The sequence below is a fragment of the Podarcis liolepis genome, assembly GCF_965112155.1.
Source record: "Podarcis liolepis genome assembly, chromosome: 1".
NCBI classification, from domain to species: Eukaryota; Metazoa; Chordata; class Lepidosauria; order Squamata; family Lacertidae; genus Podarcis; species Podarcis liolepis.
Genome location: NC_139554.1, coordinates 121,126,567 through 121,268,241, shown reverse-complemented (window position 1 = coordinate 121,268,241; position 141,675 = coordinate 121,126,567). Strand labels below are relative to the sequence as shown.

Genomic DNA, 141,675 nt, shown 5'->3' with positions numbered 1-141,675 from the left:
TTCATTCCCGCAATTTTCAGGGTTGCTGGGGGGGGGGAGATACAAACCAATTTTCTCTGCAATCGGTTAACGTGGAAATGAGGACGCAGGGGGGCAGGGAGGGAGAGAGAGAGAGAAAGTGGTGCAGTAGTGGTGGGCATCCAAAGCTGGCATCAGCCCTGCTCCCATAGCGACAATCGCTGTGAGACTACAGGAATGAATGCCCCAGACTCTTCCCTCTACCGCAGTGCTTCTCAACCTGTGGGTCCCCAGATGTTGTTGGACTACAACTCCCATCACTCCTAGCAAGCATGACCAGTGGTCAGGGATGATGGGAGTTGTAGTCCAACAACATCTGGGGACCCACGGGTTGAGAACCGCTGCTCTACCGCCTTGGATGCTGGGGGAGAAAGGCGACCCAGATGTTCCCAGCAGATGTAGCTGAGCCGTTAATGATTTCGAAGAACAACTAACATTATTCTGATTGGGTACAGTCTGCTCCTTTCTGCAGCCTCCCCTTCCCCCACTCAAACCCTTCTCTGTGTCTGCTGCCAAATCCCGCTCGGCAAAATGAATACTCACTGCTGTTGTCGCTATTAATTATAATTGCCTTACTTTGATACATTTTGCTGCATTAGCCACTCAGAGTGCAGGACTCTTGACATTCACGTTTGCATGGTGGGGCAGAGAGGAGCTTGTTTAGTTGCAGAAGAGAAGAAAGAGCACCCTATTATAGGAAAAAAGGAAGGAGGGTTGTGTGGGTCAACCAAACCTTCTGTAGTTTTGTACATTCTACTCTGGTTGGGGGATAAAGTGATGAGATGGGCCTTTCCACAGCTCAGCCTCCATCCAGTCCAAACTGAGCCTTCTGCAAGAGTCTGTGCTGTACCCTTTTTGGTGCCTGCTGAAAACATTTTTGTTTAGACAAGCCTACCCAGATACAGGTAGCACTGTGGTCTAAACCACTGAGCTTCTTGGGCTTGCCAGTCAGAAGGTTGGCGGTTCAAATCCCCATGACAGGGTGAGCTCCCGTTGCTCTGTCCCAGCTCCTGCCAACATAGCAGTTTGAAAGCACAGCAGTGCAAGTAGATAAATAGATACCACTGCGGCAGGAAGGTAAACTGTGTTTCCGTGTACAGTGGTACCTCGCAAGACGAATGCCTCGCAAGACAAAAAACTCGCTAGACGAAAGGTTTTTCCGTTTTCGATTTGCCTCGCAAGACGAATTTCCCTATGGGCTTGTTTCGCAAGACGAAAACGTCTCGCGACTTTGTTTCCTTTGTCTAAAAACAAAGACATGTTTTGTTTATAAAGTTAATTTATTTTCCCTTCAATTTTTGAACTGCTCTTTACAGTATGTGTGACTTTAAAGAGCAGTTAATAAACTGTTGTTGTACCAAATTTGGCTTTGTTTGGACTTTTTTGACCATAGGAACGCATTAATTGATTTTCAATGCATTCCTATGGGATTTCGTGATTTGCAAGACGAAAAATTCGCTAGACGACAAAACTTGCGGAACGAATTAATTTCGTCTTGCGGGGCACCACTGTACTCTGGCTTCCGTCACAGTGTTTTGTTGTGCCAGAAGCGGTTTAGTCATGCTAGCCACATGACCCAGAAAGCTGTCTATGGACAAATGCTGGCTCCCTCGGCCTAAAAGCGAGATGAGCGCCGCAACCCCCTAGTCACCTTGAACTGGACTTAACCATCCAGGGCTCCTTTACCTTTTACCTACCCAGATATTTAGGAAGTCGGTGTGAGTTTTAACCAGTTTTTAGTTTTCTGTCTAAAATTATTGTTGATCATTCCTCTTATTGATAACATTACTGCTTTATCTTTTTCTGTGAACCACTTTGAGCTTTCTCTCTTTTGACACTCAAGCAGCGTATAAGTTTTATGAAATAAATCAATAAAAATAAATGGCATGGATCATAAGAAGAACCCATCTAAGCCAACATTGTCTTCTTGTGATGGCTAACCCAAATGCCTATGGGAAGCCCATAAGTGGGACTTGACAGCACACTTCTCTCATGCGTTTCCCTTGTTTTTGGAGGCACACTGCTTCCAATAGCGGAGAGGAAAACATAGCCATTGAAAACTTGTAGGCACTGATAGCCTTATCCTCCATGAATCTCCAAGAAATGGAGGACTGGATAATACTCCCTGCTGCCTAAAGGGAGAGAAATCACATGAACCAGGTGGCTGCTCAATTGAGCAATCAGTTCTTACTGTGAAAATTATCTGGGGTGCTCTGTTACCTGTATCGACTAGCTGTTTCTTGAAAGGAGTGTTTCAAATGTATACTGAATTTAAAAACTGGGAAGAATAAGTTACTTCAGTCTTTCAGTGCATTTCCCCTACCCCACACCACCCAAAATTGCAATAATTTCCATGAAGACTTTACTATGTGAAGGGATAGTATAAGTGTATGCTTTTTGTAGCATTCCTGGGTTTGCTTCTATGGAATGGGTTTGCTTCTATAAAATGAGGATGCCTGGCTTACTAGCAATACATGTGAAAAGGATCTAGGGGTCTTGGTGGGCCCCAAGATTAAGATGAGTTAACAGTGTGATGCAGCAGCAAAAAAAAAGGTACGAGTGGAACCTTGGTTTCCAAGCATCTCGGAAGCTGAACAATTTGGAACCTGAATTCTGAAAACCCTGATGTAATTGCTTCCATTTTTGAATGCGCCTCAGAAGCTGAGGCATGTTTTTCATTTTCCCTCATTGACTTCGCAGCCAGCCCATTGATCTTCGGTTTTCGAACATTCTGGAAGTCGAACGGTCTTCCGGAACTGATTACGTTCAAAAACCGAGGCTCCACTGTAATGCTATAGGGTCCAGATCAAGGGAAGGAACAGTACTGCTCTATTCTGCCTTGGTCAGACCACACCTGGAGTACTGTGTCCAGTTCTGGGCACCACAATTTAAGAAGGATGTTGACAAAGTGGAATGTGTGTAGAGGAAGGCAACCAAGATGATCAAGAGTCTGGAAACCAAGCCTTATGAGGAATGTTTGAAGGAACTGGGTATGTTTAGCCTGGAAAAGAGGAGACTGAGAGGAGATATGATAGCCATCTTCAAATATCTCAAGGGCTGTCACATGGAAGTGGGAACAAGCTTCTCTCTCCTGCTCTGGAGGGTAGGCCTTGAACCAATCGCATCAAGTTACAAGAAAGGAGATTCCAACTAAACATCAAGAAAAGATTTCCAACAGTAAGAGCTGTTGGACATTGGAACAGTCTCCCTCTGGAGGTTGTGGTCTCTCCTTCCTTGGAGGTTTTTAAGCAGAGGTTGGACGGCCATCTGTCATGTATGATGTAGCTGAGATTTCTGCATTGCTTGGGGTTGGACCAGATGACCCTTGGCTTCCCTTCCATCTCTACAATTCTACGATTCTAAGCGGCCCTTAACCATATTCCATGTTTCAGATAGCATCCACTCTGATTCCTTATTGGAAGCAGTAACTCCAAGCTGCAGAGTATTAGCACATTTTCCTTTCTTCTTTTTCAAAATGCGAATTTGTGTGTATGTGAAGGCGCCCACCCAGCCATGCACACACACGGTTTAGCATTCCATTAGTGACGATCCTTCACTCTGTTAAAAAAACAAAGGCTATTCAGTTTAAAGTCTTTAACGTCTTGCTTCTTTTAATCTGCGAAAGCTCCTTGTCTCCAAAAGAGGATCATATATTACTGGCATTATTCCCACCTTTAATGCATTTTGCACCAGAGTAGGCTTCATGAATATTTGAAGCAAGCCAGTGGCTGTGCCCATTTATTAAGCTCTCGATTGCGATCTATCGGTAAATCGGGCATTCACTTGTCGCTCGCTTTGGGGCTTTATTTCTGAGCTTGCTAAGAAAACAATTGACTTGGGATGACAGGGAGTGATTCACTGTAACGCCCCTGATAAAAGCACACATGCACAAACAGGCAAGAAGAGCATTAAGACTTTGAGCAGGGAGGCGCATTTCAGAGATCATCCCTTCACATGTGCATGTACAGACTCTCTCTCTCTCTCTCTCTCAGTTTTTAAAGCATCTCAGAGCTCTCAGAGAGGGTATAAATAGAACATATCAAAGGGAGAGCCCTTTCATTTTGCAAAGTGGCTTAATGTCAGCGCATGAGCGTGTCAAAAAGTCCTAGACTTGTTTTGTTACAGGTCAACAAGAGTGGAAGCTCTTGTTCCTCTGGACTACTTGTAATCTATAAAGATGGCAGAAGCTCTTCAGAGTTGAAGTAGCTTGATATAACACATGAAAATGCTCTTTTATTTAAAGGGAAAATGAGAGGGGTTGGTGTTATCTTCAGATGAAGGTTAACCTTTTGAAAAAGGATCAAAAACTTGCAGTCCTTTTGCATTCATAATTACTGTGTGATCTGTTACTTTTTTAAAAAAAAAAAGAGTTTGAGTGCTACAGCAAAGAATCCTTATTATTCTTATTCTATATGAATATGGAATTTGTAATTATGTCAGCTACTAAAGTAAGTGTTAATAGCTTTGCGTTAGGGTGCTGCCAGCTGTCTGCACTCACATTTTGTGGCTTCCAAGCTTCTGCTTATTTGCAGAAGAATAAATACGTATCTTCTCTTGCTAAGTTGCATCCTTTCTTTTAAGGTTTTATTTATTTATTCATACATACATACATACATACATACATACATACATACATACCCCGCCCATCTGGCTGAGTTTCCCCAGCCACTCTGGGGAATTTTAATGAATATTGAGAATATTAATAAATGGCGATATCAGCATCGTAGCTGATGACACTTGAACTCTTGGTACACGTGGCGAATTGATGTGCATAACCTTCCGTGGAACCTTGGAGAGTTGGGGCTTTTTTTGGTAGGGGTTTTTTGGGGGGGGGGAATGGAAATAAATAAACATCACTCTTAACAAATCCCCATTTGGCCATAAAGCTCACTGGGTGACCTTGGGCCAGGCACTTCCTCATAATAATAATAATAATAATAATAATAATAATAATAATAATAAATTATTATTTATACCCCACCCATCTGGCCGGGCCTCCCCAGCCACTCTGGGTGGCTTCCAAAAAAATATTAAAATACTATAATACATCAAACATTAAAAGCTTCCCTGAACAGGGCTGCCTTTAGATGTCTTCTAAAAGTCTGGTAGTTGTTCTCTTTGACATCTGGTGGGAGGATGTTCCACAGGGAGGGCGCCACTACCGAGAAGGCCCTCTGCCTGGTTCCCTGTAACTTGGCTTCTCACAGTGAGGGAACTGCCAGAAGGCCCTCGGTGCTGGACCTCAGTGTCCGGGTAGAACGATGAGGGTGGAGACGCTCCTTCAGATATACTAGACCAAGGCCGTTTAGGGCTTTAAAGGTCAGCACCAACACTTTGAATTGTGCTCGGAAACGTACTGGGAGCCAATGTAGGTCTTTCAAGACCGGTGTTATATGGTCTCAGCGGCCGCTCCCAGTCACCAGTCTAGCTGCCACATTCTGGATTAGTTGTAGTTTCCAGGTCACCTTCATAGGTAGCCCCACATAGAGCGCGTTGCAGTAGTCCAAGCGGGAGATAACCAGAGCATGCACCACTCTGGCAAGACAGTCCGCAGGCAGATAGGGTCTCAGCCTGCATACCAGATGGAGCTGGTAAACAGCTGCCCTGGATACAGATTTGACCTGTGCCTCCATGGACAGCTGTGAGTCCAAAATGACTCCCAGGCTGCGCACCTGGTCATTCAGGGGCACAGTTACCCCATTCAGGACCAGGGAATCCTCCACACCTGCCCACCTCCTGTCCCCCAAAAACAGTACTTCTGTCTTGTCAGGATTCAACCTCAATCTGTTAGCCGCCATCCATTCTCCAACCGCCTCCAGACACTCACACAGGGCCTCTCAACCTACCTCACTGGGTTTTTTTGTGGGGATTTAATGAGGAGGAGAGAGAAACACGTACATGTATCAGTGCTATTTTTCTAGAAGCAGAGGTACCAAAACTCACCATTGAGGCCTCACTTGTCCTATTATTATGACTATGACGCCCTCATGAGAGATGTTGGAATTCAGTTCCTGCAAGTTCTGGTTGGGAAAAATAGCCCTGCATGTATTTCACCTTCAAGATTCTTGGAGAACAGGATGAGATATAAATGAAATAGATAAATAGATAAATTGTTGTTGTTGTTTAGTCGTTTAGTCGTGTCCGACTCTTCATGACCCCATGGACCAGAGCACGCCAGGCACTCCTGTCTTCCACTGCCTCCCGCAGTTTGGTCAAACTCATGCTGGTAGCTTCGAGAACACTGTCCAACCATCTCATCCTCTGTTGTCCCCTTCTCCTTGTGCCCTCCATCTTCCCCAACATCAGGGTCTTTTCCAGGGAGTCTTCTCTTCTCATGAGGTGGCCAAAGTATTGGAGTCTCAACTTCAGGATCTGTCCTTCCAGTGAGCACTCAGGGCTGATTTCCTTAAGAAAGGATAGGTTTGATCTTCTTGCAGTCCATGGGACTCTCAAGAGTCTCCTCCAGTGCCATAATTCAAAAGCATCAATTCTTTGGTGATCAGCCTTCTTTATGGTCCAGCTCTCACTTCCATACAGCACTACTGGGAAAACCATAGATTTAACTATATGGACCTTTGTTGGCAAGGTGATGTCTCTGCTTTTTAAGATGCTGTCTAGGTTTGTCATTGCTTTTCTCCCAAGAAGCAGGCGTCTTTTAATTTCGTGACTGCTGTCACCATCTGCAGTGATCATGGAGCCCAAGAAAGTAAAATCTCTCACTGCCTCCATTTTGATAAATTGATAAATAGGCTACTTCAAATTCCTTTCCTGGAGATCAACCAGCAGAACAACAACAACAACAACAGCGGCGACAACAACAACAAACCAGTGAATGATTAGGAGTGTGGGGCGGCAGGGCACAATATAAAGCTAAATTAATGACTGCACAGCGCCTGGAGATACAGCTGAATTTGAATCCCCACCTCACCCCCAAGTCACTTTGTGCTAACATGGCTATTTTGAATGCAAACATTATTCCACTTAGAGCCACTCCCATCCACCACCGGGATGCGTATGTAACCAAACGGCCATCCCTTAACCTCATATTTATTCTCTAATTGCAGGTATACGTTATATGCAAATTCTACAGCATGCCAGTGCAGTAAGTGAAAGCCCACATCAATACCCTCAAACCAAATTCTCATGCAAATAAACTCCATTATAAGAGCGTGGAAGTCTGTACAAATCATGCTGCTGTCAGCAGCAACTACCCTAAAATCAATATTGCTCGAGCCAATCGATATTTATCTTTATTATGGCCAAATATATCCCAAAATAAAGCAAGGGAAACATGCAAAGAAAACGGGTATCTGATTTTTGCCAGCTTCTCAATCCATGCGTCAATTAGATTGGAAGAGCGGTTCTGTATCTGCTCGTTTTAGCCAGAGCATCTGAACATGATGATGTAATCCTGAGATTGGTGTGCAAAAGCTCTAAGAGGCAGCTTGAAAGCTCCTTGTACACCACACAGGAATTGACTGTTTACTAATGTTCAACAGGGTGCACAAAAACTACGTGACCTTCTCACGCTAGATTCTGAAGAATCTAGCTATGGCAGCATTCAGTGATGTCCTGCAATTGGTATAGCTCTACGGGCAAATTTATAATCCATTAAATGCCTTTTCCCCCCTTACGTTACAGACTCAAAACAGAAATAGACAGTTGCAATACAGTAGTTTCTGTTCTGCTTCTCCCTTCCTTCAAATTGGAGCAGGGGAACAACAGACCCTCCAGATGTTGTTGAATTCCCACCCTCCTTAACCCAGCTGGCAGGGCACAGCTTTCTCGCCCCTGATTTAAGTAGTGGAGCTGCTTGATTAGTACTTTTGCTAGATTTGGTTTCATGTTTGGTTTTGGAACAAATCCAGAATGGCAGTCAAGTCATGTGCTTGCTCAAAAGTGCAGGGAATGGTAGACCAGTTGAGGACTTGCTCTGTTGCACCTCATAAAGTGTTGGACTCCCTCCCCACAGAGGTGTATCTTGCTGCTTCATGGTATAACTTTGGGCATAGAAGAAACCCCTCTTTACCCTTGTCTTTGATGATAGATAGATGATATAGATAATAGATAGATAGATAGATGATAGATAGAGATAGATAGATAGATAGATAGATAGATAGATAGATAGATAGATAGATATTTAGGACTCACACTAGTCTTCTGATTGTAATTTTTTAAATTTGATTTTAGTACGGTGGTACCTCGGTTTACAAACTTAATCCATTCTGGAAGTCTGTTCTTAGACCAAAACTGTTCTTAAACCAAGTCATGTTTTCCCTAATGAGGCCTCCCACTGCCGGTGCCCTTCCACCGTTCGGATTCCGTTCCTAGACCGAAGTAAAGTTCTCAAACCAAGACACTATTTCTGGTTTTGCGGAATTTGTAAACCAAATCGTTCTTAAACCGGACTGTTCTTAAAACTGAGGTACCACTGTATTCATTTTTTATATTGCTGTCATTGCAGATATTAATATATCATGAAGCAACTGGGTACATAAAAACTGGCCATTAATCAATCGATCAGTTTATTGTGGTCCACCATCAGACCCCTTTTGGAATGAAATATTGTCCAGACCCATTGGATATTATTCAAAAGTTTACTTGCAGAACTCTCTTCAAAACACAACAAAAGCATCAAAGATACATCCAAACAATTCCATACAATATCTTCTGCTGTCCAGCACAGGCTCAGCATCTTAGAAATAAACATAGTTCCAAACAGACCTATAAGCAAAGGCTCCTCTCTCTCCTTACAGCCTCCATTTTTCCTGGAGCTGTGTCACTCCCTTCAGGAGAGTCATTGACACATCCTCATTCCCACAGAGTCTGGGAACAAAGACTTAGCCACCACCCTTCCAAGAAGGTAAATTTGCAATTCAATACCTCTTACGTAATCCAAGGTTAAACACTCGCCTGTTAGCTGCTAGAGAATAACAACAGTTAATCATCAACCCATCTAGGAGCTCAAAGAGCCCTTTCTGCTGTTCGTTAGCTTCAATGGAATATTCTGGTTAAAACCCTTCAGTGATACACATAGCCGTTCTCTATTTCAGTCTCGGTTGAACAATTATACAGTTGTGATCCACCCTGGGATCTTATGATGAGTAAGAAATTCAGGAAATAATAAAATAACATTCACCCAAGAATGCTTCTGCGTGCACAATTTCTATGAGCAAACGGACACAGCAGATCTTTCTGGCAGCAAACATCCCCTCAGTGTTAAGAAGCAAGTATGCATGCCGAAGAACACTTCTGCTTCCAGAAGGTTCCCTGTACCGTTTGCGTCAAAAGATGTTAATATTCTTGAATTATGGGTGATGGGATCTCTCTTCATTTTTAACAGTACAGTGGTACCTCGGGTTAAGTACTTAATTCGTTCTGGAGGTCCGTTCTTAACCTGAAACTGTTCTTAACCTGAAGCACCACTTTAGCTAATGGGGCCTCCTGCTGCTGCTGCGCTGCCGGAACACGATTTCTGTTCTCATCCAGAAGCAAAGTTCTTAACCTGAAGCACTATTTCTGGGTTAGCGAAGTCTGTAACCTGAAGCGTATGTAACTTGAAGCATATGTAACCCGAGGTACCACTGTATGTTGCAAGCATGTGCTTATCTGGGATGGGGTGGCGTGTCTGTATGCTTTTCGAAAACAAAGTGGATTACTGCAGGGCCTTTTTTCAGCCAGAACTTACCAGAATTCTGTTGTGACACCTCTCAAGTGGGCGCCATTGCTATTCTAAGAAAACGAGGGAAGTGTTCGTGGTGAGTTCTGGCACCCATTTTCTTAGCACTGGATCGGTGGCTGATTTGCCATATTTCACTCCTTTATGAGTATTGGGTATCTTGCAGTGGCTGGTACTTGCTCCCCACCCCTGCCATAAAATCAAAGGGCAGAGTTTGCATGCTGAGTGAACTCAGCAAAATACCGCTACGTTATTATATAACTCCCTGTGTTTAAGAGAGCCTTTCTGTGCATGCTTGGGAAAGTACCCATAAAGGATAATATGATAATGCACATCAAATATTAATGTGCATTGACACCTAATCTTCTGTGTACATCAGGGCATTACAGCATGAACGAACATGGGTAGGCGCTTTGGACTGGGCTATTTGGGGGCGGGGAGAAACCTTTCATCATCCCCCCCCTTTGTCTGCCTGCGCGCAAAATATACGGAAATAAAGTGTCCTCCCACACACATCCCCATCAGCTTATACATTTCGCTGAAGTCATGCCCTAGTAGTAAAATGACTGGTGCCTTGATGACGGCCTATTTAGCTGCAATAAAAAGCCGATTGGCTTAATGTGCAATCAAAAAAGGGGTGACATTTATTGCTTCAGTTTTATGACGCCGTGAACCGAGTGAGTTTTTGAGCCTTACAGTGCCTTCAGGGGGCACGGGGATCACCAGCAATGCATCTTATTTATACCGTTTCCAATTTCCAACTAGCATTTTAGCAATAAATAGATTGTGTTGGTATTGAGTTTCATGTAAGTATGTTTAAGAAAGCAAGAGCACGATTTCGTAGGTCAGAAATCTAGGCGCGGGCAAGACGGATCAGCAGAGATGTTAACTCTCTGGTTAGCCTCTCTGCTTCCCAGCTGCTGCAAATAGCCAATTCGCATCTACATACCCTTTGCCTTGTCCTTTTGTGCCTCCTGCCAACCTAAATGTTGTACGTACAATGCTCGGATATCACTAACAACCACAATGCCATTCACAAATATAAAGAAACTAGCTCAGGGGGGACTGGCAAAGTTGGCAAGCTGTATTAAGGACCTTCTTCCCCTTTCACCTGTTGCGTGTCGAGGTCCCCAAGCCACCCCCCAAATAACTCACAACGCACACTTAATTTTTGTTTAAGGTTTTTGGCATAATTTTGGCCACAACTTTATTTAAATACAAAACTGTGAGTGGTTGTTTAGGCATTGGTTAAGACTATCTGTCCCCCCGCCTGGGGACAGAACTGACTTCCCGGCACCACCAAAAGACAGTGCGGGGGAAAGCAAGTCGGGGAGAAATGGAGCTGAGTCACAGACCCTCACTTCTCATCTGCATGCTCCCCGAAGGCTTGCCGGCCCTAGTCCCATTCCAGGGATTGGACGAAAAGATGGCAAGCCCCAGGATTCCTTTAACGGAATTCCCTTTCCGCAGCGACCATGGAGGGGCAGGCCCAGCCTATCCTAACCCCTCCTCCACCAATTTATAACCAATGCCTAACCGCAACCTTACAAGTTGTGACAATTTGCTACGCAGTAGGCAAAAACCAAATGGCCCAGCCAATCAGCCAGATGGACAAAATTCCTACCAGGCCCCCGCTCCAAGGCGGACGACCCCATGACAGGCATAGCAAGGTCAATGCAACAACCCCTTACTCAAGGGCGGGTGGGCGGGTGATCCGTTGCACGCAGCAAAGAGAAAGCTCCAGGCTGCGTGCAGAGTATTTAAACATTTTACCCCCCCACCAAAATTGCAACGTAACTTTTGCCCCAGCAACCCAGTGAACCAATCACTGCCCCAGGCCATCTTTAGAGACCCTGCCTGGTAACAGAGGGGTGGCTCAGTAGACCCCACCGCAACACGTGCTCTCCATGAAGGAGAACTCGCTTTGTGGCAGTAAGGGGGGAATGAGGAGGTCCTCTCTGCTCCACCTTCCACCTCTCAGGTCACTGTTGGTGCTCAGGAAGCAAGGTATATAAGCAAAGAACAGGGTTTCCCTTCAGTGCACTAAGCACTGTGTCACTCTTTCCAATGTATGCATAGCTCTCCCTTGTCTTTTGCTACATCTTGGCACTGGAGAATGGTGCTGGGTCACCATCAGTGAAGTAAGATCCAACTACCAGTGCATTGGGCCACCGGACCCTCCCGGTGTCCCCATTTTCCAGGGGCAGTCCTGGATTTACAGAAGCCATCCTAGTTTCTGATTTGATCCTGGAATGTCCCGCTTTTCCTTAGGACGTCCTTATTTTCATCGGAGAAATGTCAGAGGGTATGGAGTTATCCGACCCTCTAGCCAAGGAGATAAGTAACTATGCAACCTTTATAAGACATCTGAAGGCAGCCATGTATGTGGAAGTTTTTGAATGTTTAATGTTTTATTGTGTTTTTATATATGTTCAAAGCTGCCCAGAGTGGCTGGGGCAACCTAATCAGATGGGCGTGATATGAATAATAAAACTATTATTGTTATTATGGAGTAGGGTGTTCCAATCAGAGAAATGTTGGAGGGTATGCAATTTAAGAACATTAGACATGGGCTGAAGACTGGTTAGAATCAAGGTGGTGGTAGAAAGCCTTGAATAGAGAAACAATATTTTTAAAGTTTGATGTTTTATTATGCTTTAATATGTGCTAGAAGTTGCTCAGAGTGGCTGGAGAAACCCAGCCAGATGGGTGGAGTATGATGATGATGATGATGATGATGATGATGATGATGATGATATCCCAGCTCTACAGAATGATAACAAGGAGGCACTGGAGTCTGGCCTGTTTGGGAAAAGGTACATTGCCCTGCCAACCTTAGTTTCCCTCACCTGCTTACATACCACTATGTAGTGAGTGACCTTGCCTGTCAGCTTCCCCCCCCTCAGCCTCCGTTTTAACCTTGTAAAAACCCAGCAGGGAAGAAGATAGGAGCAGAACTCGAATTAGTTAGTTCTATCATTGGTCCAGGGCCGTCTTAACCATAGGAGTTAGGGGTGCGGGGCACCCGGGCACTGGGCTCTCAGGGGTGCCAGGCCGAGAGTCCGGGGCCCAAGAGTTGGAGTCTGGGGAAGAGCCCGCTCATCGTAGCACTGCGGCAGGCTCTTCTGCAAGTCTGGGGGTGGGCGAGCAAGTGAGGCACTGAGGTGGCCATCCGACCCTGCCCTCCTGTGCGCCTGGGATTGGCGTAGGGTCATGGAGAGGCCCGCCCAGAATGTGCTGCCCGCCCGACGAGGCGCCTGGTCGCCTGGTCTCCTCTGTGCCCTGCTTTGCCCTGCCCCTTCATGCCTTGATGGCCGACCCAGAGAGCCTCCCTCCCTAAAAAAAGGTTGACAACTCTGGGAGACGTGGTGGGGGGGTGATTTTTGCACCCCGGCGCCACATATGCTTAAGACAGCCCTGCACTGGTCCCTGACCTCGCTGACCAGGGCATGGCAGCCACCACTGGGTGCAGTTGAAGAGGATTCTGTTAAAAAAAACCTATAGAGGTGGAGCAGCAAGCCCTAGTCTCTGTCCCTTGGAATATTTTCCTACAATTTCCATTGTATGTGTGAAGATTGGGTGCAGTTTTGCAAATAGATAGTTGCTTGTTATAAGTTGGCACCTCTTTACCGAGGCCTGGGGCAGTGAGGAGGTGGTTGAAGATTAACTGAATGTTTCCCCCATTGCTGTAGTGCTCCTCTTGTTTTCTAATTGTTTATACTATGGTTTCAAAGTCTGGTTTTAACTGAAGTTATATGTTGTTTTAGTCCGCTGGATGGATTCTGCATGTATCCTGCTCTGGGGACTGTATGGCAAATAGCTATAGACCCTCCAAGTATCCCTATTTTCCAGGGACATCCCTGACTTAGAGAAGCTGTCCTGGTTTCTGATTTGAGCCCAGAATGTCCCACTTTTCCTTGGGATTTCCCTATTTTCATTGGAGAAATGTTGGAGGGTATGGTAGGATGTCTGTATTTTCATTAGAGACATGTTGGAGGGTATGGAGTTATCTGACCCCCGAGCCGTCTGAAGGCAATCCTGTATAGGGATGTTTTTTAAAGGTTTAATGTTTTATTATGTTTTTATATATGTTGGAAGCTGCCCAGAGTGGCTGGGGCAACCCAGTATGATGTGTGGGATATAAATAGTGATATTTTCATTATGGAATGGGATGTCCCTATTTTCATTGGAAAAAATGATGGAGGGTATGTAGCTATTCATAACAAACAAAAATAAATAAACTACAATTCTTAGGATTTACATGAGAAAACTGAAAATGGGACGGATTTGGAAGGGATAGTAGGTGCAGGTCAAAAAATAAAAATAAAATGAGAACCCCTGCCATGAATGCAAAGCATCTCCATCTGTTATCGTTCTCATTCATCTAATTGACAAATCTCATGTTTCTTGAAGGCACACAGAAAATTGCAGGTTAGGTCAGAATGGCAGTTAATGAGACGGCATCCCATCGTTTTCAGATGGGCAGCCCAGGAGGTGGTTTTTATTCTGATTTTTATTGCTATTGTTTTTAATGTATCTTAAAATGTGAGCTGCCTTCAGCTGCAGAAGATGCTTTAAATACTGAAATTACAATAAATGAATGTGTAATCCCTGGTCGCTGAAGGAGAGAGCCACAAGGTGCTCAAAACAGTGGTGAGAGGCAGGACTAAGCTCTGTTAAACATCAGAGGGATCTTACTACTTAGTACCTAGGGTTGCAACAAAAGACTACGATCCTGTGTACACCCGCCTAGTACATAGGTTTGCACAGCACATGGCTTCAGTCTCTCACTGGCAAAATGAGAGTGTTCATAGTGGCCTGTCTGTACAAGACTGTTGCTTATTATCATTATGGAGATAATTATTATAGCATTTAAATATGATGATACTACAGTCGTACCTCGGAAGTCAAACAGAATCCATTCTGGAAATGTTCCATTTCCAAAGCGCTGCTTCTGATTGGCTGAAGGAAGCTCCTGCAGACAGTTGGAAACCGTGAAAGCCCCGTCGGACGTCCAGCTTCCAAAAGAACATTCGAAAACCGGAACACTCACTTCCGTTTTTCGATCGGGAGATGGAACATTCGACTGCCAAGGCATTTGGGAGCTGAGGTATGACTGTACTACCCTAATTAGGGGCAGGGGCTCATCAGCCCCTGTGAAGTTAGCCCATCTATGAAAATGAAAACTCTGATCTTAAACCTCTGCTGCCTTGTGCTTATATTTGTGAAAAAGGCTTCGGAAGTAAACCCCTAGGGAAAATTGTACCTGTTGTCTTGTGGGACATATTCTAGGAAGATGATAGATAGATAGATAGATAGATAGATAGATAGATAGATAGAGTGCTTTTTTTCTGGGGAGACGCAGGGGTACACATATCCCTAAACATTTTGTGAATCTAATGGGAGAAGAAACTAAAAAAAAATTAAATTTTTAGTTTCTTCTCTAGGGAGAAGGAACAAAAAAAATTAGTTTCTTCTCTAGCATGGTGAATTGTCAGTTCTGTTGCTACCCCCGATGGCTGCCTCATCTAGATTGATGAAAAACAGAGATGATAGATAGATGATAGATGATAGATAGATAGATAGATAGATAGATAGATAGATAGATGATAGATAGATAGATAGATAGATAGATAGATAGATAGAAAGAAAGATAGATGATAGATATAGATAGATGGTAGATGATAGATAGATAAAAAGAAAAGAAGAATATGAGGTACTCCTCTTATTTATGAGGCGTGGGGATATCCCACCTCGAGAAAGGAATACTCTGATCCTAAACTTCCCCTGCCTTATGGGATATCTTCAGGAGAAGAAAAAGCCAAGGAGTAAACCCTACAAAAATCCAGAGTGAAGTTCCTAAGATAGTTGAATGGTACCTTACATGCCTCCTTCCAGCAACTCCTGCAGCCAAGCTGGTGCCAGATGTATTGCTCTCCTTTCCTTTGGAGGCCAAGAAAGGACACAGGACCTCCATACACACTGCCCAAACCTGCGCCCCGGGGAGGTCACTTTGGTGCTGCTAATGTGGTGGTTTGACTTCACCCCTGGGGCACAGTCCATTGTCTCTTGAGACAGATGGAGGCCCAAAGAATTATTATAACCCTGGTGCACCCAGCATGGTACCCTCCAGATTGTTGAACTGTGACTTTCATCAGGTGGAGGGGCAAGGCAGCAGAGAACTTGGTGTGGGCACAGTGTGTTGTTGCACATATATAGCACCTAGCCCTGCACTGCCTTCTTCTCCCTTCTGTTCTCCATAACTGGTAGTGATGCCAGCTTAAGTGGCATTGCCCCACCTAGGCCAGTGTCAGGCTGCCAGAATAGCCTTGCCAACTGGGCAGCAAATCAGGAACAGGCACACGACTTGAAGGCAAAGAACTTAATTGCTTCACAATAAATATATATTTATATATTTGCCTGACAACATCACTTATGAGGTGTGTGTGTGTGTGTGTGTGTGTGTGTGTGCGCGCACACACAGCTTGAGCTGTTGACCCTTTCTAGCTTCTCAACAAGGTATTGCTGCATCTACTTAGTAGTGCTGGTGATTACGCCACTTTCCCCAGCTCTTTTTAAATGGAAGCCATTTTCAAAAGAAAAATGAGGCATTTATTTTGCCCTTAAGGTGCTGTGGCATGCAAGCCAATGCAGCTTTGAGGTCTCCAGAGAGAGGCGCAACCTAGACGAAGGTTATATTATAATTGAACCGAAGAAAGGGTTAGAGTTGGGTGCAAAGTGAGAAAAGGAATTGTGGGGAATTTTAATAAGAGATAAGGAAAGATGTGACAAACAGGGATCAATTGCTGTTGCCTTGCCTTGACGGGCTTTGTTTACCCTGATTCTACAGATGCTTGAAACGCCTGCTCCGCAGCCTGGGGAAATCAGCAACAAAATGCATGGGAAATATTCTCCAAAAATGCCTTTTGCAAGAAATAGAAGCCAGTGCTCTTCCTTGTCTACACGATAACAGGCTGGGTCTGAGCTGTGTGATGGTATCTGGCTTTGCTCAGCCCATTTTAAGAAGTCTGCAAACAACTGTGAACATTTGGAGATGCCTGGTTTGGAATCTCTCTATGCAGACTTGCAGAGGCTGTCCAGGGTCTCATAAAGGTGTCCCCCGCCCCATCCTTTTACCTGAGCTCATGCTAAGGGGTGATGGCCAAGATTTGAATCTGTTTTCAAAACGTGTGCCCTACCATTGAGGTGGAAAAGCAGTGATTGAAACTCAAGGAGGCTAAATACCATAAGAGGCACAAGCAACCAAGTCACTTTCCTCTTATTGAAGACCATACTTAGAATCATAGAATCATAGAATCATAGAATCATAGAGTTGGAAGAGACCACAAGGGCCATCGAGTCCAACCCCCTGCCAAGCAGGAAACACCATCAGAGCACTCCTGACATATGGTTGTCAAGCCTCTGCTTAAAGACCTCCAAAGTAGGAGACTCCACCACACTCCTTGGCAGCAAATTCCACTGTCGAACAGCTCTTACTGTCAGGAAGTTCTTCCTAATGTTTAGGTGGAATCTTCTTTCTTGTAGTTTGGATCCATTGCTCCGTGTCCACTTCTCTGGAGCAGCAGAAAACAACCTTTCTCCCTCCTCTATGTGACATCCTTTTATATATTTGAACATGGCTATCATATCACCCCTTAACCTCCTCTTCTCCAGGCTAAACATGCCCAGCTCCCTTAGCCGTTCCTCATAAGGCATCGTTTCCAGGCCTTTGACCATTTTGGTTGCCCTCCTCTGGACACGCTCCAGTTTGTCAGTGTCCTTCTTGAATTGTGGTGCCCAGAACTGGAGACAGTACTCCAGGTGAGGTCTGACCAGAGCAGAATACAGTGGCACTATTACTTCCCTTGATCTAGATGCTATACTCCTATTGATGCAGCCCAGAATTGCATTGGCTTTTTTAGCTGCCGCGTCACACTGTTGGCTCATGTCAAGTTTGTGGTCAACCAAGACTCCTAGATCCTTTTCACATGTACTTCATGGGTTGTTGCTGTTGTGTGTTTTGCTTTGGCTTTGGGGGGGGGATGTGAGAGAAGGCTTGTCGCCTTAATGCAAACTAACTAACATTCTTCATTTCTGCATCGCTGGGCGTTCACCCAATACTGCCAGTCCCTCCTTCCTTGTTTGTCAACCACCGCCACCCAATTTTGGTCAGCTCAAAACCGCCTGAGTTCAGTATTAAAAGAAACAATTATGCGGTCAGATTGTGGAAGGAAGGAAGAGGGAAGGAATATCAGCAGTTGTACATGGACCAACTGGGACAGAAAGAATTGTGTATAGTGGTAGCTCAGGTTACAGACACCCCAGGTTATATACACTTCAGGTTACAGACTCCACTAACCTGGAAATAGTAACTTGGGTTAAGAACTTTACCTCAGGATGAGAACGGAATTCACATGGGGGTGGCACGGCAGCAGCTGGAGGTCCCATTAGCTAAAGTGGTTAAGGACCCCTGAACCATTAGGTCCAGTCATGGCCGACTCTGGGGTTGCCAGCTGTGAAATATAGTTTATTAAGGGTGCTAAGAGTTGTTAGGGGACCCGTATTCCCTCCTACATAAATACAATTTCCAGAGTGGTTAATGATTAGTCCCTCTTCCCAAGGAATCCAAGGAATTGTAGATCTCTGAGCGGGATAAGGGTCTCCTGACAACTCTCAGGACATTTAACGAACTAACAAGCAGCTAGAAATGTTTGTGGAAGGAAGGAAGGAAGGAAGGAAGGAAGGAAGGAAGGAAGGAAGGAAGGAAGGAAGGAAAGCCCTCAGAGCATCTCATACAAATTAAGATGGAACCACACTGCCAAAAGGTTTGTAGAGACACAACCTAATCCACACACCTGTGTTCTTATCTGAGCAGGATCCGTCAGATAGAGTTCTGACGCCAGATAGAGTTCACTGCCATTGCAAGTTGAACCAAAATTCTCCCCCATCACTAGGTGTCCACACACACACACACACACAAATATACCTGCAGAGGCTGTGCAGCACAGCACGGCAACCATCAGGCTGGTATGAAAGAAAATGACAACAGATGTAGGGAAAATGACATGATTAAACCCAGCAGGGGTGTTGTTAAGTGTGAGCCCCTATGTACCCAGGGCAATGGGTAGCTAAGCGGGGGGGGGGGGGGGAGAGATCTGCTTGTTTATTATGCAAGTGCTCACCTGTTCCTTCCAGCATATATTCCTAGAATAGGTTTCCATTTATATTTTGGCCATCAAGGCAGGCGTTCTGCTAGTAGGTTTACAAAACCGGCTATTGATATTTATGGAAGTGCATCTATAATCCCAAGCACACGCTGCCTTGGAAGTCGGAGCCACTGAATTCAAGGGACGCGGGTGGCGCTGTGGGTAAAACCTCAGTGCCTAGGACTTGCCGATCGCATGGTCAGCGGTTCGAATCCCCGCGGCGGGGTGAGCTTTCGTTGTTCGGTCCCAGCTCCTGCCCACCTAGCAGTTCAAAAGCACCCTTAAGTGCAAGTAGATAAATAGGGACTGCTTTATAAGCGGGAAGGTAAACGGCGTTTTCGTGTGCTGCGCTGGTGCAGGCTCGCCAGAGCAGCTTCATCACACTGGCCACGTGACCCAGAAGTGTCTCTGGACAGCGCTGGCCCCCGGCCTCTTAAGCGAGATGGGCGTACAACCCCAGGGTCACACACAACTGACCCATACAGGCAGGGGTACCTTTACCTTTACCTTTACCAGGTAAATGTAGGTCCCTTAAGAATAAGGAGCATTTTCATTTCATTTTATTTTTGTTTTGTTGCCTGCAAAGAGCAGAGGACCACTGGCAGCTGCCTGGTTCTTACTCCTACCCTTGGCTCTTCACCATGGCCTCACTCTGTTGTGTCACACTTGCTATGCAAGGCAGGGTAGCAGTAAGTACATTCTCCACGTTAGTGCATTATAGCTTGACATACGTCCAGTGACCAGCATTTTCATCTATCGTGATCCTTAATAATAATAATAATAAATATACCTCCCAATTATTCAGGGTTTCTTTACGTTACGAGGTTTCTGGGGTCCTCCAAATCATTTTCATTAAGCGCTGTTTAATAATAAAACTGCTCTGTTCGGTGCCCAGATAATTCCTTGCATGGTCTGTGCGATTTCTAATTGTTTGAATAACAGCATGCGATTGAAATGCCATGCATAAGTACAGCTGCCCCCTCAGGGAATAAGGCATTTCTCCTCTCGCTCTTCGCAAAGGCAAACATTTGAACAGGGGGAACAGGTAAAAACATCCCAGCAAAAATCAGACACACCAGACCACTTAAGGCAGGGAGCAGGGACATAACATAGGGCAAAGTTAACAAAATATACAATTTAGAAAGCTAGATTAGATCTCTTGAAAAGGGAGCCTTTGAAGAGGTTGTTTTGTTTTCCTGTACCCTGTATTGACCAATATAACACCGGTCCTGAGAGACCTGCATTGGCTCCCAGTACATTTCCGAGCACAATTCAAAGTGTTGGTGCTGACCTCTAAAGCCCTAAATGGCCTCGGTCCTGTATACCTGAAGGAGCGTCTCCACCCCCATCGTTCAGCCCAGACACTGAGATCCAGCGCCGAGGGCCTTCTGGCAGTTCCCTCCCTGCAAGAAGTGAGGCTACAGGGAACCAGGCAGAGGACCTTCTTGGTAGTGGCGCCCGCTCTGTGGAATGCCCTCCCAGCAGATTTCAAGACAATAAGAACTATCTTACTTTTAAAAGTCATCTGAAGGCAGCCCTGTTTAGGAAAATTTTTAATGTCTATCTAATGCTGTATTGTGTTTTTAATATTGGGTTGGGAGCCACCCAGCCTGGCTGGGGAAACTCAGCCAGATGGGTGGGGTATAAATAATACATTATTATTATTATTATTATTATTATTATTATTATTATTATTATCCCATGACACTCAAAGGGATGCACTTCTGTGTGGACCATCTTTTACCAAAAAGACCAATGAATTGCCCACTTATGGCTTTTCTGTACCAGCATCTGAGGCAGGGGTGGACAATGTCGTACCTTTGAGATGTTGTTCCCATCATCTCAACAGTGCAGCGTTGAGAGTTGGAATCCAACACCACCTGGACTCAAACAATATCTGGAGGTGCACCATTTTGGGTACCCTGGTGAATATTTTTTCACCTTAGTGGTGTTTATAATCTCTCTTACTCATTCACATACACAGAGAGGGAGAGAGACCAAATTTGGAGTTACATTCATTATTGATATTAGTTAGGTACCATCAGAACAAACCCAGTAGGTGCAGGACAGTTTCCAGGAAGGTAAACGGCGGGAAGGTAAACGTCGTTTCTGTGCACTGCTCTGGTTCGCCAGAAGCGGCTTAGTCATGCTGGCCACATGACCCAGAAGCTGTCTGCGGACAAACGCCGGCTCCCTCGGCCTATAGAGCGAGATGAGCGCGCAACCCCAGAGTCGTCTGCGACTGGACCTAATGGTCAGGGGTACCTTTACCTTTACCTTTACCTCTCCTGCCCACCTAGCAGTTCAAAAGCACATCAAGTGCAAGTAGATAAATAGGTACCGCTCCGGCGGGAAGGTAAACAGCGTTTCCGTGCGCTGCTCTGGTTCTCCAGAAGCGGCTTAGTCATGCTGACCACATGACCCGGAAGCTGTCTGCGGACAAACATTGGCTCCCTCGGCCTATAGAGCGAGATGAGCGCACAACCCCAGAGTCATCAGCGACTGGACCTAATGGTCAGGGGTCCCTTTACCTTTACCTTACCATCAGAACAAACCCAGTAGGTGAAGGACAGTTTCTGTTTATCATAAATCTGGAGGACCAGAGTTGATGGCAACCCCTGCTGTAGGCGCTGTTGCTTGAATTTGGGACCTGTTTTGATGCCACTTCTAAGCTTTTAGATATCTTAGCTTTATTGTAAGCTGCTTTAAGCTTTGGAGAGGTGATTCAAAAGTGTTTTGGGTGCTCTGGTGATGTTTCCACATGATTAGAAAGACGTAGGAGTGTACAAGGTATCCCTGGGAGATAAGGAAAATCAATGGGTGGACAAGTCCCTATAATACTCCACTTGCTGTTTCACTCACTAATTTGTTTTCGCTTCACCAGAGCTATAGGATAACAGCCTTGCTTGTCATATACATAGAAACCATCCAGTCGTTTCTGATTAAGCCTCGATTATTGTATTGTGGAAAGGAAGGACCAAGCATTAGTTCAAGAGGACCGTTCAATTCAAAATTGTAAAGAAGAGCTCCATTTTATCATCTTAGGCAGGGCTGGTGATTATTCTGTGCTCCTATGCAATTATCTGTGAAATATAAATAGGGCAATCTCCCATTCTTTATTGCCAAACATCCACCTATATATATATATATATATGGTTTTGGTGTCTTCGGGTGTCTTCCCGTGTAAGAGTTGGGGTGTCTAGGCGACGTTTCGACGAGGTCTCACTCGTCATCTTCAGGCTGGTGCTTTCGGCTTCTTGTTACTGGAACAGAGCAGGATCTCAGTGTTTGAGTTCCTATAAATACTGTTGAGGGGGTGTGGTGTATAGCCTCCAACGTTCTGGGCAGAGAGGAAGTTCCCAGGTTAGTGTGCCTTTTCTTCTTTTGTTCCTTAATTACTTGAGGGATATCTTGAGTGATTTCTTGAGTGATATTCTGAGTACCACTTAGGTGGGTCATTAGGTGTGGATTAGTTGCTAAAGCTTTCGTGTCTTGACCTCTTGAGCTTGTGAAGAGTTTTTCTGAGAAGATGGCTGTACTGCACTTAGTTGTGCTCTGGCTTGGCTTCGTGTATAGGGGCGAGCTGTGGTTTTGTGCCCTGTGCCAGCCAGATCTGTGTAGGGATTGCAGGGGGGTGCAGCATCCGGAGGTGCCACTATGGTTTGGCTACTGGATGGTGTCTGTAATTTATCTGTGGAGAGGGTCTGGGTTTGGGTCTGGTGTGGTTGATTGGTGATGGCGTTCTGTGTGCCTCTGGTTCTGGTGTCGGTTTTTGTGGGGAGGGCTAATTTCCAGATGTCTGGCAGGCGGGACGTGTCGTCACGCTTGTTCATGTTGTGAGGGTGTTTCTCTATCTCGATGGCTTCCATGATTATTCTCTTGTGGTGATGTTCCATGTTAAAGAGCAATTTGGAATCTGCAAAATTAATTTCGTGTCCTGTTTCTTTCATGTGTTGGAAAAGAGAGGAAGTTTTTTCTTCTTTTTTGACGGCATTCTTGTGTTCTGCGATACGTGCATTTATTCGTCTGTTTGTTTGTCCAATGTACGTGGCTGGGCAGACTTTGCAGGGTATTTCATAGACCCCTTGGTTTTCCAACTGGATTTTATCTTTGGGGTTTCTGAGGATATTGGCTATTTTTTGGTTGGTGCAAAAGGCTGTTTTGATATTGTGTTTATGGAGGATTTTGCTAATTTTATCTGTAGTGCCCTTGATATAAACTTTGGCTCAGATATGTTGACGACACCTTTGTAATTTGGCCACACGGGAAAGAAAAACTAGATAGCTTCCTCACACATCTCAACAGCCTACACCCCAAAATACAATTCACTATGGAAATAGAAGCCAACAACCAACTTCCCTTCCTTGACGTCCTAATCTACAAAAAACCTGATGGCTCACTAGGACACACTATCTACCGGAAAAAAACACACACCAACCGCTACTTACATGCACAATCACACCACCACCCTGCACAAATAAACTCCGTAGCCAAGACTCTCATCTCCAGAACCAAACGCCTGGCTGACAAAGACCACTTGACAACTGAGTTACAGAATCTCTCAAATGTGTTAATCGCCAATGGATACCAGCAAAACATGGTTACGAAGCTAATCCAAAAAGAAACACCCCCCAAAAACCAAGACACAGAAGAAAACAATGGCATGGCCCTCCTTCCTTATATCAAGGGCACTACAGATAAAATTAGCAAAATCCTCCATAAACACAATATCAAAACAGCCTTTTGCACCAACCAAAAAATAGCCAATATCCTCAGAAACCCCAAAGATAAAATCCAGTTGGAAAACCAAGGGGTCTATGAAATACCCTGCAAAGTCTGCCCAGCCACGTACATTGGACAAACAAACAGACGAATAAATGCACGTATCGCAGAACACAAGAATGCCGTCAAAAAAGAAGAAAAAACTTCCTCTCTTTTCCAACACATGAAAGAAACAGGACATGAAATTAATTTTGCAGATTCCAAATTGCTCTTTAACATGGAACATCACCACAAGAGAATAATCATGGAAGCCATCGAGATAGAGAAACACCCTCACAACATGAACAAGCGTGACGACACGTCCCGCCTGCCAGACATCTGGAAATTAGCCCTCCCCACAAAAACCGACACCAGAACCAGAGGCACACAGAACGCCATCACCAATCAACCACACCAGACCCAAACCCAGACCCTCTCCACAGATAAATTACAGACACCATCCAGTAGCCAAACCATAGTGGCACCTCCGGATGCTGCACCCCCCTGCAATCCCTACACAGATCTGGCTGGCACAGGGCACAAAACCACAGCTCGCCCCTATACACGAAGCCAAGCCAGAGCACAACTAAGTGCAGTACAGCCATCTTCTCAGAAAAACTCTTCACAAGCTCAAGAGGTCAAGACACGAAAGCTTTAGCAACTAATCCACACCTAATGACCCACCTAAGTGGTACTCAGAATATCACTCAAGAAATCACTCAAGATATCCCTCAAGTAATTAAGGAACAAAAGAAGAAAAGGCACACTAACCTGGGAACTTCCTCTCTGCCCAGAACGTTGGAGGCTATACACCACACCCCCTCAACAGTATTTATAGGAACTCAAACACTGAGATCCTGCTCTGTTCCAGTAACAAGAAGCCGAAAGCACCAGCCTGAAGATGACGAGTGAGACCTCGTCGAAACGTCGCCTAGACACCCCAACTCTTACACGGGAAGACACCCGAAGACACCAAAACCTGCATTCCTGTACCCGTGAAAATCTACGAAAGCATATATATATATATATATATATATATATATATATATATATATATATCATTTCATTTTTCTTTTTTAAGCACCCTTCATCAACAATGCCTTGCAGGGGCAATCTTCTGCAGCCATTCATGCTTTATAATGTGTCCGTCTCTCATTCTTCCTATTTTTTACACAGGCAAAAAACACTCTCAATAAATAATAAGGTATGATTTATGAAGTGGCGAGGAGGAGAACCAACAGACTGTGAAGTTAGCCCGTATGCTTTCATTCCTGAAGAGGAAGGTTCAAGCCACAGAAGGAGGCCATCGCCTTATAATGCATTTTTACTCTCTTTGTTGCCATTGTTCAGTTTCTAGCTCCGAAGAGAAGTTCTTACGGTCCTTAAAGGCCATACATTTGATTCAGGCTATCAGAGCCAGCTCAAAACATTTTGCTGCCAAATGGCACTCCTTCTATTCCACAAGCGTATACCCTCTAACACTTTCCCGATGAAAATAGGGACATCCTGTTCAAGAATACAAATATGAATAAAAATAAGAATTCTATTATTTATACCCTGCCCATCTGACTGGGCTGCCCCAGCCACTCTGGGCAGCTTCCAACATACCGTATTTTTCGCTCCATAAGGTGCACCTACTTTTTTGGTAGGGGGGAATTCAAGAAAAAAAATATGCGGCTCTTGGGGGCTTTTGCAGGAGGTGGGGGAAGTGAGAGAGCCTCACTCTGTCCCTTCCCCCACCTCCCGCAAAAGCTACCCCAGAGCTGCTCAGGAGCTTGGCGGGACTGGTGGAGGAACCCCGGCTTTGCCCTACCACCAGTCCCAAAGAGCAGGTCGGGGAGCCCCGAGCTTGTGGGGCTGGCAGTGGGGGAAAGCCAGGGGGAAAGCTTGTGGGGCTGGTGGTTGGGGAAGCCTGGCTCCCCCCCCCCCCAGCCCTAGGGACCACACATTCACTCCATAAGACACACAGACATTTTCCCTTAGATTTTAAGAGGGAAAAGGTGCATCTTAGGGAGCGGAAAAAACCAGTATATAAAAACATAATAAAACATTAAACCTTAAAAAAAAAAATCCCTATACAGGATTGCCTTCAGACGGCTCGGGGGTCGGATAACTCCATACCCTCCAACATGTCTCTAATGAAAATACAGGCATCCTACCATACCCTCCAACATTTTTCCAATGAAAATAGGGAAATGTGGGACGTTCTGGGATCAAATCAGAAACCAGGACAGCTTCTCTAAATCAGGGAAGTCCCTGGAAAATAGGGACACTTGGAGGGTCTATAGCTATTTGCCATACAGTCCCCAGGACAGGATACATGCAGAATCCATCCAGCAGACTGAAACAACATATAACGTCAATTAAAACAGGGCTGCCTTCAAATGTCTTCTAAAGGTTCCATCTCGTTGTATCTTCCTGGCTATGTCCAGGAAATTGCGGACGTATGGCAACCCCAACATGATATGACTTGCTGCATGCAGCAGACTTGTAGATATATAGAGTTGCCCTGAAATGGGTTGTAAGAAGTAGAGTGCTGTTGATTTCAGCAGAGCTGAAGCTGATGCAGGAGTTTAAGAATTGACATCTTAATGCCCATGCGCAGGGCAGATGCTACAAAGCTGCTTGGAAATCTTGTGCATGGCATAAGCCAGGCACCCCCAAACTCAGATGCTTTGGGACTACAATTCCCATCATCCCTGACCACTGCTCCTGTTAGCTAGGGATGATGGGAGTTGTAGTCCCAAAACATCTGGAGGGCCGAGTTTGGGGGTGCCTGGCATAAGGCATGGAAATTTCACTTGAAAGCCCATGGAAATGTGGCTTGTAAGGTTCAGCCTTTCCTCCCTGAAATCTAGTCCTTTATCTGTACATTTAGAAGCCCCCTTCTTCCATTATTTCACTCTTGAATGTGCAAATTGATATTATTGCTAGTGCCTCTTTCTGTTCTTTAATTTGTTACCATTTATACCTTGTAATGAACCCCATAAATTATATGGCGGGCGCGCAACATGGCAAAGTTAATAATGTTGCTGATTTAGCATTTCTCGGCTTTTAATTTTTGCAGCCTTGCAGAGATTTTGGGTAACAAAGCCATACGCTTGTGTGCACAGAGAGCGAGAGCTGTGCTAAGTCTCAGGGAGGTTTTCTCAATGAAGGACATCACAACAAGTGGACAAAAAGACAAGAGAATTGTTGTCTCCTGAGTTTTGCCGCACTGGTCTGCTCGCACCCAGTGGTTGCTGGTACATTATGGGAACACTGGTGTGTGGGCACGATTTCTATAAATGTTGGAGTGAGGAGATCTGCACATTCAACCGAGCATATGCAAAGCTCTGGGCCCTGTAGGAATCGGTGCAATTGTCAGTCATGCTCAACCAAGCAAAGGAAGAGGACATCTGGTCGGTGACTCCCATTGTGACAAAACTTATGAAATCAAAATGCATAACTTTTTAAAAAAGCTGGCACTGTGGCCAAATTAAGCATGCAAATAGGTCCTGTGTTGTATAAATTATTAGGTCATTAATTTTCATTGAAGAACATGTGCATATTGCAAACCCCACAATGATCCTTTAAATTGCAAGATTGCAATGCTTCATCATTTCTCTGCTCGTTATTCTCTTTGCTTCCATCTTGGGGCAGAATGAGACACGAAGGGGCTGTCGTTCACATGTCTGCCCTAATTCACATATAAAGCAGAGGATAGGAGAGTCTTCCACAGCAAAAGGGGTGAATGGGAGGGAAAGGGCACTGGACCTCAATGCAACTGCTTTTCTAGGCCAATGGTAGCCACAAGTATTGGACTCCAACTCCCATTTTCCCAGACCTGTGTGAGATGGTGGACCCCCCCCCAAAAAAAAAGAAAAGCGTTTTCAAGGCACAGCACCCAAAATCTCTTGTTTTGGGTTGTCACGTAAGATTGCTGCCTTGAAAAAGTACTTTGGGGTGAGAATACAGCTCGAAATCACAAAAGATTTGTTGTTGTTTAGTCGTTTAGTCTTCGTGACCCCATGGACCAGAGCACGCCAGGCACTCCTGTCTTCCACTGCCTCCCGCAGTTTGGTCAAACTCATGCTGGTAGCTTCGAGAACACTATCCAACCATCTCGCCCTCTGTCGTCCCCTTCTGCTTGTGCCCTCCATCTTTCCCAACATCAGGGTCTTTTCCAGGGAGTCTTCTCTTCTCATGAGGTGGCCAAAGTATTGGGGCCTCAGCGTCAGGATCTGTCCTTCCAGTGAGCACTCAGGGCTGATTTCCTTCAGAATGGATAGGTTTGATCTTCTTGCAGTCCATGGGACTCTCAAGAGTCTCCTCCAGCACCATAATTCAAAAGCATCAATTCTCCGGCAATCAGCCTTCTTTATGGTCCAGCTCTCACTTCCATACATCACTACTGGGGAAACCATAGTTTTAACTATACAGACCTTTGTTGGCAAGGTGATGTCTCTGCAGAGACATCACAAAAGATGGCAGTGGCCATTTTGGCCGCCATCCTCTCACAAGAAAAAAAGGGGGGTGTCCCGTTCTTTCTGGGACAGTTGACAGGTATGGGTACTACCACCAAAGAGGTCCTCTCTCTGGGCAGCACTGACTGGAAAGTTCTTACACATCTGAGCCTCTGGTTGCTGTTGGGCTGAAGTCCTGCTTGAAGACCTCCCATAGGTATCTGGGTTGGCTATTGTGAGAATAAGATGCAGGCCTCCCTGGGCCTTTGGTATGAACCAGCAGGATCCTTCTTCTGTTAGATCACAGTTTCCCCAACTATTTTTGGACTCCAACTTCCATCATCCCTTGCTAGCAGGACCAGTGGTCAGGAATAGTGGGAATTCTAGCTGGAGACCCAAGTCTGGGAAACTGTATTTGATGCTACTTAACTCCTGTCAAGTTATCATTGCAAATACTGTTTTACTGCATTTCTGCTTTACAGATACTGGAAGGGGGCTATTATAGCTAGTTTTATTTTTCTTTGAGTTTTACGCTCGCCTTTTTTCCATCCTTCCAGGTGCGTGTGCAACATTGACTGTTCTCAGACCAACTTCAATCCTCTCTGTGCTTCCGATGGGAAATCTTATGATAATGCGTGCCAGATCAAAGAAGCGTCATGCCAGAAACAGGAGAAAATTGAAGTCATGTCTTTGGGTCGATGTCAAGGTAATGCTCCAAGCAAAATTCATTTCCAAGAGTGGTCCCTGTTCTTTTTTTTTATTTTCTTTCATGTGAGTGAAAGAGAAAGAAAAGGTGGGGGCTATGGAAGCAAGAAACTTCTTTATTATTAGACTCCTCTTACACATCCCATCGAAGAGATGGGGGTGTATCTTTGTTGACCAGGAGCACAATCCATTGTACAGTTGTGCGTGATTGAATTCTGCTCTTCTGTACTAACAGCTCTCAGTGCCTTAGATTTCAACATCTTATCTCATCTGATGGTTGTGATAACATCTGCCATATTTTTTCCATGTATAAGACGACCCCTATTTTTTGGGACCCCAAATTAAGGAAACGGGGGAAGATTGCCCAGAGTTCTTAAGCTTTTGGGGGGATTGCCCACAATCGCTCACCCACCTGACTGCCGCTGCCAATTGCACGCCTTGCTGAAGCCACCCATCATCTGCCCACTCACCGACAGCAGCCACCAATCACCCTCCCAATTGCCGCACCAGCAGCCAATCACCAGCAGGCCTTGCCGCACCCGCCCAATCTCTGCTGACAATCTCCTGCTAGCGGCTGCCACCGATCGCCCGTCCCCCCTCTGCACTATCCGTGTATAAGACAACCCCCCAATTGTAAACATTTTTAATATATAAAAAACATCTTCTTATACATGGGAAAATATGGTATTAGGGCAGCAGGGGCCCAGGTTAGCACCACCCCACATAATCGACCACACAGGCCATTTAAACAGCGATGCCCATCAATATTGGGGGGGGGGTCTGCACCCCTGAAAAAAATTATTGAGGGGGACAAAGGGATGACAGTGCTCTCCCGGCTTCCAAACATTCCAGCACTGTCCCTTACAAGGTGAGAGGTGCTTGGGGTGGGGTAGCATGGCAGAGCCAACCTGATGCTCTTGCCATTACATGCCTGTAGAGACCCAAGATCCCTGTGCCTTTCCCTCCAGTAAGCACCAGCAACAAGCTGTGTTTGTAAGCTGGGAAAGCAGTAGTGCCCTCAACTATTTTATTTTAGTGTATTTTTGGTTTCTATGGAAGCCGCCCAGAGTGGCTGGGGAAACGCAGCCAGATGGGCGGGGTACAAATAAATTATTATTATTATTATTATTATTATTATTATTATTATTATTATTATGCCATCACACTGGCTGCTTACTGGATTAGGCTGGTTGCTTTCTGAATGGCACTGATTGGGGTTTTGTTGTTTTTAAATAACATCTTTATTGAAAATTCAAAAAAGTGCATAATTATATGTGCACCAAACATGGTGAGACGTAAATAAAAGAGAAAGAGAAACAGAACCCATGTACAAGGGGAAATAAAGGGGGGAAGGGGGAAACCCAAAACTGTGTATTTCACAAAGTTGTTACTGTACTTCACCAGTTCTTAACCTATTATATAATTTTTAAGTATGGATTCCAGATATTCCAGATGTCCAGAGGAGGGCAACCAAAATGGTCAAAGGCCTGGAAACGATGCCTTATGAGGAACGGCTAAGGGAGCTGGGCATGTTTAGCCTGGTGAAGAGGAGGTTAAGGGGTGATATGATAGCCATGTTCAAATATATAAAAGGATGTCATATAGAGGAGGGAGAAAGGTTGTTTTCTGCTGCTCCAGAGAAACGGACACGGAGCAATGGATCCAAACTACAAGAAAGAAGATTCCACCTAAACATTAGGAAGAACTTCCTGACAGTAAGAGCTGTTTGACAGTGGAATTTGCTGCCAAGGAGTGTGGTGGAGTCTCCTACTTTGGAGGTCTTTAAGCAGAGGCTTGACAACCATATGTCAGGAGTGCTCTGATGGTGTTTCCTGCTTGGCAGGGGGTTGGACTCGATGGCCCTTGTGGTCTATTCCAACTCTATGAGTCTATGATTCTATGATTCTATATCATTGAATTTGTCCATGGCAAGTCTGCGTTTATATGCAAGTTGTTCATATGTTGCGAGTTTGTATAAGTCTTCAATCGAATCATAGAAGGGAGCCGCATTTTTATTTTTCCAGTTCATCCGTATCAGTCTTTTTGCTCTGGTAAGGGCATACAGAGTCCACTCGTATAGTCCTTTTGTAAGGTCCCATGTGCTGGGCATATAGTTCAAGAGGATAATTGCTCTGTAAATGCAAAGTTGTTCCATACAGTTTTGTTGATAGCTTCAGTTACTTTCTGCCAAAAATCTTTCAATATAAGACAATGGGGGGGGGGACCATATGTTTTAGAGAAGCATTATCCCTATTACATCTCCAGTGGTTAGATACGTTAGATAGTCCTTTTTTAAACAACAATAATGGGGTCCAGTATATTCTAAATACTATTTATTACTGTATGAGCCTCAATTTATGGTCCATAAATTGTTAAAGCAGTTAAAACAATTTCCCACTGTGTGGTCGAAATTGAGATCTCTACTTCTTTATGCACCCATGGTACAGCAAGGTGGAAGAGAGGGAGGCCCACGGTAGGTGGAGCCAGAGTCAAGGACAGGTAGAATCCACTCCCTCTAGTTTTGTCCCCATCTTCCTCCCTGAAGATTTAAAGGTAAAGGTAAAGGGACCCCTGACCATTAGGTCCAGTCATGGCTGACTCTGGGGTTGCGGCGCTCATCTCGCTTTATTGGCCGAGGGAGCCGGCGTACAGCTTCCGGGTCATGTGGCCAGCATGACTAAGCCGCTTCTGGCAAACCAGAGCAGCGCACGGAAACGCCGTTTACCTTCCCGCCAGAGCGGTACCTATTTATCTACTTGCACTTAGATGTGCTTTCAAACTGCTAGGTTAGCTGGAGCAGGGACAGAGCAACGGGAGCTCACCCCGTCACGGGGATTCAAACCGCCGACCTTCTGATCAGCAAATCCTAGGCTCTGTGGTTTAACCCACAGCGCCACCTGCATCCCCCTGAAGAGTTACGCAAGGATAATATAGAGACGGAGGAGGAGGAGAAAACTGACAGCCAAGGTCAGCCCCAGGACTGGTTGTAAATACCCAGGTCAAAGTCTCTTTGACACCCTCCCATCAGATGGCGCAGCTACCCTATTTTTAAAAGCCATCTGAAGGCAGCCCTGTTTAGGGAAGTTTTTACTATTTAATGGTGTATTATTTTTAACACTCGATTGGGAGCTGCCCAGAGTGGCTGGGGCTGGGTAAACTCAGCCAGATGGGTAGGGTATAAATATTATTATTATTATTATTATTATTATTATTATTATTATTATTAGTTGCAACCATCCTGGTCATTTCAACCAAACATGGTTGTAAATAAGAAGGCAGTCCTGTGGGGGCAGGCTGAGGTTGGAGGGGCAGTGCCCTCAGTCACCCCCCACCACAGAGCACAGAGATACTGTACTTTTCCGTTTATAAGACTATGTTTTTTTCTTTAAAAATCATGCTAAAATGTGTCTTATACATGGGTGGTGCATAGGGTAGGCGTTTGATTGGTTGCTGCCACGGCTGTCAATGGCTAATGTGCATGTTATTGGTTGCTGTGTCAATGGGTGGTGTTGATTGGCTGATGCTTCGGCATTTGGGCGGGTGATTGGCAGCTTCTGCCGGCGATGGGACTTATACACGCCGGGGGGCGTCTTATAGACGGAAACATACGGTAGGTTACTCTGAGCACAGGATTTGGATTTTCTCAGTTTGTAGCTTGCATGGAGCATAAAATGAACACCTTTTGGAAGCAAAAGAGCAGCTCCCTCATTTTTCAACCTGAGGCGTTCCAGGTTTCAGTTGAGCTTACTTGGGGGAATGCCCTGTTGAACTCATTGGCCCTTACTAGGCATGCAGTCATCTTCTGTATGTGCTGCCTATACTGGAATCCACAGACCCGCTGGGTTTCTGTTTCATTTCATTCATAATCCCAGAGGCAGATGGTCCATTCTTGGAAGTGTGACAACTTGCCAGATGCCCTCTTAATTTAAGAAAACGTCCACTTGGGGTTTGGGCAAGGGCTTCGTTTTTGATATTATTATTTATTTATTTTTTAAAAAGGGCTTTTTTATAACAGTGATTTCTTCCACTGTATCAAAACTGGGGTGATTTTGTTCTGCCATTTTAAAAAAGTTAAATTCTGTTCAGTTCTGAAAAAAGAAACGAATGCAGGCACTGGGACAGGCAGCAGGAAGAGTCACAAAACAGGCCTTTTAACTATTTTCTAAAACTATTCCCCCCCCCCCCCCGCTTTAACATCTCCACTGAAGCTGAAGGTCATTACAGACACATAGACCCTGCCACATCTTCTACACCTACATATTAAAATGCTTTTTTTTTGTTGTTATCCATTTATGTACTTCTTTTAATCCATTCTTCTTTAATGGATGTGATTGTTGAAAATGCCAGTGATTCTTTTTTTAAAAGAAAAAATGAGAAAAAGCCAGACCTATAGCAGTAGAAAATATATAATTTCACAATTATGTTATTGTATTGCTTTTGAAAAAGTATGTATTTGTTAAGGAGATATTTGACTTTACCCATTATTCTGCCTTTTGTTAAGCAATCAGACAGATAGCTGTGACCATGGAGACTACTCTTCAAGTGAATGGAAAAGCCCCTTCCTTTACAGTGAATAGGAGTATTTTCTTTGAAAAACCAGCAATACATATGTTTTTGAGCCAACCCAACCATTCAGCAAGGCATACGGTACAGACCTCATGCCTGTGGCATTATGCGCTGAATGAGCATCTGTGGTAAAAATCCCCATGCACATGACAGCTTCGCACATTCGGGACGTGTTTAACCTTGAGCCACCTCAGCTAATTTATCTGAGGTGGTGTACTCTTGTCAGGACTATACCAGTAGCTTTGCTGAAGCATTTGAATTGGTTTTTCAAGGAAGTGTGGGGATGTTAAGGATAGTAGGAAAGGATATATTGGATAAGTATTGTCCTTCCTTCACTCATGCTAGTGAAGTGATGTAGCAGAGGAAATTCCCCTCAATATAACTGGAAGCTAGTTTGCATATTCGTTTGAATCTCTTAAGGTAAAGGGACCCCTGACCATTAGGTCCAGTCGTGGCCAACTCTGGGGTTGCGTCGCTCATCTCGCTTTACTGGCCGAGGGAGCCGGTGTACAGCTTCCAGGTCATGTGGCCAGCATGACTAAGCTGCTTCTGGCGAACCAGAGCAACACACGGAAACGCTGTTTACCTTCCCGCCGGAGCGGTACCTATTTATCTACTTGCACTTTGAGGTGCTTTCGAACTGTTATGTTGGCAGGAGCAGGGACCAAGCAACAGGAGCTCACTCTGTTGCGGGGATTCGAACCACCGACCTTCTGATCAGCAGGTTTAACCCACAGCGTCCCTTCCCTTGAATCTCTTAGTTAAGGTTATTTCCTGGCGTCCCCTTTAATCCCTCTTAAAAGAATAAAGACACGACAGTCTTTCTGAGTAAAGTAGCAAAAAGTTTACTCACATTTCAGTTCACGATTGGATCCCAAAAAGGCAGGCTTTACTTGGTAGTTACACAAAGAAACAGTGAGTTCATCTCATAGGAAGACTGAGCTCATGTGCTGCTGGCTGAGAGCCAGCAGACAGCAAAAATTACATTAATAGAACAAAATGGCTGCAGGAGAGCAGCATAGCAGCAAGAGAACAGCAAGACAATAGAAAGACAAAACAGAATGAGAAAATGGCTGCATGACTCGGTTCTTTTAAGGAGTCAGCCACACCCATCTCCCAGGTCGCATGCAGGGGGAGGAAGCTGCACACCAATGGAACAGGAAGTTATACTGACTGGACGTCCCCCGCCTGTGCCTACTCTAGGGAAACAAGGAATGTGTAAAGGTGTTGTCTCCCCTTCGCATTAACACCCCAGCACAGTTGGCTGGATATTTACAGTTTTTATTACATATGTACAAGAAACAGCTACAGTTATGGGTTATGCGTCCAAACCCGTTGAGTCAGATTTGAGGAGTGGCTTCCTTCAATTCCCCAGCCAACAAATGAGGCGGGGAAATCACACGAGACGTCTTTGACCCTTATGTTTCATTTCCCTCCTTGTCTGTGCTGATTTGAAAGCTCCCTCCCTTCCAGAGTCTGAGCTCCCTTCCCGGGCCTCTGGGCGGTGGAAGGGCTCTGCAACATCCCTGAGCCCTTCCTCCTCGTGGCTAATCTCCACCCACTCTTCTGCTTCCTCTGTCCCTGGGCAGTGGAAGGACTCCACAGCATCCCCGATCCCCTGCTCTACCTCATCTGTCACTTCCTCCTCCCAATTCTCCCTGGCAGAATGTTACATTTGACTGTACCACTGGATTACATCCCACAGGAAGCGGGCAAGAAGGGCATATGAACTGTCCCTATATTTGTTGGTTTATTCTGTTCCACCTTAAGGAACAGGCATGATTGTTATGTGTCACATGTCTGTTTACACTCCAGCACAGGATGCTGGGAACTTCCGTTTGTGTATAGCTTTTGCCGCTTTGCTTTGGACACAAAGGAGATCAGACATGTTTCCTTTGTCCTGATGTACGCTGAATAAACTGCTTGTAAATATGCTCACACAGCCTCTCCTGCCACTTCTGTTTGCGCAGCGTTTACTCTGCTGAGTAGCGTGCCCTAGCTTCTGAAGCTTGGGTCGCAGATTCATGCTGCACCAAGGACTGGAGTTCCCCCAGCACACCGGCCAGTGGGCTGGAGACAGCTGGGGGCCTGCCAATTGCCCCTGTTTCCTTTGTTGCTTGTCAACAATGTTAACATTCACTGGTAGAGTAAAGTTAGCTTGTGGGAGCTCTGTATCCTTGTATCCAAGGAAGTCCAAGGAATTCATGCAAGGACTTCCATTTCCACCATGGAACTTCCACTCCATCTCCTCTCTGTTCATGTGTGCGACCCATATCCCCCTAATCTGCTCCAGAGGCTTGTGGGGGGAACCCCCAACTGATTGTTTTTCTGGGGGGTGGAGGTTCAGGGAAGAGAGGGAGGAGGCATTCTGTGTTACGGAAAAGGAGCAATGCAGCAGCGAGCTGCAGCTGGCTGGAAAGCAAAACATGATGGGAATGTTAGGACTGTACCGTGGGAACAAAGGGACAGTCTATTCACTGTACTGAGCACCGGAATTAGCTCAGAGTGTAATTTGACCTGTACAGGAAGTACAGGAGGTGGAGTTTGTCTCTCTGCTGTTGGAGTTTGAAGAGAGCAGACACATTTCTCTGTAATGCTGCAAAGACAGAAATAAAGGCATGTAAATACATTTCTGTTTATCTCTTTCCCCTTCCTGGGGGGAGCAGGGAGCAGGGAAGAGTGGTGTGTTCTTCTCACGCTTGAGAAGGATCGCCGATCGTGACCTAGCCTGAATCCTGCTCGGGAATGCAGACAGGGAGGTCAACCGGGATTCAAGCCGGGTGCCTGGAGAGTGGCCAGTTTCTCCTGATAAGGCTTGAATTTCCAACATTCTGTTCCACAAGCAGAAGTCCTTACGAAAACAGGCCAACTTTGTTGGGTACGGCCTGGTGCCGTGATTTAAAACTACAAGACAACACTTTAGCAGAGCAGGAGATACCCGAGCAGAACGTAGCAAAACAGAACACATGTTTTGTCTTTCAGATAACACAACCACCACTACAAAGTCAGAAGATGGACATTACGCAAGAACGGATTATGCAGGTAAGTGTTAACCCTATGCTACCCTAGGAAGAAAGAGTTTATTTTATTTTATTTGGTGGAGGGACACATTTCCTTTGGCTGTATTTGTGAAATTGAAACCATAGGTGGTTGCATCTTTAGTTCACTATCTATATCTCTCTATCTCTATCTCTATCTCTATTTTCTTGGTGATGAAGGGTTATCTTAAAGAGGATTTCAAGCTTCAGTTAAGGAATTGGTCGCTGATTATCTGCATTTGTACACACTTTCTCCTCATATATGCAATTTTGCATACATTATTCGGTTGGAGAACTTCATTGCAAAATTCAGAGCAGTGCAACTGTCAGTCCACATATTGTTTCACAAAGTGGAATTTAGGAAGATTTCCCTTCAAGTGAATACAAACTGAATCATATTTATCTCTGTGTGTCCTTATGCTGCCCACAGACCTCTTTGACTCTTCCTAACCGCGTAACTATCGCTGAGAGAGCTCAGAAATGTCTCAGTGGCTTTTAAACCTGGACCTTACACAATACTGACCAGCTTTGAACTTGTTTATTTGGTGATGGCAATGCCTGATGGCTGATATGTCACTGAGATGGAGTGTATTCTCCGTTCGCAAATATGCTGGAAAAATTATGTGATATTCCATCGGTGAATAATAGCCTTAGTTCATTCGAAGTGTGAGTTATCTCGGGTTTCAGGTTAAAAGTTGCCTTCCGTCACGTTCCCCAAAATACATGCACTTATTGAGTTTGCAATGCTTAAATTAATTCCATGCAATTTAAGTGCCGCAATTAATCAGTTAAAAGCCAGAATAATCAAAGATTAAAAAATCATCAATCAGTTGACAGCGCTGCTTTTAAATCTGACACCTCCTTTCATCTTAACAAGGAAACTCCCCCAAAGAAGGCTGCCATTTTTTTTACCGCCTGCCTCCTATACATTTGTGTTAATCAAGGCAGCATCCACAGTGCTTCAAGTTCATTCAATAAAAAAGAAAAGAAGAGACCAGCATGTCATGAAGCTGAAACCAATAATTTCTTATAGCTCTTTTCTGGCTGTTTGTGTCTTCAGACCGAGCAGAAATACGCATTACAACATTTGCCTTTGGATGCAAAGTTAATGAGATATTTTAGAACAGATTGTGGTGGGGTTTGTGGGGTGTGTTTTTTTTAAAGAATGATAAATGGCTTTAATTTGTCTAGAAACTCCAGTAAAATATAGCCCCAGTTCAAGCTTAATATAGCATTTTTTGAAATATTACATATAATATGTAAATGTTATTTAAGGTCTTATCGACTGTTGTCTTTTCGGGCGGAGAGCTGTGTCTTCATTTCATTTCATTTCAGATCTGCTGTACCAGAAGGACTAATTTGCAAGGAGTCTTAAGTGCTTGTGCAAATTGTCACAGCTTGACTTTAGCACTGAGAATAGGAATACTTGGAGTGTTATCATTTAAAAACATGGCAAGGGATGTATAATTGCTTCCGCTTGTGGTTTCCTTTGTGTTGGGGAAATGGAGTTTTGTGAAGGCAAGACCCCGTTAGCTTCAGAGGAGATGTTGAAGCCAAACACTTGGCTTCTGCCGTTGGCATGCCAGACAATGGAAAGATGAAGTGCGTCTTATTTTTTTGGCATGTGCCGAGGTTCACTTATTAAGATTCTGCTGGCCCCGTGAGACAGCAAGGTGTTCGCCATCTATCTGTGATGTGAGGTGCAAATAACAATAGGCTATGTTTGTGCGTGTACAACGCACATTTTTTTTAAAAAAACTGTCTCCTTGTTTCAAAAGGACCTTTGTGCTGGATATTTATAAAAGCATAATTATGGCTTCAGCTTGTCAAGACGCAGAGTTCAGAAATAATTGCCCTGATCCAGTAAGTGGGGCTCAAGAGTGGAAATATCAGTACTAATGGTTACAGAGCAATCAAAATCCCGGGCACCAGGGAACTGGGGGACAGAGTGAGGAATCCATTGCTGCATTTCAAAACCTGGTAGCTCATGCTGGTCACAGCAAAAGGGAATAATACCATCCCCTTATTATTTGCTGAAACAGCTCTAGGAGACCCTCAGATTGGCCTCCGTTCATAGGAGCCTACTCCTAGGGGCCAAGGGGTCTTTGCCCCCCATAAAATATTTGAGAGGCCAGGGCCCCCGCAAAGTTGTTGGGCATGGCCATTCGAATGGTGTGTGTGCACCGCGTCATGTGATTGACCATGTGGTGCAAGCAGGGCTTACCTATATTTTATGGAAGTTAGCACCCCTGCCCCTTTGAATCAGACCCCCTCAGGGAATCCATGGGGCTTTGTATCCTTTGCGCCCAATGTGTTCTTGGCAGTTTCTTAGATTATACTAAGGAGAAGGGTAGGATTGCATGCGTAAGGCGTTGCATTCTCAAATACTTAGAGCTTATTGGATTCTGCTCTTAGGCTGCAATTCTAACTATCTCCATTCAGGAGCAAGTCCCACTTCCCAGACAGAAGACCTCACTCCTGATGGTGTGCCATCTTTTTATCCATGGTGATTGCATTCTTCTGAACCTGCATCTTAAAATCCAGAAAGTGGCCTCCAGTTTTCTGTACAGCTTTTACGGAATAACCTTCACTGAGAAACTTAAGTCAAAAGAATCTATGTTAAAAACAGCCTAACGCTTTGCAAATTATTAATCAGGTAACAGTAAAACCAAGGTTCATGAGAAGTTCACACCTCGGTTTTAGAACCATTTACAAAACCCTGGGCTCCTTACCGTTCGTAGCTTTCGTCTTATCTGCCACGCTGCTTTGATTGTATTTAGAGATTATTTTATGGATGCTGCCTCTGCACTTTAACACAGTGGATTTTAATGCCTCTCATATTGCTGATTACTATACAAGGAAACAACATTTTCTCTTTGATAACATCCCTGAAATGATGTCTTCCGATTACTCACTCGGGATCTATAAAACAGGGTCCTTGGTGTGTTTGTTTTGCTGGGAACACTTTGGAGATTTGTCCAGCTTATTTCAGATTTTGAGTTACATTTACTGGGGGGGGGGGGGATCACATAGGAATACTTTCTGCCCTAAGAAATATAGGCCATGTCATTGATCAGTATCCTTTTTTGACAGAGCATGATCTCAGAATGCATTGTGTCAGTCTTATCAAGCTCCTTGTGTGTTTTAGGGGGGCATTCAGCCATGATTCAGGACCCAAAACGGTAACCCCCATAGTCAGAAATTAGGCAAGCTCCCAAGGAAATAAAGGTGTTTTGCTACTGTGGACCTAACTCTTTCCATTGCAGATCAGCAAATGCACATCCCTGGTCCATCCCTGGCCCTGGAGATACCACCTGCTCCCCTAGTTGCTCACTGAGGCATGGGGAGGAACCTGTGCTGGCAGGATCGACCATTCAGGAAAACTGAGGTTATCTCCCTCTAGATCTGGGATGGGGAATCTGGGGCCCATCAGCTCCAGACAGCATGCCCATGAGGAGATTTCACCCCTTCCATACCCAAGAATCTCCTGATCATCTCCTGATGGTCTCTGCTGACTCTCCAGAGAAGAGGAGGCGTGTCCTGCCTATCTACTTATTCTGCCCAGCAACATATCTGTGTGTGTGAGAGACAGTCAGTCAGTCAGTGTATCGGAGAAAGTGAGAGTGTTAGAGATCCTAGAGATAAGATTGCTAAGTGCAGCTGCAGACTCTCAGTGTAGCATTGATTTATGCTTAGAATATTCAGCTCTGTATATAGTTTTGTATCATAGTTGTAGTTACAGAATAAAAGGAAGATATTCTACAGAGCTGCTCTCCGAGTGGTTTATACTCTGCAAGACTCTGCAAAACTCTGCTGCGCAACGACTGTATTATTGAGACAGTGAATCCGGTGCTCTCAGCTCTAAGCTGTGAGTCCACAGCACTGTGACCTGTTCCTGTGGGAAAAGGAGGTCTCTGGCGGTGCTACCCAGCTCGCCTAGCCCAGTCGGGGTTGAGGTACATGAGTCCAGTTGGCGCACTGGCTCTAGGGCGATGCTGACAGCCCAATGGCCAGGAATGATGGGAGTTGTAGTCTGACAGTATCAAAAGTACCTGTCAGGGACCGTGCTGAGGAGGGCTGCACTGAGGAAGAATGGTGGGAGCCAACCCCTGATCCTGAATCTTCCCAGGAGCAGGAGGACAATATAGATTTGGAACCGTGGTTTGCAGAGGGACGTAGTTCAGAAGGCAGAAGCTGGGAAGTACTGGATGGGGAACAGCTAGAAGAAGCAGCACTGGAAGAGAGAGAGAGTTAACAGATTCCCTGTCTTTGGACCGCATTCCTCCTCTCAGTCCAAGGTCAAGAAGAGCTGAGAAAGTGGCAGAACAGAAAGCACAGAGGGTACAAACTCAGATTACAATATGTTGAGTGTTGTAGATTAATAGGGTCGGAAGGGGGGGGTGAGCCTTAATTGGGAGCACCGCCATTTCTAGGAGATGGGTTCTTTGTTCTCTCGCTGTGATCTTTAAAGTTTCTAACTGGTAAGAAGACTCCTTTTCCTTTGTTCTGCTTATCTACTGCTGGGGGGGGGGGAGCAATCCCTTGAAGCCTGACAGCACCTCGGGTAAGAATAAGAATAAGAATAAGAATAAGAATAAGAATAAGAATTTATTATTTATACCCCACCCATCTGGCTGGGTTTCCCCAGCCACTCTAGGCGGCTTCCAACAAAATATTAAAAATACAATAAAGCACCAAACATTAAAAACTTCCCTAAACAGGGCTGCCTTCAGATGTCTTCTAAAAGTCAGATAGTTGTTTATTTCCTTGACATCTGATGGGAGGGTGTTCCACAGGGCAGGTGCCACTACCAAGAAGGCCCTCTGCCTGGTTCCCTGTAGATTCACTTCTCACAGTGAGGGAACCGCCAGAAGGCCCTCAGCGCTGGAGCTCAGTGCCTGAGGTGAACGATGGGGGTGGAGGCGCTTCTTCAGGTATACTTCAGGTTCCCCATCCATGATTTATAAAGTTTTGAGGGTAGAGGGGTTCCATTTGAATTCTTGTTGTAAAGGAAGGCTTTGCACTTATCTAGCTCACAGAGGTATCCTAGGTTACTCCATCTGGGTGGGAATTTCCTCCCCAATTGAACAAATGTATGAGAGTCTTGATCCAAAGCCTTCTTGCTGTCAGCGGTGTTCCTTTGTCATGTTTAGTAATAAACAACAAAAATCTGAAAAGGAAGCCTGTCCTAGATTGTAATTTGTAACATTTAAAAGTAGGTCACATTCTGAGCTTAAACTACCTGACAGTGTCCCTTCAAATTAAGGAGTTTTTTAAAAAAACTAAAAATTACTATGTGTCAAACCTTTTTGCTAAGATATTGAAAAATGATAATAGCCTGTAACTTTGCTTTAGGATAAGAGGTAAATCCGGCACACTCTCTTTTCTTTATGATATTAGTGGGTGGGGAATTTCACATAACATATATCTTCCAAAGCACAAGAGAAGACACTGAGATGCAGCTCATTCAGGAATCTAAAAAGCAGGGGCACCAACGTCCCCCACACACTGAGGGGACCTGGGGTCATGTGACGTGTCCCACTCCCACCCAGGATGCCAGCACTCTCCCATCAGCAGTGGGAGATGGGGCACAGAGGGTAATCTTCCCCTCCCATGCTTCCTGCCCCCACCCGGTGGACAAGTGCCCGCCTGGCAGTGGTGGGGGATTGCGGCCCCCTCAGTATTGGGGGGCTCAGCCCCCTGCCCACAAATATTGAGGGGGACGAAGTCCCTTCTGCCCCCTGTAGATAGTGCCTCTGCTGAAAAGGAATCATGAACATCATTGCCCACTTCAGACAATTGTCCTAGTGTGCAGAGTCTATACATGCCGCCATATGGTCACTGTTCTGAGATTTGTCCTCACAAAATGTGTTGTGCATACCTAGGGGTTGGACAGGTTTCCCCACCACCACCAAAAAAAAAGCACAGGTCCACGCAGGTGCAAATCATGCCTCTCCACTTTGGGTCAAAGTGGCCCCAGACCATTCCTCAGCTGCTGTGGATGGCCAGGCATATCTCCTTGCCAAGGGTGCAAGGAATGGTGGTGTCACTGATACAACTCCTTAACAAGGGCACAAAGGAGCCTAGGTATGCCTCTGAGTGGCACATAGATCACTATGTGTGTACACCCCATACATTCGTGATAATTTTATACAATGCTATTGTGCATAGTGCTCAAGACTCATTGCATATCGGGGGACTATGGGAACCATAGAGCATATTCCTTTTATTCTACAGTTTTGCCACATAGAAAACCACATTGGAAACTGGTGAGACTTCCAAGGACAGCTTATGAGATTGCATCTGTCCTTCAAAGGGGTGAAGTGGTTGCTTTTTTTTAACTCGCTTGGTCTTCTGAAGTCTTAGGAAGTACCTAGAGTAGAATACGACAAAACTTTGGCCACCCAATTAAGCTGAGTTTTGGAAGATTGTTGCTGTTTAGTCGTTTAGTCGTGTCCGACTCTTCGTGACCCCATGGACCAGAGCATGCCAGGCACTCCTGTCTTCCACTGCCTCCCGCAGTTTAGTCAAACTCATGCTGGTAGCTTCAAGAACACTGTCCAACCATCTCGTCTTCTGTCATCCCCTTCTCCTTGTGCCCTCCATCTTTCCCAACATCAGGGTCTTTTCCAGGGAGTCTTCGCTTCTCATGAGGTGGCCAAATATTGGAGCCTCAGCTTCAGGATCTGTCCTTCCAGTGAGCACTCAGGGCTGATTTCCTTCAGAATGGATAGGTTTGTTCTTCTTGCAGTCCACGGGACTCTCAAGAGTCTCCTCCAGCACCATAATTCAAAAGCATCCATTCTTCGGCGATCAGCCTTCTTTATGGTCCATTTGGAAGATTAAGGACAGGCAAAAGATAGTACTTGCAGAGTTCACTTCCAGCAAGATGGAGTGATGTCCAGCAACTTGAGTGGTCTTAAAGGAGAATTAGAGAGATCCGTAGAGCTAAGGTATGTTGTACCTCCACTGTCGGAGACAGAAGACCAGTTTCTGGGAGTCGCCAGCCGGGGGAAGGCTGTTGTGCTCAGATATTGATCCAGCAGGGCTCTTCTTCTTAGGTAGCCCTTTAGATCATCAAAAGAGCACAATGTTATTTGGCTGATCAACCTGCTCCAAAGGAACAGCTTACATTCTGCCGACTTCTGAGACGGTTCCTGTCCGGCACCATGTTTTAATTTCCTTTTTAATGAATTGAGGCCATGTTTTACATGAGTTGTCTTATGCCTCATTTTCACTAATGAAAGATCTCAACTATATGGTGAATGAACATTGACATGAAAGCTGTTTGGTTTGTCCACAAGCGCATAGCTTGAAAATGCACTATGTCTTATAATTTGCTCTGAAGGAAATAAATAAACAGCAGGAGCAGTGCAAGCTCCAGCTTGTAGTACTATTATTGGCGTGAGCAGCTTAATAAATAAAAGGCTGGAGTGAGCTATTAGAGAGTTCCCAGCTTTCTGGAAGAAAGAGAAGAAATGTTTCAGAAAGGAAGGAAGGTGTGAAACCTCCTAGCAGGCACACCAAGTTCTACCCAACATTGGGGGGGGTTGTAGCACATGCATGATGTCACACGTGTGACACACACACCCAGACGAGGCAGGCTACCCCCCTCAGTCCATCACCCATCCACCGCCAGCTGCCTTCGCTTATGAAAGGCATACTTGGAACAAAGTCATTTTGCCCTGTGCATCCCAGGAAGAGATCGCCACCGTGCCTTCTGGGGTGTTGCTCTGGTGATCCTCAAAGGGACACGCCAGGGTCAAGATCAGGGGTAGGCAACCTATGGCCTGGGGGCTGGATGTCGCACAATCGCCTTCTCAATCTGGCCTGTGGACGGTCCGGGAATCAGCGTGTTTTTACATGAGTAGAATGTGTGCTTTTATTTAAAATGCATCTCTGGGTTATTTGTGGGGCATAGGAATTCATTCATTTTATTTTATTTTTCAAAATATAGTCCGGCCCACCACATGGTCTGAGGGACAGTGGACCAGCCTCCTGCTGAAAAAGTTTGCTGACCCCTGGTCAAGATGCTTAGCCATGCTACATCCCTGGCAGTTCTCCAAAGGACACGGCAGGACTAAGCATCTTTGTCCTGGAACATCCTTTTGAGGATCACCACATAATTTTTTGGGGGGGGAGAGAGACCCCTTCTTGCAAAATATTGGGGGGCTCTGGCCCCTCGGCACCCCCCAGATGGTGCCCCTGCCTCTTAGGGTTTCAGGAAGTGGGGGATAATTTTTGCAATGAAAGCCATTTCGAAATGGCAAGACTGACCGGAAAGCTCAGGAACCAAGAAGACCAAAACTTCAACAAAGAATGGGGGTGGAAATTATAATTTATCTAAGCAACCACTGTAAGCACTTGCAGGATTGCAATAACGCTTGCAATGTAGCAAATATTATGGACAAATGGAGAACATTAAACACGGATTATGAAATAATATGCAGTTGAAAAGGATGACAATAGGACCCATGGAGGGGAAGGTGGGAAGTTCAGAGATTTGAAGAAATCTCTAAATATGGATATGTATTTTGTATTGTACTGTTATAGTTCTATATTTGTCAAACCAAATAACAGTTATTTAATTTTTCAAAATTTTTTTGCAATGAATGGATGTCCTCTTTTAGGATTTGCATTGACAAGATTCATTGAAAGAACTTGGGACCAACTTTGTTGCAGAGGCTTTCATATTTAAAGATATATAGATAAACCCATATGTACGTATAGAATTGTAGAGTTGGAAGGGACCGCGAGGGTCATCTAGTCCAACCCTCTGCAGTGCAGGAATCTTTTGCCCAACATGGGGCTCTAACCCACAGCCCTCAGATTAAGAGTCTCACGCTCTACACACTATAATGTATCCATTCCCCTTAGGCTGCTGTGCTTTGCTTGTTTCCTCATAATATCATGTAGCCACTCATCTGCAACATTATGTTATATTAGCAACGGCTACGGATAAACTCAGAAATTGTATTTGCAGTGCTGCTGACGGTATTGCACAGGAGAATCCTGAGCTGCCACGAACCAGCGCTGCACATTTATGCCCCAGTTCATAAATACTTCGTGCATCATTTATGTTTGTTTCTGCATATTCAAAATGCAGAAATCCCTGCTCCAAAGCAAATTGGAAGCTTTTTAATGCTTGCTAATCCCTCCTGTTAGTCCCTCCACGCATGCTCAGTACCCATGTCTCTGCCATGCTCAATAAGATAAATGAGCTTAAATAAGGTACCATCCTAGAATCATAGAATCATAGAATCATAGAGTTGGAAGAGACCACAAGGGCCATCGAGTCCAACCCCCTGCCAAGCAGGAAACACCATCAGAGCACTCCTGAGATATGGTTGTCAAGCCTCTGCTTAAAGACCTCCAAAGTAGGAGACTCCACCACACTCCTTGGCAGCAAATTCCACTGTCGAACAGCTCTTACTGTCAGGAAGTTCTTCCTAATGTTTAGGTGGAATCTTCTTTCTGTGTGTGTGTGACTTTCACCTCTTGCACACGCCATGTAATCTCATAGGGTTTTATGATGTTTAATTTGTTTCCCCAGCTGCTTTTTTCTTTTATGGGGTGGCTATTGGCAAACAGAAATAATACAAGAGGGGCAAAATATCCCAGTTAGGTGAAAATGGATTTCTCACATTCCATTCCATAATTTTTCCAGCAAGGAGTCATGGCAAAGGTTTGGATGTGGGAAAACAGGCTAAAATCTCCAGGCAACTATCTCCCAATTCAAATCCAGAAATAGAACACATGCTAATTCCATCCTCTGCCACTTGTATCTGTTGCCCTCTGTAAATTGGTGTGTTTGGAGCAAGGTACCTTAAACAGCTCAGGTCCACAATACCTCAAGGACTGCCTCTTTCCATAAGAACCCTGAGATCATTTTCTGAGGCCCTGCTTCATGTGCCTCCTCCGTGGGTGGCGATTGGCGCTGTGGTCTAAACCACCAAGTTGTTGGGCCTGCCAATCGTAAGGCCAGCAGTTCCAACCCATGTGTCGGGTGAGCTCTCGTTGCTCTGTCCCAGCTCCTGCCAACCTAGCAGTTCTAAAGCACACCAGCGCGAGTAGATAAATAGGTACCACTGAGGCGGGAAGGTAAACGGCATTTCCATGTGCTCTGGCACTCATCACAGTGTTCCGTTGCACCAGAAGCGGTTTAGTCATGCTGGCCACATGACCCGGAGAAGCTGTCTGTGGACCAACACCGGCTCCCTCGGCCTGAAAGCGGAGATGAGCGCCACACCCCATAGTCGAATTCGACTGGACATAACTGCCCAGGGGTCCTTTACCTTTACTTTACCTCCTCCACGAGAGGTCCGTAGAGTGTCAGCATGAGAACGGGCCTTTTCTGCAGTGGCTCCCCATTTCTGGAATGCGCTCCCCAAGGAGGTTCAACTGGCACCTTAATTATACAGTTGTACCTCGGGTATGACTGTATAATTTTAACCAAGTTAAAGCTATAAGTTAAAGCTTTAACCAAGTTAAAGCCATGGCTTTCCCAGTAGTGATCTATGGAAGTGAGAGCTGGACCATAAAGAAGGCTGATCGCCGAAGAATTGATGCTTTTGAATTATGGTGCTGGAGGAGACTCTTGAGAGTCCCATGGACTGCAAGAAGATCAAACCTATCCATTCTGAAGGAAATCAGTCCTGAGTGCTCACTGGAAGGACAGATCCTGAAGCTGAGGCTCCAATACTCTGGCCACCTCATGAGAAGAGAAGACTCCCTGGAAAAGACCCTGATGCTGGGAAAGATGGAGGGCACAAGGAGAAGGGGACAACAGAGAACGAGATGGTTGGACAGTGTTCTCGAAGCTACCAGCATGAGTTTGACCAAACTGCGGGAGGCAGTGGAAGACAGGAGTGCCTGGCGTGCTCTGGTCCATGGGGTCATGAAGAGTCAGACACGACTAAACGACTAAACAACAACAACAACACCGCGGGTTACAAACGCTGCAGGTTGCGCATTTTCAGGTTACAGAGTGCACCGAACCCAGAAGTACCGGAACAGGTTACTTGCTGCTTTCTGCGCTCTCGCATGCGCAGAAGCACAAAATAATGTCATGCCCATGTGCAGAAAAGCCTAATCGCGTCACACATGTGCACAGATGCAGTGCTTCAGGCTGTGAATGCTGTGGGTTCCGAACATGCCTCCTGCACAGATCATGTTCACAACCCGAGGTATGACTCTACACCTTTAGCCACCAGGCAGAAACATTCCTCTTTAACCAGGCCTTTGGCAGATTGATATCCAATGTTCTTTTAAAATGTTTTGGGGAGGGGGGCAGTTATTTGGTTGTTCTTGTTTTTGTTTTTATTATGTATTTCGTGTTTTATATAATATGATTTTATGTTGTGAACTGCCCTGAGACCTGTGGGTATACGGAAGTATACAAATTTAATAAATGGATGATAATGCACAGGAAGGCTACTCAGGAGATTTACAACACTGATTACTCAAAGTTCAACAACATGCATACTGGCAGCTCTCTTCTTCAGACAGTCACCCTCCAACTCATGGGGGCGGGGTAACACAGATGGTGATGCAGGGGGGTGGAGCTAGCTTGTGTCGTACTTCTGGATTTGAACAGGGCAATAGTTGAAGCTAGTGTATGGCTACCAGATTTTTTTCAATGAATCCGGGGACACTTTTTTTTTTAAGCTGAGTAGCAACAGGGAGTCAGTAGTGGGGATGGTGAGGCAAAAGAGCCTGGGCCCAAGCACACATGCATATTGTATAAAGGTGCAAAGCCCTTCTTTCGCACCCTGTGAAACATAAATGTGCAGAGGTTTTTTTAAAAAACTAGGCAACGGCCAGCTACCCGCAACTCCTGAGCCTCCCCCATCAGTCAAAACAAAGGGGGAAGGGGGGCAGGAGATCTGTACCGTTGGACGTCCCTGGTTCCCCCTTGGCAGTGGCAGCAACCCAGAGCCAGCCTGGTAGCGCAGTTGGCTCTGGTTGCTTTCAGGAGCTGCTCGCTGCCGTGGTGCCCACCATTTTTCCTCACCAGAAGTCCCCATATGATGTGCTGTGCATAAGACACATCATATGGGGACTTCTGGTGAGGGAAAATGGTGGGCGCTATGGCAGCGAGCAGCTCCTGAAACCAGCCAGAGCCAACTGCGCTACCAGGCTGGCTCCGGGCTGCTGAGATTGCCGCTGCCACGTTTCCCGGGGACAGATTTGCAAATCTCGGGACATTCTGGGGACAGATTTGCAAATCCAGGGACTGTCCCCGGGGATGTCTGGTAACCCTAAGCTAGTGTGATCACCTCTGCGCTCCGGCAGCAAAACCAAAATGCTTGTTTTTTGTTTTTTTTTAATATAAATTTTTATTCATTTTCCATAAATAAAGAATAAAACAAAACAAAAACATAAATAAACACAAAAATGACTTCCCCATACCACCCCTTTTCTGCATTCTTGTTTCAAGATTTTCCAGCAACCCTTTTGTATTACACTTATTTCTATTTCGTGAATTTAACTTCCAAAATATATTTAAAACAACTGTAGTTCTTTATCTCTTATAACCCTGATCCTCTAATTTTCCAAATTACAACAATTTTTAAGGTAAACTTTAAACTTGTTCCAGTCTTCATCCACCGCCTCTTTCCCTCGGTCTCGTATTCTGCCAGTCATCTCTGCCAGTCCCATATAGTCAATCACCTTCGTCTGCCATTCTTCCAACGTGGGTAGATCTTGTGTCTTCCAATACTTTGCTAGAAGAATTCTTGCTGCTGTTGTGGCATACATAAAGAATGTCCTATCCTTCTTTGGCACCATTTGGCCCACCATACCCAGGAGAAAGGCTTCTGGCTTTTTATTAAAGGTTCTCTTCAGAACTTTTTTAATTTCATTATAGATCATTTCCCAGAAAGCCTTAATCCTCGGGCAGGTCCACCAAAGGTGGTAGAAGGTTCCCTCCGTTTCGTTTACAATGCTATTGTTTACAATGCTATTGTACTACCAACCTTGCTGTATGCTTGTGAAACATGGACCACTTATAAACACCATCTCCAACTCCTCGAAAGATTCCATCAACGGTGTCTCCAAAATTTTTTACACATCACTTGGGAAGACAGGCGAACTAATGCCAGTGTACTAGAAGAAGCAAAGATCACCAGTATTGAAGCAATGATTCTTCAACATCAACTTTGTTGGACTGGTCATGTTGTGCGGATGCCTGATTATCGTCTTCCAAAGCAACTACTATATTCTGTACTTAAAACTGGAAAGCGTAATGCCGGTGGTCAACAAAAGAGGTTTAAAGACTCTCTCAAGGCAAATCTAAAAAAAACGTAGTATAAACACCGACAACTGGGAAACACTGACTGGTCTGCAAGTGCTCCAAGTGGAGAACAGCCTTTACCAAAGGTGTCATGGGCTTTGAAGATGCTCAAACTCAGGACAAAAGGGAGAAACATGATTAGAGGAAGGTGTGGGAGGCACGTTTGGCAAACTCTCACCATAATCAACTCCCACCTGGAAACCTATGTCCCCACTGTGGAAGGACATGTGGATCCAAAATTGGCCTCCACAGTCACTTGCGGACTCACTGTTTAAGACCATGTTCATGGAAGACAATCTTACTTGGCTACGAGTGATCGCCAAAGAAGAAAGAAAGAAAGAAGAAGAAAGAAGACGTTCCTACATCCCAGGTTGTGTTTCCAGATCTGAATGCCACCAAATCACCGTCTCTGTCATTGATTTTCTAGAAGTACCTCCGTCTCAGAATAAACTACTTTGCAAGGTGGTTGTGAGGAGAAAGCTCCAGCCTAAGCTCCTTGGAGGGAAACGAAGGGTGGAAATGTCATAAATAACCCTTCCTCTAAATATAATAGGTGCCAACGGACTGTTCCATAATCAGTGGCAGCGCATTTCCAAAAGATAGCGGTGCACTGAATTAGAATGTAGACCTGTTATGACTAGCATTATCAATTCCTGACAGCATTACATAATGGGAAAATATATTTCTGACTAGATAAAGAGAGAGAGAGAGAGAGAGAGAGAGAGAGAGAGAGAGAGAGAAAGGGGGGAAATCCCTCATGACTTTTAATCTCAATCTCTCTCTTTCTCTCTCTCTCTCTCTCTCTCTCTCTCTGTCTCTCTCTACATTATCTGAGACTTAAAGCTATGTGTGTTGTACATCAAAAACACCCCCTCCCAGGGGTATTTCACTTACAATTTCATTTAAAAATAGGAATGTGGCTCTATCTAGCTATGATGAGAATGGATTAAACAAGAATCAGGAAAAACAAGCCAAGTCTGTATATGAAGTCGCTTAGGGGAAACCCATGTTATTAGGTTGAAATATTTAACTGATTGACTTTGTTGCATTTTGACTAGGGGCTGAGGGAGTTGGTTCCTGGGTACTTCACTTGCTCCTTTGCGAACAGTTTGTTGTGGTTTTTCACAGCACCATTTAATAAGATTTCCTTTCCTTCATCTCCGTGATTGGAATGACCTTGGTCATGCAACAGAATATCAGCTGTTTCGTTTAATTTATTCTCAATAGGAGGCACTGCAAGAAGCTGACGTCCTTTGACTTCCTTGATTCTTCGCTTCCACAAATAGTTATTTCCCCCCTCTACTTTGCCATCGTCTGGCAGTGCTGTTATGAATGCCTGATAAGTAAGATGCAGCAACATCTATTTCATTCTGCTCTTGTCTGATTAAAGGGTTCTTTGTAAGCATTATTTTATTTATTATATATTTGTTTGCTGTTTTGTTTACATACCCATGGACAGCGCCAGCTGCTGCCCGTTGAGACTGGTAGGGCAGAATGCAGTTAAGCAGCTAAAACATGACATTGCGACAGAACAGTAGCTGCACACATTTCTGCTGCTCAAACATGGTGCTGCTACCTAGAGCTTTATCTCTTCCCAGCGTGTTCCGCTAACATTATGCACTGTGAAGCCGCTGTGTAGTTTCTCTCACCATTCTGTGCATTACTATGAAGCTGTTTTCCAGAGATGGGTGTTGTGGGGCAGGGATGCAATGCCTGGCAATAAGGGTAATAGTGTCTGCTGGCAAATGGAGTTCTAGGTAAAGATTGTGGATAGAGGAGGGCTCTGTGCCTCGAATCAGCTGCACGGCAGGCAGAAATCATTGCAGCGTGATGAAGTGGCAGCCCCGAGAGGATAATAAAGGCCAAGAAGCTGTTGATGGTGGTAGCAAGGCTGAATTTTCCACACTGAAACAGCCGGCCCAGTTCTCTGGCTGCAAACATCTAAGCAGGCAATCACAGTCACTGCATTTGATAAGGCAAACTCAAAATACCTGAGTTCTAGATCTGTGCTGCTTTATCAGTAACAGTACAGAGCAATGTAATGCAATGTTGAAAGTTCCTTTCAGCTCTAAACGAGCATGCATGGGCTTCTCTGATAGAGCCTGATTTGGCTTGTTTTATCTTCCGTTTGGCATCTGAGCAATTTTTTAAAAAAACTTGTTTTCCTTCCATTTAATCCTGGGCATTTTGAATTTTCTTTATAGAAGCAGTGGCATCAGCAATCTCACAGTCCCGAGAATATTGGCATAGGTTATGAAAAGGGTTTCCTTCCCCTCTATTCCAATTTTTGTCACTTCAGATAAGAGAGGGTAATTTGGAGGATGGATTATTTAAAACACTGCCACTCTTTTTTCCAAACTTCAGTAAGAAACCAGCAACTTTTAGGGAATCATTATCTTCTCTGCTCCTGGCACGGAATACAAAACCCATTGTTCCTCTCATAATTACCACATTATACATTGTAACCCTGCTGGTGGTCCATGGGTGGCAGGGGGTGTGAGAGAATGTCCTTGCCTCTAAAGTGAATCTGGCCTCATCCTTGGGTACATTTCAGCCACCCTTTGAAAGTCACACTTCTGCAAAATGTGTGATGCAGTTTTCCAAACAATGTGTGCGAGACCATTAAAAATAGCTCAAAACCTCATTTTTGTTGTTGACAAAAAAGAAAAGTTCAGCAACCTCGGCCCACTTTCTGAAGCATGGCAACCCTATATATTACAGGAAAGTGTGAATAAAAATGCATTATATTAGTGTAAATAACATACAGAAATGTATTGCATAAGGTAGGGTTGCCATATTTCAAAGAGTGAAAATCCAGACACAAAGGTTGTTGAGCTTCTTTTTCTTTCTTTCTTTCTTTCTTTCTTTCTTTCTTTCTTTCTTTCTTTCTTTCTTTCTTTCCTTCTTTCCTTCTTTCCTTCTTTCCTTCTTTCTTCTTCTTGGCCAAAGTTAGAATCATAGAATAGAATCATAGAATCATAGAGTTGGAAGAGACCACAAGGGCCATCGAGTCCAACCCCCTGCCAAGCAGGAAACACCATCAGAGCACTCCTGACATATGGTTGTCAAGCCTCTGCTTAAAGACCTCCAAAGAAGGAGACTCCACCATTGTTGAGATTGTTTTGCAAAATCTCAAAAAAGAAGTTTTGAGCTATTTTTAAGGAAATTCACCAAAATCTACACTTCCGACATGGGTTGCCATACATCCAGATTTACTGTTTACGAGGGCTAAGTCCCAGCTATGTCGGGAAATTCCAGACACATGACAACCCTAGAATGAGGAGATGTTCCAAAAATATGTATATTGGTTGAAACAGCTTACAAAAAATGTGTTTCTTAGGAGAATTAGCATTGAAATTCTGACTAATTTTCCTAAGGCTGTTTTTAAAAAAGCAAAATGTTGCAGAAATGGGGAGACCTAAATGGAAAAATGAAAGCATATGAAATTGTCAGATTTGTCCCATCTCTAGTGACTTCCCAGCTCACAGAACCTCTCTAAAGAAAGGAGACAGAAAGCTTTCAACCATTCTCTGTATATTCAGGAAAAAACATTGCGGTCTTGTAGCTCTTGTATACATTGACCAGCTCTTTGTACAGTGTAAAATTGGATGCTTCCATTCATTCTTATTTTGTAATTAGGGCGACAGAGATGTCTGAATTCAGAGAGGTTCAGTTTTCAATGGCAAAAAGACCTGAAAATGAAAGTTGCCTTCAGGTTGGAATATCAAAGTTTTCATTTCTATATTTCTAAATATAGGAGTTCCAACTCTGGCCTGCCCCCAGCTGCCTCCTTTCAGGTATTTCAACCTGAAATATAGTTTCAGGAAGTAGGGAGATACTTTAAAGAATTTGTGATATATATAGAGAGAGAGACTGCAAGATAAAAAGTAAGTAATAATTTTAAAATCATTAATCTAGGTTGCTAATGTAAGAGGTTTCGGTTTTATACAAGTATAGGCGTACTTTTCTAGAAATATATACCATATTTTTTGTTGTATAAGATGCACTTTTCCCCTCCTAAAAAGTAAGGGGAAATGTGTGTGCGTCTTATGGGGCGAATGCAGCTGCGCATCTATTGCTGAAGCCAGGAGAGCAAGAGGGATCAGTGCGCAGCGATCCCTCTTGCTGTTCTGACTTTGCTTCGCTGGAGAGGGAGAACTGCGCAGTGCCCCTTCAGCGAAGCGGGAGGAGAAATGGAGCCCCTTCCGTTTCTCCCCCCGCTTTGCTGGAGAGGCACTGCGCAGAGAGGGAGAGAATATTTTTGTTCTTGTTCTCCGCCTCTAAAACTAGGTTTGCCTTATGGTCAGGTGCGTCTTACAGAGCGAAAAATACAGTACAGTGTTTCTTTCCTTCTCAGTTCCAACGGTCGCTCAATTTTCTTTCAATGACATTTGAGAAAATGTATTTCACAAACGAAAGGTGTGTTAGCTGCCCGTCATGAGGGCTTTTTTTAAAAAAAAAAAATGACATACAATTTTAGGTGCATATCTGGACTCAAGCAGCTTTCAGGCTGTTGAAGGAATTGAAGCGAAGCTCTTGCTCAGGGCAAAAATCACCTCGCTAGCATTCCTACATGCACATTAGTCGAAATGCGGCTCCATCCCTCCTCTTCCTGCCCCCTCCCCACACATCTTTCCTTCTAGCAGGAAGGGATCCGTATGAGATGCTTCACAAAAGTGGTAAATGTTTGAAGTCCCTCCACAGGCTTCTTCAAATGTTGCTTTCCGCAATAACCAGGGTATCGACAAGGAGAAGCGATTCGGGTTTGCTTTCTGGGGGTCATAATTAGACAGAGCTCTGGCTAGCTGGAGGAAGGGGCAGCCCTGTAACCTTCCTTTGTTCAGCTGCTTCTCAACTGGAATCTCCTGCTTGCTTTATTGATCTGCGCTTAGTCATCTTGTTAGCTGCAGCAGCTCACATTTCTTAGGCAATACCGGCAATATTGATCAGAAGCATGCAAGAGAGCATATGGGCAACAAAAATGCAGATTATGTATATTTTTATACAGAATTTTTTTTTCAAAAAACACCCAAGTATTATAGAATGACAACTCTTTCCCCCAAAACCTAGACACTTGCGGGGGTCAGGGTGTTGGTAAAATAGTCCCTAGTAACTGGTATTTAGAGGCATCAGCTATTGATACTGGAAGTAATATGGCTAGTGTGACCAGTAGCCATAGGAACCAATTTCTGGAGGCCAAGGTCCCTTCAGACACCCTGAATAAAATATTTGAGGGGCTGGTGCCCCTTCCTGGCATTGCCAGTCAAATGGTGTGTGTGGTTGATTGTGTGGGATGGAGCTTACCTCCCCCCCCCATTTTGTTCAAGTTGGCACCCCTGCTAGTAGTCACTGATAGCCTAATAATAATACTAATAATAATAATTTTTATTTATACCCCACCCTCCCTGGCCAGATCGGCTAACTCCAGTAAAATTACAATAGAAACATAATAAGGGGGGGACGACCCAATTTAAAATACAGGTTAAAATGCAATTTTAAAATGCAGCCTCCTTTTAAAAGTAGCCCATAGATCAAGACCGTAAGGAGAGGGAAGACATAAGGGTCAGACCGAGTCCAAACCAAAGGCCAGGTGGAACAGCTCTGTCTTGCAGGCCCTGCGGAAAGATGTCAGGTCCCGCAGGGTCCTAGTCTCTTGTGACAGAGCCTTCCACCATGTCAGGGCCAGTACTGAAAAGGCCCTGGCCCTAGTTGAGACCAATCTAACCACCTTGTGACTTGGGACCTCCAAGATGTTGTCATTTGTGGACCTTAAGGTCCTCCGTGGGGCATACCAGGAGAGGTGGTACCTGGTACCAGGAGGTACCAGGAGAGGTGGTACTCATCACTACATCTTGTGGAAGTGAATCCCATAATTTAATTATGTACTATTGCTTTCATTTGTCCTTAATCCCCCACCATGTAGTTTCACCGGGTGACCCTAGGTACTAGTACTATGATAGGGGGAGGAAGTCCTCTCTCCACCCACTGAGAGCCAGTGTGGTGTAGTGGTTAAGAGCAGTAGACTCATAACCTGGTGAACCGGGTTCGCTTCCCCGCTCCTCCACATTCAGCTGCTGGGTGACCTTGGGCTAGTCACACTTCTCTGAAGTCTCTCAGCCTCACTCAGCTCAGAGAGTGTTTGTTGTGGGGGAGGAAGGGAAAGCCGATTGTTAGCCCCTTTGAGACTCCTTAGGGTAGTGATAAAGTAGGGATATCAAACCCAAACTCTTCTTTCAGTGAACAGGTGTTCCTCAGACAGCTGAAATATACGTCCTTGCAGCTTCGGCAAGAGAGCTTCATGCATGCAGCCCTGGCTGCTGAATATGGGAGAGGAACCCTCCCATAGCTCAACAACTTTGATTTTCTAAAACAGCTTTGATTTTCAGGGGGGAAGCTCAACAACTTTGGTCCACTCCGGGTGCCGGCAGGGTTGCTACGCTGCTAAGGGCAGGGCCCCGCTGCTCCCCTGTCGTGCCTCTCCTCTGCTGGGCTCTGGTGTGCAAGGGCGCTGTGGCGGCAGCTTCCTAGCATAACAGCCCAGCACTGCTGGGCTGCCCATTCCATCACGAGGGCCATAACACTTGCCCTGCCCCGGGCTCCGCCAACCTATGCTACACCACTGCATCTGAAACAGCTTTGGGCTGACACAGTTGTCTGAACTTACCTTGTGGCTCTTGTAACCAACTCTTTTCTAAAAATCCTCCTCTCCTTTCTTGTGACGGCTTCTTCGTACTCTCCAATTCTAGCCTAGGCTGCCTACTTTCCTAACCGTATCACTCCACACCGGTCACCACCTACAAACAAAACTGGTCTTGTCCATCTCCTCCTAACAGCCTCCTGTTGAGCGGACACGGAATCTTCAAAGACAGTTTCTGAACTTCGCAAACCAAGGCTGAGAATTGTCGAGGCTATTTTTTTCATAAATTTATTTGCAGCAGTGATAGAGGCACTTCACAGGCAGGCAGGGAGGCAGAGTCCTTTGCTTCATCAGCATCGTCGCTCTCTTTTTGCTACTGTTCGTTTCCCCCCAGTGTGGGAAAGGGCACTTTCTTTGTGGGCAAAGCCATCTTTCCCCCCTCCATCCAGACCTCCTTTGTACCTTTGGGGTGACAGAGGTTCATCCCATTTCTTCCTCTGGGAGAAAGAAATCCAAGAAGCATCATTAATCATGCAAACCGCCTCCCGCAGCAGTGCCAGCAAAATGATCTCCTGTACTCCTCACATCAATATTCTTGACACTTATCTTAAAAGTTAGGTCATGCATATCCATCTGCCATTAAAGAAGTGTCAGTGAGCAAGCATCCCCTTGCTATTTTTAGGGTCATATCAAAAGAGTTCATCAACTTTCTGTCAGCTCATCCAATTTGTCACATTTGATGCTATCTACCGGCATCCTTACTGGTCATCCTATTCTTTCAAGTTCTCTCCATCCTGGTTTTTCCTTTGGAAACCACAGTCCCTTTGTACAAGGAAGATATTTGATACTGTGTCAGATTGTGTTTGGTTATGAGATGCTAATTCTGTTTCTCTGGTTTCAGTTTCTGAAAATGTCCTTTCTTTCCTCGTGCTGGAAAACAGGGCCAGTCGTTTAAATAAATGTACACTCAGGGATTTCGAGAAGTATTTGCAGTTGCTGTTGTTTTGCTTCTTCACACCAGTTAGAGACAAATACCTTGATCCAGAGATCTGCAGTCAATCGGATACATAAATCCATTGCAGATACAGGTGGCCTTATTTATTCAAGGAGGCAAATGTGTCCAGGAGCAAATGCATTCACTGAAAATGGACAGCGAAACCTTTGCAGTTTGGAGACCCCATTTGTTTATTGGAGCCCCTGCACCTGTGAGAAATGGCTACTATTGTAGATTTCCAATAACTGTGATATCCCCATGTTTAGTGGCACCAGCTGTGGTAACGCCTGCCTCTCGATATCAGTTGCTGAGGAGCACAAGTTAGGGAGAGGGAGTCTGTGCTCATGACCTGCTTGTGTCTTCCCATAGAACTCTGGTGAATCATAAAATTGTAGAGTTGGAAGGGACCCTGATGATCATCTAGTCCATCCCTGCAATGAATGCAGGAATATGCAGCTGTCCCACACGGGGATCGAACCTGTGACTTTGGTGTTGCCAGCACCATGCTCTTACCAACTGAGCTATCCAAGTGTGCCACTGTGGGAAATAGGAAGGTGCATTTTTGGTCTGATCTAGCAAGATTCTACTTATGTTCTTACATTCTAGAGTTCTTCCCTATTTCCTTCTCTCAGCGTATAATAGGGGGTGCAGCAGTCTCAAGATTCAACTTGTTCTCTGTAGCCATACAAATTCTGTTGCAGATATTAATATTGTGCAGTTTGAAGTGACTAGAAGCAAAAGAACTGGTGCCTTTGGGGAAGATATCCTTCTCCGGGCCCATTAAAATATTATTCATCGTTTACTAGCAGAGCTCTTCAGAATAAAACAGAAACATCAAATGATACATCCAAAAATATACATCCATTGTCTTCTGCTGTCCAGCACAGGCTCATCATCTGAGAAAATATGAAATAATTCCAACAGACCTAGAAGCAGAGGTCTGTCTCTCCCCCACAGCATCCATTTTAGCCTGGATCTGTTTTCTCTCACACAGTCGAAGAGGGTCTTTTACATGTCCTTACTTCACAGAGCTTTGAGACAAAAGACACAAAGGCAACTCCCAACAAAATGGAGGTTTGCAACCCAATACCTTCATCACATGATCAAAGGTTCACTCTCAGCACAGAGTAGAGAAACAACCAACAGGTAATCATTAATTCATTTAGGAGTTTAGAGTCCCTTAGAAAAGCTACTGTGGGAAAACCCCAATGTTAGTAATAAACAATTAGCCATTTTCCTAATTAAACCTTAATTGATACACATACATTTTCCATTTCTGTGTGAATTAAATCAATTATACTTAACAAATTCTTGAACAACGTAGGCTCAGGGTATCTTAGGACCCACCTAAACCCTCACATCCCAGCCCAATCACTGAGGTCATCCGCAGGAGTGATGTTGGTTGTCTCCCAAGCTGGCAAGGCTTATCTGACAGCGAAAAGAAACTGAGCCTTTAGTGTCATTGACCCAGCCTTGTGGAATGCTCTGCCAGCAGAAATCCAGCAGGTGCCTTTTATTTCAATCTTTAAATGCCTGCTGAAAACTTTTCTATGTAGGCAATTAAGAAAGCATCTTTCCATCTTAGTTAGCTGATGCTCACTGATTTTAAATGCCCCCCTTAAAAAAATTACATATAGATATTCTTGTAAACCACTTTTATATATTTTATGATATAGCGGCATGCAAATATTTATAAATAAAGTGTCAAGCCCACACAATCCTCCCTCACTTTTTCCTTTGCATGCCAGGTTACACCTGTTACATTATCTTAAACTACAGATCATGGTTATATCTGGTATGGAGCCTTGTGATTTCATGCTTGATCCTGGCTAGTAAACCAACATTAAACCACTGTAAAAGTGTTTAATAATAATAATAATAATAATTTATTATTTATATCCCGCCCATCTGACTGGGCTTCCCCAGCCACTCTGGGCGGCTTCCAAAAAAATATTAAAATACTGTGATACATCAAACATTAAAAGCTTCCCTAAACAGGGCTGCCTTCAGATGTCTTCTAAAAGTCTGGTAGTTGTTATTCCCTTTGACATCTGGTGGGAGGGTGTTCCACAGGGTGGGCACCACTACCGAGAAGGCCTCTGCCTGGTTCCCTGTAACTTGGCTTCTCACAGTGAGGGAACCGCCAGAAGGCTGGACCTCAGTGTCCGGGTAGAACGATGGGGGTGGAGACGCTCCTTCAGATATACTGGACCAAGGCCAAGCTAACTGGTGTGCAAAGGGAGGGGTTGGAAAGAAAACAGGCCCATCACTCTTTCCTAGTTTGCTGGGGATATTGTACACAAACTGGGTTGTATTATTATTATTTCCTCCTACCCTTGGAAACAATGAACAAATTAGATCATGCCCATTTTTCTTAATGTTCTGCAGGAATACAGAAAGGAGTAGGAATTGAAGAGTGACTTCTAGAGCAGCTTCTTGCCCCTTTTTGAGGGCATATTCCTGCCCTCAAATGGAAAGTCTGTCCAAAGTGGAGGTGGGAGATCAATGCAACTCTAATAGTTAGTGAAATGAATCTGACCTCTGTCCTTTCTTAGGTCGTCCACAAAGATCCTATAATGTGCTTCAAAGTTGAATTGTAAATATTGATTTATGTTACAGATTACCTCTATCCATTTTCTGTGAAATCCTCGGGTCATGCAGTTTTGCTCTCTGTGCTCTGCTTGGCATCTGAGGTACAGCCATCCATCAAAATGACAGGTCTGAGCTCGCCACTGATAGCCAGAGCTTCAGTGCCATAATATGTCCTACACGTAAACACATTATTATGATTGCTGTTGTTTTATAATTATTGCCATTATATTTGTTAATATTATTTTGTGTATGTCCTTTTTTTTGGAGGCGGAAAGCATTGTTCTTGCAGGGATTATCGTGGAAGTTGCAGCAGAATAAATGTGTTTACTCAAGAAACGAAAGGAGGAAGAACCCTTCATATGCAAATATATGGCATTTGAAAATGTCATATAGCTTCATCTACATATAAATAAGCTGTTTTCCCAATTCTGCAGCAGCCGGGCTGTTTTGATACAGAAATTAGATAATGTTATATAAAAAGTTAAACCAGTGGGGTATTGTTGGGCAGAATCGTGGAACCTTATTTCCTAAAGTCAAAGCCACCTAACCGACGAGCAGGGAATTTTGCAGCATGGACCTTAAAGCCTAACTCGTGTTCCATTCATATTTTTACATGTGTAACGATGCTGTCAAAATCTTCGGGAATTATCCCTCCTTATGTCAGCACCAAAGGAATCAGCCTTATATTGCAAACACAGTGCATGAATCAGTTTGAGCACTAACGTTTTCCAGACCTGAGAGAGCTCGTGCAGATGATTCCCAAATGAAGATATGCTTACAAAGGGATTGCCTGAATTTGTCAGAGTTTCTTAAGCTTTCCCTAGCAAACTTCATATATGACAGACTGGTGAACTGAGTCTTGATTACAAAGGTTTGCTGGGGAGCGAACTTACACATTAGACCAGGTGTGTGAACCAGGAATCCTTGTATGTCTCAGTTCAAATCTCACCTCAGCTGCAGACTAACTTAGGTGGCCTTGGGGGAAAACCATGATGTCTCTTCCTCAGCCTCTGTCTATAAAATGGGGATAAAAACACAGCCTGTCTTGTTATAATAATTATTAAGATCTGTTCTGGATGTTTAAAAGTGCTTTTGGTTAAATCCTTGAAGAAGGAAAATCTCCTGTCAGTGGAACTCCCCATCTGTGAACAGCATGGTCAGTTTGGATTCAGCACAGTTAGGGTTGGTGCAAAATTTGATTAAGTTCACATATAGAGGGGAACTTGCCTAATTCACACTTTCTGAAACAATGTGTAAACTGGAAAAATCCATCCTTCCAAATCTGCACTTCTTTGAATTTTGCAAAGTGGTTCTCAGATACAATAATTGATTTTCAGATTATTCTCACATCTGTAATGGGTGAGCAGGTATTTTCCAAGCATAAATTGGCCCTTCAGATAGCCATTTCACCCAAGACATTTCCCATATGCCTAATTTGGAACATGTGGGGACTGCTATTGTAAGGAGAGGTGAGACAATGCTCACTTTAAATGTTGCGTGTGGACCCCTCAAATAATTCACAAATCACATGTAATTTTAGTTTAAGGTTTTTGGCACTATTTTGGCCACAACTTTATTAAAATACATAATCTGTGAGTGGTTGCTTAGGCATTGGTTATGACTATCTGTCCTCCCGCCTGGGACAGAACTGACATTCCGAACTCCATCAGAAGCCAGTGAAGGGAAAACAGTGTTGGGGATCAGTTGAGATGAGTGACAGTCCCTCACCGCTCACCCAACCAGCTCCCCAAGGCTTGCCGGCCCTGGTCACATTTCAGGGATTGGACGAAATTGTGGCAAGCCCCAGGATTCCTTTAACGGAATTCCCTTCCAGCACCATTGGAGGGGCAGGCACAGCCTATCCTGACCCCTCCATCACCAATTTTTATAACCAATGCCTAACCGCAACCTTACAAGTTGTGACGAATTGCTAAGTAGTAGGCAAAAACCAAGTGGCACCAGCCAATCAGCCAAATGGATAAAATTCCTACTAGGCCCCTGCCCCAAGGCAGACGACCCCATGACAGGCATAGCAAGGTCAACAGGATCACGGGGCGGGCAGGCGGATGATCCGATGCACTCTGCGAAAGAGAAAGCAAAAGCAGTGTGCCCCCAATATTTAAAAACTTTGGTCCCACCCACCCAATTTGCAACAAGCAATTTGCCCCAGCAACCCGGTCAGCCAATCGTTGCTTCAGGCAATAACTATTAACCTGCCTGGCAACAGAGGGTTGGCCTGGCAGATCCCACCGCAACCCGTGCTCTCATTTTAGGGAGAACACGCTTTCACAAATGCCGCCCATCATTCCTTCTAACTGTGAACTTGGCTTGTATGTAGCATCGAGATTATAGCCACAGATTATAGCAACTGAGAAACAAGAGGGTAGTATTGATGTGGCTGGTGAATATTAGGGAGAGGGTGAAGGCAGCTGAAGGGGTCACCTGGGTAGAACTTAACAGGGGCTCCCTCAAACCAGGCACCAGCTCTGAACTTCACTTTCTCTGAAGCACCTAGTGGATAGAAGCATTAAAAACGTTCATAATGAACTTGGGGTTTCTTGTTTTTGTTTTTGTTTTGTCTCACACATCTTGTTGGGAGAGTTAACTGGAACCCCTTTTAAAAATAAAATAAAATGACTGTCATAAAGTAATATAAAGCTGTTCTGGCCTGACACAGAAAAAGTTCATTATCAGTCCACTAAGGCTCTTTGATGGCATTCTGGCTGAAGGCCATTAAACACATTATGTAGCCTATTCCATTTCCTTTGTTTTGGTTTTTGGATAGCAGAGAGCAGATCACTCTCCTTCCTGATAAGAAGAAATACCTTGCCCACCTTCTCAAGAACATGTTTAAACATTACAAGGAAAGGCTTACCCATACAAATGCACAGAATAATGTTCTGGTGTACTAAAATGCCTGCAAGTGGTTAAAAGGTAGAAAAGGAGGGTGTTTCTAATGAAGGCGCCATTTTCGTTACGGGGAGAAATGGACCAGGAAAGGAAGGAGAATTCTGAAGAACAGAACTTTTCTATAAACAAATGCCCATTGGTGGTGGGAGCATAGTATCTCTCTCACACACACACATATAGATATATATAGATATATATACATATGCAGGCTAGACAGCATCTTAAAAAGTAGAGACATCACCTTGCCAACAAAGGTCCGTATAGTAAAAGCTACGGTTTTCCCAGTAGTGATGTATGGAAGTGAGAGCTGGACCATAAAGAAGGCTGATCGCCGAAGAATTGATGCTTTTGAATTATGGTGCTGGAGGAGACTCTTGAGAGTCCCATGGACTGCAAGAAGATCAAACCTATCCATTCTGCAGGAAATCAGCCCTGAGTGCTCACTGGAAGGACAGATCCTGAAGCTGAGGCTCCAATACTTTGGCCACTTCATGAGAAGAGAAGACTCCCTGGAAAAAGACCCTGATGTTGGGAATGATGGAGGGCACAAGGAGAAGGGGACAACAGAGGACGAGATGGTTGGATAGTGTTCTCAAAGCTACCAGCATGAGTTTGACCAAACTGCAGGAGGCAGTGGAAGACAGAAGTGCCTAGCGTGCTCTGGTCCAGGGGGTCACAAATAGTCGGACACAACTAAACGACTAAACAACAACAACATATATGCAGGAGTGAGTTCTTTGGAAATGAATATGCCACATAGTACTGGAATTAGAAGCCTCTTGAGGAAAATATTGCCATCCAAATTTAGAATGAACCAAGGATACTTCTTGGAATGCACTGTAAAATAAAAGCCCCTTCAGGCATTCAGTCAAACTTGTGAGGGCATTAAGTGTGCAGAGGGTGTGAGGGCGGGTGTGTATCACCCTTGCCCCTCATGTCCCTGAATGTGCCAGCCCCACCCACTCTATTCCCAACTCTTCTGTGTCCTGCAGCAAACCCTGATTCCTAGTCCCGAAGAGGCTTCTCAGCATGTTCAACCACATGAGCTTAGAAGCCCCCTTCAGATCTATCCTCTCAACACAAGAAGGTTGGGGTGGAGTGGGCAAGACCATTGGAGGCAGAGCAAATGGGGGTGCCCCTATTTCCATTACGCCCTTTATGCCCTCACACTTTCAGCGGAACACTTGAACAGGTCCATGAACAGCAACCTAAGTGGGCAGGGAGTTAATGATGAGGAACATTCGAGAGAGACCATAATACTGTGGTGTGATACCTGATAATCCCCATTGAATTCAGTTACCTCCTACTGAATTGTGCTGTAAATCTCGAAATTATTAGCAGCACTAAAAAGCAGTTGCTAATTATTAAGAAAGTGATGTCTATGGTTGTACTTCAATACACGGCTTGAAGCCAGGCGAACCTCTAGAGGATGGATTTGATTCATTATCTGTTCAAATGTCTCTTCTAGAGATGAAACAAATGGTATTAGCTGGTTCAAGTATTAATGGAAGTTAAGAAGAGCAGCAATACATTGTCACCTAGCAAAATGGAAGAACTACAAAGCTGCATCAAGCTTTAGCTTCCTATAAATATTTTGAAAGGGAAATATTTGAATGCAAAATGTTGAAGGTAAATGGTAGGGGAGATCTCTCAAAAGTGGCGTCACTTGCCTCCTGAAATATCTGGGTTGATGGATTTGCACATATATGTAGAACACATCATGCAATACTTCCTTGCTTCAAAATTGATCACTATGTATTTCTCAGCTGAACGTGCAAATTCTCCTGATTGTCATTTGGTGCAAAAGCTCTACTTGATCGGCGTTGCTTGATGTTGGGGTCATGGACTGTTGCGTTTGCATGTGTGAACGTGCACTTAATGTCACTGTTGAACAACTATTTATTCTTTATTTGTTTATTTATTAAATATATTTATTGCCCACCCATCAGTAGGGAGAATTAGTTAGCTCTGCTGTCATTGGTTGTGGTCTAAACCACTCAGCCTCTTGGGCTTGCCGATCAGAAAGTTGGTGGTTCGAGTCCCTGTGATGGGGTGAGCTCCCATTGCTCTGTCCCAGCTCCTGCCAAAACAGTTCGAAAGCACACCAGTGCAAGTAGATAAATAGGTACCACTGTGGCAAGAAGGTAAACATCATTTCCGTGTACTCTGGTTTTCATCATGGTGTTCCGTTGCACCAGAAGCGGTTTAGTCATGCTGGCCACATGACCTGGAAAGCTGTCTGTGGACGAACGCCGACTTCTTGGATTGAAAGTGAGATGAGCGCTGCAACCCCATAGTCATCTTTGACTGGACTTAACCGTCTAGGGGTCCTTTACCTTTTTACCTTTACCCCTACTGTCTGGGCTTCCTCCTTCCACCCAACCAGTCCTATGGGTACCAGCTGCCACTGGCATTAGGCACACATCTAAAGAAGGTCCTTTTGCACCCCAGCCTACAAAAGCTGTTTTACTTTCTCTTTGGCAAGCTCCATTTTAGCACTGCTGTCGTCATTTTCCCTCTCACCTGTTCATCGGGTTAATAACTTAAGCATGATGAGAAAAGAGCCTGCTTTGGCTTCAAAATCCAAAGCCAAGATATTAGCTAACATGTTGGGCAAAGGAGACAATTTAGATAAAGCTGTTTTTGCAGAGAGACATGTTTTAGTGCGAGTTTTTGAGGCTTCTGTGCTAGTTCCGTATGAATTTGGTTTGAGGAAAGGACAAAAAAACAACTACTACTACTACTCTTACCTCAAAAATGCGAAAATAATTCCTTCCTGTCTAATAAGGACTTTGGAGAGGTTGGCATTTGAAGATGAGTTGTCAAGCACAATGAATCCACAATTTGATTAATGTTGAAATCATACTCTGTAACATTGCTGGGTGAATAATTATAATATTGTGACAGAAAAAAAATAAGCAGTTTCATTTTTAGCCTGGCTTTTTACAGACGTTACAGCAATAGTCCTCAGTCTGATGGTTAATACAGAATGTCTACGGAATGTGTTTTTCTGAATGACCAGATTACATCGGTGGGAGGGAATTTGTCGTGGCTTTTGGTTGAAATAATAAAATTGAGTGGGTGAAGCTGCAGTCCTATGTCTGCTTAGCTCTCACTCAGATAGCCAGCATTGACAGCTTTGACAGTCCCAGTTGCCCTTGAGAAGAAGGAGGAAGAGTGACTAGAGGCGCTTCTTTAGTCCAGTATGTGTTCAACATGAAAGGTGAAAATTAGACTGTATCTACTACACATGCTGCAGAATGAGGTGGAAGACTGGCAGGATCAAAACAAAACAAAGACACCTCTCTGCAAATTGAAAACGGGAAAAGCAAACTCTAGCCTTGCCTGCTATGTGTTGGTCTTCTGTTTGTGAGTCAAGGACCCGCCACCTGCTTAGGGATAAATAAGACACAAGGACACATATATTTTAGGTTAATGGGCAAAAGAAGGCCACAACTTTATTAGCTACAGCATGTGAGTGGTATTGGCTTAGGCATTGGATCAAGCACACTATATATGACTCAGCCAGGCAAGCCAAAGAGCAGCTGGATATAGAATTGTCCATATGATCTTTTCATATCCTTATCTTTTACTCATGTGTGTCTTTTAACCACTTTAGCTTGAGAGCTACATAACTTGGAACCAACTTTAACTAAAATAAAACACCTCACATCCACAATATCCCAGAGTCCCAGGGATTGTTATCAGCAGAACTGTAACTGAGGTACTCTCAAAATCTTCAGTGAGGAAATATATATATAACACCAGATTTTCAAATTATGCTGGAAGCCTCTGTCAGGAGAGGAGTGCTACAATATATATAGTTAGCGCTCCTCAAATGCCAGCGGCTCTGAACAAGAGCGAAAAAGTGAAGTTTAAGTATGTGTGGTGGGCTGTCTCTCTCTTTTAGGCTGAAATGTATTTTTACGATCTTAGAAATGCTCTGCCTGAAAATCGTACATGTTCAAACTTCAGAATAGCAGCCTAACAACTTTCTTACAAAATGGTTTCTCCTTGAAATTGTATTTTTGAATCAAATGGATTGGACATTATCCTTTTAGAAATTACTGTCTTTAGGCTTCTGCACATACCCAAACACAGTTCCTAAGATTATTTGGTGGGGGGTATTGTTTGAATGCCTTTGGGCTTATTACCTAAAGGAGTGCCTCTCCTGATACACAGATCTCCCTATGCTTTGAGATCCACTGGAAAGGCCCTTCTGGTAAGCCTTGAACATGCTGTTGTTCAAGGGTCTGTGACACCACAGGGCCTTCTCAGCAATGGCACCTCGATTTTGGAATATGCTTCCCCCTAGGGTACAACTGGAGCCAATACTGTCCATCTTTTGGCAACAGCTGACTACCTTCTGTTGAAGTAAGAGTAGTGAAAATGCAGCTAGGAAGCTCAAATCATATATGTGACTGACACCCTTCTTTGGAAATTAAACCAGTGTCCAGACTTTAACATCCAAAAACTTTACTTGCAGAAACTTATAGTTCTAGGTGAATTAAAACATATTCTTTACAATCACATGTTTCCCCAAGTATGGGTTTACAGTCTCTTCTTCTAGCTTTCAAACAACTGTATTTCCCTCTCTTTCCAGAGCTCAGCCTTCTGTATCTCAGTTAGGCCATGTCTTGCAGCTCCTGTGAGAGATTTCCACTTTCACCTTCTCCTAAATCTTTGCTCTCTTTCTCTCAAGCACAGAAGAAGCATCCCAACACTCTATGCAACTTAGCAGTGTTCACAGTGGATTCCAAACACAGTCATCTTGCTTCACATAAAATGGAGTCTCTCTCCTTCACTAAATACATCCCATATGGCCAACGTTAGTCAATCACATGAGAACTACTAGAGAATGCTCTAGAATTCAGTTGCCAACCAATCAATTTCAAGCACATAGCAATGCATACAAGCATTTACAATTTCAGTGAATTAAATTACTAAACACCTTCCTCTTCCTTCAACCCTTTGAATATCCTAAGGGGGAATGACCTGTACAGCAATAATGGAGCTGGGGTTTTTTTTTAATTGAACCATGTACTGTGTTTCTAACTTTCTGACTGGTTTACACGTTTTCAATTGTTCTGAACCACCCTGAGGTCTTTTGACAAAGGTCAAGATATAAATCATGTAAAATAAAACAAAATTAAATTAAATGGAGGAATGGAATGGGGTTCCAGCCAGTGACTGTAGTGTACGTGTAGACTTGTGGGAGGAGGCATGTATTGAAATATTATGGACCAATGCTTTACTATTTTAAATCAACCTTTAATTGTGCCCCAGTTTTGAGAGGCACTCCAGTTTTCTCTGCGTATGTGCTTTTAGCCGTTATTGACCCATTAATAAGTGGGGTTATTGCATTTTGAACTAATAGAAGTTCCCGAGCAGTCTTCAAAGGCATAGAATGAGTGACAGCAGAGCAGCCTGATGATGACCAAGGCATCTACAGTGGTGCCTCGCAAGACGAAATTAATTCGTTCCGCAAGTTTTTTTCTTCTTGCGAGTTTTTCGTCTTGCGAAGCATGGTTTCCCATAGGAATGCATTGAAAATCAATCAATGCGTTCCTATGGAGACTGTCCGGGGACAGAGGGGAATGGCCGCGCGCCTTCCCCTCTGTCCCCTCTTTTGAAGCAAGGGGCGGAGGGGAGAAGATCGCTTCTCCCCGTTGCCGCCCCTTGGTTCAAAAGGGGTCCGGGGACAGAGGGGAATGGTCGCGCGCCTTCCCCTCTGTCCCCGGAGATTGCGGGGCAAGCTTTGTTTTGCGAAGCAAACCCATAGGGAAATTCGTCTTGCGAAGCAACTCGAAAGCGGGAAAAACCTTTCGTCTTGCGAGTTTTTCGTCTTGCGAGGCGTTCGTCTTGCGGGGCACTACTGTATCATGGTGCCTAAGCATCATTCTCTAGGTGTGAGCTGATAAAATGTACTCCAGGACATAGCTTCTCCCTGTGATTCCTGGAATCACATCCAGGCCTCCAAAGCACGCCCAAACTGCATTTCCATTCCTTTGTGGGAGGGAGAGTGTGACCATAGGCGCCGACTCCATGGGGCTTGAGGGGGCCCGAGCCCCCTCAAAAATTCGTTTGGGGGGGCTCTGCCCCCCCAATAATCTCCGGCGCCCCTCCAGCAGAGCGCCATCGCTGCCCCTCCCCCAGCCCAAAATGCACAGGGAGGGTTGGGCTGCATGCCTCCTGCCCTCCCTCCTGAGCAAAAGCTCCACCCAATTTCCTTTGGAGCTGATTAATAGGCGCAGCACGCTCTCCCCTATTCGCTCACGAGGAGGCGGCGCCACTTTATTTGCATATTCATGAGCTTATTTATTATTCATGAGCTTTCCCGCCCCCCCCCCAATATTTTTTATAAGTCCGCGTCCCTGAGTGTGACCCCGTTCAGAACAGGAGAAATACCAGCTTCCTCCAGGAACATATTTTGACTGAGCTTCAGTTTACTCACCCACATCCAGTCCACCATTCACTCTAGCCATGGAATGGAGGAACAATAATCAGGCTCCCTATTCTGCTACCTACCAAATGCAATGTATTAATTCACATTCAATCAGGGTTTCCCCCCCCCCTCAAAATAACATGAAGCAGATCGGAGGACTTCGTTCAAACTTGGGTCAATCTCTTGAGCCAAACAGAGAGCTTTGCAGTAAAAGCTTTGGCTTTGTGGTTAAAACTAAAACCTTTGAACACTTTGTTAGGGAGCCTGCATAGATGTAGCACCTACGCTGCACACATATAGCCACACTGATGATGCCATGCCTATGTAGAAAGGACAGATTCAGGTATCTACAAACATAGATCAGCATGGAATGCTACTATTCACTGTCCTTCTGTAGAACAGATGTGGACGTAGATCTGCAGCTAGACGGAAATTTATTAAAATACGTAGTTATTCTATTCAGTATTAGTTAGAGGAGCCCTGTTGAAATTGTTATACATGACTAACTTAAGCCCATTAGCTTCAATGGGTCTACTCTGAGTATAACTTAGATACAGGCCATGGTGTCACCTTATCAGAGTGCAAGACAATACACCTTACTTTAGATACAGGACAATTCGGGAGCTGGTGCCTAGCTGCATGCAATTATATCTGGACTGGGGCCAAAGTTTATCAGAGTTTCACCATATCTCATAATTTCTCTGGAATTTCCTAATATTGCGTGAACTTGAGCTTTCATCGTGTTCAGGATCATCATCTGGCTCCAGGGACAAGTGAAAATTGCAGATCACACTTTGAAATGAGGCTTTCAATGAGACTCTAGCTTTTCACTTGATAAGATAAAGAAAGGGAAATCTTAGGGCTTGGTAGTTAATTGCTATGGAAGGGGCTCTAATCAGAAAAGAGCTGGGAGAGGGTTCATTTCTGAAATCCATCGTGTTCTCTCCTATACAGATTATAAGATACACCATCATAAAAAGCATTAGTAAAAACGTGGGCTGTATCATTTCTGAACCTGTCAGATATCCATAGTAGAGTGTACTACACAACTTTTAGAAGACATCTGAAAGCAGCCCTGTATCGGGAGGTTTTTAATGTTTGGCATTTTATTATGCTTTTATATGTGTTGGAAACCGTCCAGTGTTTCTGGGCAAATTATTATTATTATTATTATTATTATTATTATTATTACTACTACTACTACTACTACTACTACTACTACTACTACTTATAGAAGGTTAGAATACACTTCCTGTCACTTAGGGCCGGCCTTGTTATTAGGCAGAGTGAGGCAGCTGCCTCAGGTGGCAACTGTTGATGGTGTTGGCTGTTCCCCTCTGGTGGAAGATACAGCTAAGCTTTGCTTGCAGTTCAGTGTTGGAATGAGATTCAACTGCTGGACTTTGTCAGCTTCTGCATGTGAATTTGGCAGGACATATCTTGTCCTTTGCCTCAGACATCAAAATATCATGGTCTTGCTAGTATATACTTAATGCTACACACCTTCCCTTTTTTTTTTTTTTACACCTTTACTTTGTGCCCTGTGGTGTGTTGGATTTTACAGAGTGGGGAGTGGGGAGGAGAAACCCATTATTAGTGAAGTAACCTCCTAAGAGGGGACGCGGGTGGCGCTGTGGGTCAAACCACTGAGCCTAGGACTTGCCGATCAGAAGGTCACGGTTCGAATCCCTGCGATGGGGTGAGCTCCTGTTGCTCGGTCCCAGCTCCTGCCAACCTAGCAGTTCGAAAGCACGTCAAAGTGCAAGTAGATAAATAGGTACCGCTCTGGTGGGAAGGTAAACGGCATTTCCGTGCACGCTGCTCTGGTTCGCCAGAAGTGGCTTAGTCATGCTGGCCACATGACCTGGAAGCTGTACACTGGCTCCCTCGGCCAGTAAAGCGAGATGAACGCCACAACCCCAAAGTCGGTCACGACTGGATCTAATGGTCAGGGGTCCCTTTACCTTTACCTTACCGCCTAAGAACACTGCATTGTGCCTCTAATTCAGAGATGGGGACCCTGTGACCCTCTAATTGTTATTGAACTGCAACTCTCATCAGTCCCAGCCAATGTGCACCAATGCTCAGTCTAAACCACTGAGCCTCTTGGGCTTGCTGATTGGAAGGTCGGTGGTTCGAATCCCCACGATGGGGTGAGGTCCCATTGCTCTGTCCCAGCTCCTGTCAACCTAGCAGTTTGAAAGCACACCAGTGCAAGTAGATAAATAGTTACCGCTGCGGCAGGAAGGTAAATGGTATTTCCATACACACTGGTTTCTGTCACGGTGTCCCGTTGCGCCATAAGCAGTTTAGTCATGCTGGCCACATGACCCGGGAAAGCTGTCTGTGGACAAATGCCAGCTCACTTGGCCTGAAAGCGAGATGACCTTTGACTGGACCTAACTGTTCAGGGGTCTTTTACCTTTTACCTTTTTACCTAATGCTCAGGAATAATGAAAGATGTAGTTCAGAAATATCTGGAGGGCCACATGTTCACCATTTATACCTTAGAAAAGGCATAACAGAATAATACAGTTTCATGTACATGTAACAGAATACAAATGAGCTGATTGACAAGTCCACATCAGGGGGGAATGTGCCCTACCTAAGCATTTTTATCCCAGAAGAGGTTTCAAAATGTGTTTATCAAGCATAATTGTCGATTCTATATGTTTTTGCAAAATTAGTAAGGCTGCTACAGATGTCTCTTGGAATTTAAACACATTACATCAATCTAAATATTGCAGCCAGAGAACAGTAAATATTTTCTGTTGCATTCACACTCAGTATTGCTTAGTGCATATACCTGAATAAAGAATGAATCCTCTTTTGACTTATGATCTCATATTGCCTTAGCAGCTTGGATCGTAAAGGCAAACCTGCCCTTTGCAGGCCTCAGACTGTTGCAATACAGTTGTATATTTGAGGAAGAGCCTTAGCTCGGTGATAGGGACGCGGGTGGTGCTCTGGGTTAAACCACAGAGCCTAGGACTTGCTGATCAGAAGGTTGGTGGTTTGAATCCCCGCAACAGGGTGAGCTCCCGTTGCTCGGTCCCTGCTCCTGCCAACCTAGCAGTTTGAAAGCACGTCAAAGTGCAAGTAGATAAATAGGTACCGCTCCAGCGGGAAGGTAAATGGTGTTTCCGTGCGCTGCTCTGGTTCACCAGAAGCGGCTTAGTCATGCTGGCCACATGACCCAGAAGCTGTACGTCGGCTCCCTCGGCCAGTAAAGTGAGATGAGTGCCGCAACCCCAGAGTCAGTCACGACTGGACCTAATGGTCAGGGGTCCCTTTACCTTTACCTTAGCTCGGTGATAGAAGGTCCCAGATTCGCTCCCTGACATCTCCTGGTGGGACTGAGAATGAAATTGTGGAGAACTGCTGCCTTCCAGAGCATGCAAAATTGGGATAAATTGACAAGGAATTCAAACTGACATAAAGCAGCTAACAATGTTCCTATTGATGTCTTTCCTTAATTCCAGCGGGAGTGAGCTCTGAATATGCTTGACTCTCTCCCCGAATCAATGGGTTGTAAAAGGGGGTTACTTTGACAGGCTCATTCCCAGGAATGAGAGATACAGTGGTACATACATACGCCTCAGGTTACATACGCTTCAGGTTACAGACTCTGCTAACCCAGAAATATTACCTCGGGTTAAGAACTTTGCTTCAGGATGAGAACAGAAATCGTGCTCCGGCAGTGCGGCAGCAGCGGGAGGCCCCATTAGCTAAAGTGGTGCTTCCGGTTAAGAACAGTTTTAGGTTAAGATCAGACCTCCAGAACGAATTAAGTTCTTAACCCGAGGTACCACCATACTGTACAAGTTTGCAACCCTCCTCATGCATGTTACTTCATTCTCGGGAAATATTTATTTAAATCTACACACCTTTCTAAAAGTGCTAACTTATTGCAGTATACCCTCTTGCACTTAAATGAGAGTCTCAAGTATTTGTTCTTTAATCATCATCATCTGGTTGGGTTTCCCTAGCCTCTCTGGGCGGCTCCCAACAGAATATTAAAAACACAATAAAACATCAAACATTAAAAACTTCCCTAAATGGGGCTGCCTTCAGATGTCTTCTAAAAGTCAGATAGTTGTTTATTTCTTTGACATCTGATGGGAGGGCGTTCCACAGGGCGGGCGCCACTACTGAGAAGGCCCTATGTCAGCTTCCCTGTAACTTCACTTCTCGCACTAAGGGACTAGCAGAAGGCCTTCAGAGCTAGACCTCAGTGTCCAGGCTGAACGATAGGGGTGGAGATGCTCCTTCAGGTATACTGGGCCAAGGCTGCTTAGGGCTTTGAAGATCAGCACCAACACTTTGAATTGTGCTCGGAGCCAATGTAGGTCTTTCAGGACCAGTGTTATATGGTCTTGGTGGCCACTCCCAGTCACCAGTCTAGCTGCCGCATTCTGGATTAGTTGTAGTTTCCAAGTCACCTTCAAAGCTAGCCCAAGTAAAGTGCATTGTAATAGTCCAAGTGGGACATAACCAGAGCATGCACCACTCTGGCAAGACAGTCTGTGAGCAGGTAGGGTCTCAGCCAGTATACCAAATGGAGTTGGTAGACAGCTGCCCTGAACACAGAATTGACCTGCACCTCCATGGATAGCTGTGAGTCCAAAATGACTCCCAGACTGTGCACCCAGCGGCGTAGCGTGGGTTGTCAGCACCCGGGGCAAGGCAAGTAATTTGCGCCCCCTTACCCCTAACCTGCCGTTGCTGCCAGCTTCTTCTTGCTGCTGCCTGGGCTGGTCTGGTGTGGTTCTCTCCCGCGCTCAGCACTGCGCTGGGCGGCCGCTGCACTGTCCCTCCCCCAGATTGTCCCTCGCTCTCTCTCCGCACTGCACGCCTGGCACCCCCCCCTCCACAGTGGGCGGCGACCCGGCGGCTCGGATCAGATTCGCACAGCCAGCACTGCAGTGAGAGAGAGTGAGTGAGCCAGGTAGGGGCAGAGAGCTGCGAGTACGAGCGCGCCCCCCCCCGATGTTGTGCCCGGTGCGCCCGCCCCCCCTGCACCCCCCACACTACGCCACTGTGTGCACCTGGTCATTCAAGGGCGCAGTTACCACATTCAGAACCTGGGAGTCCCTCACACTCACCTGCCCCCTGTCCCCCCAAAAACAGTAATTCTGTCTCGTCAGGATTCAACCTCAATCTGTTATGCAGTACACTGAAGCAAATATGTCTTTTGTTGTTGTTTCTTCACCATGCTACAAACTTACAGGTTGGTTTTCTTTTTCATCTGTCTTTACAGAGAATGCCAACAAACTTGAAGAAAGCGCCAGGGGAATCTACATTCCTTGCCCAGAACACTATAACGGCTTCTGCATGCATGGAAAATGTGAACACTCTGCAAATATGCTGGAACCATCTTGCAGGTAACACTTTCCCCAAACCGAGCGGCTAATGATAAACTGAACAGGCACACTTGCTAACACATGCTATCTTGATACAGCAAGGAAAATAATAATTGCCAAGACCCCATCCACTCTGATCTAAATTATGTAACGAGGCACCTAATGTATGTAGTAGAACTGCCCTAAATTATGCAGCACCATTAAGCTGTTTAGAAATGCATTCCTGCAACGTATGTTGATGCAGCCCTTAAAAGGCTCCTAAAAGCACAGGCTTGCTGGGCAGGCATTACCCTAGGGCTGCCATACGTTTGGAATTTCCAAAATTTGGTTAAAATGTCCAGGAAAACCCGGGCGTATAGCAAAGTATGTTGGAAGTGTTGGTTTTTTGGTCAAATATTCATAAAAGTAGCTCAACAACTTGTGCCCCCAAATAAGGGGGGAGGAGCTCAACAAACATGTCCCTCCCCCCCAAAAAAAACTTACCCCCCCCCAAAAAAGAAGCTCAGCAACCCTAATTATCTGTTGGTTCCTCACACTCAGCCAACAGCTACTGTCCCAAGAAACCCAACAGTGGACAGAACTTGAGAGCTACAACAGCCACTGGTGGAGGAAGGGGGATGCGGTGGGTGCGGTCCACCCCAGGTGTCATTCTTAAGGGGGGGTGACATTTCCACCCCACCCCCATGACGCTCATCATGGGCAGCCCCCCCCCCTGGGCTTGCCGATCAGAAGGTTGGCGTTTTGAATCCCCGTGATGGGGTGAGCTCCCATTGCTCTGTCCCAGCTCCTGCCAACCTAGCAGTTCGAAAGCACACCAGTGCAAGTAGGTAAATAGCTACCGTTCCAGCGGGGATGGTACACGGCGCTTCTGTGTGCTCTGGCACTCGTCATGGTGTCCGTTGCACTAGAAGCAGTTTAGTCATGCTGACCACATTACCCGGAAAGCTGTCTGCAAACAAAATGCCAGCTCCCTTGGCCTGAAAAGCAAGATGAGTGCCACAACCCCATAGTCACTGGACTTAACCATCCAGGGGTCCTTTACCTTTTCTTTTATTTTTTTAACTCAGAGGCATCCGGCCTCTGGCACCGGAGATTGCACACAGCCACCACTACGTGTGTTTTCATCTTGTTTTTTATGTTTAGAATGATTGTAAGTGGTCCTGAAAATTTGAATGGTGGGCCGGGTATAAAAAACAAACAAACAAACATTTCATTTGCTTATTAAAGAAATAAAAATACCCTTTTCCAACTAGCTTTTTAAATGGAAACCTTTATTTCAGTCTGTATCTGCATTGGACTTGAAATCGTCTCTCTGTGTGTGTGATTGCTGATCTTTTTATTGTTAAATCATTTGGGGACGTTTTATGAGAAGCAATGCATAAACAGAATACATACATAAATCAAATACATCAACTTCAAAATGAGAGCAGTTGTCTAGAACAAATTAAGCTTCTTCAAGGAGGCATTACCCACAAATATCAGCGTGGCACGCATTAAAATTTTGGTTTTGGTATAGGAAATCATCATAAAAGTACCAAACAAGAACAACAGCAACACCTTATATCCCCAAAGTAACTGAGGCATAAAAAAAGTTCCTTGGTTTTCTTGTAAGATATACAAAGTAGCTGCGGCTAGGAGAGTCAGTGAATTCCGAAGAAAAAAGAAATTGTCAGTGCTCATTTATTCATCCCATGTACAAAACAGACATCAATCCAGTATTTGCTGGTCTTATTCTTTTTGGTCCACAAACGATAAGTAATAAATGTCCCGCCCCCCGCCCCCACCTTTCAATTCTGTTTCCTTTGCACTGAAATGAATGGCGTGAAAGTAATACAGTGGTGCCTCGCAAGACGAAAAGAATCCGTTCTGTGATTCTCTTCGTCTAGCGGTTTTTTCGTCTTGCAAAGCAAGCCCATTGACGGATTAGCGGATTAGCGCTATTAGCGGCTTTTAGCGGCTTATCTGCTGATCGGATCAGCTGGCTTAGCGGCTTAGAAAAAGGGGGGAGGAAAACCCCCCGCAGGAACTCGCAAGACATTGTCGTCTTGCGAAGCAAGCCCATAGGAGATTCGTTTTGCGAAGCACCTCCAAAACAGAAAACCCTTTCATCTAGCGGGTTTTCCGTCTTGCGAGGCATTCGTCTTGCGGGGCACCACTGTAGTGTCATCAATTACCGTACTTTTCTGTGTATAAGACGAGCTGTTTTGATGGCAATATTCTTATACATGGATAGTGCAGATTGGGGGTGGGGGGATTGGTTGCTGCTGTGAGCAGCAGGTTCCCAGAGGCGATTGTGCTGTTGATTGGTGTATGTTGCCAGGGCTGCTGTCGATTGGCTGTTGCTGCTGTCAAAACAACTCTGGGCATGCCTCTGCCTCCTCAAAAGAAGCTCAACAACTCTGGGCAATTCCCCCCTCCCCATTTTCTAAATTTATACACGGGGGTGTGTTATACATGGAAAAATATGGTACGTTAAATTCACAACCCTTTGCAAGATACGAAAATACAGTGGTACCTCGGGTTACATACGCTTCAGGTTACAGACTCCGCTAACCCAGAAATAGTACCTCGAGTTAAGAACTTTGCTTCAAGGATGAGAACAGAAATCGTGCTCTGGCGGTGCGGCAGCAGCGGGAGGCCCCATTAGCTAAAATGGTGCTTCAGGTTAAGAACAGTTTCAGGTTAAGAACGGACCTCCAGGACGAATTAAGTTCTTAACCCGAGGTACCACTGTACTTGCATAGATTACAATAAGTAGTAGGCAGCCAAATGAATAAAGCAGTATTTGGTGGGAACTGAATTGCAGAGGAATGGAAACGGTGCTGATTGTGACAAAGACTACTGCAATGCGCTCTTGGACTACTGCAATGCGCTCTATGTGGGGCTACCTTTGAAGGTGACCCGGAAACTACAATTAATCCAGAATGCGGCAGCCAGACTAGTGACTGGGAGCGGCCGCCGAGACCATATAACACTGGTCTTGAAAGACCTACACTGGCTCCCAGTACGTTTCTGAGCACAATTCAAAGTGTTGGTGCTGACCTTTAAAGCCCTAAACGACCTTGGTCCAGTATACCTGAAGGAGCGTCTCCACCTCCATCGTTCTGCCCAGACACTGAGGTCCAGTGCTGAGGGCCTTCTGGCAGTTCCCTCATTGCGAGAAGCCAAGTTACAGGGAACCAGGCAGAGGGCCTTCTCAGTAGTGGTGCCCGCCCTGTGGAACGCCCTCCCACCAGATGTCAAAGAGAAAAATAACTACCAAACTCTTAGAAGACATCCGAAGGCAGCCCTGTTTAGAGAAGCTTTTGATGTTTAATAGGTTATTGTATTTTAGTGTTTTGTTGGAAGCCGCCCAGAGTGGCTGGGGGGACCCAGCTAAATGAGCGGGGTATAAATAATAAATTATGATGATGATGATGATGATGATGATGATGACAGGTTGGAATGGAAATGGCTGCCTTCTTATATCCCAAGCTGCCGCACACCATTCTTGAGCTGTTGCGACACAACATCTCTCTGGCAATGCCTGGTTTGTGGCTCATGCAACACAGCCATGAACTACTGCAAGGGAAGGAGTCAACGTGTCTTTTTCCATTCTAGGTGTGACGCAGGCTACACTGGAGAACACTGTGAAAAAAAGGACTACAGCGTTTTATATGTGGTTCCTGGCCCTGTACGATTTCAGTACGTCTTAATAGCAGCCGTGATTGGAACAATCCAAATTGCTGTCATCTGTGTCGTAGTCCTCTGCATTACAAGGTTAGTAATGAGGCCAAGGTGCTCTTATCAAGATAAAGTTGGCAAAAATGTATAAATCTAAATCAAATAAGCGTTGGAAATGTAATGAGAAAGAATGTTCTGTTTGTCATATGTGGTGGTCTTTTAGTAAGGTTAAAGCTTACTGGGCAATGATATATAATAAAATGAAAAGGATGTTTAAAATAACCTTTGTAAAAAACATCAACCCAGAAGCCTTCCTTCTGGGAATTACACTACCTAAATTGTATAGAAATTTATTCATGGATGTGACTACAGCGGCAAGAATGTTACTTGCCCCAAAATGGAAAGAAGCAGAAGTCCCAGCAAAGGGAGAATGGATACAAAAATTTATGGAATATGCAGAAATGGTGAAACTTACCGAAAGAATAAGCATTTTAAATAAAAGAATGGAAATGGTTTATTGAATATTTACAGATAAACTATAAACAGATAAAAACATAGGCAGGATTATTGTAACAACCTATGAAAATATGGATGTCCTATTCCACACTACTACTACTACTACTAATAATAATAATAATAATTTTATTTATACCCCACCCTTCTGAATGGGTTTCCCCAGCCACACTGGGTGGCTTCCGACATATAAACAAGCATAGAAAATATTAAACATTTTTTTAAAAACTTCCCTTCATACGGTTCAGGTGTCAGATAACTCCATACCCTCCAACATTTAGCTGATGGAAATCAGCTTCCATCACACAGAAAAACATAATAAAACATTCAACATTAAAAAAAACTTCCGTATACAGGGCTGCCTTCAGATTTCTTCTGATGTCTTCTGAAGGTTGTATAGTCACTTATCTCCTTGGCACCGGGGTCACATTACCCCATACCCTCCAATATTTCCTACGAAAACCCGGGGCTTTCTGGGATCAAATCAGAAACCAGGACAGCTTTTGTAAATCCGGGGCTGTCCCTGGAAAATAGAGACACCCAGACGGTCTGAAGATCTGCAATGGCAGATAAGCTTCCCTGAAAGGCAACTTGTCTAACACCACCCATCTTTCTCAGCAATGAGTCATCATGGTAGTGTTAGGCATGCACTAGCGTGATCTCTAGTACTGATGTATGGAAGTGAGAGCTGGACCATAAAGAAGGCTGATTGCCAAAGAATTGATGCTTTTGAATTATGGTGCTGGAGGAGACTCTTGAGAGACCCATGGACTGCAAGAAGTTCAAACCTATCCATTCTGAAGGAAATCAGCCCTGAGTGCTCACTGGACGGACAGATCCTGAAGCTGAGGCTCCAATACTTTGGCCACCACATGAGAATAGAAGACTCCCTGGAAAAAACCCTGATGTTGGGAAAGATGGAGGGCACAAGGAGAAGGGGACAACAGAGGACGAGATGGTTGGATAGTGTTCTCGAAGCTACCAGCATGAGTTTGACCAAAGTGCGGGAGCAGTGGAAGACAGGAGTGCCTGGCATGCTCTGGTACATGGGGTCACAAAGAGTCAGACACGACTAAACGACTAAACAACAACAACAACAAGCGTGATCTCTTGGTCCCTGTGGGCCACTGGTGAAGCCCACAAGCCAGACAAGCACTCCATAACTGCCCCTAGAAGATGCATCGAAATCTTTTACAACACATGGGCTTTGTTTGGCAGACAGACAGGTATGGAAGGTGATTTCCCCAATGGTAGAAAAATCAAAAGGAAGCTGTTTGTTTAATAACTCAGGGATTATCAGTGTTTGCATTCTCAGGAGTTACTCTGTACTTCTTCAGGAAGAGACGGGTGATTATAATGCATAGAGTGCCTAGCAAATGCCGGTATGGATTTGAATGCCAAGTGGGCTTGACTTTGGAATTTAAAAGGATATGTGCTGTTTACACTGTCAGTCTTACAAGTAAGGACTCAGGTCCAGCCTTCAACTTAAAAAGATCTCAAGCAACTGAGAGCTTGGAGATAGAGCAATGGGCGGTCTCTGTAAGGCAGTTGTGAGTTTCATCCATTCATAAATACCATTGTCCATTCTTTACCATGTGATGGGTAAGTTTCAGAGTTTTCTCCAGCTTCACGACTTGCCTGGGCTTCTTCCTCAGGTGAGAGAAGGTGAAACTGCTTCAGGTGTCGTGCAGCTGCTTCAATAAATCAGGCGCCTTAAAAATAAATCCCTTTCCCCAAAAGATGAGAATTTTAAAAAGACGCAGGCATCACACTCCTATAGAAAGTAAAAAAAGCACCAATATATCTAAGCATCCTCCTCCCGCCACGCTCAGAGGACAAGCGTGACATTCAGGCCAGAAGAAGGTAGAAAATAATTCATATATCCTTTCCCAGCCTAAAGGCATAATAGAAAAATGTCTGCAGAAGCTTGGAGATGCTTGCCGACCTAGTTGAGTTCATCAACTCTACCCTCAAGTGTAGATCTTCTCCTGCAAGAAGGCAATGTATTATATTAAAGTGGGTTTCAGGGAACATGGAGATAATTCAAACGGCCAAAAATACAGTGTACATAAAAAGGACGGAGATGGGAAAGTAACTGCTCAACAGAAAAATGGCACTACATCATGTTGTTCAAGCAATCTTCTGAGTGGCTCCAGGTTTGTTAACTTCGGGCCATAAAGCAAGTTAACGGTTTGTGTTCAGAGAAAATGGTGTGGTTTTACATGGACCCTGCCTTTCCAGTGGATTTAATTTAGACTGTGTGGTAGATAAAAGGATACCCAAAAGCTAATGCCCTTAAACTTTTTCATCTGCATAAGCTCTTAATTTCCTTTTTCTTTAGCCTTTGCAAAACTTGGTGCGTGTTACATCCAGTAACAAATATATTGTGGTGCTCCAGTCATTATTAGTTAAACACACACACACAGACACACACACACACAGAGAGAGAGAGAGAGAGAGAGAGAGAGAGAGAGAGAGAGAGAGAGAGATATGGTTTGAAGGCATGTGATGTTGCCACCTTACTGAAGCTAAGCAGATCTGGGCCTGGTCACCTTGGGTGCCAGGATACAAGAAAGGCAGGATACAAATGCAAGAAAACAGAAATGAATAAATATGCAGACACAAAATATACATACCTCCCAACATGTCTCCGATGAAAATAGGGATGTCCTATTCAACAACAACAATGTATTATGTATATCCCTCCCATCTGACTGGGTTTTTCCCTTGCCACTCTGGGCAGCTTACAATACATATAAAAGCATAGTAAAACATCAAACATTTAAAACTGCCCAATACAGGGCTGCCTTCAGATGTCTTCTAAAAGTTGTGTAGTTCTGATGGGAGGGCGTTCCACAGGGAAGGCGCCACTGCTGAGAAGGCCCTCTGCCTGGTTCCCTGTAACTTCACTTCTTGCAGTGAAGGAACCAGCAGAAGACCCTCAGAAAAGGACGTCACTGTCCGGGCTGAGTGATGGGAGTGGAGACACTTCTTCAGGTATACTGGGCCGAGGCCGTTTAGGGCTTTAAAGGTCAGCACCAACACTTTGAATTGTGCTCGGAAACATACTAGGAGCCAATGTAGGTCTTTCAAGACCGGTGTTATGTGGTCTCGGCGGCCGATCCCAGTCACCAGTCTAGCTGCCACATTCTGGATTAGTTGTAGTTTCCAGGTCACCTTCAAAGGTAGCCCCACGTAGAGCACGTTGCAGTAGTCCAAGCGGGAGATAACAAGAGCATGCACCACTCTGGTAAGACAGTCTGCAGGCAGGTAGGGTCTCAGCCTGTGTACCAGATGGAGCTGGTAGACAGCTGCCCTGGACACAGAATTGACCTGCGCCTCCATGGACAGCTGTGAGTCCAAAATGACTTCCAGGCTGCACACTTTGTCCTTGAGGGGCACAGTTATCCTGGTCAGGACCAAGGAGGCCCCCACACCCTCCTGCCCCCCGTCTCCCCAAAACAATACTTCTGTCTTGTCAGGATTCAATCTCAGTCCATTAGCCACTATCCATCCTCCTATATAGGAGGGACGTATCTCCTTGGCTCAGGGGTTGCATAACTTCAAGATGTCTGCAGTTCCAGGATTATTTGGGAGAAGCCAAGACTTTTTGAAGTGGTATCATATTGCTTTAAATGGGGCCTCAGTATAAGGCAACTTCCTATGTTCTTAACTTTCTTGGTTTGGTGTGGTTTGGGGAGGGGAGGGGAGGGAATTTAGCAGGCTGGTTGACAGGCAGGCATTCCAGATACTTACCGTATTTTTTGCTCTATAAGACGCACCTAGTTTTTGGAGGAGGAAAGCAAGAAAAAAAATCTTCTGAATTCCAGAACAGCAAGAGGGATCCCTCTTGCTGTTCTGGCTTCTGGGATAGCAACACAAAGCCTCTTCAGGGCAGCGGGAAGAATGTTCCCCCTGCCCTGAAGAGGCTTCGCGTGGCTATCCCAGAAGCCAGAACAGCAAGAGGGATCACTGTACAGCGATCCCTCTTGCTGTTCTGTCTTCTGGGATAGCCACGCAGCCTGCATTCACTCCATAAGAGGCACACACATTTCCCCTTACTTTTTAGGAGGGAAAAAGTGTGTCTTATAGAGCGAAAAATATGGTAATTAAAAAGAAAGGGGCTACATCTAGATGCATGCCCCTCAACTGTCCTGCTTTAAGTGGAACATACCGGAATTACAGAAGCCATTCTGCTTCCAAAGACGGCCATTTTGGAGGGGAGGCAGTGCTGTCGCACAAGTCCCCTCTGTGGCATGTTGGAGGGTATGTGGACATATACGTTAACCAGGGTAAATTTAGGAAGCTGTTGTTGTTTTTCTGTAAGTCTATGAGTCCCAGCTGCGCGCTGTTATTCACTAGCAGTGCTTCTTTTCTAAAATATAAAATGTTTAGGAGTACTCTCATTTTGGCTCAAGAAAACCACCATTTTATAGTTAAAATCGGCGGAAATAAATACAGTAAATGGACAAAAGTACAAAGATTCACAAAATATTTAGGGATATGTGTACCCCTTCGCCCCCCCAGGAAAAAAGCACTGTCCTCTAGTCATACTGTAGCCTTATGAGGCTTTGCCCTCGGGTGGGAAAAATATTGCGCCCGGGAAAGGGAAAATGGAAGTCAACAGACACTCAAGGAATAGTTTCGGAGAAAAAGCTTTATTTCTACCATCCATGAACTGGTAGAAGGAGCAAGTGTGATAGTTCACAAACAAGCACGAGTTCACAGTCATTTGCACAGAGCATATATTCCCCTTCCAGTTCCCTCCCCTTTCTCCTCCCTCAGGAGTCCCGCCCCATGAGTTCCTCTGAGCATGAACAGAAAGCTCCTGTCTTCGGACTATTCCCAGGAAAGGGGGTGTGTGTGAGAAGCCAAGGGGTTTCAGAGTGTTCAAGATGTTGCAACTGAATGAGACAAGAGTCATTTCTCAGGCCTGCTCTGACAGTCTATTCATTAGCTTTTTGAAGCCTTCTTGTACTGATAAAAGTAACGGTTTTGCCTTGCAACAGCAGAGCAAATGAGCAGATGCTTAGCTGCTGAGAAAATGATTTTGAAAAGCTTTGAGAAGCTTTGAGCCTGCTTTGGGGGGGTGACTTCGGGCCTAGGTGGGGTCACCTGTCCTCACGTCCTTCAATACACGGATAGTTACATTTGCTACGATTTGGATTCAGCGGTACCATTGCATGAATGGAAAGCGCTTCCTGTTGCACAAGGAAGTGTTCCTGGTTTGTTCGGGTTTTTTAATGTAAATACGTATACTCCAAACGTGTGTTGTATCGTTATGCTTGTATCCCCATAGGGGAATAATTCAGGTTTCGAACCAACACAGAGCAAACAAAGAGAATCCATTTGCAGAGCTGACAGTCATTTATATCTGAGTTGCCTTTGTGCTTCCCGAAATGCAATAGTACATTCTAAGTTCCCTTACCTTTCCTGCCCCAACCTGGCCACAATGATCCATGCAACAGTCACCTCCAGGCTTGACTACTGTAATTCGCTCTACGTGGGGCTGCCCTTGAAGCTGTCCCAGAAACTCCAGCGGGTGCAGAATGCAGCAGCAAGGCTCCTCCACACGGTCTCTGCCATGGGAGCATATTCACCCATTCACCCAGTGCTCTTCTAGCTGCACTGGCTCCCGGTGGAGTATAGGGTCAGATTTAAGGTGCTGGTTTTGACCTTTAAAGCCCTTCACGGCCTAGGACCCTCGTACCTACGGGACCGCCTCTCCCGGTATGCCCCACGGAGAGCCTCAAGGTCCATAAACAGCAACACCCTAGTGGTCCCGGGCTCTAAGGAAGTTAGATTAGCTTCAACCAGAGCCAGGGCCTTTTCAACACTGGCTCCAGCCTGGTGGAACGCTCTGCCTCATGAGACCAGGGCCCTGCAGGATCTGATTTCTTTCCACAGGGCCTGTAAGACAGAGTTGTTCCGCCTGGCCTTTGGCTTGGAGCCAATTTGATTCCCTCCCCCTCTTTCTTTTTCCTTTCTCCTCTTGTGATAAGACTGTATTTTAATATTTTAATGTTTCAATATTTTGATGTTGTATTTTAATCTTGTTTTTAAGTTGTATTCATTCAACTTGTTTTTATTATTGCTTAAACCAAAAAAATTCCTTCCAGTAGCACCTTAAAGACCAACTAAGTTAGTTCTTGGTATGAGCTTTCGTGTGCAAGCACACTTCTTCAGATACACTGAAACAGAAGTTGCCAGATCCTTCTATATAGTGAGAAGGTGGGGAGGGGTATTACTCAGAAGGGTGGTGGGAATGGGTGATTGGCAGATAGCTGAGATGAGCCTGTTGACGACTCTTAACGACTGCAATAGGTCTTACAGGAAAAAGCAAGGGGTGAGAAGGTGAGAAATGGCTTTGTCATGTATAATGAGATAAGAATCCAATGTCTTTGTTCAGGCCAGGTCTCTCCATGGTTTTAAGTTTGCTAATGAGTTGTAATTCAGCAGCTTCTCTTTCCAGTCTATTTCCAGTCCATAGACTGGAAAGAGAAGCTGCTGAATTACAACTCATTAGCAAACTTAAAACCATGGAGAGACCTGGCCTGAACAAAGACATTGGATTCTTATCTCATTATACATGACAAAGCCATTTCTCACCTTCTCACCCCTTGCTTTTTCCTGTAAGACCTATTGCAGTCGTTAAGAGTCGTCAACAGGCTCATCTCAGCTATCTGCCAATCACCCATTCCCACCACCCTTCTGAGTAATACCCCTCCCCACCTTCTCACTATATAGAAGGATCTGGCAACTTCTGTTTCAGTGTATCTGAAGAAGTGTGCTTGCACACGAAAGCTCATACCAAGAACTAACTTAGTTGGTCTTTAAGGTGCTACTGGAAGGAATTTTTTTGTTTTGACTATGGCAGACCAACACGGCTACCTATCTGTAACTTATTATTGCTTGTTAGCCGCCCTGAGCCCGGCCTTGGCTGGGGAGGGCGGGGTATAAATAAAAATTATTATTATTATTATTATTATTATTATTATTATTATTATTATTATTATTTAGCCCATGTAGGAAAAAAATGATTGTTTCTTTTATTTGTGCTTTCCTAGCTGGGAGGATGTTTGGGAGCAATATTAAACTGCCCCCAATGAATGTGTGTACATTTTCCAAAGGTCTCATAGCCACATTGCTTGTGGTGGGTCTTTAAACCAGTGCATTAATATAACCCTCGTTACAGGCAGGCAGTGTCCTACGGGAAATGATTTTGGCTATTTCAGGCTCCTGTTTGAAGAACGGGCTCTGAAAGAGTGCAGGAGGCCTTTGACTCTTTTTTTACAAAGCTCTGGAGCTGTGAGGCTAAGGAATGATGAGTTGTACCGACAGCCGTTGTTGGCAGTTGCCCTTCCGTGGCCTGCAATCCTTAGGTTACCTCCACTGTCGTTTAGCAAAGCAAATTTCATGCTCTTTCTCTCTCCCCGCCCCCCTTTCCCCTCTTGCTTGCAGGAAATGTCCCAGGAGCAACAGAATTCACAGGCAGAAGCAAAACACAGGGCACTACAGTTCAGACAACACAACAAGAGCCTCGACCAGGTTAATTTAAACGAGAGCATGTTTCCACAATGGCAAAACGTAAACTGCAGAGAGGTTGGACTTTCAAAAAAATAATAATACAGTATTATAGACAAAAAGATCTACACATGTTGCCTTGCATTTGTGGTAATCTACACCAATGAAAAAAAAAACATGTACTACAGCTATATTTGATTATGTATGGATATATTTGAAATAGTATACATTGTCTTGATGTTTTTTCTGTAATGTAAATAAACTATTTATATCACACAAGATAGTTTTCTTTTTCTTTTCCATGTATTTGTTATATATAATAAATACTCAGTGATGAGGAAAAAAACCCGCTTTCTTAAATTTGCTGTGCGGTACAAGCGTGTTATCTTTGGACATGATGAATTTGCAAGCTGTGCGAGTCACAATATTTAAACTGCAGCCATATGAGCACCTCCTGCTGTGGGCACAGAAACAGCCTTCCTGAACAGTTTTAGGCTTCTTAAACTGTAATGAAAGTGGTAGGTTTGGGCAGCCTAAACTGTGCAGGACTATAGCCAAAGCCAGGAAACTCAGCTCCTATGCATGTGTTGCTTTGGATCTTTCAGTGGTGGCTAATCCCTTTGTCTGTCCCCAGCCAACCACCACTTGCCTGCTGTAATGGGTATGAGTTACTCGTGCATAAACTGGTGCCTTTCTCGGTTAATTTGCCCTGTTAAAACTTTCTGACTGCGCAGCCCCTTCTCATGGTGGCTGCCTCAGTCACTGGCAGAATCCGTCAGTGGGCGTTTCTTGAACCTCTTCCAACATAAAAGTTGTTTGACACCCAGTCTCCTCCTCCTCTCACTGCGCGGGAGTCTTCTGCGCAGGGAGGGCGTGGGTAGCGGAGGACCTGGGCTCTCCTCACTGATATCCAGTGAAGAGTCCTGGAGCCCTCTCTCCACTCCCCCCGTCTGCCTCTCTTTATCCCCGGTGTTGCGCTGATTGGCTTCTCCCTCTACTGAGCTGTCTCTCCCCCTGCTGCTGGGTCCTTCGCCAGCATCATCTGGGAGCCTCCCCTTCGCCTCTCGCTTCGATGTCAGTTCCCTGACACCTGCCTTCCAACTAGTCTTAGAGGGTGGTCCCAGATGCCAGCTTTTTCCTCTTGCATAGTCTCCCTGTTGTCATGGTACAACTCTGTAGGGAGGTGTCAGGGCCTGGACATCAGAGGAGGAACGGTGGAGACCGTCTCCCCCTTCTCCTGAACCTTCCTGAGAAGAGGAGGACAGTATAGATTTACAATGGTGGTTTGCAGAGGGTCACAGCTCAGAGGCAGAAGAGGGGCAAAGCTGGGAAATAATGGGAGAAGCAGGAACAGCTGGCTGACACATTATCACTACAGTGGCACCTCTGGTTGCGAACGGGATCCGTTCCGGAGGTCCGTTCGCAACATGAAAAGAGTGCAACCTGAAGTGCCATATCTGTGCAGGTGAGTGGCACGATTTGGCGTTTGTGCGCATGTGCAAGCGGCAAAACCCGGAAGTAACCCTTTTTGGTACTTCCGTGTTGCCGCGGGACGTAATCTGAAAGAAAGTAACATGAAGCAAACATAACATGAGGTATGACTGTACAGAGCATTCCAGACCCCGCTCCTCCCAGAACCTGGCAAGCAATGAAAGTAGGAGAGCAGAGAACTAAGAGACAATTGGCCCTCAGCAGCCACCGTAAGTGGGGTAGAACTGTTGACAACTGAGAAGGGGAAGGAAATGACTCGGAGCAATGCCACTACCAAAGGGGCTGGATTTCTACGCCTCTCTCTCTCTATCAATATTGAATAAAGACATTGGTAAGAGCTTCATGTCTTTCTATTACTGGCAACTCCACCAATCCCAAGGGGCACCACCACTGCTGATCATGATCCAGTAGGTTTTTCTGCTCTCTGACTTGCCCGGAACCACCAGTTGGGTTACTTTGCTGGTTTCTGCAATTTGTCAAAGAAATGCTTTGCTGGCGGTGTTAATTATAACTTAGAATTATAACCTTGCTGATCTTGTGGGGTTTTATTAATTGAGCAAGAAGGGGACAGATAAAGAGGCAAGCGTGGGCCCTTTTTAAAAATTTATCAGGATACCAAACAAAGGGAGACAATTGATACTTCAAACGCCTTTCAGACTTTCTAAGAGCTCCATTAAGTTGACTCTTACAGGTAAGAGCAGACAATATGTGGAAAGGAGACCCTCAAGGAAATGCTTGATGCTGCATGAAGAAATCTCCATCTCTTGACAACTGGGGTGACTTAGGGCTTATTCACACTTCCTCTTGTGCCTGGGAAAACTGTGCTTTAGCGCTCAATGGCAATTGGGATTTCCCCCAGATTGCCATTTGTTCTGATCTGTTGCTAAAGAGTGGGTTTTCCCTTGGAAGAGAGGGAGGCAAGCGGGGAAACACTCAGACCCCATGCCTAGAAAGTGTGCGTCAAGCAGAAAATGACTCAGACTGGTGCTTTCTAGACACGGCACAAGCAGAAATGAGCCCTTGAACTACATTCCTGTTGTCTTGTGTTAAAAGTAAGCTAGTTTCAAAACTGTTGCTAAAATGTCTGGGTTGCTGCTTGCCTATAAATATATTTAAATGTAAGAAGAGGCTGCCGGGTCCTCTTCTCAGAGAGACCAGCCAGATGCCTCTGGGAAGCCCACAAGCAAGACATGAGTACAGTGGTGGCTCAGTTTTCGGATGTCTCCGTTGCTGAACGCTTCAGTTTCCAAACACCGAAAACCCAGAAGTAAATGCTTCCGTTTTCAGAGTTGAATGGCATCCACTGCATGTATCTGTTGTTTTTCACAATTTTCTCTATTGAATTGGCAGACCGCCCTTTGCACCTTGGTTTTTGAATGTTTTGGAAGTCAAACGGTCTTCTGGAACAGATTACGTTTGAAAACCGAGGTTCCACTGTGCAGTGCTGCTCTCTTCACTTGTGATTCTCAGCAACTGACTTGGAGGGATCTTGCCTCTGACTGTGGAGGTGGAACATAGAGACTATGTGTTAAGTCGTGGGTTGACATAGCAGCCGGCACAGCGATTTCTTCAAGTAGCTCTTTATTATGGTAAGCTGGAATAGAACTGACGGCGAACAGCTCAGCCGGCCTGTATTTATAGGCAGCCGGCTGTCAACATTGTAACCACAACAGCCCAGAGTTCCCGCCTAAAATAACTGGCGTGGACCTGAGTGAAAACTATCTACAGACCTGAGTGAAAACTATATACAGTATCCCCCTGTTGGCCCAGGGTGAAACTACACTACATAACACCCCTCCCCACCGAGATAAGGCGTTAGTTACAATCGTAATGGTTTCCTTATATACAGCACTACGCGTAATGGTTCAATTAGGCACAAAAGCATATCGGTTACATTTCCCATACTTAGACCAACAGTGATACCTGTCCAACAACATAGTCCTTTAAATGAGTTGGGCGCTTGGAAACTCTGCCAGACCGCCGGGGGGTGGTAGCCAAGTCCGGAGGGCCACACAGTTCTCGCTGAGGCTGTGGTGCGACCCTAGGTGGCGTTGGAACCAACTCCCCTGGATCCGCTGCTGTGAGTGGAGCCTCCGCAAGTGGAGTGGTCTGAGTCTGTTCTGGAACGGCTTGGTTCGGCTCCACGCTGGCAGTTTGCGAGGGAGGTGTAGGTGGGGCCTCGCCATCTGTACGTGTCTCTTCTGGAGCCGCAAGCGCAGTTGGGGGCACCTCGGTAGTGTCCAAGTCCCCAACCCTGCGCCTAAGCTGGTCTATGTGCCGTCGCCACAAGCGTCCGTCTTCGAGTGCCACCTGGTACGAGCGAGGTCCAGTGACTCCCACTACTGTGGCTGGCACCCAAGGGATGTCCCCCACATAGTTCCGGGCAAAGACCTGGTTTCCTGGGACAAATGACCGTGGTGCGTTGGCACAGCCTGGGGGTTCAGCCACGGCAAAGTCTGGGTGTAGCCGGTCGAGCGGTGACCTGAGGCGGCGGCCCATAAGCAGTTCAGCAGGACTCCTCCCTGTGGCCGCATGAGGGGTGATGTGTTGCACGAACAAGTATTCGGCGACCCGCTCATGCCAGTCTCCCCGGTCCAGGCGCGCCAGTGCCTCTTTTGTCGAGCGCACCATTCTTTCCGCTTGCCCGTTGCTGGATGGATGAAAGGGTGCCGTTAGGGCATGGCGGATGCCCAGTCCCAAAAGATACCGCTCAAACGTGCCTGACGTGAACTGCGGTCCGTTGTCAGAGACAAGGACATCAGGACACCCATGCGTTGCAAACAGGCCTCGCAGCACCCGGATGACAGCTTCGGTAGTGGTGGAGGGCATCAGGGCGACCTCCAGCCATTTGGAATAGGCGTCCACCACTACCATAAAGGTCCGGCCGTGAAAGGGGCCAGCCAGATCGATGTGCACCCTCGACCAGGGTGTCTTTGGCGTCTCCCAGGTGTGTCCCTTAGCTGCCGGTGGTGCAGGCCTCGACTCCTGGCACGCTTGACAGGCGGACACCCAGGCAGTGATGGCATCGTCCATATTAGGCCACCAGACGTAACACCGAGCCAACGCCTTCATTTTGACAATTCCCGGGTGGCCAACGTGCAGAGCCTCCAGGACGCGCTGACGGAGTCCCTGGGGAATCACGACGCGGTCTCCCCACAGCAGACAGCCGCGATGAGCTGAGAGTTCATGTTGTCTGGTTGCGAAGGGCTGGAACTCCGATGCAAAGGGCCCTTGTGGCCACCCCCTCCACACCCAGTTGAGCACCCGGCTGATGGTGCGATCCTGGGCAGATGCGGAGGCCACAGTGGCAGCCGATACAGGCGCTGCCGGAAGATCCTCAATCAGAAGGAGCGATGAAGCTGGAGCCGGGTCTTCCACAAATGCTGGAAGAGGGCAACGGCTGAGGGCGTCGGCATGGCCCATCGATTTCCCCGGGCGATGGATGAGCCGGTAGTGGTAGGCAGCCAGGAAAACAGTCCATCGCAGCATGCGTGGTGAGAGGACCGGTGGAGTTGGACGATCACCGGCGAGGAGGCCCAGGAGTGGCTTGTGGTCAGTGATGAGGTAAAAAGTCCTGCCATAGAGGTATTCATGGAACCTCTTCACTCCAGCCACAAGTGCCAATGCCTCCTTGTCGAGCTGGCTGTAATTCCGTTCCGTCGGAGATAGTGTCCTGGAAAAGTAGGCGAGCGGTGCTTCTCTTCCATCTGGGAAACGGTGACTAAGGACAGCACCGATGCCAAAAGGTGAGGCGTCGCAGGCAAGGACCAGCGGCCTGGATTCACTGTACTGTACCAGCACACTGTCTGAAGAAAGGAGAGCCTTGACCGCGTTGAAGGCCGCCGTCTCCCGATGACCCCAGGCCCAAGGCGTCTTAGTGCTAAGGAGTCGGTGAAGAGGCTCAGCCACTGTGGCTTTGTGGGGCAGGAACATGTTATAAAAGTTCAGCAGCCCCAGGAATGCCTGCAACTCCGTTTTGTTCTTTGGAGTGGGGGCCTGCTGGATAGCGCGGATCTTGGATGTGGTTGGATGAAGACCGGAGGCATCGATAAGATAGCCCAGGAACTCTACCTGTGGAACGGCGATCTGGCACTTCTCCCTCTTTACCTTGAGCCCGGCCTCCTGGAACCTGGTCAGCACGGCACGGAGGCGCTCGAACAGCTGCTGGTGTGAGTCTGCAGACACCAAGACGTCATCAAAATATGGTATACCACGCCTGGAAGCCCTTGCAGGAGACGCTCCATAAGGCTTTGGAAGATGCCAGGAGCCACACTCACCCCGAACTGCAACCGGCGGCAACGGAATGCCCCCCGGTGGGTGACGATCGTCTGGGCTTCAGCAGTGGCATCATCGACTGGCAGTTGTTGATAGGCTTGGGCAAGGTCCAGCTTAGCGAAGACCTTACCCTCACCCAGGGAATGCAGCAGGTGTTGGACAACAGGAACCGGATAAGCGTGCTGCTGAAGTGCCTTGTTGATCGTGCACTTGTAGTCAGCGCAGATTCTCACCGACCCATCTGGCTTGACAGGCGTGACGATGGGGGTTTCCCACTTTGCGTGGTCAACCGGCTCCAAAACTCCTTGGGCGATCAGTTTGTCCAGTTGTTCGTCCACCTTAGCCTTGAGAGCAAAGGGAACCCGGCGTGGCTTTAGCTTGATGGGGGCGACTTGTGGATCAAGGCTAAAGGAGATGGGCGTACCTGTATATTGGCCCAAGGTGCCGTCAAAAACCTCAGCAAAGTCTTTGACCAGACCCTCAGTCTCTGCGTTAGAGATGCAGTTGATGCCGGTGACTTCCAGGCCGAGGGCATCAAACCAGTCTAGCCCTAGGAGGCTTGGCCGCTGACCTTCGACCACCACCAACCGGAGCAGGCCCGAAAAATCCTTGAAGGCGATCCGGAACCGGCCAACGCCTACCACGGGAATGTCGTTTCCCTGGTAGTCTCTCAGGTGTACGCGGTGAGAGTCGAGTTGCCTTTTGGACACTCTGGGTACCAGTCTTTTGATGGTGCTCCATGACACGATGGACAGGGCAGACCCGGTGTCGATCTCCATGTCACATGGAGCTCCTTCAATGAGCACCGTGACGTTCAGCTTGCGTCGCGTAGGCGAGTCGGTTTGGCCAATCGTGGTTCCAGACGGGCAGCGGCAGTTGGTGAGAGCGAAACAACTTTCCTTGGCAGACTGGAGTGAAGACTTGGACTTGCGAGTCGATGAAGGGGGGGTGTCAGACGGAGCCGATCGGCAGACCTTAGCGATGTGGCCCCTTCTGGAACACTTCCTACAGATGGCGTCTCTGAATCGACACTTGGCACGGGAATGGTTGCCTCCGCAGCCAGCACATTCCGGTTGGCCCTGGGACTTCTGTTGGAACTTCCTGCGCTCCCGCTTTGTCTGGTGCACGTCATTGTCTTCACTGGAGGATGCCTCCTCATGATGCACCGGAACTGGCTCCCTAGCAAGACGCGGGCTGCTGGACTTGCGGATCTCCTGGGCGGAGCGTTCAGCAGCTTCTGAGGCCACAGCCTCCTCAATGGCTTTCTGTAGCGTGAGGTCTGGCTTGGCTAGGAGACACCGTTGCAGATGGATGTCCCGGACCCCGCAGACGATTCGATCCATCAGGGCATCGTCTAAGTCTCGGAACTCACAGTGCATTGCAGCCTGTCGCAGGGCGGTGGTGTAGTTGCTGATTGACTCCCCCTCTGCCTGGTTCCGGTGGTAGAACGCATGGCGGGCAGCAATCTTGGACGGCTTTGGTGCGTAGTGGTTGCGGAGCTTCTCTTGGATCGTGTCCCAGGGTGTTGCCTGGACTGCTTCAGGCGCAACCAACGCTCGGGCCGTCTCAAACACCTCAGGCCCACAGAGGCTGAGGAATAGGCCCCGCTTCCGATCCTTTGATACTGCTGTCAGCTCGTTGGCTTGGAGGTAGCAGTCGAACCGAGCGAGGTAGGAGTCCCATGATTCAGAGGCTGGCGCAAACGGCGGTAGAGGCACAAGTGAAGCCATGATTCCGATGCCGGCGTGAAGGGCGATGGATGGAACACAGTGCTCTAGCCAGAACAGTCAGCTCTGAATTGGTTCTGCCCAGTGATTTCGCTCAGTGATTTCGCTCTGTGATTCAGCTCAGTGATTCAGCTCAGTTCAGAGGCTGGCCGCATCTGGCTGTGCTCTGATGTCCATCCATCCCATCCTCGTCGCCAGTGTTAAGTCGTGGGTTGACATAGCAGCCGGCACAGCGATTTCTTCAAGTAGCTCTTTATTATGGTAAGCTGGAATAGAACTGACTGCGAACAGCTCAGCCGGCCTGTATTTATAGGCAGCCGGCTGTCAACATTGTAACCACAACAGCCCAGAGTTCCCGCCTAAAATAACTGCCGCGGACCTGAGTGAAAACTATCTACAGACCTGAGTGAAAACTATATACAGTATCCCCCTGTTGGCCCAGGGTGAAACTACACTACATAACACCATGGCCAGTGGCTGTTGATAGCCTTTTTATCATTATCATTATATTTATATGCCACTCATCTGACTGGGTTCCCTGGCCACTCTGGGTGGCCCCCAACAAAATATTAAAAACACAGTAAACCATCAACCATTAAAAATGTCCCTGCTTTCAGATGTCTTCTAAAAGTCAAACAGATATTGATCTGAATGACATCTGATGGGAGGGCATTCCACAGGGCAGTCACTGCTACCGAGAAGGCCCTCTGCCTGGTTTCCTGTAACTTTACTTCTCACAGTGAGGGAACTGCCAGAAGGCCCTTAGAGCTTAGACCTCAGTGTCCGGGCCGGACGACAGAGGTGGAGATGCTCCTTCAGGTATACTGGGTCGAGGTCATTTAAGGCTTTAAAGGTCAATGCCAACACTGAATTGTGCTCAGAAACATACTGGGAGCCAGTGTAGATCCTTTAGGACTGGTGTTACATGGCCCTGATGGCTGCTCCCAGTCACCAGTCTAGCTGCTGCATTCTGGATTACTTGTACAGTGGTACCTCGGGTTAAGAACTTAATTCGTTCTGGAGGGCTGTTCTTAACCTGAAACTGTTCTTAACCTGAGGTACCACTTTAGCTAATGGGGCCTCCCACTGCCGCCATGCCACCGTCGTGTAATTTCTGTTCTCATCCTGAAGCAAAGTTCTTAACCCAAGGTATTATTTCTGGGTTAGCGGAGTCTGTAACCTGAAGCATTCTTTACCTGAAGCGTCTGTAACCCGAAGTACCACTGTACAATGGAACCTCCGGTTTGAGGTAATCCATTCTGGAAGTCTGTTCAACTTCTGAAACGTTCGAAAACTGAGGATCCAAGTGCTTCTGGGTTTTCACTTCTGGGTTTGAAGAGTTTGGATTTGATATCCCACTTTATCACTACCTGAAGGAGTCCCAAAGCGGCTAACATTCTCCTTTCCCTTCCACCCCCACAACAAACACTCTGTGAGGTGAGTGGGGCTGAGAGACTTCAGAGAAGTATGACTAGCCCAAGGTCACCCAGCAGCTGCAGGTGGAGGAGAGGAGACGCGAACCTGGTTCACCAGATTACGAGTCTACCGCTCTTAACCACTACACCACACTGGCTCTCAGCTTCTCAGTTTTTGGCGTTCAGCTTCTGAAACGTTCAGCAGCCGAGATGCTCGAAAACCGAGGTTTGACTATCATTTCCAAGTCGCCTTTAAAGGTAGCCCCACGTTATCCTCCATGAATTGTCCATGAATCTTCTTTTACAGCCCTCCAGGTTAGTGGACAGCACTACCTCTTGTGGGAGCCAATTCTGCTATGCGCTGTGTGGTGAAATGCTTTCATTTGTCTGCTCTGAATCTTCTAGTATTCAGCTTCTCCCAGTGGCCTGAGTTCCCGTATTATGTTGCAGCAACATAATGACCGCCATAACACAACACCACATGGATAAATATATGATAACAGTGTAATGTCACGATGCATAATAAGATTAATCTAAATGCTCATCTGCTAGCATTTCAGGGGCAAACATTCATTCGACAATATGCACTCCTGCATATATGTTGTTGTTGTTTAGTCGTTTAGTTGTGTCCGATTCTTTGTGACCCCATAAACCAGAGCACGCCAGGCACTCCTGTCCTCCACTGCCTCCCGCAGTTTGGTCAAACTCATGCTGGTAGCTTCGAGAACACTGTCCAACCATCTCGTCCTCTGTCGTCCCCTTCTCCTTGTGCCCTCCATCTTTCCCAACATCAGGGTCTTTTCCAGGGAGTCTTCTCTTCTCATAAGGTGGCCAAAGTATTGGAGCCTCGGCTTCAGGGTCTGTTCTTCCAGTGAGCACTCAGGGCTGATTTCCTTAAGAATGGATGCGTTTGATCTTCTTGCAGTCCATGGGACTCTCAAGAGTCTCCTCCAGCACCATAATTCAAAAGCATCAATTCTTCAGCGATCAGCCATTATGTCTTATGGAGTGCCTAACACAGTAATGGTGTGATTAGCAATCATGGACTTTTAACAATCGAGGAGGGGACAACTGTCACCAGCCCCACATGATATAAGAAGGGAGGCTTAATACTTCTATCCCCTGCTGCCATCTCAGTGGTTTATTTTTTATTTTTAAAAAAGAATCACTTGTATGACATGGGGAAATGAGTGTCTTTGTTTGAAACAGGGAGCTGTCATCAGGACCAGAGGATGCTTGCAATTTGCTCTTTTGCTAATTTACTTGGAAGTAAACCCCACTGTGTGAGAACAGAATTGCATCCTGGTCCCAGGCAAGTTTACCTGGAACAAAAGGACACAGGTGACGCTGTGGTCTAAACCACTGAGCCTTTGGGGTTTGCCAATGAGAAGGTTGGCAGTTTGAATCCCCACGACGGAGTGAGCTCCCGTTGCTCTGTCCCAGCTCTTGCCAACCTAGCAGTTCGAAAGCAGACCAGTACAAATAAATAAATAGGTACTGCTGCGGCAGGAAGGTAAACGGCATTTCCATGAGCTCAGTGTTCCGTTGCAGCAGAAGAAGTTTAGTCATGCTGGCCACATGACCCGGAAAGTTGTCTGTGGACAAACACCAGCTCCCTTGGCCTTAAAGTGAGATGAGTGCTGCAACCTTTGACTGGACTTAACTGTCCAGGGGTCCTTTACCTTTTTTTATCTTACCTGGAACAAAGCTCCACTGATTTCAGTGGCATTTACTTCCAAGTACATGAGCTTAGAATAGCAGTCCTCATGTGCTCTCTCTCTCTCTCTCTCTCTCTCTCTCTCTCTCTCCCTCTCTCTCTCTCTCTCTCTCTCCACCAGTGAATTGATCAGTTTAAGCCACTCCATAAAAACCACCCTGTCCATCTTCATGTCTGTACCCAACACCCGTATTTAAAATTTAAATTTAAAAAGACTAGCAGGATGATGGGACTTGCTTTGATGTGTTATAATCACAAGCGTTGCTTTTAACAGTATGTTAATTCTCACTTTAAGACAAAAAAAAACCTTGCATCTATGACAAAAAAAGTGCATTTACAATGTGGGGAGGGGGGGAAGATAGCAAGGCAGTTAACGTCATGTCTGATGTAGGATGAGAGGAGAGACAGCCTTTAATCATTTTGTTTTCAAAGAAGCTTTAGAGATCTTTTGAAGATGAATTTTTCCTGAGCTTTATCCGAACAAAATAAGAGACTGTGAGATTTCCCGTTCACTTTTCATCCAGGGCCCTGATCTCTGGGTTAAACTAGGCATGCAATTACAGGTAGACTTGAATGCAGATTCCCTTCACTTGACTGAGGGTAGTCTGTAGAGGCAGGATAGAGATACACATCAGCATGGCAAACCCGTACTGTGACATTCGGCACGTCTGTGGCATACATTGGAAGCCCATTTAATGAAACCTGTCCACTCCAGTTTACTTCTCACAGAACTACACTTCCCAGCAGCCTTAGCAAAGTACGGTCCCCAGGACTCTTTGGCAAAGGCATGTGCTTTAAATGTGTGTTAAATGCGCTCTGAAGCTATGGTGCGGATGTGAGGGAAAAGCCTGGCCTTCCGAATGCTATGCAGTGGCCAAATTTTTGTACGTCGATCAAAAAATGTGTACAAATATTTGGGGAAATTTCGTGCAAAAGAAATGTGCGTATTAGCATAAATAGCACACAAAACTGCATTATATTAGGGGGAAATGCTTGCAAAAAATGGCTATATAAAGAGAAATGCCAATAAAAAGAGATTCTTTCGGTCCTGTTTCAAAATACAGTGGTGCCCCGCAAGACGAATGCCTCGCAAGACGGAAAACCCGCTAGACGAAAGGGTTTTCCGTTTTTGAGCTGCTTCGCAAGACTATTTTGCCTATGGGCTTGCTTTGCAAGACGAAAACGTCTTGCAAGTGTTCCAATTTTTTTCCGCTCCCCCCCCCCATTTTTCTAAGCCGCTAATAGCCTTTTAGCTGCTAATCTGCTAATCCTTTAATAGCCGCTAAGCCTTTAATAGCCGCTAAGCCCGCTAATAGCGCTAATCCGCTAATAGGGTTGCTTCGCAAGACGAAAAACCGCTAGACGAAGAGACTCGCGGAACGGATTAATTTCGTCTTGCGAGGCACCACTGTATGGTAGCAGTAGGAACCTTTGGCCCTCCAAACGCTGCTGAACTACACAACTCCCAACATCCCTGGCCATGGGAGATGTGGTTCAACAACATCTAGAAGGCCAAAGATTTCCCACCCATGATGTAAGACAATATGGTCACAACTCTGCAATTAGATGGCCCTTGAGTGGTGGCTTCTTCAAGCTCAACTTTCAGCTCTGGGATTGTGGGGTGTTGTTGTCTCGGCAAGATGTGTTTAGTTGAGTTTGGAGTCATGCATTCGGAGCTGTGACATAGCCAGAGAGCTCTTGGAAAGAACAGTCACTTCAAAGTTTAAGGTGTGTTGGCACAGAGAGATACAGTGGCGTAGTGTGGGTTGACCTAACAGAAGGTGGGGTGCGATGGAGATAAAAGGACAAAATACAGTGGTACCTCGGGTTAAGTACTTAATTTGTTCCAGAGGTCCGTACTTAACCTGAAACTGTTCTTAACCTGAAGCACCACTTTAGCTAATGGGGCCTCCTGCTGCTGCCGCGCCGCCGGAGCACAATTTTTGTTCTCATCCTGAAGCAAAGTTCTTAACCTAAATGTCAGAGCTGCTTGAAGATCCTAGCTCACAGAGGATCACGCTAGCCAGCGGTCATTAAGTAAAAGTCTTTATTGAATTACAGTTTCCATTCTCACGCTGCTGCGCGCAACTCTACGCCTAGTAGCTAGGTCGGCGAAGCTCCGTCTGAGTCTCCGCCCTGTGTGCACCAACTTAATATCCTAGCCTTGCTCCACCTTTTCCTCCTGACTGTCCTCCTCTGGGTCCCTCTACCCCCCGGGGCTTCTTCCTTCCGGGATTCTTCTGACGCTGACCCAGACCCTCCTGCCTCCTTGCGCCGGGCTTTAGGACCTGGCTCTCTTTCGGGGCTGCTTACTGCGCCGCCTTCCTCTGCATTTGAACTTGGCGCGCGCGCCCAACCTTCCACTTTCCTCTCAACCGTTTCTTCGCTCCCCGATGGAGGTGTGGCCATCCCCGACTCATGTCCTCCCTCCTGTGGAGGTGTGGCCACTCCTGACTCATGTCCTCCCTCCTGTGGTGAGCTGCCAGCGCTTCCCCCCTGGCTCCCTTCCTCTTCCCTGCTTCCTGGCGGTGACGCTGGTCCCGATTTCCAGCTGCTCCCCCCTGAGTCCTCTCTGGCTCTGTCTTCCTGGGGTGCCCCCCTAGACTCCCCCCTTGCCCTCGCCACTGGTGCTCCTTTCTGTGAATCCTCTGATTCACTGGAAAGACTAGGAGATCTCGGGTCGTCGTCGTCACTCATCTTTTCTTCTGCCTCCTCCCCTTCGCTCTCTGTTTCCTCCCTTGCCCGTGCTTCTGCTCCTAAACCCCTGACATCCATCCCCCCCTCGAAGCCCCCCATTCCCCCCTCCCCTCCTTCCGGTGCTGGAGCTGGGGGCTGCTGTTGCAAAGGGACGAACGTCGGGTATCGGTCGCTTCCCGTGGCAGGCCTCCATCTGAAGTCTCCCGGGTCTTCCTCCCCGCTCTCGTCGACGACAGTCACCTCCGCTTCCATCTCTGTGCCGCCGTGCTCGAAACCAGGGTCGTCCCCGAAAACGTCCATGTCCGTCTCTCCCTCACTTCCTCCTGTCGGTGTTGCTCGTCCTGGGCCTTCCAGCCACCGTCTGCGCCACTGCTCCTCTGGCCTATCGTCCCACCAATACGAGGGTTCTGATGCAGATCCCGAGGGTGACCCCTCCGGGGAACGGACGTCTTGTGTCGGGTCCTCGTCCGAGTCGAACCCCCGGAAAGTGCTGGCTGAAAGTGTGGGCGTGAAAAGCCAGTCGTCAAAATATTCTGCTGGCATAGGTCTATGGGGAAAGAGGGCATGAAACTCGTCTTTGAGGAGAGGTTCGTCTAAGGCGTAGCCCGGCACCCAGCTGTTCGCACTGGCCGGGGTGCCCTCCTTGGCGAGAAAGTATTCTACCCCCTCTTCCCCCCATCTGGAGTCCAAAATCTCAGTGACTTCGTTTATGCGCTCCTTCTGTGCCACTTCCGCGTGCCCTGTTCTGTCTCTGACCGGACTCGGCGCTGTTCCGGGTTCCTGGAACCTGTGCGGTGCCTTGTAGGGAGTGAGCACCGATCTGTGGAATACCGGATGCATTCTGGAACCCTCCGGAAGTGCCAGTCTGAAAGCTACCGGGTTGACCTGCTCTTCGACTTGGTAGGGCCCCAGTTGCTTATGCCCTAGTTTCTTCTTGGCCAACGACCTGGCCGGCACTGCGTGGGCTGCTAACCAAACCCAGTCTCCCACGTGGAGCTCTTCTCCAACCCTTCTGTGCTTGTCTGCTTGTACCTTGTATGCGTGCTTGGCCAGCTCCAGGTGGCGCCTCAGCTGATCGTGGACCTCCTGCAGCTCCGACGCGAACGCATCTGCTGTCTGCGGCTCCCCCTCCCCCATTCTTTCCAGTCCCGGGAAGGTTCTGGGGTGCCTCCCGTTGTTGGCGAAGAACGGCGTGACCCCCGTGGACACGTGCTTCGTGTTGTTGTAGGCGAACTCGGCAAGCGGTAGGTAATCCACCCACGTCGCAGGCTGTTGATTTGCATAACATCTCAGGTACTGCTGCATGATGGCATTGACCCGCTCCGCTTGCCCGTTGGTCTGCGGGTGTCTCGCCGACGCCAGGTTGATCTTGACGTTCAGGAAGCCCATCAGCTTCTGCCAGAAATTCGAGATGAACTGCCGCCCCCGGTCGGACAGAATAGACCGTGGCAGACCATGAACCTTGAACACGTGGTCTATGAACAGTTTGGCGGTTTGCTCCGCCGTGGCCACCTTCACACACGGAATGAAATGCGCCATCTTGGAAAACAGGTCCACCACCACCAGCACTGCCGTCTTGCCCCTGGAGCTGGGCAGATCCGTGACAAAGTCCAGAGCCACCCTTTCCCAAGGTTCGACCGGAGTTTGCAGCGGTTCCAACAGTCCGGCCGGCGGTTTGTGCACTGGTTTGGCCCTCTGGCAGGTGTCGCACCTCGCCACGTAGTCTGCGACCTCCCCTCTCATTCCAGGCCACCAGAAATCCCTGGCTACTAATTCCACCGTCTTCTCCTTGCCAAAGTGCCCGGCCGTGGGCGCGTCGTGCAGCTGCTGCAGCACCTTGGCTCGAAGTTCGTCTCCCGGCACGTAGATGGCCCCTTTTCGGATGAGCAATCCATCTCGTAGCCGGAAACCGTCGGCCGCTGCCTTGCCCCTTTGCACCTCTGCCATCTTTGCTTGTGCGAAGGAGTCCTCCTGCAACGCACGTCGCACCGCCTCTAGGTCCACGGTCGCCGCGGCGCACGCCCACACTGCTGGTGCGAAGATGTGCATGGCGGCCGCTGGCGTTGCGTCCTCCAGATACTGTGGCTTACGGGAGAGAGCGTCTGCCATGATGTTGGTGTCCCCCGGGACATACTCTATTCGGAAGTCGAAGTTTGCAAAGAACTCAGCCCAACGTATCTGCCTCTGGTTCAGGAACTGTGCCGTGCGCCAGTGCTCTAGATTCTTGTGGTCCGTGCAAACCTGCACCGTGTGCTTGGCGCCGATCAGAAAGTGCCTCCACGCCTTGAACGCTGCGTGAATGGCCAGCAACTCCCTGTCCCAGATGGTGTAGTTCTGTTCGGACTTGCTGAGCTTCCTGGAGTAAAACGCTCCCGGTCGCCACACCCCCTGCGGGTCTTTCTGCAACAGGACCGCCCCCACGGCTCTGTCCGAGGCGTCTGTCTCCACCCTCATCGGCTTGCTGGGGTTGACATGAAGCAGCTGCTCTTCCGACGCGAAGAGACGCTTGAGTGCCTGAAAGGACTGCTCCGCCTGCGCTGTCCAAACGAACTTCTTCTTCTTGGAGCTAAGCGTGTCAGTGATGGCCGCTGTCTGCATCGCGAAGCCCTTGATAAACTTGCGATAGAAGTTCGCAAAGCCGACAAACCGTTGGACCTCCTTCCGGTTGCGCGGACTCTTCCAATCCAACACCGCTCGAACCTTGGCGCTGTCCATGGCGAGCCCCTTGTCAGACAGCTTGTAGCCCAGAAAATCCACCTCCGGCACGTCAAATTGGCACTTCTCCAGCTTGGCGTAGAGCCTATGTTGCTTTAGCCTGCTCAGCACTTCCTTGACGTGTCCGTCATGCTCCTGCTGCGACTCCGAAAAGATCAGGATGTCATCTAAGAAACAGACGCACGTCTTGTAGAGAAGTCCCGCCAACACGTGATGCATAAACGCTTGAAAAACGTGGGAGCCATTTTGCAATCCAAAAGGCATAACTCTATATTCGTAGGTCCCCAGTGGCGTGAACATGGCTGTCTTCCACTCATCTCCTTCCCGCATGCGAATGAGGTTGTACGCCCCCCGCAGGTCCAACTTGGTGAACACTCTGCCCTTCCGTACCTTTGCGAGGAGGTCGTCAATACGGGGCATGGGGAAGTCCGATGGCCTAGTCAGACTGTTCAAAATCCTGTAATCCACTACCAGTCTTTTCTGGGGCGTGTCCCGCTTCTTAACAAAGAATACGGGACTGCCCCCCACTGCCCTGGACTCCCGGATGAAGCCGCGTTGCAAATTATGGTCAATGAACTCTTTGAGTTCCTGCAGTTCGTCCTCTGACATGGAATACAGTTTCCCTTTAGGCAGCGCCGCCCCCGGCAGCAGGTCAATTTTGCAGTCATATGGTCTGTGAGGGGGTAGCCTGTCTGCCTCCTTCTCGCAGAAAACTTCCAAAAATTCAGCGTACTTGTGTGGAATCGCTTGCAGCGTGCCTAGCAGCAGCTGTGACTCCTCTTCCTCTCCTTCCTGCCTGGGCACGATGCAGTGTTCAGCACAAAAGGAAGAGCCGAAGGTCAGCTGCCTCTGGTACCAAGCCATCGCTGGGCTGTGCTTGTCCAGCCAACTCATGCCCAATACAATGGGCGTGTCAGATAGTCGAGTGACGTTGAAGCTGATGATTTCTCTGTGATTCCCAAGTCGCATCACCATTGGTGGCGTCTGCTTCACCACTTGCCCCCCGAGCAGCTCCCTGCCATCCACTGTGACAACCTGCAGGGGCAGTGTGGCCGGCAGCAACTGCACAGCGTGCCTGTCGACAAAGTCCTGCCCTATAAAGTCCGCATTGCTGCCTGAGTCAATGGTGATTGGCACGTCCATGGTGATTCCATTGGGCAGTTGGAGAGACGCTGTGAGCCTCACTACTGGTTTGGGCGGGAGGGGGTTCATGGGCTGTAAAATCGCTGGGGACTGCATCACTAACACGTCTGGCTGGGCCCCAGTGCCTCTTCAGCCAGACAGCCTCGTTTCCCTGCTGTGGTCCTCCTTGCTGTGTTGCTGCAGTCACCATTGCTGAGGCTGCAGTGAGCTTGTGGGGCCTCTGGGGACACTCTTTCGCCATATGCCCTGGCTCCTCACAGACGTAACACTTCCTGTTCCCTCTAGGAGGCTTCGCTTTCACTGCTGCTGGCGCTAGGGCTCTGGTTGCTGACTGAGCCCTTGCACCTCCCACCTCCATAGGTTCGGCTCCTCCTCCTGGCGGAGGCGTGGATTGCGCCCGCGCTGCTTCCCTGGGAAAGAAGGAGGGGCCCCCGGCTGGTTCGCGCCCTCCACGCCCTTCGTCCCTGTTCCACGGACGTCCTTCCAGCCTCACCCCCACTGCCAGTGCCCTCTGAACGACCTCCTGGGTGGTTCGGGGTCTCTCCCCCCTGGCGATCTCATCTTTAATCGAGTTATGCAGCCCCTCCCAAAAGAGGTCTCTTACAGGAGCCGAATCTCTGTCCCATTCCAGGGCACTGACCAAGGCGAAAAAGCGGGCATGGTACTGCCTGACGCTGGCCCTCCCTTGTCTCAGCCCATGCACCTCCTTCCGTGCAAGATCCACGTCAATACTTGATAAAAAACACCCATCCATTGCTTTAATAAAGGCATCTGCATTCTGTAGCGCCGGATCCTTATCTCTCCATAAATTGCGTAGCCATGCTCTCGCATCCCCATGCAGATGGGACATGATGAACCCCACTCTCTCTTGTTCATCTCTAAAGTCTTTATGCAGCAGTTGCAGTGCGCACAGTACGTCGGCTCTAAAGTTGGGATACTGTTGCAGGTTCCCATCGAAGTGAGAGACCAGCCCGCCTGTCCGTCTCGCCAACCCAATGCCCTCCTGCCGGGGTGTCTGCTTTGTCAGCACGTCTAACCTGACCTGGAGATCCCTGCAGGCTGCGGCTGCTTCCTCCTCCCTCTTCCTGGATGCTAGAGCCTCGGCGTTCAGTTGTGCCACCGCGTTTCTGAGTTCCTCTATCTGCTGCTCAGCCGTCATGTCGTCTGCCGTTCGTGAGCTTGCTAGTAGGCACCTGTGTCTCTCCCCTCCTCGAGGCTGTAGATGCCCACAAGTGGAGACGGAGCTTACTGTCAGAGCTGCTTGAAGATCCTAGCTCACAGAGGATCACGCTAGCCAGCGGTCATTAAGTAAAAGTCTTTATTGAATTACAGTTTCCATTCTCACGCTGCTGCGCGCAACTCTACGCCTAGTAGCTAGGTCGGCGAAGCTCCGTCTGAGTCTCCGCCCTGTGTGCACCAACTTAATATCCTAGCCTTGCTCCACCTTTTCCTCCTGACTGTCCTCCTCTGGGTCCCTCTACCCCCCGGGGCTTCTTCCTTCCGGGATTCTTCTGACGCTGACCCAGACCCTCCTGCCTCCTTGCGCCGGGCTTTAGGACCTGGCTCTCTTTCGGGGCTGCTTACTGCGCCGCCTTCCTCTGCATTTGAACTTGGCGCGCGCGCCCAACCTTCCACTTTCCTCTCAACCGTTTCTTCGCTCCCCGATGGAGGTGTGGCCATCCCCGACTCATGTCCTCCCTCCTGTGGAGGTGTGGCCACTCCTGACTCATGTCCTCCCTCCTGTGGTGAGCTGCCAGCGCTTCCCCCCTGGCTCCCTTCCTCTTCCCTGCTTCCTGGCGGTGACGCTGGTCCCGATTTCCAGCTGCTCCCCCCTGAGTCCTCTCTGGCTCTGTCTTCCTGGGGTGCCCCCCTAGACTCCCCCCTTGCCCTCGCCACTGGTGCTCCTTTCTGTGAATCCTCTGATTCACTGGAAAGACTAGGAGATCTCGGGTCGTCGTCGTCACTCATCTTTTCTTCTGCCTCCTCCCCTTCGCTCTCTGTTTCCTCCCTTGCCCGTGCTTCTGCTCCTAAACCCCTGACACTGAAGCACTATTTCTGGGTTAGCGGAGTCTGTAACCTGAAGCGTATGTAACCCGAGGTACCACTGTACGCATGTGCAGGGCCGTCTTTAGCATCTGCAGTGCCGGGGTGCAAAAATCCACCCAGCACCCCCAAATTTGGGGGGGCAGGTCAAAGATGTTGAGCTTCTTTTAGGGGGCCAAGTCAAAGTTGTTGAGCTTTTAAGGAGGGGAACAGCGAAAACCGCTAACATGAAAAAATACGAAGCGGCAGCAATAACACCATCTTTCCGTTTTTGCAATCATGTGAAAATGAAAGACACCACCGGGGGCACCGCCGGATACATTGATTCTGCAGGTCTTCTGCAAAAGAGAACAGAAATGACCCATCGACCGCAATCACCCAGGGGATCACGGTTAAGAGCTTAGGCGGCTTCAGTGAGGGGCACTCCCCAAAATTCGGCGCCCGCGTGCACCACACCACTTGCACCCCTGGGTAAAGACAGCCCTGCCCATGTGCATTCAACTGCCTAACAGCGTCCGCATCACCCAGGAAAGCACCGCAGAAGAGATAAGAAGAGTCATAGAATCATAGAGTTGGAAGAGACCACAAGGGCCATCGAGTCCAACCCCCTGCCAAGCAGGAAACACCATCAGAGCACACCTGACATATGGTTGTCAAGCCTCTGCTTAAAGACCTCCAAAGAAGGAGACTCCACCACACTCCTTGGCAGCAAATTCCACTGTTGAACAGCTCTTACTGTCAGGAAGTTCTTCCTAATGTTTAGGTAGTCGTTCCGTTGCCTAGAGAGGTCACTTTGTTGTTACATGGATAAGCCATTTTCAACCATGCCCAGCAACAGAAGCACACAACTGGATTGAGGCAGCACTGGGTCTTGAAAATTTACGCCCCCAAACAATTTTGTGCCTGGGACAGCCACCCTTGTGCCCCCCTCACACTGTACCACTGGAGATACAACACATGCACACATATGTGAGTTTTGCAGTATTTTTGAAAGGGAACTACTAATGGAAGTGTGTGGCAGTCTTGTACAGCCAAGAGGACATGCTAAAAAGCCTGCTCCCGTGTGATTTCGTGGTGCTAAGGAGATGGCATGAAGCAGGGCATATAAATAAAAAGTAAGCCCTGTGAAACCCACTTTTGGAAGCCTGTGCTTGGGTGATCAGAATCTGGATGAAGCCTCGGAGCTGACCTTTGCTTGCTATTATTTCTCTCCCAGTGCAGCTTATGGGTGACCTTTGCTGGTGGTAGGTGAAGTCATTAAGTGCTTATGCAAATGAGAGAAGCAGTAGAAGAAGGGAGAGGGGCGAAGATGGCATTTCCCACAGCCAATTTATTATTATTATTATTAAATCAAATCAAACCCAACAAATGCAGAAGTCACTAGATTCCTCTATGACTGATTTACCCCGGTCAGGCATCTTTAACTTTTTATCATCCAGGCACAAAACAGGGTGTGTGTGTTGTTTGTGTGTGTAAAATGATCACAAATGTGCTTTAAAGTGGCTTTAAAAACGACTTGCCTGCGCATCTGATCAGTCATTAAAAAAGGTAACGGTTCTGTATCAATCTCTGGCTTGAAAAGGCAAATGAGCGTGGGAGAACGCTGGCCCATAGTGTGGAGGGTTTTGGGTGTGCTGGATTTCACGGCAATGGTTGGAAGAGCTCTGCGGAGATTAAGAGAGGCAGGCATAAAATGTGACCTGAATTAGAGGCTAACAGATAGTGCTTTCTGCATGTTTTACATTTTTAAGTAATAATAAAAAGAGACCTTTGTGTATATTAGCCTCTAAAAATGATTAAGTGTTCACAGGGCACCGACTCTGGCAGCCACAAAATATGCAAGATGGAAGCTGTACAAGCCCGCTGTAAGGAATCAAATGTGTGGATTGTTTTTTCTGTTTTTATTTTTATGTGTTTGCAAGCTTTATTTGTGCCATTACCTACTTGCTTCTTCAACCCAGATGAAATGAGTTGTTAGGCCAGAAGGAATTCCGTTGACTTAATTGCACCGTATGCAGGCTGGACTGATACATTACGATATGAAAGATATGAGGTTTTATGCGCCCTTGTATTTTGCAGAGCATCAAAGGCCCTTTAGAGCAGACTATGTTTTGGAAATAGAATTCTAAAGAGCAAGGAAACAGAATGGCCCCGATCCAGCTCAGAGTCAAGAGGCACTTAAGCTCATTGATTTCAAGTGCACGTCACTCAATACTACATCCTTGCTAAAATTTATTTGTTTGGTTGTTTATATTTTAATTCCCAACATGTAAAATGCGACCGGGTTTTACGAAACAGCAGATAACATAAAAACACAATGCAAAATATTAAAATGGATCAATAGATTATGGTTCTAATCCACTGGGAATTTCTCCTATGCAAACCACATTAAAATAAATAACAATTTTATTCGCAACAAACAGCAATAAAAATGTTCCAGGAGAAACTCCCATGGACTCACAATGCCCTTTGGAATGAAAATGTTTCATGCCTTTACAAAAATTGCTTAGGTAAAAGTAACCTCCGAGAGAGAGAGAGAGAGAGAGAGAGAGAGAGAGAGAGAGAGAGAGTATTTTATAGCGCTTCGACAACACCACAGAGGAACCCAATGTCCTTTTCTCCCTTTCCTCTGGTTCTCATCATAGTTCCGTCCGTGTGTTTCAAAACACAGAACTGCTCAGTTAAAAGAGGCTTAGCAAACTATAACTCAGGATAAAAAAATTCCTTCCAGTAGCACCTTAAAGACCAACTAAGTTAGTTCTTGGTATGAGCTTTCGTGTGCATGCACACTTCTTCAGATACACACTGTGTATCTGAAGAAGTGTGCATGCACACGAAAGCTCATACCAAGAACTAACTTAGTTGGTCTTTAAGGTGCTACTGGAAGGAATTTTTTTATTTTGACTATGGCAGACCAACACGGCTACCTATCCACTACTATAACTCAGGAGTATCTTTTTGCAAACTGCAGACATGTTGTTGCCCTGCAGTTGCGCAACTGAGACGTCCCAACACAAAAAGCCATTTTGCAGTGACAAATGCCTATCAGCAATATTTTATCCACGGAACAATTTTCATGTGAGAAAACCCAGAGAAACTTATCTTTCTGGTGAAGTACTGAAGTTAAGCTACAGGTGGCAGTAGCCACAAATGGGTGGATCAGCCATTCTAAAAGTCTGGATACCTGTGGAAGGAGACAGAAATAGCATTCATTGCATTTAAATGCATTTTTCCTTCAAGCAAGTTTGACCAAGCCTGTATGTATGTAATCCATATATACACATACCGTACATACAGAGAGTTTTGCACCAAGCTATACAAATTCATTTTTCCTTTTCCTTTTCCTTTTTTTTTTTTTTTTTTTTGGAGGGGGTGAATTCTGTGATCCATACAAATTATTCAAATTAATCATTTTACTTACTTATATTTTATACATATAAATCAGCACATGCAAATGTTATGCAAATCTATGCCCCCTTTGGGCTGGTTTTTTGGCTATGTATAAATGGCCACCCTAATCTGGGAGGGATAACATTGATTGAGTGAGTGAGTGAGTGAGTGAATGAGTGAGTGAGTGAGTGAGTGAGTGATTTAGGGAAGCTTTTAATGTTTAATAGATTATTATATTTTAATATTTTGTTGGAAGCCGCCCAGAGTGGTTGGCGAAACCCAGCCAGATGGGTGGGGTATAAATAATAAATTATTATTATTATTATTATTATTATTATTATTATTATTATTATTATTATTATTATTATTACAATTATTATTATTATTACAATTATTCTTACTCTGCCTTTCAGGGTACAAAACCAGGCAAGGCAATTTGCAAGTAACATCAATGCACATTTTAAAAAAACACACTCTCTCTCTCTCTCTCTCACACACACACACACACAATATGGCAATATCAACTAATACCATCACATTCAACTCCTTCCTACAGGGCACCTGGAGATAGAGGGTATTGTCAGATGTGCAGGCAAAGGCGCAGTCTATCCAGAGGCAACTGTGTTGACTTTTTCATCTACCTGTCTTGCTCTCCTTTTTCCTTTTCCTCAAGGCAGTTGGTGGCCCAGGAGTGAGGCGAGAGGGAGATCCCAGCTGGAGTAAGTTGTGATGCCTTCTTTGGGAGAAATTATTGAGAGGCTCTTCGAAAGCTGGATTCTGCATCCATATCCAGATTCTGCCTTCTTCATCCTGTATTCCTACCAAATCTCTGGTGCCAAAGGAGCCAACTCCTACAGGCTGAGATTTATTCAACCCTCCCCCTAAAGTATTTGAGGGGGCTGCCCCCAAAAAGTTAATGGGCGTTGCCATTCAAATAGTGTGTTCTCTCTAACATGCTGCAAAAACATGTAAAAACAAAAAAACAACCCAGTAATGGTTTTTTTTAAAAAAAAATTGTTTAAACATTTTTTCAATACAATCAACTGCAAAAGACACATACAACAAAAACCATAATAACACAATTTGACAATTCAGATTTGAATACATTGCTATACCTATGACTACACCTTTTTAACAATATTTTCCCACCTCTCTCTCCTCCCCCTACTTCCCACCACTATCCTCCTTATCGCTTAAATATTCCTTCCAGATCCATTCTTAATTTGCGCCGACATGCAATTCGTTCGTATGTAGCTAATCTGTCCATATTATCAATCCATGTTGTCAGGGCTGCCGCCCAGTCCCAGCTCACATAGGACCAAGTCAGCCAGCGTTCAGTTTCAAAGAGTCTTTATTGGATTACAGGTTCCATTTCCAAACTGCAACGTGCAGCCCTACTTCTTCTAGGTCAGAACGACGAAGACCCGTCTGAGTCTCCGCCTCTAGCGCACCAGCTTAATACCCTAGCCTTGCTCCACCTCCTGCGCCTTTCCTTCCGTCTCTGGGTCCTCCTGCCCCCCTGGGTCTCTCCCTTCCTACTCTCTTCTGACGCGGACCCCCCTGACCCTTCCGCCTCCTTGCGGCGGGCTTTGGGACCCAGTTCACTCTCTGGGCTGCTGACTGCGCCAGCTTCCGTTACATTTGAACTTGGCGCGCGCGCCCAACTCTCCACTTTCCTCTTGATCGTTTCCTCGCTCCCCGAGGTGGGCGTGACTACTCCTGACTCATGCCCTCCCTCCTTCTGAAAGTCTCCGGAGCCCGATATCTGGTCCCCTTTCTCCCCGCTGCTCCCGGCTGGGAACGTGGGTCCCGATCTCCAACTGCTGCTTTCTGATCCCTCTCTGGACCCTTCTTCCTGGGGTGTCCCCCTGCTCTCCCCCCTTGCTCTGGCTGCTGGCGCTCCCTTCTGGGAATCCTCGGACTCGCTAGACAGGCTCGGTGATCTCGGGTCGTCATCCCCACTCATCCTTCCTTCGTATTCCTCCCCCTCACTCTCTGTCTCCTCCCTTCTCTGCGTCTCTGCTCCTGAACCCCTGACATCCATCCCCCCCTCGAAGCCCCCCCTTCCCCCCTCCCCGCTTTCAAGGGTGGTTGGTGGGTGCTCCGTCATCACGGGAGTGAATGTCGGATACAGTTCGCTCCCCGTTGCTGGCCGCCAACTGAAGACCTCCGAGTCTTCCTCCCCGCGTTCGTCAACGGTGGTCTCCTCCGCCTCCATTTCGGTGCCGCCGTGCTCGAAACCAAGGTCCTCCCCGCAAACGTCCATGTCCGTCTCTGCGTCTGTCGCTGGACCTGGTGTCTCCTGCCACTTCCGGCGCCACTGCTCCTCTGGCCGATCGTCCCACCAATACGAGTTGTCGGACGCCGAACCCTCCGGTGACCCCTCTGGGGAACGTGTGTGCGGTGCGGGTTCCCCTTCCGAGTCGAAGCCATGGAACGTGCTGGAGGAAAGCGTGGGCGTGAACAACCAGTCGTCGAAGAAGCCCGCTGGCATAGGTCTGTGTGGGAAAAGGGCATGAAACTCATCCTTGAGCAGGGGTTCCTCCAAGGCGTAGTCCGGCACCCAGCTATTAGTACTGGCCCGGGTGCCCTCCCTTGCTAGTAGATATTCTACTCCGTCTTCCCCCCATCTGGAGTCCAAAATCTCCGTGACTTCGTTGATGGGGTCCTGCTGTGGCAATCTTCCCACCTCCGTCCGCTCCGGAGACTGACTCGGTGCCGTTCCTGGTTCCTGGAACCTGTGCGGTGCCCTGTAGGGAGTGAGCACCGACCTGTGGAACACCGGATGCATCCTGGAACCCTCTGGTAGCACCAGCCGGAAAACCACCGGGTTGATCTGCGCTTCGACTCGGTATGGACCGAGTTGCTTGTGCCCTAGCTTCCTCTTGGCTAACGATCGGGTCGGCACCGCGTGGGCTGCCAACCAGACCCAGTCTCCCACTCGGATCTCCTCGCCAACTCGCCTGTGCTTGTCAGCTTGGACCTTGTATGCGTGCTTCGCCAGCTCCAGCTGCCGTCTGAGTTGATCGTGGACCTCTTGCAACTCAGATGCGAAAGCGTCCGCCGTCTGTGGTTCCCCTTCCCCCACTCTGTCCAGTCCCGGGAAGGTTCTGGGATTCCTCCCATTGTTGGCGAAGAACGGCGTCACCCCTGTGGATACGTGTTTCGTGTTGTTGTAGGCGAATTCGGCGAGCGGCAGGTAATCCACCCACGTCGCTGGCTGTTGTTTGGCATAGCATCTCAGGTACTGCTGCATGATGGCATTGACCCTCTCCGCTTGCCCGTTGGTCTGCGGGTGCCTTGCCGATGTCAGGTTGATCTTGACGTTCAGGAAGCCCATCAGCTTTTGCCAGAAATTCGAGATGAACTGGCGTCCGCGGTCGGACAGTATAGACCGCGGCAGCCCGTGCACTTTGAACACGTGATCTATGAACAATTTGGCTGTTTGTTCTGCCGTGGCCACCTTCGCACACGGTATGAAATGTGCCATCTTGGTGAACAAGTCCACCACCACTAGGACAGCTGTCTTGCCTCTCGAGCTGGGGAGATCCGTGACAAAGTCCAGGGCCACTCTCTCCCATGGTTCAAACGGCGTTTGCAGCGGTTCCAGCAGTCCCGCCGGTGGTTTGTGCACCGGCTTGGCCCTCTGGCAGGTGTCGCACCTCGCGACGTAGTCCGCGACTTCCCCCCTCAGTCTGGGCCACCAAAAGTCTCTTGCGACCAATTCCACCGTTTTTTCTGTGCCAAAGTGCCCGGCCGTGGGTGCGTCGTGCAGCTGCTGCAGTACCCGGGCGCGAAGTTCGTCTCCCGGCACGTAGACGGCCCCTTTACGTAAGAGCAAGCCGTCTCGTATCTGGAACTCGTCGCCCTTCGCCGTGCCCTTGTGCACCTCTGCCATCTTCGCCTGCGCGAATGAGTCGTCCGTCAACGCCCGTCGCACCGCATCCAGGTCTACTGTGGCTGAAGCGCACGCCCACGCTGTTGGCGCGAAGATGTGCATGGCCGCCGCTGGCGTCGCCTCTTCGAGGTACTGCGGTTTTCGGGACAGGGCATCCGCCATGATGTTGGTGTCGCCCGGGACGTACTCAATTCGGAAATTGAAGTCAGCAAAGAACTCCGCCCAACGGATCTGCCTCTGGTTCAGGAACCGAGCCGTGCGCCAGTGCTCCAGATTCTTGTGGTCCGTGCAGACCTGCACCGTGTGCTTGGCGCCGATCAGGAAGTGCCTCCACGCCTTGAAAGCTGCATGAATGGCAAGCAGCTCCCTATCCCAGATGGTGTAGTTCTGCTCCGACTTGCTGAGCTTTCTGGAGTAGAACGCCCCCGGCCTCCAGACCCCCTGCGGGTCCTTCTGCAGCAGTACCGCTCCCACTGCTCTATCGGACGCGTCTGTCTCCACCCTCAGCGGTCTGCTGGGGTCGATATGCAGCAGTTGCTCTTCCGACGCGAAGAGACGCTTGAGTGTCTGAAAGGACCGCTCCGCCTGCTCCGTCCAGATGAATTTCTTTTTCTTGGAGCTTAGCGTGTCCGTAATAGCTGCCGTCTGCATCGCGAACCCCTTGATAAACTTGCGATAGAAATTGGCGAATCCGACAAACCTCTGGACCTCTTTCCGGTTGCGCGGGCTCTTCCAATCCAACACCGCACGAACCTTGGCGCTGTCCATGGCTAGCCCCTTGTCCGACAGCTTGTAACCCAAGAAATCCACCTCCGTCGTGTCGAACTGGCACTTCTCCAGTTTGGCGTACAGTCTATGCTGCTGCAGCCTCTTCAGCACCTCCCGAACGTCCTGGTCGTGTGCTTGCTGCGAGTCAGAGAATATCAGGATGTCATCCAGAAAGCAGACGCACTTCTTGTAGAGGAGTCCCGCCAACACGTGATGCATAAAAGCTTGAAAACAGTGAGAACCGTTTTGCAAACCAAACGGCATCACTCTGTATTCGTAGGTGCCCAGAGGCGTGAACATGGCTGTCTTCCACTCATCGCCCTCCCTCATGCGGATGAGATTGTACGCTCCTCGCAGGTCCAACTTGGTGAACACGCGTCCCTTGCGCACCGTCGCCAGCAGGTCGTCAATCCTGGGCATAGGGAAATCGGAGGGCTTGGTCATTCTGTTTAAGAGGCGGTAATCCACGACCAATCTTTTTTGGGGCGTGTCCTTTTTCTTCACGAAGAAAACAGGACTGCCCCCTACTGCGCTGGACTCCCGGATGAAACCGCGCTGCAAATTGTGATCGATGAACTGTTTGAGTTCCTGTAGTTCGTCCTCAGACATGGAATATAGCTTCCCCTTCGGCAGCGTCGCCCCTGGCAGGAGGTCAATCTTGCAGTCATATTGCCTGTGCGGTGGTAGCTTGTCTGCCTCTTTCTCGCAGAAAACCTCCAGAAAGTCCGCGTATTTGTGGGGAACTGCTTGCAACGTTCCCAACTGCAGTTGTGAGTCCTCCTCCTCCCCCTCCTGCCTGGGCAGGATGCAGTGTTCTGCGCAGTAAGAGGAGCCGAAGATCAGCTGTCTCTGGTACCAAGCCAGCGTTGGACTGTGCCTGTCCAGCCAACTCATGCCCAACACAATGGGCGTGTCCGACAGTCGGGTGACATTAAAACTGATGACTTCCCTGTGGTTACCAAGTTGCATCACCATTGGTGGCGTCTGCTTCACCACCTGCCCCCCTAGCAACTCTCTGCCATCCACTGTGATGACTTGCAGGGGCAGAGTGGCAGGCAGCAGCTTTATAGCGTGCTGCTCCACAAAATCCTGTGCTATAAAGTCTGCGTTGCTTCCAGAATCCACAGAAAGCGGCACTTCGATGGTGACTCCATTGGGTAGCTGGAGAGACGCTGTGAGTTGCACTACTGGTTTGGGTGGGAGGGGGTCCGTGGGTTGCAATATCGCTGGGGACTGCTTCACTGATGCGTCTGGCTGGGCCCCAGTGCCTCTGTCTCCAGCCAGACATCGTCGTTTCCCTGCTGAGCTTCGCTGCATTGCGTGGCCACTTTCACTGTTGCGGAGGCTGCAGTGTGCTTGGAGCTCCTCTGGGGACACTCTTTCGCCAAGTGTTGAGGGCTCTCGCATATGTAACACTTCCTGGTCCCTCTAGGAGGTTTAGTCTTGACTGCTGTCGGTGCAGAGGCTCTGCTAGCTGACTGAGCCCTGGCGCCTCCCACTTCCATAGGTTCCACTCCCCCTCCTGGCGGAGGTGTGGATTGCGTACGCGCTGCTTCCCTTGGAACGAAAGAGAAACTTCTCGCTGCTTCGCGCCCTCCACGTCCTTCATCTCTGCACCATGGACGTTCTTCCAGCCTCACCCCCACAGTCAGCGCCCTTTGGACCACCTCCTGCGTGCTTCGGGGCCTCTCCCCCCTCGCAATTTCATCCTTCACAGCAGAGCTGAGACCCTCCCAGAACAGGTCCCTGACTGGGGGCGAGTCCCGGTCCCATTCCAATGCACTGACCAGCGCAAAAAAGCGGGCGTGGTACTGCCGGACGCTCGCCCTCCCTTGTTTCAGTCCATGAATCTCCCGTCGGGCAAGATCCACATCAATGGTAGACAAAAAACATGCATCCATCGCTTTGATAAAGGCATCTGCACTCTGAAGCGCCGGATCTTTATCCCTCCACAAATTGCGCAGCCACGCTTTCGCATCCCCATGCAAATGGGACAGTATAAACCCCACTTTCTCTTGCTCATCTCTAAAGTCTTTTGCCAGCAGTTGCAGTGCGCACATCACATCTGCTCGAAAGTTGGGGTACTGTTGTAAATTCCCATCGAAGTGAGCCACCAGCCCTCCTGCTCTCCGTGCCAACCCAACCCCCTCCGGTCTGGGTCCTGGCTGCCCATGCTTAACCCATGCTTCAAACCTGGCGTGGAGATCTCGGTAGGCGGCTGCCGCATCCTCCTCCCTTTTCTTGGATGCCAGTACCTCCGCATTCAATTGGGTAACTGCCTGTTGCAGCGCTGAAACTTTCTCTGCTTCCGTCATCTTTGCCAACCGTCGTGAGCTTGCTCCCACACACCGATCCCCTCCTCCAGCTGCTTCTGTCTCCGCTGCGAGGTATCAGGTGTCAGAAGCTTGAGAGACGGGTCTTACTGTCAGGGCTGCCGCCCAGTCCCAGCTCACATAGGACCAAGTCAGCCAGCGTTCAGTTTCAAAGAGTCTTTATTGGATTACAGGTTCCATTTCCAAACTGCAACGTGCAGCCCTACTTCTTCTAGGTCAGAACGACGAAGACCCGTCTGAGTCTCCGCCTCTAGCGCACCAGCTTAATACCCTAGCCTTGCTCCACCTCCTGCGCCTTTCCTTCCGTCTCTGGGTCCTCCTGCCCCCCTGGGTCTCTCCCTTCCTACTCTCTTCTGACGCGGACCCCCCTGACCCTTCCGCCTCCTTGCGGCGGGCTTTGGGACCCGGTTCACTCTCTGGGCTGCTGACTGCGCCAGCTTCCGTTACATTTGAACTTGGCGCGCGCGCCCAACTCTCCACTTTCCTCTTGATCGTTTCCTCGCTCCCCGAGGTGGGCGTGACTACTCCTGACTCATGCCCTCCCTCCTTCTGAAAGTCTCCGGAGCCCGATATCTGGTCCCCTTTCTCCCCGCTGCTCCCGGCTGGGAACGTGGGTCCCGATCTCCAACTGCTGCTTTCTGATCCCTCTCTGGACCCTTCTTCCTGGGGTGTCCCCCTGCTCTCCCCCCTTGCTCTGGCTGCTGGCGCTCCCTTCTGGGAATCCTCGGACTCGCTAGACAGGCTCGGTGATCTCGGGTCGTCATCCCCACTCATCCTTCCTTCGTATTCCTCCCCCTCACTCTCTGTCTCCTCCCTTCTCTGCGTCTCTGCTCCTGAACCCCTGACACATGTGCTCAATGGAATCTTTTTGCAGCTCTTCCAATTCATCAAAACAAGTTTTTTTGCTTCTAATATATCACGGTACATCCATTTTTTTTGACCCCTTGTAATCTCCCACATTTCCGGAATATAATTTAGAGTTAAATTCAATTCTCCTACATAACAATTTCTTTTTATTACTCTTGCTATAAATACCCTCACCTCGCACCAAAATGATCTTATCATCGGGCAGTTAATCATCATATGTACTAAATTCGCATTTTTACTCCCACATCTCCAGCAGTCGTCTGCACTTGTTATTTTCTTCTGGTATAGTTTTGCTGGAGTCCGGTGGACTCTGAATACTATTTTCTGTTCAATAAGTCTTAGTCTGAGATCCATAGAGGCTATTTCTGTTGATTTTATACTTGACTCCCATATATCATTTGTTATCCGTCCCCTTAACTCTTCATTCCATGTTTGTCTATCATATTCTAAATCATATTTCTGCCTGTTCAGTAGGGTTTTATATAGTGCAGGTGTAGAGAAAACCACCCCAGTAATGTGAAAAACAACATCTGAAGTCATTCTTGGGCCAAAAGACATGACATGAAAGGAATAAGTGAAATGAAATATAATAGTATAATCTGACAGCAGATTGATGAATTGGGTTTGGAGTTAGAGATGCCTTTGCTTTTCTGTTTGGCCACATAACCTTTCAGATTTGGGGGTCTAACAGAGGAAGGTCAGCCACACTGTCTTCTTTGTCAATTCCTTCATTTAGTTTATTAAATGCTACTCACGGTGCTTAGAGGTCTGTGCCATGTGGTGCTATCAAATAAAGGCGGCAATTATTACAGTTATCATTACTAATAGCCATTTTCATAGCCATACACCCAGCCTCCAGATGGCTTTCCCTTTTCCCATCCACTGCCATGCCAACACTGAACTATCCTGGGGGGGGGGGGAGAAATGTCCACATTATTTTGGCTGTTGCTTTACCTCATACGCAGGCAGGAAAATCATTTTCGTCTTATTTTCTATCGAGCGTGAAAAAGAAAGGAAAAAGGAAATCTCACTGTTCAATTAAAACGAATCAAGTCTTTCACCAAAGGACAACAAAGCTTTAATTAAGCAGATGGTAATGAATCATTGTCTGTAACTGTGCGGCTCGGTAAAGTATTACATCTTTGAACTTCTCTGTAGCAAATTAGAAGAGTGAAGACATTGTGCAAAACTGTGCTAATGCTATATTAAGGGAGTATGTTTGACAGGGAGTTAACCTGGCAAAAAGGCCCTGGCATTGTACGCAGCTAGGTTCTGTTTAAATCAGGGGTCAGCAAACTTTTTCAGCAGGGGGCCGGTCCACAGTCCCTCAGACCTTGTGGGGGGCCAGACTATATTGTGAAGGGGGGGTGAACAAATTCTTATGCCCCACAAATAACCCAGAGATGTATTTTAAATAAAATGACACATTCTACTCATGTAAAAACACACTGATTCCCAGATCGTCCGCGGGCCGGATTTAGAAGGTGATTGGGCTGGATCCGGCCCCTGGGCCTTAGTTTGCCTACCCTTGGTTTAAATTAACAGGACTCAGGGTTGCAGAGTAGACCCATTGAGATTAATGGAAGTGACTAATTTGGATTCATTGATTTCAGCAGGTCTTCCCTGTCTGAGTAAAACTTAGTTGGGCACAACCCTTCGCTTACAAACCTGCATCACTTTACCTAGAAGTGGGTACTACAGTGGTACCTCGGGTTAAGAGACGCTTCAAGTTACAGACACTTCAGGTTACAGACTTGCTAACCTGGAAGTAGTACCTTGGGTTAAGAACTTTGCTTCAGGGTGAGAACAGAAATCGTGCTCCGGTGGTGCGGCAGCAGCGGGAGGCCCCATTAGCTAAAGTGAGCCAGTGTGGTGTAGTGGTTAAGAGCGGTAGTCTCGTAATCTGGAGAACCGGGTTTGCGTCTCCGCTCCTCCACATGCAGCTGCTGGGTGACCTTGGGCCAGTCACACTTCTTTGAAGTCTCTCAGCCCCACTCACCTCACAGAGTGTTTGTTGTTGGGGAGGAAGGGAAAGGAGAATGTTAGCCACTTTGAGACTCCTGAAAGGGAGTGAAAGGCGGGGTTTCAAATCCAAACTCCTCCTCCTCTTCTTCTTCTTCTTCTTCTTCTTCTTCTTCTTCTTCTTCTTAAAGTGGTACCTCAAGTTAAGAATGGTTTCAGGTTAAGAATGGACCTCTGGAATGAATTAAGTTCTTAACCCGAGGTACCACTGTATAAGCATTCAAGGATATCAGCAATCTATTGAGTAATATAGTTCAGTTGGTTAGAGCATGGTGCTGATAATGTCAAGGTTGCAGGTTTGACCCCCCCCCCATATGGGATAGCTTGCAGAGACCTTTATGAACTTGGGAAACCACAGAGCTCTAGCAATCAATATCCCCCAAGGACTTATGACCCCACCACCACCCAAAAAAATCAGTTGCATTCTGCTATTTTGCATTCATTCAATATCCAGTTTATAATCATACTAATTATGTGGGAACAGATCTGATGTTATGGTAACGGCTGCTCAATTTCTGATGGAATTCCAAAGTAATTCACCTTCATTGCACTATTAAAAATTGTCATGAGACGGACCCTTTCATTATCCCGACCATCACAAAATAGTCTTGCTTTCTCCTTTTTTAAAAAAGGAATCAATTCTCACTGTTTATTTTGCTTTGATGTTTATGAGGGTTTTAAAGCATAATGTTCCTGCTTAAAATTCTCCTTATGCTGCATTAACACTGTCGACTTTGACAGCATCAAAACACACAAATAAACGAAGGGCTTTAGTGCTGATTCTCCATTTTGTTACTGCCATTACAGCGCCTAGAGAAGGGAAGAGGTTACTTCAGCCTTACATGTACATCAGTACAGTTATTGAACAGATATTTATAAAAGGGAAAAGGTAAAGGACCTCTGGACAGTTAAGTCCAGTCAAAGATGACTATGGGGTTGCGGCGCTCATCTCACTTTCAGGCCAAGAGAGCCAGCGTTTGTCCACAGACAGCTTTCCGGGTCATGTGGTCAGCATGAGTAAACCAATTGTGAGCAGATGACACAGGAATAAATGGTTATGAAATGCCATCTGTGTAGTAAGTTTAATGGTTATACTAGATTCCCTCCACACAAGCATAGGAGCGGGATGGTGTTGCCAAATTTGGAATTTTGTGAGCTTAAGATTCAGCCAAGCAATGAAGATACCCTGCTGTGTTTTTAAATTAAAATATGGGTCACGTCTGCACCAAACATTTAAAGCATTATTATACCACCATAAATACCCATGGCTTCCCCTAAAGAATTCTGGGAGCTGTAGTTTCTTAAGGGTACTGAGAGTTGTTAGGAGACCCTCATGGAGCTACGGATTCTTTAACAGCCCATCTCTCACCCCAGGAAATTCTGGGAATTGTAGTTCGGCGAAAGGAACAGGGTATTCTCATAACTTTCAGCACTCTTAAGAGGCAACAGCTCCTGATGCAGATGTAGCCATAGACAAGAAGAGGACCATTCACAGGAGGACCACTCTTGGAATGCTGTGTCTGCTTCTGGTGGTTTCACCTCCCAAAGGTGGCAGTGATGCATTTTGCAGAACTTGTATGGGGTGTTTACTTCTTACATTCAATGAGAGCACTACCTCTGCGCCTACCTGGGCCTGTGTACACAAATGTTGAAGTAAGGGTAGCGAAAATGCAGCTAGGAAGCTCAAATTATATATACAACTGACACCCTTCTTTTGAAATTAAACCAATATCCAGACTTTAACATTCAGAAAGCATACTTACAGAAAATGAATGAATTAAAACATAATATTCACAGTCACATGCTTCTCCAAGCATGGGCTTACAGTCTCTTCTTCTGTCTTCTAAGCAACTGTATTTCCCTCTCTTTCCAGAGCTCTGCCTTCTGTATCTCAGGCCACGACTTGCAGCTCCTGTGAGAGATTTCCACTTTCATCTTCTCCTGCAACTTTGCTCTCTTTCTCTCAAGCACAAAGAAGCACCCCAACACTCTATTCAACTTAGCAGTGTTCACAGTGGATTCTAAAACACAGTCCTCTTGCTTCACATAAAATGGAGTCTCTCCTTCACTAGATACCTCCCATGTGACCAACGTTAGCCAATCACATGAGAACTACTAGAGAATGCTCTAGAATTCAGTTGACAACCAAATTTAAACCCAAAGTAATGCAGCCAACCATTTGCAATTCCAATGAATTAAATTACTACACTTAACAACAAATGGTTGAGTTGTCCCTAATATGTAACATTCAGCGTACAGTCTGTGCACACATTAGCTGAGCTGCACAAATTAACAAGTGCATACCCTTTCACAAGCACGTGTTCAGTGTAACGTGTGAACAAGCCTTGTAATTAAGCCTATTTTTCAGTTGCGAGTGCAATAAATGGTCAGTTGGGGTGTGGGGACTGTGTTTCCCTCAGATCTGAGAAAGCAAATGAAATACTTCCCCCCTTGGTTTGTAATAATGGTTTACACATCTCTTCCAACTTCAGTCGTCTGGATTACTCCTCTCTGCAGAGGAATTTTCTGCTTCAAATGAATGGGAAAGCTGTGCGTGTAGAAGTTGAAGGGACCTGGCAGTTCTCGCTAGCCTGTCATCTCTTTAAGGATTCCTATTAAGTCATAAACATGGCAGAGATTAAAGAGTTTATTAATGTTATTAGAGGCTTGAGATGAAATGCCATGACTGAAGGGTCTCTCACTCTCTCACTCTCTTTCTTTAATGAAAACATTTTCATCACCTTCAGAATCTATAATACTGAATTGCAGAAGTCGCGGGATTATTTTATTTTAATTAGAGGAGACATCTGAAAAGGATAGAAGTGGTATCTTCCCTCATTGTAACTCCTCACCACTTGGAAAGGAAGCATCCTTTGCTGCTGTAAAGGCCATTCCCCATGCCTTGACTGTTATTGATTGTGCCATGGAGGAAATTGCATTGAGGTCCAGCTCCAAGCGCCTTCTGGCAGCTTCCTCTCTGCGAGAAGTGAAGTTGCAGGGAACCAGGGCCTTCTCGGTAGTGGTACCTGCCCTGTGGAATGCCCTCCATCAGATGTAGAACAGATAAACAACTCTTTGACTTTTAGAAGACATTTGAAGAAAGTCCTGTTCTGGGAACAGATAGGTAGCCGTGTTGGTCTGCCATAGTCAAAATAAAAAAAATTCCTTCCAGTAGCATCTGAAGAAGTGTGCATGCACACGAAAGCTCATACCAAGAACTAACTTAGTTGGTCTTTAAGGTGCTACTGGAAGGAATTTTTTTATTCTGTTCTGGGAAGTTTTTAATGGCCGATTGTGTTTTTAATATTTTGCTGGGAGCTGCTCAGAGTGGTTGGGGTAACCCAGTCGGATGGGTGGTATATAAATAATAAAATTATTAGTAGTAGCTGAACTGGGTTCCACACAGTCACAAAAACAAAACAAAAAGAGCCGCAAAAACAAAAACGCAAAATAAATAGCAAAAACAGACAGACCTCAGCGTAACACTCAAATCGTGTCAGGCAGCCCTGTTCAGGGAAGTTTTTAATGTGTGACATTTTAGTGTATTTTTTGTCTCTGTGGAAGCTGCCACCCAGCCAGATGGGCGGGGTACAAATAATAAATTATTATTATTATTATTATTATTATTATTATTATTATTATTATTATTATTATTACCAGCATAACACTCAAATCGTCAGCGTAACACTCAAAACGGAAGCATGGCACTCAAAACGGAAGTGTAACACTCAAAATGGAGGACATTTGGCTTTGGAAAAAATGTTTGCAATCTGGAACGCTTACTTCCTGGTTTGCAGTGTTTGGGTTCCAAGTTGTTTGAGTACCAAGTTGTTTGAGTTCCAAGGCATTTGTGAGATTGTATGAGAGATAGGGAAAGAGAGCGTAGAAACACACACCACTTTCCCCACTCTCCATGCTTCATCTCAGAAGTCTACAACATTTTACTTCACCCGAGGAGACAAAATACCTTCAGCAGGCCTTAAATGAATCACATCAACACAGAGATCACATTGAACCAGCAGGAACAGTGCATTTTTTAAAAACAGAAACCACTTTAAGCATGTTCCCTTTTATTTTTGGACCTCCTAATAATTGTATTTGCATTGCAAATAGCTGCAAAATGTTCTTTGGTGGTGGGTAGTGACGGAATGGAATCAAAAGTGGCACATTTCGGTTTGTCAATTTATTCAGAGGCGCTACCTCGGTTACAAAGATATTTTCGCTTCTGATACGAGTTCATTTGGAACATTGTCAAGCGTTTGCTGATAGACAATGTCTGAGTGATGCTGCAGAGAAGCCTTTAAAAGTTTATTGACCTTAAATAATTTAAATCCATGCATTTGCAAATTAATCTCAGCAAAAAGTGAAGATTACACTTCATAAATGTACCTTTAAGAGCTTAGTACAGGACAGAACAATCCCCCCTTTGTTACCTAGCAACAGCCATAGCATCACTTAGAGTGAGTTTAGTCTAAACAGAAACGTATTACTGGTGATGAATACATTCACTTGGTGACCTCCAACTCTGCCGCTGCTTTTAATTAACAGCTTCGTGCTTCACTCCATTTTTTGAGGGTCCTGTTTTAAGGGGTTGCGGTTGTTGTTTTAAAAAGCCTGTTACTAAACTCATGTCGAGGGAACAGTGCTCCTGTATGCAGAAGATGGCAGCTCCAGTAAAAAAAAAAAACCACAACTGTGATTATCATAACTGCGTGCGGAAAAACGGGATCCCTATTGCTGCTGCCTCAGCAATTTACTCTGAGGGCTTTTAAAAATAACACACGCACACACATGCATACATACTTCACAGTGATAAACTTTAGATTAGGAAGGGAGAGAAATGAATATTACATGAGGAGTAGCCTCAGGCTTCCTGGAGGGTGTTCTCTTCTTTTGGAAGCCTGAGGTAGGCCCCGTAGCCAAAAAAATGTCATCTTTCATCTAATTCCCTATTACTAGACTGTGTGGGAACAAATAGCCTTTCTAGTTCCGCACGCCGTCCTGTGTCTGTACGTCAGCATTACTGTATCGCTCCCCCATACTCACTTTTCGATTGCCAAGAAGATATCTGGAGCTACACTCCTGTCTGCCCATTGCTCTGTTGTCACCACCCAACTGCTCCCTGCTTCTATCAAAATGGCAGGCAAATATTCTAACGAAACGCATTTGTTGTTGTTGTTGTTTAGTCGTGTCCGACTCTTCGTGACCCCATGGACCAGAGCACGCCAGGCAGTCCTGTCTTCTGCTGCCTCCCGTAGTTTGGTCAAACTCCTGTTCGTAGCTTCGAGAACACTGTCCAACCATCTCGTCCTCTTTCGTCCCCTTCTCCTTGTGCCCTCCATCTTTCCCAACATCAGGGTCTTTTCCAGGGAGTCTTCTCTTCTCATGAGGTGGCCAAAGTATTGGAGCCTCAGCTTCACAATCTGTGCTTCCAGTGAGCACTCGGGGCTGATTTCCTTAAGAATGGATAGGTTTGATCTTCTTGCAGTCCATGGGACTCTCAAGAGTCTCCCCCAGCAGCATAATTCAAACGCATTAGCCCCTCATTTTGACAGGCAGCTCAGAGCGAAGGCCTGCGGACTCTGTGTCCATTACGCCGGATGCGAAGGCACGGCTAATTCACAAAAGGACGGTGGCAAGCATTTGCAATCAGGAGAGATTAGATGCTCTGCCAGCAGCAGAGAGGCGGAACATGCCACGCTCCTGCCAGAAAACCTCAATTCAGATTTTGGCTGGGATGGACGGCTTGGCAAACACAATGACGGCGAGTTCAACTGGAACACCAGGCAACAGGGTTGCTCTTTGAAGTAATTATCCTCCAAGGCAACAAGATGAAGAAATATCCAGGGGACATGATGTGGTGGATGAGCATGGGATACAATTGGCATTCCTGGAGCAGGAATTCAGTTCCTTGGACTCCGGCGCAATGCTGCCGTCAGCGAGGTCTAGCGGACGGAGGGAGGGAGATGGGGCAAAAGGAAAGGTTTGCTCAGGAACAAGGAAGAATCAAGCACAGATTAAATCGCTAGCAAGATTAATGTAAAAACGTGGTATAAAATATATATTGATTATATGGGATAAATAATAATTTGGAAATGCAGTACAGTGGTACCTCAGGTTAAGTACTTAATTCGTTCCGGAGGTCCGTACTTAACCTGAAACTGTTCTTAACCTGAAGCACCACTTTAGCTAATGGGGCCTCCTGCCTGCTGCCGCACCGCCGGAGCACGATTTCTGTTCTCATCCTGAAGCAAAGTTCTTAACCTGAAGCGTATGTAACCTGAGGTACCACTGTAAACGTATAACAACCATACGGAACTGCAGAAACAGGGGGATGGAAGTCGAAACATGATATACATTATTTTATTTTATTTTTGAAAAACGAAAACCATAAATAAAACTATATTTAAAAAAGGAAGAATTAAGCAAATTAGGAGATAGAAGGGTTGGCACAATTGAGAAGCTGTGAGCTGGCCCAGCCTGTCCCAGGTGGCATTGCTGTCTACCTAAATGAGTTGATTCACAGCTTGGGGGACCTACTGGATCCCTCATATCCCCTTGATGTTCACATGGCATCCTTTTATGAGCTTCAGGTAATGCACCGACTGTGGTCGTTCCTGGACTTGACGGTAGCCTTCCACGCTTCAGTTACATCCAGACTGGATTATTGTAATGAACTCTACATGGGGCTACCTTTGAAGACAATCTGGGAGCTTCAGTTTGTCCAAACCACAGCCGACAGGCTTTTGGCTGGTGCCTGAAAGTCGGAACGTGGAACTCGTGTTTGATGTCAACTCCACTAGCCTCAGAGTTTCCTCTGGACTGAAAGGCCTAAATAGCTTAGAGCCAGTTATAAACACTACAGTGGTACCTTGGTTCTCAAACGCCTTGGTACTCAAACAACTTGGAACCCAAACACTGCAAACCCGGAAGTAAGTGTTCCGGTTTGCGAACTTTTATCGGAAGCTGAACATGCTCCGTTTTGAGTGTTACACTTCCGATTTGAGTGCCACACTTCCATTTTGTGTGTCACACTTCCGTTTTGAGTGTTACGCTGAGGTGTGTCTGGTTTTGGGGTTTTTTACATTTTTGTTTTCGTGGCCGTTTTGTTTTGTTTTGTTTTGTTTTGTTTTGTTTTGTTTTGTTTTGTTTTGTTTTGTTTTGGTGACTGTGGAACCCAGTTCAGCTACTGATTGATTGATTGATTGATTGATTGATTGTGTGACTGCAGTACGTTGTTTATTGCTTTCATTTTATGGGTCAATGGTTTTGTTTGATAGTAAAATTCAGGTTAAATTGTTGTTTTTAAAAGTCTGGAATGGATTAATCCCTTTTGCATTACTTTCTATGGGAAAGCGCGCCTTGGTTTTGGAACGCTTTGCTTTTGGAACAGATTAAGTTTGAGAACCAAGGTACCACTGTACTTGCTCTCACGTAGGCCTTTCCAGGAATCAAGAGTGTTGCACTTCATAACAGGGTAAGCCAACCCTCATGCTTTGGGGGTCAACCTGCCCTTTTTGCTGAGTGGGGGGGGGACCCCAGCCATCTGCCCCCAAGTCTTGCAATGTTGGTGCCACTCGCAGATAAGGAGGGCAGGAGGCAGCTGTGCCCTTAGAAGCCTGTAGTTCTGATAAGGCTTTAAAATTCCGCAGATGTAGGAAAGGGAAAGGAGAGCAAGTGCTAATGTTTGCTTCGCAACCCATTCTTCTGAGAGGCTGGCAACCTACTAAACAGATAAGCTCCTGGCATTTTACCTTTGGGGATTCTTCGACTCCCCGTCCAAATTTGAGGTCTTAAGTGAAATTGTTTTCAAAGCAATAACCTAACAGTTCACATTGCAAAAAAAAAACCTTGGTGCTTAATCCGGTGTGACTGGCAGTCTTCATTTAGGCAAAGCCAAGGGCTAAAGCTCTTTCTAGATGGGAGACTTCAGTGCATCCTTCTCTCCAGTCACGTTGAAGGTCCATAGCTGGGACAAGAGGCAGGCGAGATATGCCTGCTGCTACCTGCAGCAGTCAGCTCTCAGTAAGAAAAAGGAGGCTAGCTTTGCACTGTTAATTTTCCGGTGTGAGTTTGGTGGTGGTGTTTTAAAAAGAATACCCTGTAGCGAAAGGTGGGGGGGGGGACCTACAAATGTTGGGTATACAGTGGTACCCTGGATTACAGACGCTTCAGGTTACAGATGCTTCAGGTTACAGACTCTGCTAACCCAGAAATAGTACCTCGGATTAAGAACTTTGCTTCAGGATGAGAACAGAAATTGTGCTCTAGCGGCGCAGCGGCAGCGAGAGGCCCCATTAGCTAAAGTTAACCTCAGGTTAAGAATGGTTTCAGGTTAAGAATGGACCTCCAGAACGAATTAAGTTCTTAACCCGAGGTACCACTGTACATTTAAAGCACCTTTAAAGCGTGCAGCAGCAGCACCCAAGGATTCCTGGGAACTGTAGTTTCTTGGGATTCTGGGAACTGTAGTTCTGCAAGCTCCTGGGGTTCTTTCAATGTGCTCTAAATATAGTCAAACCTCGGTTGTCGGATGTAATCCGTTCCAGGAGCCCGTTGAGCTTCCAAAACATTTGACAACCGAGGCACGGCTTCCGATTGGCTGCAAGAGCTTCTTGCACTCAAGCGGAAGCCGTGTCGGACGTTCAGGTTCTGAAAAACGTTCGAAAACCGAAACCCTTACTTCTGGGTTTTCAGCATACGGGAGCCGAAACGTACGATAATGGAAGCGTTCGGGAACCGAGGTTTGACTGTACGTGGTTTGTATGCAGCCCGAGATGATTACAGGTGAAATATACTCAGAGTCGCAAAGTGATTTCATGCTCTTTATTCAGCTCATAGTGGTGAGGAGGAATGAATGAAAGTCCCCTCCCAGTATCTGCTTTATATACATTATTTACACAATGGGTTGCACATGATTGGCTAATTCCGGAATTCTACTGTAAGCCAATCAGGTTGTGGATTCACTTCTATCTGGAGCAGGATTGGGTGGTTCCTGCCAACCAATCATACTGCTGCATTGTTCTACGACCAATCAGACTGCTGCATTCTGAATCCTATTGTTCTAGGACCAATCAGACTGCTGCAGTTTGGATCCTATTCAACTCAGGACATAACAACAGGAAAGGGAATAGCAGAGTAAGAGAGATGTAGCTCAGCAGCAGGGGCCACAGGGGCAGTTGCCCCAGGCACAAAATTCTTAGGGTGCAAAATATCCAACACCTGGTGCTGCCTCAATGCAGGTGTGTGTTTCCAGCGCTGGGCTCGGTTGAAAACGGCTTCTCCATTCGAACCAGTAAGTGACCTCTCCAGACAATAGAACGACTCTTCTTTTCTTATCTCTGCGGTTGCGATCTCCTGGGTGACACGGACACTGTTAGGCAGCTGAGTGTGCATGTGTACTCTGTGGAAGAAGAAGAAGAAGAGGAGGAGGAGGAGTTTGGATTTGATATCCCACTTTATCACTACCCTAAGGAGACTCAAAGCGGCTAACATTCTCCTTTCCCTTCCTCCCCCACAACAAACAGTCTGTGAGGTGAGTGGGGCTGAGAGACTTCAGAGAAGTGTGACTAGCTCAAGGTCACCCAGCAGCTGCATGTGGAGGAGCAGGGAAGCGAACCCGGTTCACCAGATTACGAGTCCACCGCTCTTAACCACTACACCACACTGGCTCTCAATGGTAAGCCATTCATGTGGACTCTGTGGCCCTCCAGATCAGCCTTTCTCAACCTGTGGGTCCCCAGATGTTGTGGAACTACAACTCCCATCACCCCTAGCTAGCAAGGCCAGAGCTCAGGGATGATGGGAGTTGTAGTCCAACAACATCTGGGGACCCACAGGTTGAGAGCTGCTGCTCTAGATGCTGTTGGACTCCAACCCCGGGCAGCACGGCCAATGGTCAACAATGACAGATGTTGCAGTCCAGTGATATCTGGAGTTCCCTCATCCCTGGTGCAAGTCATCATCCTGGGTTCAATGCAGTCTAGGGATCATTTGGAAATGCAGAGCATTCCAGCAGCCATTCAGAAGGCAACAGTGCGTTTCAATAGCCTTCTGTCATTCATTACAGAGCACCACAATGACCACCAGGATCCCTGCATTTTCCATTTTGGAGGAGGCAGCCTAGTGCTTGACATGCACGCAGTAGCCATCTGGAAGGGCCGCACTGGCTTACGAAGCTAGGAAACGGCTGAGTGCAAGCCAGTTTTCCAGAAAGCCTGGTGATAAGGCATCCATTCATTGCAGCAGCATCACATTCCACAGAGAGTACAGGATGAGAAATCTGGATGACCCACCTCTCAGGGTCAAGGAGACTCAGATCGAGAAGAACCAGAGGGCGAAATTCCCAAATCATCATACATCAAATGAAGCTGCTTTTGCCCACATGGAATTATAGTTGCCTTATCGTCTGTATATATGGATCATTATATGGGACGTGGGTGGCGCTGTGGGTTAAACCACAGAGCCTAGGACTTGCTGATCAGAAGGTCGGCGGTTCAAATCCCCATGACGGGGTGAGCTCCTGTTGTTCGGTCCCTGCTCCTGCCAACCTAGCAATTTGAAAGCACCTCAAAAGTGCAAGTAGATAAATAGGTACCGCTCTGGCGGGAAGGTAAATGGCGTTTCTGCGCGCTGCTCTGGTTCGCCAGAAGCGGCTTAGTCATGTTGGCCACATGACCCGGAAGCTGTACGCCGGCTCCCTCGGCCAATAAAGCTAGATGAGCGCCACAACCCCAGAGTCGGTCACGACTGGACCTAATAGTCAGGGGTCCCTTTACCTTTACCTATCTCCTGTATAAAGTTATAAGTTGTATGTCTTCGTTTCTCAAGTTGAACCTTTTACAAGGTTTTGAATGTATTGTGGTATTTTATGCATTGTGACTTGCAGTTATTTGCAGTGATCATAGATTAGTAATTATTGATGGTAATTGTTAAGAATGAATTTCTGTTTAATGATTATTTGCTGATGTTTTGAGAATTAACTTTATTTACTATTATTTTTCATAGAAATATAAGGCGGTATGGAAATGAAATTATTATTAATAATAATATTAATTTCATTTCTATACCACTTTAGAGTTCTAAGAAAAATCTCAAAGCGGTTTACAGCATATCAAAACATCAATCAAACAATCCAGAATCAAACATTTCTGAAGTAAGTCAAATATAAAGTATACAGTCAAAGCAACATAATTAACAGGAAACTAAAATATTATCTTAAAGATTTCAAAATATGACCATTACAAAGGAGGTCAACTACAGAATACAGATTTAACACAAAGTTAACAAAAAAAAAAACCCTTAAAGATTTCAAAAGAAAACATTGCTAAGTGAAGTCAATTATAAAATGCACATTTAAAACAGCATAGTTAGCAAGAGAATAAAATATTATCATAAGCATGAAATGGCAGTTTGGCAGGCACAAAAAGATGGGGCAAAAGAATCCAATAATTAGGATTTGTTGTCTGGCATAGCGATGTCCCTCTGGTCTCCCCCAAAAGCCTCTTTAGTAGAGCTGGTGAGTCTGGGCTCCGCCCCCTAGGCAAGATGGAAAGGGCCTTGCAGGGAGCCGCCTTCAAGACTCACAGATTACTGAACATTACTTCATTTGATATACAGTGGTACCTTGGTTCTCAAATGCCTTGGTACTCAAACAACTTGGAACCCAAACACAACAAACCAGGAAGTAAGTGTTCTGGTTTGTGAACGTTTTTCAGAAGCCAAACATGCTCCATTTTGAGTGTTATGCTTCCGATTTTAGTGCCACACTTCCGTTTTGAGTGTTATGCTGAGGTCTGATTTTGCCATTTATTTTGCATTTTTGTTTTTGCGGCTCTTTTGTTTTTGTGACTGTGTGGAGCCCAGTTCAGCTGCTGATTGATTGTGTGTCTGCAGTACAGTGTTTATTGCTTTCATTTTATGGATCAGTGGTCTCGTTGGATAGTAAAATTCATGTTAAATTGCTGTTTTAGGGGTTGTTTTTAAAAGTCTGGAACAGATTAATCCCTTTTGCATTGCTTTCTATGGGAAAGCGAGCCTTGGTTTTGGAATGCTTTGGTTTTGGAACAGACTTCTGGAATGGATTAAGTTTGAGAACCAAGGTACAGTGGTGCCCCACAAGACGAATGCCTCGCAAGATGAAAAACTCGCTAGACGAAAGGGTTTTGCGGTTTTTGAGCTACTTCGCAAGACGAATTTCCCTATGGGCTTGCTTCGCAAGACGAAAACGTCTTGCGTTTTTTGCAAGTTTGTTTCCTTTTTCTTAACACCGTTAATACAGTTGCGACTTGACTTTGAGGAGCAACTCATAGAACGCGGTGTGGTAGCCTCTTTTGAGGTTTTTGGTGATTTTTGAAGCTTTTCCAAAACTTTTCCGACACGGTGCTTCGCAAGACGAAAAATTCGCTAGACAAAAAAACTCGGGGAACGAATTAATTTTGTCTTGCGAGGCACCACTGTACCACTGTCAGTTGTTCCTGAATAGGCATTGTTGCAAATGATTGTAACCAATGTTACATCATTGTGATCACAGCTAGCACAATTGCCCGATTAAGTGTGAAACGAGGCTCACTGGACAAATCCTTTGGTCTCTGCTCGAATGGCTCAGTGAGTTGTTACTAGGATAAAAGGGGATAACGCCATACAGTGCTGCTTCTGGTTAAGAATTTAATTTGTTCTGGGGGTCTGTTCTTAACCTGAAACTGTTCTTAGCCTGAGATACCACTTTAGCTAATGAGACCTCCCGCTGCTGCCACCACCACACAATTTCTGTTCTCATCCTGAAGCAAAGTTCTTAACCTGAGGTACTATTTCTGGGTTAGGGGAGTCTGTAACCTGAAGTGTCTGTAACCTGAGGTACCACTGTGCTACGAAAACCTGATTCAGACATGTACGGGGCTACCTTTGAAGGTGACCCGGAAACTGCAATTAATCCAGAATGCGGCAGCTAGACTGGTGACTGGGATTGGCCGCCGGGACCACATAACACCGGTTCTGAGAGATCTGCATTGGCTCCCAGTACGTTTCCGAACACGATTCAAAGTGTTGGTGCTGACCTTTAAAGCCCTAAACGGCCTCAGTCCTGTATACCTGAAGGAGTGTCTCCACCCCCATCGTTCAGCCCAGACACTGAGGTCCAGCTCCGAGGGCCTTCTGGCGGTTCCCTCATTGCGAGAAGTGAGGCTACAGGGAACCAGGCAGAGGGCCTTCTCGGTAGTGGCGCCCGCCCTGTGGAACGCCCTCCCATCAGATGTCAAAGAGATAAACAACTACCTGACATTCAGAAGACATCTTAAGGCAGCTCTGTTCAGGGAAGTTTTTAATATGTAACGCTGTACTGTTTTTAACACTTGATTGGGAGCCGCCCAGAGCGGCTGGGGAAACTCAGCCAGATGGGTGGGGCATAAATAAATAATAATAATAATAATAATAATAATAATAATAATAATAATAATTGCACGTATGTCACTCAATTGCAGTAAACATTGGCGACTGACAGCTGAATTTACTGATTCCATTCACAAGCAGACACAATAGGACTTCCCCTTCCTCTCCTCCGAGTTGCATTTCAATGCCAAACCCCCTGGCAGCACCCACCTTCCCAATGGGGAGGGTCCATGAACCATCCGGAGCAAATTTGGGGAAGGGAGGGGGGCTGCCGGGAGGCGAGAGGAAGGGAAAGTGCTTTTGCACAAGTAGAAGTCTATTCTACAAATCAATGTCACCTACTGTGTTGAAGGCGGTGTGAGCGTTTTATCTGCGGTGACAGATCTGTGCGGGAGGTTTCTCACAAGTTATTGCTGCCTGTTGCATTTGTCAAGGTATCAACATGCATCTGTGAACAAGCCCCAGAGTCCCTGAAGGTACAAATATATTGGGAAGAAATAACCCTGAGAAACAAACAAACAAACAAACCCTTCTTTGCAAAGGGGAAGAGCAATCAAGGCATTTGTTTTGCTTCTGTTTCCTTAAAAAATAACGCTTTTTAAAAGCACATTTTAAACTCACAGGAAAAGCATTTTTGAATTGTTACGGCTAAAATCTGGGTGCGGGGTTACTCTGCCACCCAGCTCATCGGACTAAGTCCGTGGGTCCCTGCGGAAGAAAATGAGCTCAGCCGGACGCAGGAGCAAACTGCAGAAGATCCAAGTTTATTGCGCAACAGGTTCAAGGCGAGATTGAACAGAGAGAAAGGGGTGACATGAACTTTTGAAATTTCCCTCCATATCCCAGAATACAGTGCAAAATACATCCCAGTTACATCATGAATACATTAAGAAAAGGTTGGGTCACACAGGATTAACATATGGAGGAGGGAGGGGTGAATATGCAGAGAGCTGGATGGAGGAGGGAGGGGTGAATATGCAGAGAGCTGGAGATATGCGCAGATAAGCACATCCTGAGAAGACAATGGTCCATGTTTGCATAGTCTGTCACCTGGCATCGCCAGGAGGAAGGGCTTGGCAGATGGAAATAAATGGATATATTGTAGCGAAGAACAAGGTGAAGAAGACATGCCCCCCCTTCCGTATCATGAATATAATAAATATATTATAAATCAGGGGACCCTTATAGCTGGAAGAAAATGTGTAAAGAGGGTGGAGCCAATGTAAAAAGCTCTCTAAAAGTTTTAATGGAGTCTTCCAACTTGGAATGGCATTTTAATGTGATGTCTTAAATGATTTCTCTTTTTAGCTTTTAGACAGACTATGAATCTGAACGGGTTCTTCTTTGCCCGCTGGAAGAATAACATTTCAAATCACACCTATCAGAATATTTCTGGTGGGCACATTCTGAAATCATAGAACACGTCTGCTGTTTTAATAGCTAGACATACTCTCTCTCTCTCTCTCTATATATATATATTTATATATCTGTATGAGACACCAAAAGCACCCAACAAACCAATAAATTTCCCAGTTCTCATTCTTCAGGATGAATTATGATCACCTAGTAAGATGAGGAAAAAGCTGTCCCAAACTGTAAACAATGCACAGGTGAAACATTGTTGAGTACATAAACACGCCATAGCTATAAGATACAAGCCTAAGACGGGTCTAGGGTTGAAGAACAATATGACATTTTCATATTGCTCTTAAATAACCATCCACTCTCTTTTCCTGGGGTGACCTCAGGAAGGAATTTGATCCACAGATTTTCAAAGTAGTTCATACCGAATGTGGAAAAGCTGCCCATGGGCAGGACCTATTGGCTAGCATCTGTGCCATCACAGAGACACCCAGTAGAGGCTAGTTCATTAGGGCAAATACGACACTGCCTCATTACTCTTAGTTTGCCTTCAGACAGACCGCATCAGCCTGCCTTCTTACTTACAACCTGTCCAAAGTTGTAATTAACTTAATTCTGATCCAGTCAGATGGGTGGGGTATAAATAATAAAATCATCATCATCATCAAGGAATAGGACGTCCCTATTTTTATTTTTTTTAAGGGACGCGGGTGGCGCTGTGGGTTAAACAACAGAGCCTAGGACTTGCCGATCAGAAGGTCAGCGGTTCGAATCCCCGCGACGGAGTGAGCTCCCGTTGCTCGGTCCCTGCTCCTGCCAACCTAGCAGTTCGAAAGCACATCAAAGTGCAAGTAGATAAATAGGTACCGCTCCAGAGGGAAGGTAAATGGCATTTCCGTGCACTGCTCTGGTTCGCCAGAAGCAGCTTAGTCATGCTGGCCACATGACCCAGAAGCTGTACGCCGGCTCCCTCGGCCAATAAAGCGAGAAGAGCGCCACAACCATAGTTGTCAAGTGTCCCTTATTTGAATGGACAGTCCCTTATTCCAGCGCCATGTCCCGCTGCTGTCCCTTATTGATGGATGTCCCTTAAATGATGTCCCTTAAATTTCAAAGGAAGCAGCTCCTCTCCCTCCCTCCCTGCCAGCCAGGGAGGAGGGAGGCTCCAACTGAGTTGCTTGGCTATGTTGCTCACCCAATAAGAAGTCTAAGAACGACTGGGGGGTGGAGCTTGCATGCCTCGTGTGTGGCTAGTTAATGCAAGCTGAGGGGTTTTTTGAATGCTGGACGCCATTTTGTTGCACGTGCTGCTGCAAACTTTGCAGTGCAAAGCCAGGCCGGGGAGCCATCTTAAGTTGAGGCTGCATAGGCCTTGTGGTGCATGTGATTCAGATTCTATTCAGTTGAACCTCTGGTTACAAAGTTGGTTGGACAGTGTTCTCGAAGCCACCAGCAAGAGTTTGACCAGACTGCAGGAGGACAGGAAGACTGGAGTGCCTGGAACAGGTGAGGCTGCAGGTCCCTTATTTTGGCTGCTTGTCCCTTATTTTCAAATCTGTAAGTTGACAGCTATGGCCGCAACCCCAGAGTCGGTCACAACTGGACCTAATAGTCAGGGGTCCCTTTACCTTTACCTCTTATTTTTTTAATCGGAGAAATTTTGGAGGGTCTGTAACCATCAGCTAAAACAGGACCTGCCAGGACAAGGTTTTTATATACGTATGTTGGAAGCCTCTCAGAGTAGCTGGGGAAACCTAGTCAAATGGGCGTGGTATAATAATAATAGAAATATTGTCCCAATTTTCATCAGATAAATGTTGCAGAGTATGTTTGCTTCTTACGAGGCCTGCAAACAAATTGAAAGCGGGGAGATTTTTGAGCAGCATATGAAGGGGGACCCTTTCTTTCTCCCCACCCGCCACCCCCTGCAAATTGGAAGAGGCCAATCGAAGGCCTTGAAATCTCAGGATGCGGAGACTTTAAAGAACCATCATCTTTGGAGCAGCTTCTGTGCCAAGAAATCAATAGGAGCTCAGTCCATGGACTTCAAAGGGAGCTGACATCCTGGGAGAGGGGAAATGTCTGCGCAGAGAAAATGAATGGGCACCGCTGGCAGAAGCCCATCAATTCAACTGAGAACATTACTGATAACTGGAGAAAAGCAATGAGCATGTGTGTGTGTGTGTGTGTGTGTGTGTGTGTTCGTTAAAAGATTTCCCTGCAGATTTGGACGTCCTCGGTAAGCCAAGAACTATTTCCCGAAGCCTTCGCGTTTTCGAGGCGCTTACAAAGGCTCCAAATGCATGTTTAAAACATCCGTGGCCCATTGTTGACCTTAAAAAAAAAAAAAACACCAAATCCCTGGAACAGGCATTTCTTTTTTTGCTGATGCAGATGTAGGAAATTCTAACTAAATCCTAAGTGAAACCCAGAAAAATAGATAAGCAGACTTAATCCTCCAGCCTATCAGAGCCCTTTTGCTCTTGCGGGACCGTAGTTCGAGGCCTCGCGTCAGAGCCTAGGTCAGCAGTTTTGTCCTCCTTTATCTCGGCCGCATTGGCTTCTGCTGCTCCAGGGATGGAGGGGTTGGGTGGGGTGGAAATCTTCCCATTTCCAAAAAGCAGAAATAATTTGACTGCAGCTCACCTACTGACATTGGCATTAGCCGCCCGATACCCTGTACAGGCAGAAGGGCTCCTTGCTGTTTTTTGCTGTTTCTGCTTCTTTCTTTCTTTCTTTTTCTTTCTTTTAAGAAAAGGCCTCTCTGAAGTCTATTGCAAAGACTTGAAAGGAAGCACAAGGAGTTTGGGGTTTTGCAAAAAACAAAAACAAAACAAAAAAACCACTAATAATAATAATAATAATTTATTATTTATTATTATTTATACCCCACCCATCTGGCTGGGTTTCCCCAGCAACTCTGGGCAGCTTCCAACCGAATATTAAAAACAATACAGCATCAGACATTAAAAACTTCCCTAAACAGGGCCGCTTTCAGTTGTCATTTAAAAGTGAAATACCGTATTTTCGCCCTATAGGACGCACTTTTCCCCCTCCAAAAATGAAAGGAAATCTGTGTGCATCCTATGGGGTGAATGCAGGCTTTCGCTGAAGCTTGGAGAGCGAGAGGGGTCGGTGCGCACCGACCCCTCTCACTCTCCAGGCTTCAGAAAGCTATCTGCAAGCTTGGGGAGCCCGCGGGAGTTCCCGCAGGGCTCCCTAGGCTGCGGATAGCAGCCTGCTGCCCGGAGCACAGGGGGGAAAAAAATTTCTATATTTCCCCCCCCCCAAAAAAAAAAAACAACTAGGTGCGTCCTATGGGCCGGTGCGTCCTATAGGGCGAAAAATACGGTAGTTGTTTATTGCCTTGACATCTGCTGGGAGTGTAGCACCCTGCTTGTGGTTAACGCTTAGCTGGAATGAAATATTCAACGCAGCAATAGAGAATTTAAAATAATTATTTATTTGTCAGACAAATAAATGAGAGGCACAGTGGTATATGGTTACCAAGCTCTGGCCTGGCCTCCTGCCATTATGGCCAGCACTTATATTCCCTTAATCCAGCCCCCTTTGCTCCTCCTTGGGCTGCCTCTGTCCAATCAGCCTGGTTGGATTTCCTATTGGCTGATTGCTATATCCAATCCTAAAAGATACACCCACATCCTCCTGTCCTTATAAGGAACACAAACAGCTATATATTGTTACATCTATAAATGACAAATAAGTAGTAATATATCTTACATGTGTCTCAACAAGGAATCTTAATTACCAGCTCACCTCTTGCCCTCCCTGCCCTATTGCCTTCTAAAACAAATGGTTAATCTTAAATTTTTATCTTAAACATATGTCAAGGATCTTGAGTTTCACATCAACATTGAAAGATATCCTTCATTTGAAGGTTTCTAAACAAATGTCTGGCAGCTAATATATCAGGACAGCATTTGATGGCGTCTTCTTGTCTGGCAAGAGGCTGGACTGGTGGCTGACTTAATTTCAAGATAAATACAACTCTTCTAGCATTTGTTAAATCCTTTGCATAATTACATTTAAGCCAACATATTTAATACACAACACAGATAGCCTCTTAAAAGGAATAAGGCCTTTTTAAAGTAGAGAGAGAAAGAAAGAAAAGGACTCAGTTTAAAACAGTTCCAAAAGAAGGCTCTTCAGTTCACATCCCCCCCCTTCAGCAAGCTGCTTTTCCCATTATCTGTTTAAGGAAGAAACAGCTTTAAAAAGACTTCCCAGCTAGATGCTTTAAAAAGACTTCCCAGCTAGATGCTTTTTCTCCCATTTACCTCTAGCCTTAGAAAATACAGCTCAAGGTTTAAGAGGCCCATGGTATCATTTTACTATTTGCCCATTCCTAATTATGTTTATCTCTGCTTTTTTATCTTCTGTAACATGTAGGGTCAATGTCCTGCTTTTAGTCTGTAATTTCAGCTTTTATGACTTTGAGAATTGTTTTCTGCTATCAATCAAAAAGGGGCCCCTTGTCTTAGGAGAATGGCCAAGGTTTTCTCTGCCTGGCATTGAAACATTTGAAAATCTTTTAGGCTCTCTCTAATATACAAGTCCTGATCAAACATTAATAAAATGCAGGCTTATGCCTGATGCCTCATTCCCCCCTTTCAAGCTCAAGGACCTTCGTCCCAAGTGTCCTTGATAGCTTGACCTTCATCATATTCCTGAGGTAAAGCTCTGTATAGGGCCATGATATGAGGTAGAGTTTCATTTGAAACCATCTTGCTAATTGTACTTCTAAAACATGAAATGATACATGGCATCATACATAAAACCATTACCACTACTGTCAAGAAAAACAAGCAAGACAATAGTATCCCTTTGAGTCCTGTGACATTAGGTAACCAATTGGTGAGCCATCCCATATCCCATCCTTCCCATGTTTGTACTGGGACATGTGCTATATTCTCCATCTTTGTGGCCAACACACGGATTGCCTCACCATTATCTGAAATGTTAAAGCAACAGGCATTCCCTGTCAAGTTCAAGACTCCACATAGGCCTCCCTGCTTGGCAAGTACATAATCCATTCCCATTTTCAGCTGCAAAATGGCGGCTCTACTTTCATCCAATTGTTGTGCAATAAGTCTCAAACTCCGGGCCGTTGCATTGGTTACAAGTTCCACTACTGCTTGCAATCGAATTATTCTGTTTAGATTATAAATAGGATCCCGTGCCCCTTGTATGAGCTCACCAGGATTCCAGGAGGCAGGATCATAATAGGCTATAATGCGCTCTGGTGGCCAATCATCAGTACCGCTCCAACTTTGGGTACTTCCTCCTGCTATATGAGAAATATCAGCGTTTCTTCGTGTACGCTTGGGCAAATTAGTAGGCATAATCCACATTGGTGGTAATACCCATCCCAGGAAACAAGTCCCACTCCATTTGGAGGGGAGTTTCTTGTATGCCCATTCTCCACATATCCACCACAACCATCGTGTCTGAGGTCTTTGGTACGTGGAGTACAGAAGGCGAAATAGCAAAAGAGGTAGAGAGTTCACAGTGCAGTATGTTAGATTGCCTTTTTCTGTCACAGTTATGTTCCATACCACTTTCCATGCATGAATAAAAGGAGGTGCACAGGGCAAGGCATCCCGAGTTCGATAGGTAGTATCGTGTGCCCAGGTATTCTTAATATTATCCCAAGTATAGTGACAATGAGAAGAGCCTATCATGGTAGAATCAGCTGCATCTGATGATTTATGTACACAGAATTCCCCTTGTACAGGTATAACTCGTAATGGTTTAGTTGAGTTCCATCCGGGGAAATTCTGTACTTCTGTTTGGTGTGGTATTTCGCTTACCATACCAATGGCATCTAATGGTATCGGTAATAAGGGCATACCTCCCTCTGAATCATCTGGCCCAAGAGAGCAAACAAGGCAATTGGTCCTATTTGCAACATTGGCTACCATTTCAGCTAAACCTACCCACATATTGTGGTCATGGTGGAATCCATATTTAGTCAATTTGGCCAGATTCAAGGACCCTTCCCCTTCCCAAGGGATCAGGATTAATAATAGAATCATGTTGATGTCTAGCATATGCATTCCTTCCACAAAAGATTACCTTATAGTGATAGCAAATAAATATTAGTCCCAATATAATTCCCCCAGTGACAGAAATGGGGAACCACCAAGACCAAAACATATATCCCGAGGATCCCCAATGAGTAATATCTCTGATAATTGTTCCACAAGGGGGTGGGCAATCAATTAATTGTATAAGAGAATCTTTCCTTTCACAATCGCTGGTTCAGATGCTCCTCAAGCTTCAGGCGTGCGCAGGTCAGCCAGCTTCCAGGTTGTGGCTGCAGCAGGCCGGTCGTCTAATGTTGCCCGTGACCTAGCCCGTTCCCAGTAGGGCTAGATACAGGGGTTTTTGGAGAGAGTCAGTTTAAGAGGATTAGAGGGGTCACCTTTGCACGTCCAACTGCCTTCGGACTTCTTCAAACGGGAGTGATGAATCCAGGGGGTCACCTCAGCTACCTTCACCGCTGTTGGAGTAGAGAGCAAGACGGTGTAAGGTCCACGCCACTTAGGTGCAAGTGGATCACGTTTCCACTCTTTCACCCATACGCTATCGCCAGCCTGGAACTGATGAATCGGCTCGGCAATGCTGCACGGCGTGCGCTCGAGGACCCACCTGTTAAGAGAAACAAAAACACGGGAGAGAGATTGCACTTGTCCCTGTGTCACATGGTCTCCTATTTGTTTAACATCAGCTGGAATATCCTGAACAAAGGAGGGCGGTCTCCCATACAGGAGCTCAAAAGGTGACAACTTAAGTCTTTTTGTGGGTGCACACCGAACACGAAACAGTGTTATGGGTAACACATCTACCCATCCCAATCCCGTTTCCTGGGTTAATTTTGCCAATTGGGTTTTCAGAGTCCGATTCATTCTTTCAGTTTTCCCTGAACTCTGAGGCCTATAGGCTGCATGCAGTCTCCATTTCACTTGTAGGACTCGACATACTTCTTGTACTACTTGATCAATGAACGCTGGCCCATTGTCACTTCCAATGCATCTAGGTAATCCAAACCTCGGGATCAATTCAGTGAGGAGTCTCTTAGTTACCTCTCGTGCCTTTTCAGTTCGGGTGGGAAAAGCTTCAACCCATCCGGTAAGAGTATCTACAAACACAAGGAGATACTTGAATCCCTTAGAAGGGACCAGCTCTGTGAAGTCCACAATTAGGCTTTCCATGGGGACATATCCCACATGTTGGATTCCAGGAGGTTGTACCGGTCCCTGCCTGGGATTGTTTTTAGCACAAAGAACACATTTCTGTGAAATGCAAGTTGCTAATTGTGATAGGTTAATAATATACAACTTCCGACTGAGACTTTCTCTGGTTGCAGTACCGCCAAGGTGAGTAGATTCATGATAATTTCTTACAATTGTGCCTGCTAGATGATGAGGTACATAAATCCTATTGTCTGGCAGGATCATCCAACCGTCCTTCACAACTGCTCCTTCCTGTTCAGCCCACTTCCTCTCTTCTGGGGTATAGTGAGGTTTAACTTCTTCTGGAGCTACCTCTGGTATGAGGGCTGCTATAAATCCTCCCACAGGCTTTTGGGCTGCCTCTCGGGCTGCTTTGTCAGCAGCATGATTTCCTCTGGTTATTGGATCCCTTCCTCGTCCATGACCTTTGCAGTGCATTACAGCAATCTGTTCTGGAGCCCATACTGCTTCTAACAGGATTTCTACTTCAGGTCCATATTTCAAGGCCTTCCCGTGGGCTCCTATTAGACCTCTTTCTTTCCATAGAGCACCATGTGCATGCAGGGTTAAGAAGGCATATTTAGAATCAGTATAGATGTTTGCCTTACATCCGGCTGCCAATTGCAGAGCTCTAGTTAAACCTATAAGTTCAGCTTTTTGTGCTGAGGTGCCAGCAGGCAAAGCTTCAGCTTCCACAACTTCCTCATTGGTGACCACAGCATATCCTGCTCGTCTGGCACCTTCATGCAGGTAACTGCTACCATCAGTATAATATACAACATCTGGATTTTTCAATGGTTCATCTTTCAGATCGGGT

General features: G+C 46.2%; 1 protein-coding gene across 1 annotated transcript; it reads left to right on the top strand.

Moving 5' to 3' along the window:
- Positions 1-28,355: 28,355 nt before the first annotated feature.
- Positions 28,356-86,632, top strand: LOC310699522 (tomoregulin-2; the record flags this gene model as incomplete). Its single annotated transcript, XM_083487539.1, has 6 exons — positions 28,356-28,378; positions 28,667-28,815; positions 36,363-36,422; positions 74,551-74,674; positions 78,254-78,412; positions 86,291-86,632. 6 exons carry the CDS (start codon positions 28,356-28,358, stop codon positions 86,385-86,387), a joined length of 612 nt encoding a protein of 203 aa, XP_083343665.1. The 3' UTR covers positions 86,388-86,632.
- Positions 86,633-141,675: the final 55,043 nt, after the last annotated feature.